The sequence below is a fragment of the Heptranchias perlo genome, chromosome 37 (assembly GCF_035084215.1).
Source record: "Heptranchias perlo isolate sHepPer1 chromosome 37, sHepPer1.hap1, whole genome shotgun sequence".
NCBI lineage: Eukaryota > Metazoa > Chordata > Chondrichthyes > Hexanchiformes > Hexanchidae > Heptranchias > Heptranchias perlo.
This window is the reverse complement of record NC_090361.1, coordinates 6,337,732-6,459,627: the sequence shown is the minus strand read 5'-3', so window position 1 is coordinate 6,459,627 and position 121,896 is coordinate 6,337,732. Positions and strand designations below refer to the sequence as shown.

Here is a 121,896-nt window from a genome sequence, read left to right as displayed (position 1 = left end):
AGCAGGAGCTCTGGCTGATTTCCACTACCCCACCCCCACCCAGAGTCACAGGCAAATTATCCTAATTGTTCTCCCGCCTGAGATGGGCCAGTTTAGCTCAAACCACAATTGAACCTAGGACCTTTTTGATCTGTACTACACTGGACCCGTGAATTACTTTGAAGTACAGACACTGTTGTTGAATAGGCTAATGCAGCAACTAATTTGCACACCGCAAGATCCCCTAAACAGCAGTTGAATGAATAAATAGCTACTGGGGGAGAAATTGTTTCCCGTTGTGCCCGGTTTCCGGGCGAAAAATGGGCGCAAGAAGTACCAAATTCTGGGAGCAATGCCCCGCGCCCAAGGATGCCTGAATGACGTCCAACCCCATGTTGGGTCGGGCGATTTTTCATGCATCCCTGGCAGCTATCTAAAACAGGTGTGAAGCTCTTTACATCTGTTAAATTGGTTGGCGCTGAGTGGAGCAGGCGCCGGGCCTGCTCCTCTCTGGAGTCTTCAATGGTCGCTGTTACCTAACCCTGAGACTTGCCTAAGGGCCTTTACTGCCAAAGCAAGCAGCCCGCAATTCATCCTCTGGAAATGGGTGAGCTGCCTCAGGAGACAAGACGGGCGTCATTAAAATGAGGTCCGAGGCCTAATTCTGGGTAAGTCTCAGGCCTCCCGGTTGGACTGCATGGGCCATAACCAGTTTCTATCTCCTTCAGTTTTTAGTGGTGCTGGTTGAAAGAGGACCATCGCCCTGGGCACGATGAGAACTCCCTGCTCTTGGATGTAGCCTGGGATCTTTCATGTTTACCTGAACCTAAGAAACCAGCAGATTGAGGCCTCATGTTTGTGAGGGATGAATATGATATTAATAAAAGCCTTGTGGATTGTACACCTGCCTCCTCATGCAACCTGGAGAGGCGGACGTTTGTCAACTTGCCTTGAACTATGTCTAATCCTGATCCAACCCAGCTGGTGTCTGGACCTCACCCACATTACTGAGTGTTTATATAACTGGAGGCACCAAAAATGAACCTTATCTCTGAAGTGTACTATTGTACTTTATCTTGTTTTCTTTCACTAAACCCAGACAACGGAATGTTTTTGTGGTTTGATCTGTCTGGCTCACTGGGAGAAATGGGCCCCATCTCAAATGACTTTGCATTCAGTACACCGAGCACTATCAGGTGAGCTGACTTAAAATTCACCACAAACGTTGAAACAATCTGTACTTTTTAATTGCACCCTCAGGGTGCAGCACTAAATGTATTTTGGCTATGTGACACTGAAGCCCTGCATCATTTAGCAAAAGGAAGAAATATGCCCCTCACAAACACTAATATCTTTGGCGATGATGGAGGTCACAAGGTTTCCCTGTATGTGCATCCAAATACGAGGGGCCAGATTTCGCTGGAGCGGGGCATTTCGCGGCCTGCCCCCTTAGTTAAACTTGTTCTTGCACATTTAGGTTTTAAAGAAAAAGTTGCTGGAAGTGCGTGCTGATAACGGCGCAGCGAGGGCAACAAGGCATCTGGGACCTTGGTGAACAACGGGACAGACAGGGTATTCCCTTAACTAATGAGATTTAAGGATTGAGAAATAAACAGGAAGGACTGAGAAGGAGGGTGAATTAGAGTAATTCAATGTCACATCAGGTGCAGAAAGAGAAATAAAGATAGTGAAAGAAAGGTTGGATTGAGAGAGAGAGAAAAAAAAAAGACACAGGAAAAGCAAAAAAAAAAGATTTAAAATTTTACATTTTTGAAATCTTCTAAAAACAATTCACAACTTGAAGGAATGAGATTCCACACTTTTATAATTGTTCACTTTCTGGACAAGAGAGGTTGACTGTCAGTCATTAACAATTATCATGTCGTTAAAAGGGTACTTAAGCTGTTAATTACAAGACTTAACTTTCTGTGGCGTGTTTAATGGGCAATTAATGGGCAAATGCAGAAACTTCATGAAAATCACGGGGAGATAAAGCACGAGATGCCGTTTTCGCGAAGCTAATGGTGGAGCGACACAAATTGGCCAGCAACTTGTGGCGTTTTGCAATTCATGGGATATTTCTTCCTCGCCACAAGTTGCTGGCCGATTTGCGCATTAATAACGGCGTGCATCATTCAGACGCCGTTATTTTTTCAGTGAAATCTGGCCCTAGGTCTAGACAGCCTAGGCAGGCACGGTGCTTTTTGAAACCTCCAGACATCAGCTGGGGGATAAAATTCCTTCTGTCTAAAATGTTATCAAAAAATTCAGTGTAAGTTTAAAAAAAAACAAAACTGGATTTCCTGTTTTGTACTTTATCAGCAGAAGTAATTTCACCCTCTTGGTTCTTAAGATAGAAGTCTGTTTTTTCCCCACTTACTGTTTTGTCTCATGATGTGGAGGCATTCGTTGTTAATGAACTTCAGTTCATTTTCATAAGTAGCAAAGCAAACATGAGAATTCAAGCCCATGTTCTGCCCTCTTTTAGGGTTCTCACCTTTCTCAATAGATCAAAACCAATCGAGTATGGAGAGGGAGGTTCATGAGTGGGGGGGTGTAGAAATTCCCATTTATATGGCACTTTTCATGTCTTCAAGGTGTCCCAACGTGCTTCACAGCCAACTAATTATTTTTAAGTATACTCACTGTTGTAATGTAGGAAACGCAACAACCAATTTGCACACAGCAAGCTCCCACAAACAGCAAGGAGATAATGACCAGATCTGGCAGAACGTCTGTTCCAGTGATGTTGGTTGAGGAATAAATGCTGGCTAGGACACTGAAAGAACTCCCCTGTTCTTCAAATAGTGCCATGGGATCTTTTACAGACAGAGTTTTGGATCAACGTCTCATTCGAAAGACACCACCTCCGAGAATGCAGCACTCCCTCAGTACTACACTGAAGAAAGCTGTGGGGGACAACCGAAGGAGGACATCACCCTTTTATACTGATATTTTGCCACAGTCTTTCCTCCAAGTAGCATATGGAGGAAAGACGGTGGCAAAATGTACCATTTGATCTAATATTATCCTTAACTTCTCTAGTTAGCCATGGTTGGATTACTTTTCCCGTGGTGTTTTTATTTCTCAAGTTAATGTATATTCATTGAGAATTATGAATTATTTCTTTAAATGTTCACTATTGCTTATCTACTGTCACATCTTTTAATCTAATTTCCCAATCTACTTTAGCCAACTCGCCCCTCATACCTACGTAATTGGCTTTGTTTAAATTTAAGACCCTAGTTTCGGACTTAACTACATCACTCTCAAACTCAGTATAAAATTCTAACATGTTATGATCATTCTTTCCCCCCCTCCCCCCCCCCCAGAGGATCATTAATTATAAGATTAATAATTAACCCTGTCTCATTACACAATACTAGATCTAAAATAGCCTGTTCCCTAGTTGGTTCCTCGACATATTGTCTTTGTTCAGCAATTCCTGTAACAACGTTTTATTTTATATTGGGAGAAAAACCCAGGTTAATGGCCAAGGCCCATAGTGCAAGGATCCCACCAAAGTTTTAAAAAAAGTCGGAGGGCAGATGAGGTAATTCAAGAAGTACTAGATAGTTGGCCCCCAGATTGGGTTTTAAAAGCCTGTAGATTGTAAGAATGGAAGACCTGAGGGAGGTCAGGAGTTCCACACTTTGGAGGCCCTGGGGAAGATGCAGTTACAGCACGAGACTCTGTGATAAGTCGGGATTTCAATTCAGTGAAGATCAATAACTAAAGAAATTAAGAATAGCTGGAGACCAGTGGTGAGAGAAAGATCACTTATCGGGTGATGAACTTTTCGTTGTATTCAGTCCTGGATCAATAGTTGTTACGATGGTAAATTAGTAGAATTTACATTTTCATCTAATTTTAGCGACGGATGGCTTAACTTGGCACTGGGGGTAAATTACTATTTGGGAACTCAGCTAATGCCACGTAGGGTAAATGGATAAATACTTGTGTTTACATACAACTAATGCCAAGCTCGTACTCCAAACTGAGTGCAACAAATTATGTCATTCTGATGCTGCATGCTCCTCTGTTTACAAATACTCAGTAGCAAATGTATCATTGCCACAGTTTCCCACTACAAACTGGCACTAACCCAACTTGTTTTGACTTCGAGTCACTCGAGCCGACTGAAAAGTCTCCAATATCTGTTTTCCCTTCTTGGGCTCTGGGAGGACGGGGTTGGACAAAAGTTATCTCATTGTGAGGAAAAGGTAATTCACTCTTCCAGACCAAGAATAGCACTGCGTTTGCTCATTGATTTATATCCTGCTGGCATTAGCCGAGGTGCTAGAAAAGCAAAAAACATGATGAGGAGAAAGAAAGGATTGCCTTTCACAATCTTAGGACGTTCCAAAGCGCTTTACAGCCAATTTACTACACAGTGACACTTTTGAAGTATAGCCACTGTTGCAGTAAACACGGCAGCCAATTTGCGCACAGCAAGGTCCTACAGACAGCAATGTGACACTGACCAGATCATTTTTTTAAGTGATATTGGTTGAGGGATAAATATTGGCCAGAACACCAGCGAGAACTCCCCTGTTCTTCTTCAAAATAATGCTGTGGGATCTTTTACATCCACCTGAGAGGGCCTCAGGTTAACATATCATCCGAAAAATGGCACCTCTAACAGTGCAGCACTCCCTCAGGTACTGCACTGGGAGCGTCAGCCTGGATTTTGTGCTCGAGTCTCTGGAGTGGGAGTACAACCTTCTGACGCGGAGGCGAGAGTGCTGCCAACTGAGCCATGGTTGACGCCTATTACAGACTGAACTGATTTATTCCCCCTTCGGTTACAGAGCATTGTGCCATGTTATGCACTATAGTACAGGGAAAATAATTCTCAAAGTTTTCAGCTGGAGTTCACAGTTAATCAGCTGCTATCAACTTACGAGTGATGTGGAAAACAACAAAGCTCGTTCCCAAGTTCCCCCTGTCTGAGTGCGTTATCTCTGATTCTTTTTTTCTCTTTCTATCCATGTCTGCTTTTTTTAAACCAGGCCCATGTACTCCAAAGATCTTATAAACTATGTTTATACAGAGAAGAGGGCACAATAAAGCAATCGGGACTATGTTACAAAGTTAATTTTCAAGCTATATTTTCACAAAAATACAAAGATAAAAAGACTGAACTGCTTTGTAAGAGTTTGTGCTCGAAGTTCTGCTTCTATACCAGCCTTGCCCCTGGGGCTCTGCAATGGTGTAGCCAGAGCTAAACTTTTCATATTTTGCCTAGTCGGAAACCAGATAGGGGGATGTGATCGTGGCGCAATGATGCGGATTCCCCTGTAGATGACAAAATTCATTTAGAGCTTTAATAATTAACACCTTTTGAGAGAGAAATTTGGTTCTTACTTGGAGAGCTATCTGCAAACTAACCTGCAACCCTAGCTGTTGTATTAGGCCAAAACTGGACTGGTAGTTACTCGTGTCTTTATTGATACCATTTGGTCCATGTGATCTCCTGGACTGGTTTTGATCGCCTGAGGGGGTTGGAGAGGAATTTTCCAGAGTATTTTTTATCTTATTGACCCTGGGTTTTTTCTAATTTTTTGCCTCTCCCAGGAGATTACATGGCTGTGGGTGGGTGAGAGGGATGGGGGAAGTCTTTAGTCATGATGGCCTGGCCATCATGCTGTGAGGCAGGCTTGATGGATCAGCTGGTTGTTTCCTGCCTGTCAATTTCGTATGTTCTATTCCTTGTAAACTTTTCTGGCTGTCCCAGAATCTGTTCTGGAATCTCCCTGATACAGTAACACTAGCCCAGTATGAAACTCTTACCAATGACCTAATTGTCCTCATAATTATCAGTGAAGATCACTGCCCTGATTGCTCATTGTGCTTATTGGCATGGTACTGGGCTCACCAACTCTTGTTTAATGTCTTCCAGGAGGCCTCATCACAGGGCCTTCTGCCTCCAACTGCCCTGCCCAGTCAAACAGACTCACCCCCACTGACCCAAATCTCTAATATTTCTATAACTAATGAACAAAAGTGTTCAAATAAAATGGAATAAAAAACACTTTTTTTGTAATGGCCCTGTGATTTTTCTCCCACGTTGTTCGCAGCAGTGTCCAAGATGTTGCAGCAGTGTTGTTCGCAGTAGTGTCTTTAATCCCTGGAGACTCCAGGACACCCACATAGGGTTACCAACCCTCCAGGCTACTGTACCACACGGACCAGGAAGGCCCATGTTTTAGTCTTTGGTGTGGGCCGAGTTAACTGATCTCAGTCAAGGCAGTGGTTGGGGTGCTGTAACTAGCTTCAGTGCCTAATTTAACTACACCCAAATTATGGAGATCTCCCTTCTCCAGTATTTATCAGCTATGCATTAAACAGTCTAATTATATTGAAGTAAGACCAACACAGCACAGTCCTGATTTAATCATCTCATATTTATTCCCTATTCATCACTTTGTGTCTATGCTCTGTAATAAGAATCACACACCAAGTGCGACACACACATATTAACCAGTTAGCTCATTTCTCGCCTCTCTTTCGGAGCATGTGGCTGCTGTGAAGGGATCTTTCAAATTGGTTTATCTGCGGTTTCCTGGTAATTGTTTAAACTTTAACTGGCAGTCAGTCATTCGCTGTGACCTCATGTGCACAGTAGGGGAACGGCACAAACCAAGTAACTGGCTGCCCATCATCTCCCGGTAGACGTCCGATCACAGCAGGAACACTGCTTGTTGCCATGGATGTCCCGACTAACCAGTCAATAAATACGCTAGCATTTCAGTTCACTGGCTTGAAGCCCTTGTGAAAATGTATGGAAAGCCTTTCTGCATTTATTTGAAAAGGCATAAACCAGTGACGTAAATCTCATTTAAACATACCATCACATCATTTGCAAGTGATGTCAATGGGACAAAAATAATGAGAAGGAAATAATTACTATAATCATAATTTTCCTCCTTCCTGCATCCTTAATGTTGAAGACACTACTTATTGTACAGTCTCCTTCTCTAACTCATTCTGTTCCACGTCCTCCAGCACTGTGGCTGCATTATGTACTATCTACGGGATGCGCTTCAGCAGGTCTCAGCCCCGTGACCTCTACCACCGAGAAGGACAAGAGACGCAAGATCATGGGAACACCATCATCTCCAAGTCCCTCTCCCAAGTCACGCACCATCCTGACGTGGGCCTATATCACTGCACTTTCATTGTAGCTGGATCAAAATCCTACCTAGTACCATTGTGGGGACGCAATCAGCACAAGGTTCAAGGAGCAGTCCCACCACCACAATAATAAATTTGACCTTACATAGAATGTACGGCACAGAAACAGGCCATCTAACCCCACAGGTCCATGCCGGTGTTTATGCTCCATCGGCTAACATCGGCCTCCAGCTTGATATTTGGTTATATTGAAGTCGCTGGAACTGACCACCAGACGGGGAGTTTAACGGGCGGCTGATTCGATCCCAACAGTTTTGCGCCACCACCCCCAAGACCAATTTCTACCCCCTATTGTTGTACTGAGCCATACAGAGCAGAACGGTTCCAGGTCTGATCCCCAGTCGGTGCTGATGAGCTGGTCTCAGCCAGCAGTGTGGTGGTGCAAGCATCAGGGCTAAGGAGGGCCAAAAAACTAGGATGGGTTCAGTCTGACAATTGGGGTTAAAAGGCAATTATAAATCTGCTGTTGCATTTGGAAATCCAAAGAATCCCTGCTCCCTACTTGTATACATGCAAACTGCCTTCACCACCACCACCCCACCAACAACATTCCTCTGCAAGCTAATTTCAGCTTGACAAGAAAGAAAAGAACACTCTTAATTTCCGTAACTCCGCACGTCAACATTTCCTGCCAGCTTGAAGGAATGTTTCTTGACACACAAAACAATTGAAAAACGCATTAGCGCTTCAGAATTCTATGTCAGGCACGTGTGCCTCGCTTCCTTTACTGGAGAGTGTTCCATCCAGGCAGGTGTTTCCTATTTCTCTATTTCTGTGACGTGTACATCCTTTTGGTAAGCACTTTTCAGAGGGGAGTTAAAAGCAAGGATCGTTCTTATAAATCCAAAAGTGGAGTTAAAGGAACAGTATTGGGGAGTAGAGGAGGAGAGACACAGATTCTTTTCAGGCCGGTGTTGTTTACCGCACTGCATGTCTGACGTTTATGGTGGGTGGGGGATTAACAATTTCAATTAGAACCCCTCCCCCTCCAGGCATTACCAGTAAAACTGAAAGTCTCAGGGGGCTTGATGAAGCGGTTTGTCAGGAGTTTTTGTTATTGTGAACATCTCAGTGAAGGACTGAGCCCCATGGTGCGGAAAGCACTAAGGTTGCTAAGAGTGGGAGAGCAAATGAGATAAACCAAAGCCAAGCGTGGGCATTAAAAGCCTGTAGATTGTAGGGGGAGAGGAAGGCTGAGGAGTTCCATGATGTTGATGTCCAGGGAAAAACAATTAAGAGTGGAAGATGGGCGTGATAGAATTTTGATTTCAATGCCGTGAGGATACAGAGAGGGTACAGGAGCATCGAGGGCACTATATTTATGATTTAGGAAGAACAGGAGTGGAAACATGCAGAAGGAGCCCTGACTATTGTCTGTCAATAAAACTGAGAAAGAAGGCGGGTTGTAATGGGGGCAGAGATTAGAGGTGAAGATGATAAGTTCTTGACGTTTCACCTTCTAGGTTTGGAATTCAACTGGACAGACTGAAAAAAAGAATAGCTTCCTCCTTACCAAGGAGTTATTGAATGCTTCAGTGTCACTCAGAGCACTGGCTTTCCACTTAAATCTGGATTGAGTCCAGTCCATACCGATTGGAGGAAGGCGTCCAACTCTTGATGGGTAACTGGGTAGGAAATTCTGCTAAAAACGCTGTTCTCTCAACTCTGACAGGGGACGGATGTGCAGGTTGGGTGTAAATATAGAACCACTGTCTCTGGTTCTTGGTTTAATTCTGTCCAGGCTGCTAAAATGAAGGCCTTAATTTTCTACCAGCTGTAAAGACTCTTAAGATAAATGTGTGTGGGGCAACCTTAGAGTAATGAATCCATGTCACAAAACTACCTGTTTGGGTTTGGGTCTAGAGCTGTGTGTGTGTCTTATTGTGATTTTTGGTTAAAAGTGACAAATAAGAGAACTCCAGTCATTGGGTAAATGCCTCTCTGGGTGTGACACTGAACTGTACAGAACCCAGGAAATTCTGGGTTTGATTCCTGTTCTGTGTTGAGATGGCTGATCACATTCCTGATCACTGTCCGAAGACCTCTTTGTGTGTGGACATCGGATGGTGACATGATCGGGCTCAGCCATGATCCCTTTCGTGGTGCAATAGCCCGGTGTCACAGTGGACTCGCGTGTGAAGAAGGGCCATGTAAGCAAAGCACCAGAGGACCACTGCCACCTGTGGAGCCAAGAGTCAGCACCTTCATCAAGGAAAGGAAAAAAGAGACACAAAGTACCACCGGGAATCTGCCAACTCTCCCTGTTGCACTTGCAGCGTTACTGGACAGGTGAGGTTGGAGGTGGAATGGTGACTGTTTAATTCCTGACTGTGAGACTACAATGGCTGTTTTATTCAGTGCAACCGTCTCTGAAGGTATTGTTCAATGAGTGTGTCTGATAAAAGGCTCTGTGTTCTATCTTTTTTCTTTCATTTTCACAAGTGATATTCAGAGATCACTTACAATGTATCTGAGCGCTGGAACCTCACCAGCCGGTATTGTGGGTTTTTCTCTTTGTAAGTGAACTAGACATAGAACCACATCAAGGAGTATTTTGCAGGAACAGTCCTCTTACCACATCTTAGCCCTCTGTACTAAACTAAGGTCCTCTAAATGTCTGCACAAAATGCCTTGAGTTGAGTAGCAAACACCTTTTCTCTTTCTAACTGGGTCTTGCTGGCTTCAAACAAGTGTGTTTCTCAGCTGTGTGATTGTTCTGTGCGGCTGGAGCTCACCTTTCTGACCCTTGACACTTTGCACTTCTGAACCCCTCACCCCCAAATATACAGTAGGTGCAACAGGCCTCTCTCATCCTGTTAAACTCCAAATACATTGTCCTACGCACTCTTCCTCCTCCCTGCATCCTCACTAAGTTGAAATTAAGACTGTCACTTATTCTAACTAATTCTTTTCCGCGCTCCTAAAAACTCATCTCCCTCAGCCCCTTCTTTCTACAATTTACAGGCCCAAGGTTGGCATTACCAAACTGCTTCTTGATTCACCTGGTCTTCTCACGTACTTGTCATGCTTGATGCTGCCCTATATCGTGAGCCATGGCCTTTCACCCTGGACACAAGCCTAAGGAAAACAGAAAAAAACAATAAAACAGGAAATGGGGTTTGGAGCTCCTCTTGATTTCTGCCTGACTCTAAAATGGTTGCATTGCATTTGTTCAATCCAAGAAGACTTTGCTTTGTGAGTTGTATAACAGAAGAAGAGCTTGCATTTATATAGCACCTTTCATGTCCTCGGGACATTCCAGAAAACCTTACAACCAATAAGCTACTTTTTCAGCGTAGTCACTTGTTATGTAGGCAAATGCAGTTTGCACACAGCAAGATCCCACAAACAGCAAACGAGATGAATGACCAGACAATCCGCTTTTGTTTGTGGTATTAGTTGAGGGAGAAACGAATGTTGGCTGGCACATCATGCTGCTCTTCTTCAAATAGTGCCTGGGGATCTTTTACATCCACCTAGGCAAGCAAGCAGGGCCTTGGCTTAACACCTCATCCAAAGGGCGGTACCTCCAACAATGCAGCAGTTCCTCAGTAGTGCACTGTCAGCTTTAGAAGGATATGCTGATAGGGTTAGATGAGGTGGGATGGAAGAAGGCTCCTGTGGAGCATAAACACCGACAGACCACTTGGGCTGAATGGCCTGTTTCTGTGCTGTAAATTCTATGTAATTATATGTAGAGCATATACTCAAGCCCTGGAGTGGGGCTTAAACCCACAACTTTTTGACTTGGAGGCAAGAGTGCCAACAACTGAGGCAAGTTGACACTTGTAAACAAATTCAAACCACTGATAAGGTATGTTGGACTGGTTAAATCTTTTGAGAAACACTGCGACACACTATATTTCCGTATTATTCAGCAAATACGATCACAGCAGCGTCATTGTTTCGAAATATTCTTGTCTGTTCACTGCGTGCCATCAGGAAAAAAGGATCAAGGACTTACTGGGAAATTGTTGTGTAGTCTGCAGGAAAAGCCTGATCATGATTTAACTCACATGTGGGAGTGGTTTAGAACCATTCTGAAGGCCTTGTCCACGTCATTGAATCTAGGATGTGGCAGACTTGAAGTCATGGTCTTATCTCATTCTTGTGCTCATCCAAATAAGGGGAGTTAGCAATGGGGACTGGAATATTTTCCCACTTCAGGCACACAGTGTCGGCATCAAGCACTGTTGGGTCAGGGCTAGCACAGCCAGCTGAAGGCTAAAGCTCCCTCTACTCCAACTGTTATCCTGCCTTAACCTCAGAACAACACTCCCACTGCAGCAGTGTGACACTTTGTTTCCCATGCTTACTATCCCTGTGGCCTCTCTGTGTGACACTGACAATTTGAGGTAATTTTGTGAGGCTGCGCTGCTGTCGTGGAGACTTGTTAAATACAAGCCTGAGTTGGAGATGGGAATGTAACACTACAGCCAAAGTTTTCCAATCTGAGCTCGCCACTAGTTAGACTCCATAAACTTAATCCTTTAGTGCCGAATTGTAAGTAGTGTGCTGTGGGCTCATGCTCACTGCCCAAATTCATTCCACATCAGACCTTTGCAACTAGCAGAGAGAGGAGACTTCCATACTTTCAGCCTGGGCTAGGTTCAATGCATGTGAAAGCACAATGTGCTAATCCACTGCACCATCCAGTCATGACCAAATCCAGATATTAATGGTATTGAGAGAAAAGTTCTTGCGAGTCATCTTTAGTTGTTGCTCTCTTGTTTGTCTTGTTCTCCGTGCTCTCATTCCACTGTGGGTCCCTAAAGCATGTTGCAGGCTGGAGTTGGGAGGCAATGAACTGGAGTGAAAGTGAAGAAGACATTACATAGAATTTTACAGCTCAGGAAAAGGCCATTCGGCCCAACTGGTCTAAACCGGTGTTTATGCTCCACACGAGCCTCCGCCCACCCTACTTCATCCAACCCTATCAACAAATCCTTCTATTCCTTTTCACCTCATGCATTTATCTAGCTTCCCCATAAATGCATCTATTCTATTAGCCTCAACGACTCCATGTGGTAGCGAGTTCCACATTCTAACTACTCTCTGGGTAAAGAAATTTCTCCTGAATTCCCTATTGGATTTATTAGTGACTATTTTAGATTTATGAGCATGATCCTTCACACTGCTGAGTTCCAACTACATGGCTATGGATTAGTACCAACTAGAAGCTGGGGAGAGAGGGAAAGTGAGAAGGCCAGTCAGCCGCAGGTGCTCTTGTATGTTTCAGTGGCTGACTCAAAAAAGTGTGGGCAGAGGCCTGGGAATAGGCTGCTTGCTTAGCTTTTGCAGTGCAATCCCTTGGAATTTCCTCCCTCGATACCTCACTCACTGATCTCTTCTAAACCCTTCTGTCTGACCATGCCCTTGCCTACTGCTTCAAAGTTTCCAATTTCAGTTTTGTTTTGCTTATAGAAAGAAAAACTTGCATTTATATGGCACCTTTCATGACCTTAGGACATCCCAAAGCTCTTTACAACCATTGAAGTGTAGTTACTGTTGTAATGTAGGAAACGCAGCAGCCAATTTGCGCATAGCAAGCTCCCACAAACAAAAATGATCAGATAATCTGTTTTAGTGCTGTTGGTAGAAATTGGCTAGGACACAGGAGAACCTTTTTCAAAATAGTGCCATGGGGTCTTTTATATCCATCTGAGAAGGTAGACAGGGCCTCAGCTAAACATCGCATCTGAAAGTCAGCACCTCCAACAGTGTGATACACTGGAGCGTCAGCCTAGATTTTGTGCTCAAGTCTCTCGGGTGGTGAATTGAACCCACGACCTCCTATGCTGAGGCAATAGTGCTACCAACTGAGCCACCGTTGACACCTTCTCTGCATGCTCTGAGACATCATTCTATGGTAAGGAGGGCTATAGAAATATAAGTTGTTATTTTAGGTTCAAAATGTCTGTATGGAAATATGAATGGGATTGTAGTTGTTGGGTAGGCTCAGAAACTTTTTGAAAAACCAGGTTCTTTCTATTTTCCAATCTACCAGAAGGCAGGAGAACTGGGGAAGGGAAGAGTTCTCATTTGAAGAGTCCAGAGAGCAGTTTAATTTCAATCTCCCAAAACAGAGTAATTATGTTTAAACTGGACGGTAACACTCATGGGAGGAAGCAGAGTCCACAATAACAATAGAGGCAGCGAGGGGACAGGACTGAGTTTGAGGGGTTGTGTTGTCTGGTTCTGCTGTCTGGCCTGATAAGGATCGGCTGTTTCTTTCCCCCGGTCAGTCTATCTACAGTCGTCTGTCAAACGTGCGAAAACAATGCATTTTGGACAGGGATTGAAGTCTGCTGTCCCCAGATTCCTTTCCTTCTGGTAAATTCCTGATAACGCCTCAATTGGAAACCGGTCTAAAAATAATCATTAAAGCTTCCCCAATGACTCATTTGGCAAACGCACCAGCAGCCATACAGACCCAGTAAAGTTCCAGGTTCTATCCACGGTCTGTCCCAGATTAGCTCACCTCAGCCAGGGTGACAGTAGGGGTACAACATTTGGCCTCAGCGTAATGAAGGAGAAAAATCAGTCAAGGCACCTCACTCCTAATCACTACCTAGCGACCTATATGGGAAAGTGTATGGGCGTGGATGTTGGGTGAGGACAAGGTTGGGCTCAGTTGTGATGCTTGTTCAGAAAGCCCAGCAACACTCACTGTCTAAATCTCACCCACGATGATGGTCGCGGCTCATTGAATCATAGAAAGGTTGCAGCACGGAAGGAGGCCATTCGGCCCATCGAGTCCGTGCCGGCTCTATGCACGAGCAATCCAGCTAGTCCCACACCTATCCCCGTAGCCCTGCACATTTTTTCATTTCAAGTACTTATCCAGTTCCCTTATGAAGGCCATGATTGAACCTGCCCCTACCACTCCCTCGGGCAGTGCATTCCAGATCCCAACCACTTGCTGCGTAAAAAAGTTTTTCTTCATGACACCTTTGGTTCTTTTGCCAATCACCTTAAATCTATGCCCTTTGGTTCTTGACCCTTCCGCCAATGGGAACAGTTTCTCTATATCTACTGTCTAGACCTTTCATGATTTTGAATACCTCTATCAAATCTCCTCTCAACCTTCTCTGATCCAAGGAGAACAATCCCAGCTTCTCCAGTCTATCCATGTAATTTAAGTCCCTCATCCCTGGAATCAATCTAGTAAATCTCCTCTGCACTCTCTCTAAGGCCCTCAGATCCTTCCTAAAGTGCGGTGCCCAGAACTGGTCGCAATAGTCCAGTTGTGGTCGAATCAGTGTTTCGTAAAGGTTCATCATGACTTCCTTTCTTTTGTACTCTATGCCTCTATTTATAAAGCCCAGGACCATGTATGCTTTTTTAACCGCTTTCTCAACCTGCCCTGCCACCTTCAATGATTAATTGAATAATTGGCCAGCTGCCTGCGAGGTGCAGGTGCTGATAGGCAGCTGGCCTTTTTTGGGAGGGGGGTCGGGGATGGAGCAGGAAATCTGGCGGGCTGGCCACAGACCACAGGATTAGAGTACTGTATTAAAGGGCAAAAGAGTAACTAGGGAGAGAGTAGGGCCTCTTAAGGATCAACAAGGTCATCTATGTGCGGAACCACAAGAGATGGGTGAGATCCTAAATTAATATTTCACATCGGTATTTACGGTTGAGAAAGGCATGGATGTTAGGAACTTGGGGAAGTAAATAGTGATGTCTTGAGGAGTGTACATATTACAGAGAGGGAGGTGCTGGAAGTCTTAACGCGCATCAAGGTAGATAAATCTCCGGGACCTGATGAAATGTATCCCAGGACGTTATGGGAGGTTAGGGAGGAAATTGTGGAGATTTTTGAATCATCGACAGCTACAGGTGAGGTGCCTGAAGATTGGAGGGTAGCAAATGTTGTGCCTTTGTTTAAGAAGGGCGGCAGGGAAAAGCCTGGGTAAGTTGTTAGAGGGTATTCTGAGAGACAGGATCTACAGGCATTTGGAGAGGCAGGGACTGATTAGGAACAGTCAGCATGGTTTTGTGAGTGGAAAATCATGTCTCATGAATTTGATTGAGTTTTTTGAAGGGGTAACCAAGAAGATAGATGAGGGCTGTGCAGTAGACGTGGTCTACATGGACTTTAGCAAAGCCTTTGACAAGGTACCGCATGGTAGGTTGTTACATAAGGTTAAATCTCACGGGATCCAAGGTGAGGTAGCCAATTGGATACAAAATTGGATTGACGACAGAAGACAGAGGGTGGTTGTAGAGGGTTGTTTTTCAAACTGGAGGCCTGTGACCAGCGGTGTGCCTCAGGGATCGGTGCTGGGTCCGCTGTTATTTGTTATTTATATTAATGATTTGGATGAGAATTTAGGAGGCATGGTTAGTAAGTTTGCAGATGACACCAAGATTGGTGGCATTGTGGACAGTGAAGAAGGTTATCTAGGATTGCAACGGGATCTTGATAAATTGGGCCAGTGGGCCGATGAATGGCAGATGGAGTTCAATTTAGATAAATGTGAGGTGATGCATTTTGGTAGATCGAATCGGGCCAGGACCTACTCCGTTAATGGTAGGGCGTTGGGGTGAGTTATAGAACAAAGAGATCTAGGAGTACAGGTTCATAGCTCCAGGTGGATAGGGTGGTGAAGAAGGCATTCAGCATGCTTGGTTTCATTGGTCAGAACATTGAATACAGGAGTTGGGATGTCTTGTTGAAGTTGTACAAGACATTAGTAAGGCCACACTTGGAATACTGTGTACAGTTCTGGTCACCCTATTATAGAAAGGATATTATTAAACTAGAAAGAGTGCAGAAAAGATTTACTAGGATGCTACCGGGACTTGATGGTTTGACTTAAAGGGAGAGGTTGGATAGACTGAGACTTTTTTCCCTGGAGAGTAGGAGGTTAAGGGGTGATCTTATAGAAGTCTATAAAATAATGAGGGGCATGGATAAGGTCGATAGTCAAAATCTTTTCCCAAAGGTAGGGGAGTCTATAACGAGGGGGCATAGATTTAAGGTGAGAGGGGAGAGATACAAAAGGGTCCAGAGGGGCAATTTTTTCACTCAAAGGATGGTGAGTGTCTGGAACGAGCTGCCTGAGGCAGTAGTGGAGGCGGGTACAATTTTGTCTTTTAAAAAGCATTTGGACAGTTACATGGGTAAGATGGGTATAGAGGGATATGGGCCAAGTGCAGGCAATTGGGACTAGCTTAGTGGTATAAACAGGGCGACATGGACATGTTGGGCCGAAGGGCCTGTTTCCATGTTGTAAACTTCTATGATTCTATAAGAAGGCAGGTGGGATCGGGGGGGAAGCAACAGAGAGAATTATTCCAGGGAGGGGGGAGGATAGAGGAGGGAGGGGGAGAAGGGAGAAGGGAGAAGGGGGAAGGGAAGGGGGATTGTCAGTGAGGAGCAAGGAGAATAAATTATACTCCTCCTTACAGTGCCAGTTGTGACTCAGTGGGTAGCACTCTCACCTCTGAGTCAGAAGGTTGTGGGTTTAAGTCCCACTCTAGGGACTTGAGCACAAATTCTAGGCTGACACTCCCAGTGCAGTATTGAGGGAGAGTGGCACTGTTGGAGGTGCCGTCTTTTGGAGGTCCTGTCTGCCCTCTCGATGGATGTAAAAGGTCCCATGGCACTATTTCGAAGAAAAGCAGGGGAGTTCTCCCCGGTGTCCTGGCCAATATTTATCCCTCAACCAACATCACTAAAAACAGGTGATCTGGTCATTATCACATTGCTGTTTGTGGGATCTTGCTGTGCGCAAATTAGCTGCCGTGTTCCCTACATTGCAACAGTGACTACAGTTCAAAAGTACTCAATTGGTTGTAAAGCACTTTAGGATGTCCTGAGCTCGTGAAAGGCGCTACATAAATGCAAGTCATTTTTTTAGTACCCCAATTGATACGGTGAAATGAGGCCCCCCCCCCCCACCTTGTTTCTGGTGGGAGCACTGACCGTTCAAATCAAGGATCACTCGGAAATCGCAGTGGACAGGCCTGGGATGGGATGTCAATACTTAGCAATTTTGATCTCGCTCCCACTAAAAAAATGGGGAGGTAGAGAGACCAAAATCGGGGCCAGTGTCTTAAGGAGAGGAAGGGGGGGAAAAAATCTTATTGGGCACACAAGCCGTGTTGAATCCAACATCTGCCTCACTGTACATTCTTAAGTTAACAGGGGATTTTGCCAACTGCACATTTTTTTAAAATTAATCAATTAAAAGGAAGTATGATTAATTTTAACATCCTTTCTCTGTCTATTTTTGATTTTTAGTATATATTTGGTTATGGGGGGTGAATGTTAATGATGTTACCAGGTAACCACTAATTGTCGGTGGTGAATTCAAGAGAATGCAAAGTTCTTACAGCTGCAGAGGAGTGGAGAGGAAGGCTTCAGCACTGGTCACTCCAACTTGCATTCTTTAATAATCCCTCATACTGTCTTTTAACAAGTAACCTGGGTGAAAGTAAGGCCCATGGTGCAGGACACCAAGGTTTAGGAAGTAAATCCTGGCAGTGATGAGGTGACACCGAGCTTTGGTTTTAAAAGCCTGTAGATTGTAGGAGGAAGGAAAGATTGAGGGTGGTGAGAAGCTCCACGGCTTTCAGATCCTGGGGAAGAATGAATTGGAGTAGGAGATGGTGCGATGAGTCTTGGTTTCGACACAATGGAAATGAAGGGAGGAGGAAGAAAGGAGGAAAATTCAAAGAAAGGAAGAACTTGCATTTATGTGGTGCCTTTCACAACCTCATGGTGTCCCAAAGCGCTTACAGCCAATTAAGTACTTTTGAAGTGTAGTCACTGTTGTAATGTAGGGAACGCGGCAGCCAATTTGCACACAGCAAGGTCCCACAATCAGCAATGTGATAATGACCAAATCATCTGTTTCTTGTTAACGTATTGGTTGAGGGATAAATATTGGCCAGGATACCGGGGAGAACTTCTCTGCTTCAAAATAGTCACACGGGATCTTTTACTTCTAACTGAGGGGGCAGATGGGGCCTCGGTTTAACGTCTCCTCCGAAAGATAGCACCTCCGATAGTGCAGTACTCAGTACTGCACTGGAGTGTTGGCCTAAGATTTTGTGCTTAAGTCCCTAGAATGGGGATTGAACCCACAATTTTCTGGACTCAGAGGAGAGAGTGCTACCACTGAGCCATGGCTGACACTATTGTATTATGGTTTTTAGGCATAAAAGGCCAGGTTTCGTGACCCCGTTAGACCCAGTTTGACATCAAAAACCACGATCTAAAATAGTCCAAAACAGAACAGTCAAAAGGAAATTAATCAAATTTAATTTTAACAGAGTCTTGCTGAGTGGGTATGGTTGTGGGAGTGCCAATGTATGGTGCAGTGGAGGGGTGAGGTGCAGGTTTCTGCTCTGTTTTCCCCATCTGTTGAGCTTCTGATTTCTACCATTCTCCAGTCTGAGGGGAAAAGAGGTGGAGAGGGAGGTTCCTGTGGTGCAATTTTATGTCCAAGTGTTTTTGTTGGAAACTAGAGCTAGAGATTGGCGGGCTGTCAACAAACTGCACTGGGAGTTTAGCAACAGAACAAGACAATATTACAATGTGGTCTCAATTCCCAACTTTGTCACCACATTGAGGCTCCCTGAAGTCGATCCAATGGCATTGAATATTGTTGCTGGAGTTTAAAGGGGCATTGAGTAGATAACCAGTGTAAACTGGTTTACAGTTTTGTGAGGGAGGGTGTCTGTTGTGGAGTAAAGAATGCAGCTAGTGAAACACGGCTACTTGGTAGAGATTCTTAACAAAGTGCCACGTGTCCGGAAGTGGGACAAGGATGGGATCAGGCTGAACTCTTGCTCTCCCCAGTCGACACTCATTGTGTAGTATCGCATGTGAAGAATGGTCACTGGGATAGGATATCAGAAAGTGATCAGTGCCCATGGGACTGTACCTCAGCATGATGGGGAGAAAAGGGCAGAAAATTGGGGGGTGGGAAAGAAATTCTAGGACCCAAGAGGACTGGTAATGAGATGATAGTGTGGTGTTACTGGCTGTGTAATTCACACCTCCATTTACAAATCACATTCGCAGCTGGCTGTGCTCCTTTGTGTCTCAGTCTTTTTCTACTTTCTAACATTCACCGTCAGAGTCAAACAGAGAATCAATCCTGCAGCTGTTGTGTAAGAGAGGTGCGTGCTTTGAAGGCTGTTCGAGCCTTCTGTTCTCCGAGGGTTAAACCGTCCCAGCCATTGAGCTGCTTTACTGCTTTCTCAGTCATTACTCATTCCAGCAAACTTCAAACGGCAGGCTCCAGTTCTTGAACATCGTTCAAATTAATCTGCACTGATGTTTACACCGAACTCTGAAAATCACTCTGGATGGATTGGGAATAAAACCTTCAGGGTTTCCCCACGGGATTAGTGGTTGAATGGATCGTCCGGTGTGGAACTGAGCCATTCAGACCAGGGAGGGCTCCCTTTTCTCCCCTCTGATTCATGCTGGGGTACAGTCCCAGGGGCTCTGATATCCTACCCTAGTGGCCATTCCTCAGGTGCGGTACAACACAATGAGTGTCAGCGGGTTATTCCATTGGGGAGAGCAAGAGTCCAGTCTGATCCCGTCCTCATCCCACTTCCGGACATGTGGCACTTTGTTAAGAGTCTTTACCAAGTAGCCATGTTTCGGAGCAGGTTTGTTTCCCAATCTGTGCTGAGTTTGGCTGATTTTAGCTGGGGGAAGTAGGGGACAACACATCTGGCCTCTACCCTGCTCATTTCAGGAAGGGGACTAATTGGCCAGTGTTCCTATTCCTGTCCAGTGACCCCTGCTGGAAAATGTGTGTGTGTGCGGACACTGAGTGAGAACAGGATGAGACTCGGCTCTGGTGCCCCCTCCCCCGCAACCAAATAAGCTGCCAACCCCAATCGTCTAGACCCGCATGGCTACTTGGGTGAGGTACAGGAGGACTGCATGGAACTGCACCCCAAAAAGAGTCAGCATAGGAACAGGAGTAGGCCATTCAGCCCCTTGAACCCGTCCCGCCCTTTAATTAAATGATGGCTGATCTGGACCTTAACTCCATTCACCCGCCTTTGATCCAAATCCCTAGATACCCTTAATATTGTCTTATTTCGATAAGTGAAGTGAGGAGGGAAGAGAAAAAAATAAGAACTCAAACCAAAAAGGTACCTTGGGGTAAGAAAGAAAAAAAGAAAGACTTGAATTTATATAGCACCGTTCACGACCTCAGGACGTCCCAAAGCGCTTTACAGCCAATTAAGTACTTTTGAAGTGTAGCCACAGTTGTAATGTAGGAAACGTGGCAGCCAATTTGTGCAGAGCAAGATCCCACAAACAGCAAAGTGATAATGATCAGATAATCTGTTTTAGTGATGTTGGTTGAGGGATAAGTGTGGCTAGGACACCGGGAGAGAGCTCCCCTGCTCTTCTTTGAAATAGTGCCATGGGATCCTTTACGTCCACCTGAGAGGGCAGACGGGGCCCTGGGTTTAACGTCTCATCCGAAAGGATAGATTAAACTAGTGCGCCAGCTGGCTGCCCAGTAGTGCCAATGGGAGGCCTGGTCTATTTTGAGGGCAGGGACATTAGCATTCAGCAGGCAGGTGGAAAACGAGCGTCCCGGAAGCATCCCACCAGCTCCAGGCTGCCGCAATATCGTGCAGCGTAGCCAGCCTATGACCACAAGGAGACAGCTCCATGGTGGCATCCAATCTTGGGAAGGGGGAGGGTGCCTGGGAACTGGAGCAGCAGCGACCCGGCCTGGTTTTGTGGAGGCGGGGGAGGAGCACCAACTTACCCACCGGCCCCTCTTGGGCTGGATTGCCAGCTGATACTGGGCTCCGTCCAGCACCGTCCTCAAATGGCAAACGGCGGGGGGGGGGGGAGGGAGTCCCATGTATGTTACATGACCCCGATTTGCATAATTAAAGGGCCCACTGGCTGACTCGGGTGGGCGCTCCTTCCACCCGGCGCGGAGGAGAGATGGCGGCCGCTGGCCGATTCAGCGGGCATTTTGTTTTCATCTTGATATTAAAACAACTTCAAAGACAAATTTGCGTGAAGTCTACAAAATGAGCCACATTCAGAAAGAACAAGGCACCCCTGTTTTAATGCAGTGCTAAGAGGCTTTCAGTTAAACGTGGTGATGGTTTTAAGAATGCATTAATAAACGTGCCAACTGTCATTAGAAACTTTCTGAAACCGTTACTTTGCAATTGCTTGTGGGTTCAGTGAGTTTCAGGTTTCATTCAGCGACTACCAACAGCAAAGAACAAACTGTGATATAGAAATCGCAGATTACACGCAATCCCCCTCAATCTTCAGAGGGACAAACATCCTGCAGTTTCTTTTATATATGCCTCTTTTTCTCCTATTACCATATACAGTCAGCTTCAATCGAAGTTCCTCTTCACTGAGTAATTTGTTTTCTGCATTTTATTCGCAGTAATCATTTTATTTTCTCTACCCTTTTTGTCCCCTAATCTCTTGGAAAGGCTCAGACCTTTGTCGGTTCTATGGACACAGGGAGGCCTCACCGAAGTGGCCATTCTTTATCTGGGGAGCCCTAGTGAGTGTCAGTCGGCTGATTAACTGCAGACAGCATCATAGTTAAGAATGTTGCTGTCCACACATCCACACTTTCCAACAGGGTAGCAGCTGGCAGCGATTGCAAGCAGAAACCCTGATTTTTTTTTTTGCATTTCTTTCACCTTCCTTAGGCCTGCAGCACTGAGCTCAGTTGTAGCTACTACTTGCTGGTGTCAGCTGTGGCTCAGTGGGTAGTACTCTTGCGTCTCAATCAGAAGGTTGTGGGTTCAAGCTCCATTCCAGAGACTTGAGCCAAGAAATCTAGACTGACATTCACAATTCTGCACTGCCAGAGGTGGTGTCTTTCGGATGAGATGTTAAACTGAGGCCCCGTCTGCCCTCTCAGATTGAACGTAAAAGGTCCCATGGCACTATTCAGAAAAAAGCAGGGGAATTCTCCTGGTGCTCCAGCCAATATTTATCCCTCGACCAACATCACTATCTAGTCATTATCACAGTGCTGTTTGTGGGAGCTTGCTGTGCGCAAATTGGCTGCCGCCTTTCCCACATTACAACACTGATTATCCTTCAAAAGTACTTCGTTGGCTGTGAAGCATTTTGGGACGTCCTGAGGTTGTGAAAGACGCTGTTTCTTTCTCTGTGCCTTGGTTGAAATCAGCTCACTCAGCACAGACCAGGGACTTTTATGAGCAGTATGGTTTAGTGCTACACCAGCATCTTAAATGGAAAAAGTGTAAAATGTTTGAAACTTATTAATATTTAACTTCTGTTATGCGAAAGACACATAAAGTAATAAAACCCACGCAACGGCTCAGCTTTAAGGGACTTGAGCTGTGAAACTAGTAGAAGGTGCAGTCTTGGGTAGAAGACTGTTTACTTTTAGCAGGACTAATACAGCTAAATTGATTCCATTAAGAAGCACAAAGAGGCCAAGCAGAGATAGAAAATGGCTCTGAAGATTTTCAATTTCAGGGCAGTTCACAGAAACACTCACTCCTGAAGAATTTACTTGAGTAGGGCTAGCAGAATGTGTAATAGGTCAGGACGACCCCTAAATAGTCACGTCTAATCTGACTAATGCCCGACAGGACTGCACTATTACCCAATCGGAAAGGAGTGCTTCGTGCTAATGCAGTGATTTTATGATGTAGGTAAACACTGTCACATCCCACACACAAACAGTGAGATGGGTGACAAGTGAATCTGTTTCCCCCGCTACCCCCAGTGATATTGGTTGAGGGAGGAATGTTGACCAGGGCATTGGAAAAATATCCTACTCTTCTTCAAATAGTGCCATTTGATCTTTAATATCCCCTGAACCAGATCTCAGTTTAACATGTCATCTGATGTACAGCACCTCCAACAATGCAGCAATCCCTCATTACTGCAGTGGAGTTATAGCCTAAATTTTAAGAGCTCAAATCTTGGATTAGGGCTCAAGCTCACAACCTTCCTGAACTGAGCTAAACTGACGCTGATTGCGATAAGATCCACTGATCATTCGTGCCCCTCAAGCACTTGTTACTGATATATTTCCAGGGCTGTAGACTGAATTTACGTCGAGTTACATGGAAACTACAGCACAGAAACAGGCCTTTCGGCCCAACTGGTCTATGCCGACATTTATGCTCCACACGAGCCTCCTCCCACCCTACTTCATCTAACCCTATCAGGATACCTTTTCTCCCTCATGTGCTTATCTAGCTTTCCCTTATTGCATTTATGCTATTTGCCTCAACTACTCCTTGTGGTGGCCCGTTCCGCTATCTTACCACTCTTTGGGTAAAGAAATTTCTCCTGAATTCCCTATTGGATTTATTAGTGACTATTTTATATTTATGACCTCTAGTTTTGGTGTCCCCCACAAGAGGAAACATTTTCTCTACCTCTACTCTATCAAATCCTTTCATAAATTAAAAACCTCTATTAGGCACCCCTCAGCCTTCTCTTTTCTAATGAAAAGAGCCCCAGCCTGTTCAGCCTTTCCTGATAAGTATATCCTCTCAGTTCTGGTATCATCCTTGGGAATCTTTTTTTGCACCATCTCCAGTGCCTCTATATCCTTTCTATTAATTATATGGAGACCAGAACTATGCACAATACTCCAAGTGTGGTCTAGCCAAGGTTCTATACAAGTTTAACATGGACAGTTTAATCCTTATAAATCCATCACTGGTTTGTCAAGAAATACCTTGAAATTATTAAAAATTAGGGAATTCTACAAACTACAGGAAAAGTCTACCCTCAAGACTACCTCATGGAGAGATACAAGCCCTGATTTTAACTCGGGGCGGGAGTCAGGGTGGAGGGGGGGGCTGAGGCGGGAGGCAAACCATTGTGACCTTGACAGTGTGAGGCCAGGGACATTTTATCTGTAGAGTATCTAACATTGCTCCAGACCCTCGAGGGACTAGATGGGGGAGGGAGAGAACAGAAAAGAAACCATGATGAGGGTCATAAAGGGGGAAAGATCGTAAATCTAACGCCAGTGAGTTAAGTGGCCCACTGCCAATGTTAAAACAACGCTGATTACAAAACTTGGGCCTGAATGTCAGCAGACCAACTGAATGCAGAGAACATTACAGCTGAGCCCGACCCTGTCCTGACCCAGTTCTCACACATTTACACTTCCAGTATGGGGCGGGAGGATCACTGTGCAGCAATCAGGAGCAGAAACACTGGCCTTTTTTCCTCTCCCTAACCCAGGGGAGCTGCCGCCAATTGAAACGCAAATCTCTGTCCTAACTGAGATCAGCAAGGACTGGGGATATCTATCACGCTTCTAATCAAAAGTAAAACATAAAATAGAGGGCTTTTTAAAAAAAAACATGTAAATTTTCATGGTAAACAACACTAACTCTACCCTATGGCTGCATTTGTTAATATTTTTCATAAACCGAGTCCACTTCTTCGATCGCTGTGAGACATTACGAGTACATGTCAAAGAATCCCCAAATCTGAGACACCAATGCTCTATGGAATATGCATGCCGGGAGGAGGGAGGTGAGGTGGGGGGGCCTGAGAGAGACCATTGCAAAAATAATACAGGTTGACTGAAACTGTGCATAAATTGGGTGCGCGATCCCCTGCTAAATAGAGAAATAAATCTCCTGCCATGGGAATGTGTTGTCACCGAAGGATTAAAACGCCATCCTGAGCGACAAGTGAGAGATTTATCAAAATAAAAATCCTTTATAAAGTCACATCAGCCAGTTCATGACTAATGATAATTTAAATCTACATTTGTCGCCAGTGCCTTTTTAAAATGAAGAAAAAAACAAGCTGGAAATTTTTTTAAGATGCATTAAATTTGGCTTTCTTTGAACTTGCTGTATTATCGCTGTCAAATTAAAGAGCTCTCGTCATCCAGTAAAGTGTCTTGCAAGGTGTATTTTCATTTCTGTTTTTCTCCATTTTCCTGAAGGCAGTAACTCATGCTAGGAGCCCTTGGTTGCTACCCTAGTGGGCCTTCTGTACTGAGGGAGTGCTGCACTGTCGGAGATGTCGTCTTTCGGATGAGACGTTAAACTGAGGCCTTCTCAGGTGGATGTAAAAGATCCCATGGTACTGTTCAAAGAAGAGCAGTGTAGTTCACCCCTATTTGTCCCTCAAACAACATGACTAAAAGAAGATTATCTGGTCATGTATCTGACTGCCTTTTGTGGGACCTTGCTGTGTTCAAATTGGCTGCCGCATTTCTCTGCATTAAAACAGCGACTACACTTCAAAAGTACTTCATTGGCTGTGAAGTACTTTGAGAAGCCCTGAGGACATGAAAGATGCTATATAAATGCAAGATCTTGCTTTATGTGAGGGCACATCACAGGCTGAGTCTGGTCCTGTCCTCACCTGATATCCACACACACACACACCTGCTGGAGCCACTGAACAGTGATCAGGAATAGAGAAACTCTGGCTGATTGCTCCCTTCCCAAGGCCAGGGACAATGAGGCCATCTGTAGCATAACCTAACTGAGATTAGTTAATTCTGGTTAATACAGACCAGGGATTGAACCTGATGTTTCCCACAACTGTATGACTGAGCTCCACAGTGGGTGGTGTGTTTACCTACTGACCCATAATGGGGGAGACTATTTTAAAGGCCAGCAAATGGAGGTGTGTGCAATGATTTGACCAATGAAATATTGATGTCAATCCTGTCAACCTCATTCTGCAGCCCTACAAGATGTTAATGGTTTATTTCAGGTCAAAAGTTCTGTCCTCAGCTATAACTCCTGTTGTGGTCCCAATTTACAATGGTAGTTAACATGGTAGACCATTAGAAGAGGTTTCAGAGTATGCTGTATGAAGAAATTGGGCTGTTTGAATTCTTACTGAGATAGCATTACCCATTTAAATCTATATATGTCCATGAAACACTGCCCTTACATCAAACCGGCAAGAACTGAGGTCAGAACATTGAATGCAGGAGTTGGGATGTCTTGTTGAAGTTGTACAGGGCATTGGTGAGGCCACACTTGGAGTACTGTGTACAGTTCTGGTCACCCTATTATAGAAAGGATATTATTAAACTAGAAAGAGTGCAGAAAAGATTTACTAGGATGCTACCGGGACTTGATGGTTTGACTTACAGGGAGAGGTTAGACAGACTGGGACTTTATTCCCTGGAGAGTAGGAGGTTAAGGGGTGATCTTATAGAAGTCTATAAAATAATGAGGGGCATAGATAAGGTCGATAGTCAAAATCTTTTCCCAAAGGTAGGGGAGTCTATAACGAGGGGGCACAGATTTAAGGTGAGAGGGGAGAGATACAAAAGGATCCAGAGGGGCAATTTTTTCACTCAAAGGGTGGTGAGTGTCTGGAACGAGCTGCCAGAGGCAGTAGTAGAGGCGGGTACAATTTTGTCTTTTAAAAAGCATTTGGACAGTTACATGGGGAAGATGGGTATCGAGGGATATGGGCCAAGTGCAGGCAATTGGGACTAGCTTAGTGGTATAAACTGGGCGACATGGACATGTTGGGCCGAAGGGCCTGTTTCCATGTTGTAACTTCTATGATTCTATGATTCTATGAATACTGTTCCATCAGAAATGACAGGGCACCACAGTACACTATGCCTGGTGCAATGATGTCCTTTAAAGGGGCTGTGTTGTTATGGTAACCGCCCCCACAAGACACTTACAGAAGAGGGGATGATCAGCATTATCATCATGTCGACAGCCTCATCTGCCTTTACCAGTTTTTAATTTTAGTAGCAAGTACAAACAGATTTTAAAAATACCATTGAAATAGTTTGCATTATCATAGCGACAGTGCCTGCCAACGGAAAGAGGTGTGCTATTGTTGGAAAACAACAACAACAACGACATCTTACATTTATTACAGCCCCTTTAAGGCGCTTCAAAGGAGCGATTATCAAACAAAATTTCACACCGAGCTACATAAGGAGATATTAGGACGCTTGTCAAAGAGGTAGGTTTTAAAGAGCATTTTAAGAGAGAGGCGAAGAGATTTCGGGAGGAATTCTAGAGCTTTGGGCTTAGACAGCTGAAGGCACGGCTGCCAGTAGTGGAGCGAAGTAAATCGGGGATGCGCTAGAGGACAGAATTGGAGGAATGCATAGATCTCGGAGGGCTGTAGGGTTACAGAGATAGGGAGGGGCGAGGCCATGGAGGGACATGAAAACAAGGATGAGAATTTTTACGTTGTGCTCATTAAGGTGAGGGAGGGGGGAATGGAGCAATGTCGCATTTCTAGCACCCAGTGTCAGCATCAAACACTCCCATAGTATGGACTAAATGTGGAATCAAACTCCCTCTACTTTGCCCCAATAATGTGCCTCAGCATTCCCCACTGCACCAGTGCGACACTTTCTGTTTCTCGCACCAGCCAACCTGTGGCCTGTCCCAGTTCCAATTTGTGCTGAATGGTCTAAGACTGCTCGTGTAGGACACTGACAGCCAGCAGAGAGAGCAGATGTACATCCCCTCAGTCTAGCCTAGACTTGAACCCTGTACACTCCTGTGCGAACCCATTTTGAACATTTTCCTGGTGACAAAAGATATTTGGGCAAAGGGTCAATAATGATGTCCTGGTGATAAAAGTGTAACAGGCTTGATTTATGTGGTATCAAATACTCACCTAGGAGAAGATTTATTCTGCTTGCCTTTTCGTACCAAAATCATTGACATCTTCTTTATAAACATGAGCAGCTCTCCCCTGGCATTGCTCACATGCAGTCTGGGTCCTGGAGCACATTTGTAATGTGGCTAACTTCATCTGGCCATTTATGGTCACTGCTCCAAATAGGCAAATCCAGGTAACTGTAGATGGCTGTCAACTGCTGAGGTCATTCTCAGAGCAATAATTGGTTGTAAGTTTCAGGCTATGGGTCAAAGCCTGGCTTTTCTTTTTTATTTTGCATCTGTAACTAAGTGTGACATTTGACATACGGTGTGTGATGTCTAGGTGTAGAGAATGTGTGCAAGAGACATATATATATGCTGAACTCACATGGTGTTGCGTGCAGGGAGTTGGAGGATACACTTCTTTTTATCTGTCCCTCCGTTTGTGCCGCAATGAATATTAGACAACTTTCCTGTTACTCCTACCCCTTCACTGGTAGCCTCTTGCCCTGTACATCTCATTCTCCCTGCTCCTCCTGCTTCCCATCAACCCACCATCCTTTCTGCTTCTCCCTCCCATTTTGTCCTGCCTGTGCTTCCGGCCTCCTCCCTCCTGACTGCCTTTGTGTGCCACACTTATTGAATTTATTTGTGCCCTACATACATTTCTCTCTACCCGAAACTTGTAGCTTTTCCAAAATCACTTAAAGTGCTTCTACTGTATTTGTGCAGTATAAGCACCTGAAAAGAGTTAGTGCCCCTTTCTCAACTCAGTGCTAGGAGACTCCAGGAATACAGGATGAATTTGGCCGGAAGTCCAATGGCTGAGGATGGGTATGATATACCCCTGCTCTCTCATCGGTAGCCCCTAACCAAGTACACCCCTTGCAAGTTCTCCCCCTCTGGATTGCACTGCGCTCCTCCAGTTGTGGCCTCTTGCGCTTCCCCGATTTTCTTCTCTCCACCATTGGCGACCGTGCCTTCAGCTGCCTAGGCCCTAAGCTCTGGAATTCCCTCCCTAAACCTCTCCTCCTCTTTACCTCTCTCTCCTCCTCTAAGACGCTCCTTAAAACATACCACTTTGACCAAGCTTTTGATCACCTGTCCTAATATCTCTTTATATGACTCGGTGTCAAATTTTGTTTGATAATCGCTCCTGTGAAGCGCCTTGGGACGTTTTAATACATTAATGGCGCTATATAAATGCAAGTTGTTGTTATTTTAATACAGAACGGAGACAAAACAGCTAATATAACATGGTTAAACCACATGAGTAAATCAAAATCGGTTTGGCTTGTATTCTGGTAGATCTTATCTTGTCTTTTAATCATAATGACACTCCAGGACAAAAGTTACAGCTTGGGAAGAGCGAAGATAGGAAGCAAGGGTTACTGAGATAACACTGTAGCAGGATATTAAGCAGGACATGAGGGCCCTTATTGATGGGGGGTTGTAGGGCTGAAGGAGGTTACAGAGATAGGGAGGGTGAGGCCATGGAGGGATTTGAAAACAAGGATGATAATTTTAAAATCGAGGTATTGCTGGACTGGGAGCCAATGTAAGTCAGCGAGCACAGGGGTAATGGGTGAACGGGACTTAATAATGTGAAATAATGTAAAAACATATCTATATTCTTACAGCGAACAGTCTGGTTCAGCCTGAGGCAGTGGCCACGGATGGGATGGAATCGGTGGGTACGGAATTTATGATGGGAGCCAAAGACAATGGCTTTGGTCTTCCTCGTGTTTAGCTGGAGGAAAGTGCAGCTTATCCAAGACTGTATGTTCGACAAGCAACCTGACAACACACTCAGTTGTGGGGTCAGGAGTTGTGGTGAAGAGGCAGATCTAGGTGTCATCAGTATACGTGTGGAAGTTCACCCCTTGTCTTCAAATGATATCATCAAGGAGGAAGGACATAGATGAGGAAGAGGAGAGGGCCAAGGATAGATCCTTGGCTAGAACGCTGTGGGAGCTGGAAGAGAAGCCATTTCTGGAGATGCTCTGGTAACGATTGGATAGTTAAGAGTGGAACCATGCGAGAGCAGTCCCACCAAGCTGGACAACAACCGAGAGGCATTGGAGGTGAATGGTAAAGTCAACCGTGTCAAAGACTGCAGCGGAGTCAAAAAGGATGAGGAGAGATAATGGACCATGGTCACAGTCACAGAGAATGTCGTTGTAACTTTGATTAGGGCAGTTTCATTGCCTTGGCAGGGGCGGAAGCCTGATTGGAGAGATTCAAACAGGAAGTTATAGGAGAGATGGTCACGGATTTGGGAGGCAACAATACATTCAAGAGCTTTGAAGCGGAATGGGAGGGTGGAGAGGGGGCAGTAGTTTGCAAGGACAGAGGAGTCGAAGGTGGGCTTTTTGAGGAGAGTTTTGATGGTGGCAGTTTTGAAAGGGAGCAGTTTTGGAAGACAGTACTTGGGAATAGGGAACCCAAGTACTGTCTTCCATACTCTCTATTGCTGGAGTATGGGATTAGAGTAGACAGGGCTGATGGCCGGCGCGGACACGATGGGCCGAAGGGCCTCTATCCGTGCTGTATAACTCTATGACTCTCTATGACACTTACAACGTCAACTAACATGGGCTCACTCTTGTCTGTAGGGAGCTAAGGCTTGCTTATGAGAGTGGCCAAAGAAAATATCTGCGCAAAAAAAAAAGCATTACACGGACTCAGTCAAATCTCCAGCGTGAGAGGACTGAGTTATGAGGAAAGATTTGAAAACTTGGGCTTGTCAGCCTTGAAAGGAGACAGATGAGAGAGGCAACCTTATAGAACTGTATAAGATACCAATGGAATGGAAAAGGTTAATCCTAACCACTATTTCAAGTTAAACCACAACTGTAAGCTAAGAGGATATAGGTACAAACCGATAAAGAGCAAGTTCAGAGCTGATGTCACGAAGAACCTCATACAAAAAGATCGACCAAAAAAACTGCAAAAGTCCCTGGGCAGGGTAGTGGAGGCAAAAACTCTGGAGTCATTCAAGAGGCAGATTAACCCTGTGATAGATGACATTGTAAGTTTATATGGAAAGATGGGCTGGATGGGCTGAATGGCTTCCCCTTATCTGTACTTACCTGTGGTCAGGACTCTACTGCATCGATGAGCTGACCTGCCATCAAGAATTTCCTGCTCACAAATAAAAAAAAAGTGAGTGGACGCACATGAGCTTTAATACTTCACACAGGGGCTGTCCCAGGAGTTTTCATTTCTGATTGACGGTGGACCCCCTTTTCGCATTATGGTTGAGGTCCTCGTTGAAAAAAAAAGCTGTAACCTATTCTGAGACCATCTGAGTAAAATATCCAGGACAGAATGATTCAGATTGTAACAACTGCGGGTCTTAACTTTGAGTCACAGATCATCAATATTTTTTTTTTAAATAATGGAGGTTGAGCTGAAATAAATTCTCATTAGCCAAACAGCACATTCCAAAAGGAAAAAGATTGACAAGCTGTTTAAAACGAATGCCTCACTCTGTCTTAGCAGCTTCCTCTGATAAGGTACATCTGAACTCTCGTGCTTCTGGGAATGAGACCCCCTTATTGAATTATTCATTGTTACTTCCTGTCTAGAGCAAGGCCTGCGACGTCCATTCTATTAGTGCCCCCTTCCTCCCCCGCTCCCCAACATACCCTTGGGGAGAGCCCCCTTTTGTCATTTGTAGTCTGCTGACTAAGGATTCGTGCATGAACGATGGCCACAGGCCCTTCCACTGAACTGCATCCAGCTCAACCCAGACACAACAAGCTGTTCCACAAATTCCACACTGCATCCTGTGAGTCACTATTTATGGGAAGGGAAGGGTTTACAAACAGACTTCACTTACTTCGCCTTCTTGCACTAAAGTACGAGTTCTGAATTTGGAGGTGTGATGTACACTCTCCAATCCACCAAACGCCCAAGATTACAAAACAGTCCAACTCAGACCATGTTATCATGAAATTTGCGTTTTATCTTGATGTTGAGAGATATTAATATCTCTAGAGATTTTAGAGTTTCAAACCTCTTGGCCCCCCTGGTGACTCAGCTGGTAAGTGTACCCCCCGCCCCCCCCCCCCCCCGGGTGTGGTCTGGTTCCACAGGTGTTGGAAGGGTTCCAGTCCGTTCCTCACGTCTGAACTTAAGTCAGCGAGTGTCAGCAGATATGGCCATGAAGAATATCACAGCCGAGCCCAGCCCCGTCCTCACCCGCCATCCACACACACAAAACATTCTCCAGCATGGGCCACAGAGACGTAATTGGAGCAGCTGATATTCCCCTTCGCATCTCCAATTACCATCCTGCCTGAGATCAGCTATTTCAACGCAGTCCAGGGATTGAACCTGGTGCCAAACCAGGAGGGTACATTTCTCCACAGAATCATTTTATAAAAACTTAATTATTGTGATATGGGTGTTGCTGGCAAGGCTGGCATTTATTGCCCATCCCTAGTTGCCCCTTGAGAAGGTGGTGGTGGGCCTTCTTCTTGAACCACTGCTGTCCGTGTGTTGAAGGTGCTCCCACAGTGCTGTTAGGGAGGGAGTTCCCAGATTTTAACCCAGTGACGATGAAGGAACGGCCGATATATGTCCAAGTCAGGATGCTGTGTGACTTGGAGGGTAGCTTAGAGGTAATGGAGTTCCCATGCGCCTGCTACCCTTGTCCTTGAGGGAGCTCAAGTATGTTTTCTGTAAATATAACCGAATTGATTTTCTATACTCAGTTAGAAGGTTGTGTGTTCAAGTCTCACTCCAGAGACTTGAGCACAAAGTCTAGGCTGACATTCCAGGGCAGTACAGAGGGAGTGTTGCACTGTTGGAGGTGCCGTCTTTTGGAGGAGACGTTAAACTGAGGCCCCGTCTGCCCTCTCAGGTGGACGTAAAAGATTCATGGCACTATTTCGAAGAAGAGCAGGGGAGTTCTCCCCATTGATATGGCCCAATATTTATCCCTCAGCCAACATCACTAAAAACAGATTATCTGGTCATTATCACATTACTGTTTGTGGGAGCTTGCTGTGCAAAAATTGGTTGCCACATTTCCTACATTAAAACAGTGACTACACTTCAAAAATACTTCATTGGCTGTAAAGTGCTTTGGGACGTCCTGAAGTCGTAAAAGGCGCTATATAAATACAAGTTCTTTCTTTTTGTACTCACTGAATAATTCTCATTTGTTACTCCTGTGTAACTGAGTGCTAGATTCACAGCCCAGATTACACACAGCCACCTGTTATAGAACGTGTGCAGGCCCCTACGGTCTACCCAGAGCCCCAGCAACAACAGTGTGAAACCATTTACATAGAAGAACCTTTAATTATAACGAACCATCCATTATAAAATGTCTTATGGGGGATTCTGACAAAGAGGTGTTCAGTCGTGCCCCCACAGATGGTGGTTTCTGAGCTGAGTGCTTGCACCAACTCTCTCACCTTGCGATTCCTCTCAACATGAAACCCGTGACTAATATTTCACCGTGAATTTGAGCTTAGCCACACCAACTGGGGAAAGGGGGGGCAAAAGGATGAGCTTGTTTTTGCAGGGAGGGAAAGGAAAAGGGCAAACGAGTCACTCTCCAGCAGGGGGTCACTGAGTAGTAACTAGGAGCTGCTGATTTGTTATATATCTCATTTGCCAATTACTAGATAAACTGCAGCGATCTGAGCCCGGATAAAAACAACAACTACGTACATTTATATAGTGCCTTTAACATAGTAAAAACATCCCAAGGCGCTTCACAGGAGCGTAATCAGACAAAAATTTGACACCGAGCTACATAAGAAGATATTAGGACAGGATACCAAAGGCTTGGTCAAAGAGGTAAGTTTTAAGGAGCGTCTTAAAGGAGGAGAGAGAGGTAGAGAGGCAGAGAGCTTAGGGCCTAGGCAGTTGAAGGCACGGCCGCCAATGGTGGAGCGATGAAAACCGGGGATACTCAAGAGGCCAGAAATTGGAGGAGCGCAGAGATCTTGGAGGGTCGTAGGGCTGAAGGAGGTTACAGAGAAAGGGAGGGGCGAAGCCATGGAGGGATTTGAACTCAAGGATGAGAATTTTAAAATCGAGGCATTGCCGGACCGGGAGCCAACGTAGGTCAGCAAGCATAAGGGTGATGGGTGAACGGGACTTGGTGCAAGTTAGGACAAGCTCAAGTTTATGGAGGATGGAAGATGGGAGGCCGGCCAGGAGAGCATTGGAATAGTCGAGTCTGGAGGTAGCAAAGACAGGATCGAGTTTGGCCGTGATTTCCCCCCACATGGTTGAATAGTCTACTAACTCCCCCCAGCATTTCTACCAAGGGCCAGGATCAAATAAATGAATCGAAACAGGGTGGTGCTTATGCTACACTATTGATACTGACAGAAATTAACACTGATTGTAAGATCCTTGGCAGATCTGCCGTGTGTTTCTGTCGTGTTTACTGGTGCTGAACACACTGGCCCATTAACAGCCACGAGCTCATATCCTGCAGCTATTTACTGTCTAGCTCCTTGCTGGCAGTCAGACTTCAGACACACAGAGGCTTTAATAAAATTGCAAAGTACAGTTTGGTTTATTGATTATCTAAATTTAGACACTTGAGGAATTCTGAAAATTCCCAACCAATTTATCTTCCCTGACACATTTCAGGTCTCTGCGCAACACTGCCCAGGTAACAGGTCAGCTGTGACTCAGTTAGTAGCACTCTCACCTCTTGAGTCAGAAGGTTGTGGGTTCAAGCTCCACTCCAGAGATTTGAGCACTTCAGTACAGTACTGAGGGAGTGCTACACTGTCAGAGGTGCTGCCTTTTAGATGAGACGTTAAACCGAGGCCCCGTCTGCCTTCTCAGGTTGACCTAAAAGATCCCATGGCACTATTTTGAAGAAGAGCAGGGAAGTTCTCCCTGGTGTCCTTGCCAATATTTATCCCTACAACCCTCCGAGATCTCTGCACTCCTCCAATTCTGGCCTCTTGCGCATCCCCAATTTTCATCGGCCCACCTTTAGCAGCCGTGCCTTCAGTTGCCTAAGCCCTAAGCTCTGGAATTCCCTCCCTAAATCTGTACACCGCTCTACTTCTCTTTCCTCCTTTAAGACACACCTTAAAATCTGCCTCTTTAACCAAGCTTTTAATCACCTGTCCAAATATCCTTATGTGTCTCGGTGTCAAATTTTGTTTGATAATCGCCCCTGTGAAGCGCGTTGAGACGTTTTACTATTGTTGTTACCTTCCTTCACCTGGAAGCATTATGGCCTTCTGTAACATCTCTTCTGTTGCCTGCACTGAAATCAGCTAACTGGGCACAGACCTGGGAACTGCCCGGGCTGGAGGACTCAATACCACACCAGGTAGTGCATTTATCAACGGACCTTTACACTGCCCCATGTAGCAATTGATTTTGCTTTGGGAGGAGCAGGAGTGCTCAGGTAAGTTACTTATGATCCGTAGGCCTGGTTTCCCCGAGTAGAGCCCGCGCTGGCACTGACTGCCTCAGGTCAAACCAATCTTGGAGTGGGGACTTCACGCAGGTGTTAGGCCCATTATTTGCGTGTGCAAAGGACCAAATGCCTGTTTCAGGATGCCTCTCGTTTGTCCTTATCCAACATGGTGAGTGGCACACTTACGGCCAGAAGTGTGCGGGAGCTTCCTGTCCGCCATATTGGGGCCTTGGATATCCGTGCTGCGCCCGATGCAATTTCTAGGCCCAAAGTAACCTGGTCCTCCCAAGCACACTTACCATATGTCTTGTCTCAAATCACTCATATACCGTATCCCAAAATATTATCTTCTGAAGGAGATCTATCGAATTTGCATTCGAAGGAATCAATACTCTCTGCTCCCATGATCTCCCAGGGGAGTCTTTTCCGTAGATTGACCACTCGCTCACTGAAATAATGTTTCTGCAGAATAGTTTTTGAATTTACCCCCTTCGTCACAGGCCGTGTCCTCTGGACCAGGTGAAACAGCTTGTCATGGTCTACATTGCCAGATACTGATGGTTAAGGGAAGGTCTCTAAATGACGTACTCAAACTGATATGGAACGCTGGAATAGGGAAATATCTATTAAAAACTCCCACTATATCATTACGGGCGAGGTGATTCCTTCTTGATGGTTGTCCTCTTACAAGCTCATGGGATAGAACTGTGGGAGAGCTGATATAAGCTTGTTCGCAGTTGATGTTTTAGGGACTTATGAACTGTACACGTGGACTTGGATGTGTTCGACACTGGAGTTTAGTGAGGTGTTTATATTTCTCCACAACCATAATGCTGAGGTTACTTCTATCAGATGTATTTCACCCTTGTCTTCTCTCAAATCATCACCATAAACCTAGGATATTGCATTACTTTATATTTCTTAATGTTAAGTTACGAAAAGAAAAGCTCCTTATCAACACACTAGACACTAACTAAATATAACTTCATGGTCTGAAGATGTTGCTGCTAACCTCAGAAGGCTGCTTGGTTGTGGCCTTCCTGTGAAGAGCCAGCAAACAGCAAAAAGGCACTCGTACAAGTCACAACCAAACTGAACTGTTAACACTGCCAGCATCCAAATACCTTTTGCAGAATGCTTGCATGCTTCCTAGCCCCACTTCTGCAATGAATAGCATCCTGCTGCATCATAACTGTAATCTCCACCGCACGGGGTGAAGCGGATGGTGGGGGGGGGGTGCATGAGAGTGAGGGGAATTCTCACAAAAAATAACATTTTAATATCGCTTTCTTTCTAATGTAAAGGAGAAGGGTTAATTTTCATCTTCCGTGCTCCCAATATAAAACTTTGCATGCCAGGCGCACATATTGGAATTTTCCATCTATTAATTCAGGACATTAAAATGAATGGATGGAAACTTGTGGAGGCCCACGCTCAAATTCTGAGCTCTGAAGACAAAAATATATGGTACTAATTATCTAAATCACTGACGGTAAACTTTATTCCAAATGTACCATCCGACAAATGCAGTAGAATTGTGGAATAAATGACCAGGGAAGGACATTGAGATGAGCTGAAGAGGCAGCTAGATGCGTCTCTGTAGAGAGAAAGGATTGGGGGATATGTCAGGTCAGGAGATTCAGATGTCATGTCAGGTATTCAGATGTGTCGAAAACGTCTGGGATTGTTGGGCTATATTCCTGAAACGAAAGATTCTTGTCCTCTCGTGTTTACCTCCAATTCATGACAATAAATGGGAAAAAAAATAGGAAATGGCCCCATTCCCCCATTGCCTTCCTCTCCTATTAAAAATGATGGGAAATTTATCCATCGGTGATTGATGATGGCCCGTTGGGGTGAGGAGGTCTCCATTGACTGTAGACTAATTCATGTATCTGGCGGTTTGTTGCCTCGCCCTCTGTAAACAAAAAAACACCAGAGGAAGAAGTCAACCTTTCGAACAAAAAAAAGATGTTGTTTGTTGGAGACCCAAGGAAGTTCTGTTGTCAAAAATGAACAAAAATTTCAAACAGTCTCTTAAAAAAAAATGTCTTGCCCCACCACCTAGGATGTGGTATTGGCCTTTGTCACTAATTTATGATGTGGTTTAAATATTATTTTTGTTTTTAACAAACCTAGATAGTTACCACAGTGTCAGTCATCTACTGATTCCGTCCCTCTGTTTTATAGAGGAGTTACAGAGCAGGTTTGCAGCAAAAAGCACAGAGATTGTCATTGACTCAAACTCATTAAAGTACCAAATGTGAAACAAGGACATGGAAAATGAGGAACTAGGCCAATCAGCATCAATTGGAATTACGAATAAGGCCCCAATTTGAACAAGTCTTATCTTTTCACTGCTCCTTTTCCCCACGCTTTTCACCACTCCCCAAATCTCTCCTGAAGACACAGGAGAGGAATGGGGGAGGGAAAGGTTGAAATTGGTGTTGGGCAGTAGTGCAAGGCGGGCGATAGTGAATTGGTGGTCTGTTTTACACTCTGTTTTCCGCATTGGAAAGAAAAATCGAGTGGGGTGTAAAACGGGCCAGCACCCAAGATCAGTTTCACCATTGATTCCTTGCTGGGATGTGGTCTCACAGTTCCTTGGTATTTGGAGGGAGGGCAAGTGGGGAGGGGAAAAGAGGCAGCTTTGTAGTGGAGATGCAGGGATGGTAACAATTCAAAATGGCAGCAGCTCTTCCCCATGCTTAGAGTTTGTCTTTAAAAGGCGCCAAGAATCTTCTTATACCTTGCCCTAGTTCCAACTCTTCATGTCTGAGCTACTTCCCGCCACCCCTTCCCCCCACCTTGCCTTCCTAAACTGAGCGAATTAATGACTTAGAATATACAGTAGGCTTAGAGGCCCAAAGATCCTGGGCTAGGATGAAGGAAAATAAATCATCCAGAGTTCTTGCCTCTGAACAATATCTAGTGATCTCTGCTGGAGACTCAATGTGTATGAGCAGGATCAGACTTGGTTGTGATTTCCCCATGGTCAAATAGGCTACTGATGTCCACCATTTAGGATCATACATTAAGCATAGCATAAGGGATAAGATTTACTATCTAATTTTTATGGTTTTCATTAATGACAGGCCCAAAAATACAATACACATTATTTTTGGGGGACAAGATGTAGGTCATGTGTGTGTAAAGGAAGGCTGGGGAGGGTTGTATTTTTATGTTTAGGGTGACTTGGCAGATTATGACTTTTTTTATAATTACAGCCATGCTCGTTGATGTTTGAGGCTGCAACCAGTTTCCTCTGCATATTGTTTGATGTTCGGGCAGGCAGGGGTTGGAAGTAGGGCAGGGATCCACTATGCCACATCCCTGCCCACTTTATGGGCAGGCACATTCGAAATGCAGCAGTAATAACATGCTGATATCATACATAGGAATGTAGGAACAGGATTGGGCCATTCAGCCCCTCGAACCTGTTCCGCCATTCAATTAGATCACGGCTGATCTGTATCTTAACACCATTTAAAACGCTTTGGTTCCGTAACCCTTAATACCCTTGCCTAACGAAAATCTATCAATCTCAGTTTTGAAATTTTCAATTGACCCCCAGCCTCAACAGCTTTTAGTGGGAGAGAGTTCCAGATTTCCACTACCCTTTGTGTGAAGAAGTGCTTCCTGACATCACCCCTGAACGGCCTAGCTCTAATTTTAAGGTTATGCCCCCTTGTTCTAGACTCTCCCACCAGAGGAAATTGTTTCTCTCTATGTACCCTATCAAATCCTTTAATCACCTTAAACACCTCAATAAGATCACCCCTTTCCATTCACGTCTTAAGTACGCCATGGTCTCACCCGCAGAGGGTCACTAGGCGCTACCGAAAAGGACAAAAGAGTCTGGGGAAAGAATTTAAAGGGCCTAGCAACTATATTGCAAGGTTTTACCAAATCTTTATTTCTCACGTAACTCAGGTGGTAGTTAGGCGGCTGATCACCTACCTTTGTGCCTGCTGCTGTGGGGCTGCCATTTATTTCCCCCACCCCCATCGTAGTGAGGGCACAATGTTGCTTTGTGGAAGAAGGAACAACAGAGAGTTATCAAGCTGCACTGGAGGCACACAGCACCCCCAGCCCTGCTAGTAGCCCCACATCAGAATGCACAGACTGAGGCGCTCGCTACATCCAGACGTCCGGAAGCAACCCTGGCCCAAGCTGAACTTCAGCCCATCTCCACCACAAATAGCGCTGCCAGTGGCCGCAAAGGTCACAACTGCCCTGAACTTTTTTATGCTGCGAGGTTATTCCAAGTTGGCACTGGGGACATCAGGGACATTAGCCAGTCAGCTGTACCCAGATCTATGGGGCAAGTCACTGATGTATTATTTGTGGGAGCAAACCATCTCATCCGCTTCCCCATGGACAACCAATGGCAGTATGACCAAGCCATGCTTGCTCCCTTGACCGCTGCCACCACTTCCATCCGGAGAAAAGGGATTCCACTGTCTAAATAGAGGCAGCGCATGCTGCGAAGGGCTGCCATTGACCAATGCTGAGGGGCTTGCTTTACGGTGTGGTGCCACATCTGGAGAGGGTAAAGAGGAAGACAGATTGAATGTTTTTTTGTGAGGAACGGAGATCACGCAATGCTTTCAGTGCATGAGGGCTCGTAGAATGGCTCACTGACAATTAAGGGAAGAAGAAGCAGAATGATTCACGGAATCTTGAGCTGACACATGCCCTCCTACTTGCCCATCTCCAGTCCTCCGCTTATAGCCTCCATGTCCAGGATCTGCATAGCTTCCTCCTCATAGGGGTGAGATGCATCATGTTCAGAAGCCTACCCCACCTGTCACTGATTTCTCTAGGTTTTTATAGACTGTCAAGTCCTAGAAGAAGAAAAGGAAATGGGTCACATTAACATCAGTAACCATGAGATGCAGTAAACCCCAGGTGCCTGCAGCCCCTAATGGGGGCACTGACAAGCAATTATATTGTAGATAAGGCTTTTAGTAGGATAATTGCACATAAGGCCGAGTGAAGAAGCTTCCAAGTGAAGGCTGGGTCTGTACAGAGCAGTGCGTTACCTCCTGGGCACTGATGGTAAGCAATTCAAGCACTTCAACACAGTGAGAAGGGGAGGTCAGTGATAAGTTTAGTACAGTTCATTGTTAGAATCCATGGCTGATTGCTTTCACCTTATCTGACCAGGTAAGGTCATTAAACTTCTTCCTGCACTGGGTGGCATGGTTGAATTGGCATTGACTGCAGTAACCACCTCCCTTCACTGGTTCTGAGCTGATCTTCTTGGGGCCCTCTGTCTATCTGCTCTAAACAGTACCTCCCTCCTGCCTGTAACTGTATCTAACTCCCTTCAGGGGCACATCACATTGGAATCTGTAAATATTGGGGCTCTGTGCCCTGCATCGTTCTACTTCAACATTAGCGGATTTTAAAGAATACCCGGGGATTGTAGTTATGACAACTTGGTGCAGCAAATTCTCTGAAAAATCATCGCTGTCATCAGCAGTAAACAGTGGTGACTGAATCCTTGGCATCCATGGGGAACCCATCCCATTAGTAGGATGGAGCTGGGCGCCTATCCCCAAATGAGCCAAGTTGGGCCAGTTTATGTTAAGATTAGAGGACGACGGCCCCGAGGACCTAGCTGGTTAAGCCAGTGAGTGGCTGAGCCATACAGGAAGCTCTGAGGTTTGATCTTCAGTCTGTGCTAAGTTTGTTGACCTCAGTTGTGCAGCAGTAAGGGTGTGACAAGTCTGCCCAATGCCACAAGCAAAGGGGCCATCAACGGTGGCCAGACCATGTTATTGGCACCACTGACCTTGATGACGATCGGTCAGTTTTACAAAGCTATTGCAGCAAGTATAAAACTCTGTTACCCGAGATTGAGAATGCTAATGGTGCATTGCATGCAAAGGAGCTGGACCTGGATATCAGGAGGCATGTTGATATAGGTGGTAGCACTGTCACAGAGAGCAGAGGGGTCAGGAGATGGAGCATTCACCTGTAAGCTCCTCACTATTTCACTTTGAAGGAAAGACTTGCATTTATATAGCGCCTTTCACAATCTCAGGACGTCCCAAAGTGCTTTACAGCCAATTAAGTACTTTTGAAATAAAGTCACTGTTGTAATGTAGGAAACATGGCAACCAATTTGCACACAGCAAGATCCCACAAACAACAACGAGATAAATGATCAGATAATCTGTTTTAGTGATGTTGGCCGAGAGATAAATATTGGCCCAGAGCTCCCCTGCTCTTCTTTGAAATAGTGCCATGGGATCTTTTACATCCACCTGAGAGGGGCAGACACCTAGGATGCTTTGAACTGGGTGACAAACCTTTGATTAAAAAAATAAGACAGAAGACAGGCAGCTGGGGTGGGGAGTGGGGCATTACCCATCCTCCATTATGTAGTGAAGATTGCGGATGAGCAGCGGACACCTTCTGCACATGACCATCACACGGTCACCACGGGCTACACTCTAGGATGAGAGGGACGATATGCCTAAGTCTGCCACAGTCAGCGAGATGGGCGTTGCTGATGCACCTCTTTAATGAACCTTCGCCAAGATGTGTAAAGGGACACTCATCCCAAGGTGTCTGAGTCAGAAGAGCATGGGTTCAAGTCCCATTCCAGAGACTCCAGCACATAATCTAGGCTGACACTTCCAGTGCAGTACTGAGGGAATGCTGCACTGTCAGAGGTGCAGTCTTTCCTACATTACAACAGTAACTACACTTCAAAAAGCACTTCATTGGTTGTAAAGCACTTTGGGACGTCCTGAGATCATGAAAGACGCTATGTAAATGCAAGTCTGTCTTTCAGCACCATGTGGCTTACCCTCCTTTGATCGGCTTTTCCATCTCGCCCTATCCCATTCCTTTTTATCTGGAGTGGGATGGGAGAGCAAAATAGGAGCAAATTATAATCAGGAAAGGAGACCAACATCAGGCACGAGAGGAAGTGCAAACTATATTTTTGTGCAACAGTAATACAAAAACACGAGCAGCATTTCAACGGTTAAATAATGAACTCATTTCACTGTGAAGATTGCAGCTCCCAGCTACAGTCTAAAATTAAACCCATAAAAAAGCTGCTCTCGTTGGTCTTCCTTTTACTCATCTGAGAAGTAATGAAAACTCAAGTAGAAGTAGTTTTGTGGTCTGCCAGGCCAATAGATCAGTTTTTTTCAGTTTGTTAACTCTTGGTCGTTTGGTCCCCATCCACCTCTGAAAGCGTTAGAATGATGTAGCAGTCGGTTCTGGCTGTGGCTAGGCACGGAGACTGGAGCCGCTGCCGGCAATTATTTGCATAGGGGCCTCATTACTAAAAAAACCACATGCAAACAGAAAACTTTTCTTTCAAAAAGAAAATACCAGAATGTTCTTAGCCGCATTCTTACTTCGTGCAAACAATTTCAGGCAGAGATCATTTAACGTTTCTCCCCCTAAGTCTTCTCCCTTCCTCTTCTAAAGATGTTGGCTCTTGCTGGGGTGCTCTTCCTCAGGCTAATGGTCCTCTGCTACCTTGACCAAGCGGCCATTATTCATAAATATATATAATATTCAAGTGTCAGCTTTGGCTCAGTTGGTAGCACTCGTGCCTCTGAGTCAGAAGGTTGTGTGTTTAAGTCCCACTCCAGGGACTTGAGCACAAATTCCAGGCTGACACTCCAGTGCAGTACTGAGCGAGTGCTGCATTGTTGGAGGTGCCATCTTTTGGATGAGACATTAAACTGAAATTCTGTCCACCCTCTCAGGTGGATGAAGAAGATCCCACGCCACTATTTCAAAAAAGAGCAAGGCTGGTGTCCAGGGCTAATATTTATCCCTCAGCTAACAACTAAAAACAGATTATCTGTTCATTATCTCCTTCCTGTGTGCAAATTGGTTGTCGTGTTTCCTACATTACAACAGTGACTAAACTTCAAAAGTACTTCATTGGCTGTAAAGCGCTTTGGGACGCCCTGAGGTCATGAAATGCGCAATATAAATGCAAATTCTTTCCTTCTTTCATAAATCTCTTGCAAACTGTTCAAAATGACGCAAAAGCGAAATAGAAATACTGTACCGGATAGATAAAGCTCCCAAAACAACACAGCTCCTCACTTTTATGACTTAGATCTTCTGAATCAGTCAGAAATATCCACCAAATAGGGTTCCACAGGTGGCTCATTGGATAAAATTCCACGTGATCTGACCCATATATATCAGGTAGATCCCAGCCTCAATCTCGGTTCTGTGCTGATTATGATGAGGCCACGGCAATTGTCTTCTGTATGCCTGAGCTCGGTGGGAGTAACCAAGGCTCTTGCTCTTAATCACTATCCAGCAACCCTAGCTTCAAAGTACTCTTATGAGTGTCACATGTACAGGAACAGACACAGTTGTGATGACCCTCCTCGGTCCAAATTTATCGGTGGCTCAATGGGAGGCACTCTCGCCTCTGAGTCAGAGGTTGAGGGTTTAAGTCCCACTCCAGAGACTTGAGCACAGGATCAGACACAGTTGTGATGACCCTTCCTCCCTCGGTCCAATAGTCTCGCTGACACTCGCTGCCTAGGCTCACATACATGAAGTCAACTTGCCAGAGGGGCTGCTTGTCCCTCATGGACCTGTCCACTGCCTCCAGGAGAGGAAGGCAGAAAATACCAAACAGGGAGGAACGCTTGGAGTCTTGTTCACAAGCACAGATGGAGCCTTTTACCATTGACCACACTGAGACCTCAGGTACTACCAGGGGGTCTTCAAACAGAGCCCATGAGTGGAAATCCACTGTGAGCATGCTTACATAAGAACGTAAGAAATAGGGGCAGAAGTAGGCCATACGGCTCCTCGAGCCTGCTCCGCCAATCAATAAGATCATGACTGATCTTCGACCTCAACTCCACTTTCCAGCCCGATCCCCATATCCCTTGATTCCCCTAGAGTCCAAAAATCTATCTACCTCAGCCTTGAATATACTCAACGACTGAGGATCCACAGCCCTCTGGGGTAGAGAATTCCAAAGATTCACCACCCTCTGTGTGAAGAAATTCCTCCTCATCTCAGTCTTAAATGGCCGACCCCGTAACCTGAGACTATGCCCCTTAGTTCTAGACTCTCCAGCCAGGAGAAACAATCTCTCAGCATCTACCCTGTCAAGCCCCCTCAGAATCTTATATGTTTCAATTAGATCACCTCTCAATCTTCTAAACTCCAGAGAGTATAGGCCCATTCTACTCAATCTCTCCTCATAGGACAACCCTCTCATCCCAGAAATCAATCTGGTGAACCTTCGTTGCACCGCCTCCAAGGCAAGTATATCCTTCCTTCGATAAAGACCAAAACAGTACACAGTACTCCAGGTGAGGTCTCACAATTGTAGTAAGACTTCCTTACTTTTGTACTCCAACCCCCTTGCAATAAAGGCCAACATTCCATTTGCTTTCCTAATTGCTTGCTGTACCTGCATGCTAACTTTTTGTGTTTCTTGTACGAGGACACCCAAGTCCATCTGCCACCTTCTTGCCCACTCACTTCAGGCCTTCTAAATAAACAGGCATCTCGTCGCCTTCTAGATAAAGTAACTTTTTTTTTCATCCTTGATGTCAATTATTTAAATCTAGCTTTTCAAGCTTCCATGTAAATGTAGTATTCGGGCTGCATTGAAATACTGTTGTGAGCAGCCTATTTGATGAGGCTTTCTGAACCAGCCGTACAGGTCATAACAGGAAACTCTCCACTCGATTTTCAACCTGAGTGAATCACCCATGCCAGCTGCTCTGGGCCATGCTGTAACTTCAGATAAACAGACTTATGCGAACCCAGGCTGACTTAAGAACCATTCACGTGCCACCCCAAAATCACACTATTAAAGATGGAGGTCTTTAAGATTATGAAAGGGTTTGTTAGGGTAGACGTAGAGAAGATGTTTCCACTTGTGGGGAGACCAAAACTAGGGGTCATGAATATAAGATAGTCACTAATAAGGAATTCAGGAGAAACTTCTTTACCCTGAAAGTGGTTAGAATGGGGAACTCGCTACCACAACGAGTAATTGAGGTGAATAGCATAGATACATTTGAAGGGACGCTAGCTAAATACATGAGGGCGAAAGGAATAGAAGGTTATGTTCATAGAGTTAGATAAAAAGGGATGGGAGGAGGCTCAGGTAGAGCATAAACACCGGCATGGACCAGTTGGGTCGAATGGTCCGTTTCTGTGCTGTTAATTCTATGTAACTCTATGTAACATGATATTCACTTCTCACATTTTATCCAGTCTACCAAAGACCCACCCTCTGTCCACAGTGACCCACCCTCTGTCCGGAGTGACCCACCCACTGTCCGGAGTGACCCACCCACTGTCCGGAGTGACCCACCCTCTGTCCACAGTGACCCACCCTCTCTCTGGAGTGACCCACCCTCTGTCCTGAGTGAGCCACTCTCTATCTGGAGTGACCCACCCTCTGTCTGGAGTGACCCACCTTCTGTCTGGAGTGACCCACTCTCTATCCGGAGCGACGCACCCTCTGTCCGGAGTGACCCACCCACTGTCCGGAATGATCCACCCTCTGTCCTGAGTGACCCACCCTCTGTCCGGAGTGACCCACCTTCTGTCTGGAGTGACCCACTCTCTATCCGGAGTGACCCACCCTCTGTCCGGAGTGACCCACCCACTGTCCGGAATGATCCACCCTCTGTCCTGAGTGACCCACCCTCTGTCCGGAGTGACCCACTCTCTATCCGGAGTGACCCACCCTCTGTCCGGAGTGACCCACCCACTGTCCGGAATGATCCACCCTCTGTCCTGAGTGACCCTTGATGCTGACATTTGGCAAACAAAATAATTTATTTCAGATAATTCTGTCAGCTAAAAATATTTTTTCTTAAAATAAGAAACCTTCAAAACGAATTGTCTCAGCGACTCAAATCTGTACTGAAACCTGCTGGCTCTTGTCTCAGTCCACGTTTCCTTTAAACTAAATTGTATTTGCGTATAACAATTAAGGTAGGAGTGAAGTAAGAAATTAGACTCAGTCTCCTGGTCACTGATTTATTTTCTGAGATTGCTATTTTTGTATTTTTTTGATTCTGAGAAATCTGGTTTTGGCCCAAGTTTTTCTTAATGGAGAACACCAACATAAAGAGACCGGTTACAATATGAGCTTGTTCTGTCCCTTTTCTCTGTACAGCAATGATGACACTTTAGTTCAGTACTGACACCGGGGAGAACTCCCCTGCTCTTCTTCGAAATAGTGAATGGGATCTTTTACATCCCCCTGAGAGGGCAGACAGGGCCTCGGTTTAACATCTCATCTGAAAGATGGCACCTTGACAGCACAGCACTCCCTCAGTACTACACTGGGAGTGTCAGCCTGGATTTTGTGCTCAAGTCCCTGGAGTGGGACTTGAACCCATGACTTTGAGGTGAGAGCACTAACCACTGAGTCACAGCTAACAAACAGACCAGGAAGGTCTCAGGTTTGATCCCAGCTCTGCGCTGAGGCAGCTGATCTCAGCCAAAGTGGTGGCAATGTTGCTACTGTTAGTCTCGCCACCCATGGGTAGGAAGAGAATAACTTATGCAGTGACTCTACTGAGGCCAGTCACAGAACTTGGCGTTCAGTTTAAAATCACACCAGGACATGAGCACATAAATCTAGGCCGACACTCCAGCGGAGCACTGAGGAATTGCCAGACATGCAACTCTTTGGATGAGATAGTAAACCGAGGCCCCACCTGCCTGTTCTGGTGGCTCGGGTGGACATTAAAGATCACTTGGCATTATTCAAAGTGTGGGAAGTTCACCCGGTGTCCTGGCCAACATTCCCCCCTCAACCAAAAGCAGATGAATTGATCGTTCATCTCATTGCCGTTTTTAGGAATCTTGCTGCATGCACAGTGGCTGCCATGGTTACTTGCATAACAACAGTCGCTACTCTTCAAAGTAGTTCATTGCGTGTGAAGTGCTTTGAGATGTTTCTGAGATGTGATAAGACACTATATAAACGCCAGTCTTTGTTTCGCAGTTACGCTGGATGTATCATGTGTACGGTCAGGGCGCAGGTTCAATGTGAACAGGTGGTGGCAGTGACATTTTACAACATGAGGAGAACAAGCACAGTGGCTGGCAGACAGGGAGACTGGAGCTGTAACATAAAAATAAATTCTATACAGCAAAAGATGGCAAAAGAGGGGGGTGTCGCTCTAATACAAGGGTGGTAGAAAAAGAGATGGGGGTGGGGGGTATGAACTAGCAATGAGGTACTTGTTTTAAAACATCTGTCACCAGCTTTCGATGAGCACAGAGTTTGTTCAGACGTTGTTGTGGAGGAAGTCCATTTACCTATAGCTACCCTCAGTGTCCCAGAGTGTTAGTGAGCCCACCATCTTAGTGCGGCAGTCTGTTATTGCGCCTGTGATTTCCCTGCAAGGTGACATCCGTCACGAGTCGTGCCGTCATGGGCAGGTACAGAGCAGAGGACAGGTGCTTCTGCACAGAAGGTGAAAGGGAAGTCAGAAAGAAGGTCATACCCCCTGGAGCCTGTCTCAAATAGCTCATGGTGGCCATGTGCAGGTCAACATTGGCTGAGATCTGGCGACAGATTGACCATTGTTCCTTTGGGCCAGGCACGGTGTCTGATGCAGGGAGGTGAAGGGGAAGAAGAAAGGGAGAGACTAAACTTGCCAATAGTCAATTTATTGCTATGTGATGGACTTCTTGTATGTAAGGTCAATGTATGGTAAAATGTCTGCTCTTCACCCCCTCCCGTCCCTGCTTCCCAATGATTGAAAAGCAGTAAAGGGAAACAAAGCAACTTCGGGAAGGGATGCAAGTTGTAACTTGGCGAGTCAGCAGCCCATCAATCTGTCAACACCTTCGAGAGCTGTCAAAAAAACTCTCAGCAGCAAAACATACTGACAGGTACCTGAGGGGGAAAAGAATTGGAACCAGACAACAGGGATTGCTCAGAACAAGAACAGTAAATGCTTTCAAGCTCGAGCGAAGATGCTGATGATAGTGGATGATGCCGGCATTAGTCAGAACTCAGGCTAGTCAGAGATAGAGGTAGAAACCGCTCTCTAGGAGCAAGTGTGCAAGTGGTCCCGTACAACAAACAGTCAGCTATTACTTTGTTCTGCCAGCTCCCGTTTTAAGTGAGGTTAATGTAGGGAGATTTTTAAAAAAATGAGAAACAAGAGGTGATACTAGTCATGAGCTTGGAGAGGGCGGTGGGGGGCGGTCGGGGGGCTGCAAAGTCCCCTCCCCAACCTCTTCACTGGCTCCTCGCCCTCCAAGGCCCTTTCCTTAAAAGGAGTGAATGGTGATGCCCCCCCCCCCCCAACCTTTGCACTGCTTCCTGTTATTTCCAATATCTGCTGCAAATGGATGGAAAAGGGACACAGGTTGGAAAGAGAAATCTGTAAAGAAATGTGTGACACCCAAGTGAAAACACGCACGCATTTTCCAGCCAGGGCCGCTGGATAGGAGGCCTCACTGACATCTGTCCCCTCCTGCAGTCCAGGGCACCGTGACCATTTCTTGTGACCCAGATGCCGCTCCCACTGACAGCAGTTAACTCAGTACAGATCAGCAATTGAGCCCAGCCTCTATGACTGCTTTTACCTACTAGGCCGTTAAATTTGGGGGTCCCCCAGACCCAAGGGGTGGACAAACTCATCACATTTCTTTATTTGTTGACTTATTTGCTGGTTATTTCTGTCGCTGTAGACTAATAAAAAAAAGTGGAGTGATAGCATTCATTTCCTCCGGGTAGCTGACGCTGTCTTTCAGAAGTTATTATAGGCCGTCCCCGCAGGTGTGTGTCAATATTTGTGGTGGTTCACTGGGAATGTATCAATATTTGCTGGGAGTTCCCCCATCCAGAAAAGTTTGAAAACCTCCAAACTGCGCCAGAAGGAGAGCGGGCCAGATGGTGATTTTTAAAAGAGGTAAGGCGGAGAGATTCTCTTTCAGGACTTTAGTTCCTTATTAGATACTTAATGGGAATGTGTTTTGTGGATGATTTGGAGGAGTAGCATTCACAGATGGAACAATTCAGTAACGCGGGGCATTCATCTCAGCAGCCAGTTGTGGGTGGGTTAGCGAGGTAGACATTTCTTACATTTCTCCCCAAATCCATCTTGTTGCAGTTACTGAGCTGGGGTAGAGGAACATTTGGAACAGGAGGATGCCATTCAGCCCCTCGAGCCTGTTCCGCCATTCAATTAGATCATGACTGATCTGTATCTTAACTCCATTTACCCGCCTTGGTTGCATATCTCTTAATACCCTTACCTAACAAAAATCTATCAATGTCAGTTTTGAAACTTTCAATTAACCCTCCAGCCTCAACAGCTTTTTGAGGGAGAGAGTTCCAGATTTCAATGCAGATTGATCCCACACTGAATTATAGACTAGAGACCACTGGAAATGGAGTATTTAGGAATGAATATCTGGATTCACTCTTCATTTTACTGTAATCTTAAGATCAGTTCTCCCCACTTTAAAATCCCAGTTTGACCGCTGTCTGTTTGTGGTTAAGAACATAAATCATGAAACAAGAAAAATGCACTAGGCCCATCTCTTTCAACAGACTTTGATCAATCTCCTCTATAATGTATTCTGCCCAACCCATTTGAACTGCATTTATTTTGAATTTACTGCGGTGTTAATGATGCTAACTCCTGGCCCAGCCAGCAACAACCCCAGCCTAAATTTGCTGGAGTTGCAAAGCAGCATTTGCTGCTTAAGAGACATCCAGAGCGGCCAACGGAGGACTTCACACACCTGCAATAAAGAAAGGACAAACTTGCATTAATTTAGCATCTTTTGTGTCCTCAGAACTGACCACACCTTTAGCCTAGATTTTGTGCTCAAAATCTCTGGAGTGGGGCTTTGAACCCACAACCTTCTGACTTAGAGGTGAGAGTGTTACCCACTGAGCCAGGACCCTAATAACTCACAAACCTTTACCTAAGCAGATATTCTTCCAGCTCCTTTTAAAAGGTGTTAATTGATGTAGCATTCACTGCTTTGTCTAAGGGACTAACTGCTCACAGTGTGGGAGGGCAGTCCAGGTACCCATGCATATATTGAAATCAAAATATTGAAAGGAGCAACTTAAATTGCTCATTAAAAGGGCAGACCATTGCCAGGCTCGCAATACAGCAAAATCAATCAATACCTCAATATTGATCATTGTGTAACCTAGGGCAATGCAGCACTATATGCCTCTCAAGTTGTTACTTCAGTGATGCTGTTTTAAGTACAGCAATGCTTCACTACAATGCTCCCTTTGGGATAACATGGAAAGGAGCCTGTGAGTGTAGGCCGCTGTATTCGGTTGTGCTAATCACCAGCTACTTAACATTGAATAAAGTTAGTCATTTAACATGTAATTATTACACATTAGTTTTGGGGGACTGACACAAGGTTGATGAATCATAACATCCCAGGGACACTATGTGCTGGTTTTGAGGTTGCACCATTGTACCAGCTCTACTTTGTATATCTCAACTCTTGATTTCAGTATATGCATGGGTACTTGGACTGCCCTCCCACACTGTGAGCAGTTAGACCCTTATTGTTCTAATTACTAATAAAGCGTCAAGTGACCTTCAAGCTGGACCAATTATTGGGTTTTACTGCACCACAGCGTGAGAGGCATTTTATTCACATTCAGTATCTAGATCTGTTCCAGTTGCACCGGGGCTCAGCTTCTCAGTCTGTGACGTGCTCAAACTCACGATAAACCTCGCTGGTTAATCACTGCACAGCTACCAGTACTAGGTGTGGTATCTGTATCAACTGATTTGTCAGTGGAAGTCACCTGCCCTTTGCCCGGAACCTCTGACCAATCTAATGTGTGCACTCCTGCACTATGCAGTGGCTGAATAGCCCTTCATTAGCATCTACCTCTGCAGTACCTCCATTACCATTTGGTGTCAGCTGTGGCTCAGTGGGTAGCACTCTTGCCTCTGAGTCAGAAGGTTGTAGGTTCATAGCACCATTCCAGAGACTTAAGCACAAAGTCTAGGCTGATACTGCCAATGCTGCACTGTTGGAGGTGCTATATTTCAGATGTGACCTTAAATCAAGGTCCTGTCTCCCCTCTCAGGTGGATGTAAAAGATTCCATGGCACTATCTTGAAGAAGACCAGTGGAGTTCTTCCTGGGGTCCTATCCAATATTTATCCCTCAACCAACATCACCAATAAAACAGATTACCTGGTCATTATCACATTGCTGTTTGTGGGACCTTGCTGTGTGTATATTGGCTGCTGCATTTCCTACATTACAACAGTGACTACACTTCAAAAAGTGCTTCATTGGCTGTAAAGAGCTGAGATTGTGAAAGGAGCTATATAAATGCAAGTTCTTTCCTTTCTCATTGCCCTGAAGGGGACTGTGAAGTTAGAGTCCAGGATGCTGGCCCTCACCTGACTGAAGGAGTTGTGGGGTCATGAGATGGTACTGCCATTTTCAGTGCTGGGTTGTCTGGCAAGCCTGGCCCTCTCTGGCACATCTTCTGTCACTTGAGCAAAGGAGGGTGCTGGATAGATCAAAAGCGGCATCACCTCGAGAGAAGGCAGCCATGCTAAATACTTCAGCCACGCTCCCATGTCCACTGACCTGCATGAGAGCTGATGTCTGGGCAGCAAGGAGGAGGATGAAGCCCTCGCACCATTGCTCTCTCCATCTATTCCACCAGCATGTTTAGTTAGCACATTGGGCTCTGCCACCTTCTGTTCTTGGGCACCCTGCGAGCTGCAATCGGTTCTTGGGGAACACCTGTAGAAACAGAAGAGGATCACATGTCAGAATGCTGGCTGGAACATAGGAACAGGAGGAGGCCATTCACCTCTCTAGCCTGTTTGGCCATTCAATTAGATCATGGCTGATCTCTATCGTGACTCCATGACCTCTTCAAATATTCCTTACATGGAAATATACCATACAGCATTGAGTTGTGCTTGAGTGTATGCTGTGAGTAAACAACTGAGTGAGTGAATGGGTGGGTTGAGAAGAACTAAGAGGAAAGGATGGTACTAGGCCTCAGCTTGGAAGAAGTCTTCAGCTTCACGCTCCCTCCCCTCCTTCTATGCTCTCATCACTAACAATTGCTTCTTCGAAGGCAGTGAGGGCTTAACATTTAGAGGCCCCTCCTCCTTAGGGTTGCCAATCCCCCAGGATTGTCCTGGAGTCTCCCGGAATTAAAGAATAGTCTCCTGGACACTGCCGCGAGCGATCTGGGAGGAAAATGATCGGGGGCATTAAAAAAAAATTGTTTTTTTTTTCATTTTCTTTGAACAGTTTTGATTAAACTCAATTCAAATTCTCAAACAGCCATGGTGGCCGTAAGCAATGAAAGAGCTGAACGGTTGTTTGAATGCTTTGCATACCGTTATAGTTAATGCACAACAGGTTAAGAGAATACTCTTTGTGGCCTTCACACTTTGCTTATCTGTCTGGTATATGAAAATGTTGGGTGGCCTTACTTTGGCTGATCTATTGATAGTCACAAACCTGTTTCACACGTCTGGTTTCATGCGCACTGCTTGGTGCTGTTGGCATTCTCAATGGTTGCCACCTCTTCATCCTGCACCAACATGCACTCCTGCCATGTGGGCAGCGTGCCCTAGAATGCTGGGCAGGGTAACCAACCTTTGATGCACCTCTTGCAGAGGTAGCTTCAATTTCCAGATCTGCAAACGGTGCAGCATTTCCTTTACACGGCCCACCACAGCTTCGCTTTAAAGCATGGCAGCCCGCATCCCCTTTAAATAGGCAACAAGTTACATTCCCTTTAAGTGGCCCTTTAAATTGCTGCACCTGTGCAAGAAATCCCGCCCTTCCGCCAACTCTATCCAGTGGGATCAAGTTACGCTGGCATCTCGCTGTGCATACATAATGAGCCAGAAATTCCTGCTGCTACCATCTCTGTGACCAAATTAGACATTCCACCCCAATGTGTCTCAGCCACAACTGCAGAAAACACCATTTACTGCAGCAGAGGAACATAGGAGTCATGATTCAATGAGGCATGCAGATCAGAAAGTCACAGGTTTCCCAACTAGGACAACATTGAGGTGCTACAATTTGCCTCCATTCACCTGGGCTGGGTGGGGGAACAATCATCCAGGATTGCCACTTAGAATCATAGAATGGTACAGCACAGAAGGAAGCTATTCGGCCCATCGCGGCTCTCCCGGCTCTTTGAAAGAGCTGTCCAATTAGTCCCACTCAACTGCTCTTTCCCCACAACCCTGCAAATTTTTCCCCTTCGAGTATATATCCAATTCCCATTTGAAAGTTGTTATTGAATCTGCTTCCACCACCCTTTCAGGCAGTGCATTCCAGATCATAACAACTCGTTGCCTAAAAATTTTTTTCCTCATGTCGCCTCTGGTTCTTTTGCCAATTACCTTAAATCTGTGTCCTCTGGTTATCGACCCTATTGCCACTGGAAACAGTTTCTTACTCTATCAAAACCCTTCCTAACACTTGCATTTGTCAACCAGTGATCCCTGCTGGAGCAAGCGTGCATGTGGCAGCCGGGTGAGGGTCGGATCAGGCTCGGCTGTGATGCCACCCCACAGTTGAACAGCCTACTGGCTCTCACTGTCAAGACTCACATAAGACGAAGGGCCATCTTGGTGCGTGCGAGGTACTGGAGGTCTACCAGCATCTGTAAAACCCCAGCATGAGTCAGCACCTTCACGAGAAGAGAAAGTGCAAAGGCACATGGTCTAGTTTAGCCGTGCCTCAAATGTAATCGAATTGAGTGCAGTGGATGTGTTGACCATCTTTCGGATGAGACGTTTAACCAAGTCTGCCCCCTCAGGTGGACGTAAAAGATCCCACGGCACTATTTCGAAGAAGACCTGGGGAGTTCGCCCCCGGTATCCTGGCCAATATTTATCCCTCAACCATCATCACTAAAACAGATTTTCTGGTCATTATCACGTTGCTGTTTGTGGGATCTTGCTGTGCGCAAGTTGGCTGCCGTGTTTCCCACATTACAACAGTGACCGCACTTCAAAAGTACTTCATTGGTTGTAAAGTACTTTGGGATGTCCTGAGGTCGTGAAAGACTTTATATTAATGCAAGTTCTTTTCTTTGTTTGAGCAACTTACTGTTGATGGGAGACCACTGTGTGTGGGTGAGATACGTGAGATACCACAGAGCCTGTTGAGATTGTTAAAGGTGGAGGAGTAATCGTGCTCTACCAGTGAAGATGTGGGTCAACAAACCATCTCAATCAGTGCTCCTGACCCAAACTTCCAAGAATCAGATCAACGGTTTAACAGCAACCAAGGAGTTAAAGCTACTTGTTGGAAGTTATGACAAAGCAGTTTATTGTTTCTTAACTGTCTCTTACTGGCAATGATGCACTCCATGTGTTTACAACTGGAGAGTTTAATACATTAGCACAGATGGCACCCAGCCACAGTTTCCAGACAATGGATGTTAATCGGAAACAGACAGAGCCTGTGGGATTGTCTTTTAGCATGGAAGTGTTCACGTTTGAGAAATGTTTTTCTTTTCTGACAAGTCCCCTTGGTACTTTCGGGCACTGTGAGATGTTTGAACCACTGTTGCGCAGGCTGCATTGTTCCAGAGGTGAAACCAAAAATGAAAAAAAAAAATTGTTCTCTGAAGATAGGACAAGGCTTTCTTGAAAGCCTTTAAGAGTATTGTGATGCTTTCCAGAAATCATGATTTCTCCCCCCACCACCCCCCCGCCTTCGCATTTCCTGCTGTGTTAACTATGAAGACGACTTTCACAAATACTTCAATGCAACTAGCATTTGTATTTTCCAGGCCGATTTTCTCTCTTGCTCTCCTGTGGACTCTTCCCAGCCATCTGATACCTGCCCGGTCGCCTGCCAGTCACCTGCCCAAGTGACCGTTCCCCATTTGTGAGCCCAGACGGAAGGCTATTCCATCATGGAGGGAATCGCACGGCGAGCCAGATCCTGCCCTCAACTTACATCCACCGACACAGCAAAAGGGGGTAATCCGGATCAGGAGCGGGAATCCCAGCTGATTTTTTTCCCCCACTTTCTTCACTCCCGAGCCCTATTCCTACCCTGGCTGAGATCATCAAACTGGGCAGAACCAAGAGTGAAGCTAGGATTTTCCAGATGTGCGTGATTCAGTGCCAGTCCAGTGCATCTCCGCGATGGGCCCTGGTTTGGGGGGGGTGGGGGAGGGTGTGTGGGGAGCCATTTTCTAAAGAACAAATGAGAAAGAACTTGCATTTATATAGCGCCTATCACTGGAAATGCGCTGCCTGAAAGGGCGCTGGAAGCAGGTTCAATAGTGACTTTCAAAAAGGAATTGGATAAATACTCGAACAGGAAAAATTTGCAGGGCTATGGGGAAAGAGCAGGGGTTGGGACTAATTGGATAGCTCTTTCAAAGAGCCAGCACAGGCATGATGGGCCGAATGGCCTCCTTCTGTTCTGTATCATTCTATCAACAACCTCAGGTTGTCCTGAAACACTTTGCAGCCAGTGAAATACTTTTGAAGTGCAGTCACTGTTGTAGTGTAGGGGAGTTATATTTATTTTGAACTGATTATTCCCCTTTTCTTGGATCTCTTGGTGCCACATGTCATCTCTTACCAAGAAGTCAGGCTCGGCTATTCTGAAATTGACTATCAGGAAGTATGTGAAAGCAGCCTGGAGTAACACTTTCCACCAGTTCGCCCTCACTATGTTCCCTCTGCCCATGGGAGGGGGAAGTTAAGTCTCATATCTCACCAGTGAATGCTGCCCACTGCCATTCTTTAAGGACTCCTTTAATTGCCCTTTAAGAACTCCTATATTTGCACTTTAATAAGCTTTAGTTGTCCTTTAAGAGCTCCTTTAGTTACGCTTTAAGACCTGCTGCATGCTTGGTTTCCCATCCTCGCAAGTGACTGAACTTTCACTGCGCACAGCAAAAGCTCACCGGGAGATTATTTAAACGGTGTTAATGAGCTGATCCCACGGAGTCCGTCCGGCGGGGGGGTCGGGGGGGGTCGGGATTCCACTCGACCAGCACAAGTATTCCTGGGAGCGTGGGGAGGGAGGGGCCGGCTGGGCATGTGCTAATGTTTGGGCCCGGCTGTAGAATTGGTCGTGATGTTCTCCTTGTAGCCATTAGTCTGTATGCTTCAGCTGCCCAGAGAACACCACTGCCATGTGCCTGTGGGTCCTCTGCTGCCTGTCAGTGGGAACTCACAGAATATTATTCTTGCGGGCATTTTATGAAAGTAAGGAGGCGAGTGGTAAGAAAGTGACAGACGATTGGCAGCACTAAAAGAATTAAAGGAGCTGTGCTCATCATTTGATGACGCAGTTCCTGGAACAGCCTGCTGTGCAGTGTCTTCAGGGTAGGGTAATGCTACAGATGTTCTTTCCTCTGCAGCCTCATTTTCTTACTCGTTTTCCTCCAATTTGTCTTCCCCCCCGAAGGCACTAACTCCTTCCAGGGGTATTTGTCCCCAATCACTCTGCTTTCTCTCATACCGTGCTGTAATGGTGTCAGCCATGGCTCAGTGGGTAGCACTCTCACCTCTGAGTCAGAAGGTGGTGGGTTCAAGCCCCCTGCCAGAGACTTGTATGTGATGTATCTGTGAGATTCAATAGCCCCAGGTGCAGGACCAGGAAATCCTGTCCCTGTATAATAAATCAGAATATTCATAATCTCAGCTGACACTCCCGGCACAGTACTGAGGGAATGCTGCATTGTTGGAGGTGCCGTCTTTCAGATGAGACGTTAAACTGAGGCCCCATCTGCCCTCTCAGGTGGATGTAAAAGATCCCATGGCACTGTTTCAAAGACAAGCAGGGGAGTTCTCCCCAGTGTCCTGACCAATATTTATCCCTCAACCAACACCATTAAAACAGATTATCTGGTCATTATCTCATTGCTGTTTGTGGGACCTTGCTGTGTGCAAATTGGCTGCCATGTTTCCTACATTACAACAGTGACCGCACATCGAAAGTACTTCATTGACTATAAAGTGTTTTGGGACGTCCTGAGGCCATGAAAGGCGCCGTATCAATGGGAGTTTTTTTTTCTTTTACCGTGTCGTTTTCCCACCGAGCCATCTGGACGGCCGCTATGTATTTTGGTACGGAGGTGAGGAGCCAACCGCACCAGCAGCTCAAGTGGCGTTTGTGGCTGGAAGTTAGTGCTTCATCGGCCGCCAACTGGGTTTTCAAGATAGCTGCCAGATGTGTCTGGAGACAGTGGCTCACGTGTGAAGCTCTGCGATCATATTAATCCCTCATTTAAAAAAAATCTAATAAAATAGAGCACTGCTCCCCTGATGGCCCACTGGATAGATACGTTGTATGATACAAGCCGCACAGAGCTGAATCATAGAATGATACAGCACAGAAGGAGGCCATTCCGCCCATTGTGCCTGTGCCAGCTCTTTGAAAGGGCTATCCAAACAGTCCCACTCCACCCTGCTCTTTCCCCATAGCCCTGCAATTTTTTCCCCTTCAAGTATTTATCTAATTCCCTTTTGAAAGTTACTTTTGAATCTGCTTCCACCACCCATTCAGGCAGCGCATTCCAGATCATAACAACTCGCTGCGTAATTTTTTTCCCCTCATGTCGCCTCTGATTCTTTTGCCAATTATCTTAAATCTGTGTCCTCTGGTTACCGACCCTCCTGCCAGTGGAAACACAGGGTCCCAGGTTCAATCCCGGAGATAGGTGATGTCAGCTGGGGTGTCTGTAGGGGAGCTAAATTGGCCTGGGGAAGGGGGCAGGGGCAACAGCCAGGAGTCCTGCTGCTGATCAGTGACTCCTGCTGAAAGGTGTGGACATCTAGTGAGGACAGAGTCGGACTTGGCTGTGATGCCCTCCCACAGTTGAGTAGTCTGTTGACACTCACTATACCAGGTTAAGACATGAAGAATGGCAAGATCTATTGTCTAGTTTGAAAATTTGTCTTTATAGGACGACTAAACCTAAAATAATGAATTACACTTAGGGACAAGGTGGTGCATATGTGCACAAAGGAAGGAAGGGACAGGGAGCCCTCTCATTAGTTGAAACAGGATGACATCTTTGCATATTATGTAACTATCACCGTGTTGGTTGGTGTGTTTAAGGCTAAATGCCTGACCTCAAAACTGAATGAGAAACAAATGTTTTTGTTCCCAATAAGTGAAACATAGAAAGGGCAGGGTATCTATCTGTGGTCCTCTTGACTTGTGTTCAGTACAGGGAGTGTACAGTGTGCGGTTGGCTTAAAAACCACAGTTATTTTCTAAAATAAAAACAGAAAATATTGGAAATACTCAGCAAGTCAGGCAGCGTCTGTGGAGAAAGAAACAGAGTTAACGTTTCAGGTCGAAGACCTTTAGTCAGAACTGGAAGAAGATTAATTTTTAAAATCCTGATCCAGTGGCAGAATCACCAATAGGCACCGATAGAGAATGCAATACTCGCTTGTCTGATTTATGTTACGTGTCTTTATTTAACAAAAGTAAAAGTGTGAATTTCAGAAAGGAATCAGCCGACAGCTGCAAGAGAACGAGGCCGGAAATGCAGCAGAGGCAGCTGGGAAACTGGGGGCCAGAATGTGCACTGACCCCCCCGACCTCTTCCCCATACAACTCCCTCCCCCCGCCAACATGTGCAAAGGCTACAGCAACATGGTGTAGCCATGCATCCGTGCAATCTACTCTCTGCAGGTGATCATTGAACGAGGACGGGTTTGCGTTAGTTGTGAAGCCGCCCACAGTCAAATAGCCTGCCAACATTTACTGTCCAAAATAGCACATGGCGCCTTACGAGACCTCAAGATGTGCCACAGCTAATGAAGTGTAGTCACTGTTGCAATGAAGGTGTTGCTGTCGTCTGCTGCACATGTGTAAGCCTTTGGGAGAGGATGGGAGAAAAATGGAATGTGAGGAAAAGATAAGGGGTATGAAATAGCCGCAGCCGTTCCAGCCTCAAATGCTGCATGACGGAGTGGGAAAGCGAGGAGGCGGGGAGAGGAGGTGAACATCTGGGCCTGCAGCTACCTACAAGAACGTATAGTTAAAAACCCACGGCCAAAGTTCGTTATCCGTGAAATTGTGCTGCCGCGACACTTAAAACTTTCGTCTTGAGATTCTTATCTCTGCTAATTCAAACGGCCTTGAGCAGTCTCCACCACAATGTCGGGGAGAGGTATTTCAATTAAGTTTGCTCGCGAGCGTCCCATGGCGTCATTTCAAGCCCGTCGTTTACAGCTGCATTGCTCTCAGTCGGTTCCGCCAAGTCTGTTGGAAACACGATACGCAGCATGTCTGATGTGGAAGATTTAGCAGAGACTGTAGGCCAACCAGTCATCTCATTGTCGCTTGATGCGATAACATCCTAATCTCTCCCCAACTTGATAGCATCTATTATTTAAATCTAACAGGGTATATCGAAACTCTTGCGATGCAGAAATTAAAATATTCATCTTACTGCAGTAGCATTTTTAAATGTTCTAAGTGCTACCGCAGACAAGGAGAGGTTAATAGTGATGATATCGATGAGCATTACACCCTCGCAGGCCAGAGGAAAGTGAGCTGCAAAAAATTGATACTGTTTTCTGATTATAAACAAGGACAACAGGGCCGATCTAATGCTGGAAACTTACCAGCATCAACTTGCTGGCAAGATGCAGACAGCTTTGGAGTGAAAGGATCCAGGTTCCCAGCAGTGACGTCAACATGACTCAAAAAAATGACTAAGAAACCGACCAGAAATCCCACACACTGCATGTGTGTGTGTTTGTATTTGTGTCTGTAGGTATGGTCGTATATGTATTATTATTGGTACTTGTGCATATGTGATTATAGATGTGTGCATGCATGTATGTGTGTATGTCTATGTGTGTGTTGATGTGTGTGTATGTGTAGGGGTGTGTGTGTGTGTGTGTGTGTGTGTGAGACAATGGATTTACAATCTGCTAAGGAGCGCACACTGTCTGCTCGTAAAAGAAAGACTTGCATTTATACAGCACCTTTCACGACCTCAGGACGTTCCAGAGCACTTTACAGCCATCGAAGTACTTTTGAATTGTAGTCACTGTTGTAATGTAGGAAATAATTTAGGCACAGCAAAATCCCACAAACAGCAATGAGATAATGACCAGATAATCTGCTTTTTTTTTAGTGATGAGGGATAAATATTGGCCAGGACACCGGGGAGATCTCCCCTGCTCTTTTTCGGATAGTGCCATGGGATCTTTTACGTCCACCCGAGAGGGCAGACGGAGTCTCGGTTTAACGTCTCATCCAAAAGACAGCACCTCCGACAGTGCAGCACTCCCTCACTCCCCATCCCACCCGAAAGACAATAATCTCCTGGGAGAGGCGAAAAACCGTATAAAACCCAGGCCAATTAGGGAAAGAAATCTGGAAAATTCCTCTCTGACCCCTTTAGATGATCAAAACTGGTCCAGGAGATCACTCTGGCCCTGATTAATGTCCCTACATTTTGTACAAGGTGATATCCGCCCCAGCCAGAAACAGATCCAGCTCTAACTTAAAGGAATTTAATGAATCTATCGAGCCGGTAGCCTGTTCCACAGATCCATTGCTCTCTGGGAAAAGAGCCACCTCCTGACATCTAACCTAGTTTTGGCCTTCCATAATAAGGCACTCTATAAATGCAAGTTCTTTCCTTCTTCTTGAAAAAAACTCAAAAAGAAAGCCCACATGAAACCCACAGATACCGATGAAATAATTATTTTACGGCGTGAAGATTCCAGCAATTCCATGTGGCTGTGTATCCTGGATTTATTACTGGTCCGTTCGGCTTGTGGGCTGGGCCCAAAGCCTAAATTGCTTGATCATCACATTCCTCACAAATGAAGATACATGTAAGGTCATAATTTTATTGTCTGAGGTAAATTTTGTTATGCAGCTGGAGAGTTTGTGATTCTGTGGAATTCTCTTTGTTCAGAGGTAAGTCTGGTAAGCTGGTTGTTTAACTGAGTGCAAAGGACCTCCGATATTTTCTCCCTATACACTTTTGACAGGGAAAACCCCTATTTGCTCTTTTTTTTCTCCTCCATTTTCTTCCTTCTCCTCTCGTAGATATTAGGCTAGGTTTTCCTCTGGGTATTCGACGGGGGAAAGCGAGGCCTGACAACTCAGAGCAGCAGCCAGAAGGCTCCAAAGGCATCACATTGTTCTACATGTGCTCATGAGCCTTTGGCCTTTCCCTGGGACCCCATCCCCCGCCTACAGATCCTCCGGTCCACAGGGCACCAGGGGCAGGCCTTTGTGCTGGTTTCTTACACACAGCCATCGGCTGTGGAGCCGAGCAACTCCTTGGAAAGTGAGCTGGGAGTAGGGTTGCCAACTCTGGTTGGACGTATTCCTGGAGGTGTCATCATGTGATCTCCAACCGCCCCGCCCCCACACTCCCGCCATTGGTCGCCTGACACGTCCATCCTCCCACTGCCCCACTCCCGCCCTCACACTCCTGCCATTGGTCGCCTGACATGTCCATCTTCCCACTGCCCTGCCCCCCCCCCCCAACTCCCGCTATTGGTCGCCTAACATGTCCATCCTCCCACTGTCCCGCCCCCCACACACTCCCGCCATTGGCCGCCTTGCCACGGCCAATCAGAAAGCGAACAAACTCTTCATTATACCCGATTGGATGATTCTTGACTGTCAGTCAAACGGTGTTTTCTCCCCAATGTCCGATATTCTTATAACTAATAAACAAAGAGAATTTTTTTAAAAACACAATTTTTTTTTTAATGCCGCTATGATTTTTCTCCCGGATGTTTTGCTCGCGACAGTGTCTTGGAGATTAATCTTTAATTCCTGGAGACTCCAGGACAATCCTGGAGGGTTGGCAACCCTAACTGGGAGGCCGGGAACTCCGCCTCCTGTTACCTAGGAGAAGCCCCAAGGAGTCCTGGGACAGCACAATGTGAGTGAAGACCATTTTCCTTTTCCTTCTGCCTCAGGGAATGCCATTTCCACAGGCACCGGCTGCCTTGGCAGTACCTCACTCCTGCCCATTCTACATGGGTGCTTCGAAAGAGTGAGTGTCAGTGGGCAACTCTACTTTGGGAGGCATCTCAGCAAGCTCAATCCTGTCACTCACCCCAATGTTCAGGCACGCACACTTTCCAGCAGGAGTCGCTGGACATCGATCCGGAATGAGACCCTGACTGACTTTTTCCCTCCCAAGAAAAGAAAGAAAGAACTTGCATTTATATAGCACCTTTCACGACCTCAGGCCATCCCAAAACGCTTTGCAGCCAATGAAGTACTTTTGCAGTGTGGTCACTGTTGTAATACAGGGTGCGCGACAGCCAATTAGTGCACAGCAAGCTCCCACAAACAGCAATGAAATAAATGACCAGACAATCTGTTTTTAGGTGTTGGTTGAGGGATAAATATTGGCCAGGACACCAGGGCGAACTCCCCTGCTCTTCTTCGAAATAGTGCCATGGGATCTTTTACGTCCATCTGAGAAGGCAGACCCACTCCTCCAGTACTGCACTGGAGTGTGAGCCTGGATTTCCCTAACCTGGGTAGCGAGGCAGAGAATGGAGTCTGGACCTGGGATCTTCCCGCTCAGCGTAACTCAGCATGACAACGGGATATCCGTTTGCCCGCAGAGCCGTCAAGGGAGCCCACGGTTACGTTAGCGAGACAGACTCACAGACGGAAATTGCGCCAAGGAGCGAACCAGGTTATTTTTGGCGATTAACAAAAAAAGTGGGGGTTCGAAATATTGAGACGCGGCCAAGTGATTCCAGCGCCGAGCTTTGACCTGTGCAGGTAACGTGATGTGACCTTGTCCTTTGTGCTCATGCAGGCGAGGCCTCTGAGGCTTTTAACAGTCAAAGGTTGCTGCTCCTTACAGCAGAAGGAATGAGTTACATATTATAATGGGTGGGTCTAAATTGGGTCAAATAGGAAGGCGTTTACTCAAATGTGTCAGCTTAAATGAAATAAAGGACACCCCACTTCTCCGAGAGAAACTGCCTCGATCTTGTGACTTTGTTCAGCTGAGATTCCAGGAATTGATTAAGTTTCTTTCTGGTTTGATTTTATATTTTCGTCAAATGAGATAAATGGCGTTTTAACATTTGCTCCAAAATTTGAGGTCAGAGGCTTTGAAACAAAGTGGGCAGAGGGGATCGGGGCTAGGGGTTGCCAACTCTCCAGGATTGTCCTGGAGTCTCCAGGAATTAAAGATTAATGTCCTGGACACTGCTGCAAGCAACACACCCGGGAGAAATCTCATAGGGACATTACACGAACATATGTTCATTTATTAGTTATAGAAATGTTGGAAACGGGAATATAGGCTGTTTGACTGGGCAGGTCCATTAGCGGTGGGAGGTCAAGTGATGAAACCTCCAAGAATATGTTGCAATCCAGAATCTATGACGTCAATGGGACCCTGATTGCCAATTTAGGTCGAGCCTGCGCCGTGCAGACTCCAACCAGCTCCACGGAGCGATGGAAGGGAAGAGGCCCCACCAAAGGTAAGTCTCGAGTTATCTCTATGGGCCTAGGAAGAACAGGAGTGCACCCCCCCCCCCCCCCCCCCCGGGACCCACAAAAATAATCTGGGCCGCTGCCTCCCCAGGACCCCCACCCTCTGCGATCGCGACTCCCACTCCCCCTCGCCCCGACTCCCCACGACTTACCTTCCTGGCGGCAGCTCTGGCCCGGTTTCCTTTGCCGAATCGGCCAAGCTGTGTTGGGACGGCCCGTTTGGCTCCAAACAGCTCACCCGGCGAAGGTAAATGAATCTGGGGCCTCAAAACAAAAGGGAGGGGGCCACAAAGTCAAAATGGTCCCCTCTGTGTTGAGGTGAGTCCCATTCCAATAGGGAAGAAGGGAAATATACAGAGGAGGAGCTCTGACCACCCCAGCGATTGGTTAAAGAGCAGCATCTGGGGATGGACTGGAATCAAACAAGGAAAGAAAATAATAGAGCAGGAGAAGGAAACAAGGCCTTAAAATTACGCTGTGCAATATTAGCATACAAATGTTCATCATCTGCTATTTATTGGAGATGTTAACCTGTATTCAAATAAATGTCAAAGAAGTGAAAAATCTGGGGGAGGTATAAGATTGGGGGAGGTGTAAGATTGCGAGGCTCTCCTATGCACTCTGATGCTCATTAACACAAAGCCTGTCTTATACTCTGGACAGATGCAGTCTTCAGGGAGTTTCTACTGATTCTCTGTGGTGGCTCTTCAGTCTGCCTGCTGTCTGGAAAATCACTGGACTCCCAGAGGTGAAAGGGCATCTCCTCACAGCTCACTTGGCATCATTTCCTTGGCCAAAGCAAGACCGGCCCCTCCAACCCAAACAATCAGCTCATAAACATCCCACGGTAGTAACTGAGCCCGGAAGGAATGAAACCAGAACACGCTGGGGATGTGGGGCTGGGTTGTCAGCATCTGCAAGCGGAAAAAGAGAGTAACGATTCAGATGGATGCCCCTCGTCAGAACTGGTGTAGGGAATCCCTTTACAGGACTGACCAAAACAAAGGGTGGAGGGGAGAGAAACAAATAAAGGACAAGAGTAGGGTCACGTAAGAGCTCATAAAACTCTTACATAAAGACAAGGGTCAGTGAATAGCACTCTCACCTCTGAGTCAGACCGCACCTGGAGTACTGAGAGCAGTTCTGGGCACCGCACCTTCGGAAGGACATATTGGCCTTGGAGGGAATGCAGCGTAGGTTTACTAGAATGATACCCGGACTTCAAGGGTTAAGTTACGAGGAGAGATTACACAAATTGGGGTTGTATTCTCTAGAGTTTAGAAGGTTGAGGGGTGATCTGATCGAAGTTTATAAGATATTAAGGAGAACAGATAGGGTGGATAGAGAGAAACTATTTCCGCTGGTTGGGGATTTTAGGAGTAGGGGGCACAGTCTAAAAATTAGAGCCAGACCTTTCAGGAGCGAGATTAGAAAACATTTCTACACACAAAGGGTGGTAGAAGTTTGGAACTCTCTTGCGCAAACGGCAATTGATACTAGCTCAGTTGCTAAATTTAAATCTGAGATAGATAGCTTTTTGGCAACCAAAGGTATTAAGGGATATGGGCCAAAGGAAGGTATATGGAGCTAGATCACAGATCAGCCATGATCTTATCAAATGGCGGAGCAGGCACGAGGGGCTGAATGGCCTACTCCTGTTCCTATGTTCCTATGTTCCTAGAAGTTTGTAGGTTCAAGTCACACTCCAGAGACTTGAGTACAAAATCCAGGCTGACACTCCCAGAGCAGTACTGAGGGAGTGCTACACTGTCTGAGGTGCCGTCTTTCAGATGAAATGTTAACCTGAGGCCCCGTCTGATCTCTCAGATAAAAGATCCCACGGCACTATTTCGAAGAAGAGCAGGGGAGTGCTCCCCGGTGTCCTGGCCAATATTTATCCCTCAACCAACATCACTAAAAAAACACAGATTATCCGGTCATTTATCTCATTGCTGTTTGTGGGATCTTGCTGTGCGCAAATTGGCTGCCGGGTTTCCTACATTACAACAGTGACTACACTTCAAAAAGTGCTTCATTGGTTGTAAAGTGTTTGGGACGTCCTGAGGTTGTGAAAGGAACTATATAAATGCAAGTTCTTTCTTTTTTTTTCTCATTGCCCTGAAGGGGACTGTGAGGTTGCTGGCCCTCTCCTGACTGAAGAAGTGGAGGAGGTGGGAGGTATGTAGCACCAAGAGAAGTAGCACCAAGAGGCAATGGTAGGAACAAGGTTAAAAAAACAAGCCAAGGAAAGCCAGTAACATTAATTATTACACGTCTCGAGGTGGGGGGGGGGGGGGGAGGGGAGATTGGTTTCTGGGAAGGGAGAGGCTGTGGTCATGATTGGTATGATTAACGTAGCAACAGCCAATGCAAATGGACCAATGGAGCCGCTCTGATAGTTGAAATATGTCCCGCTGGTGTCAGCAATAAGCCAATCACCCCACACTATTTATCTAACCACGAATATGAAAATGTGACCAAGAGATTCCATAAATTCCCACTGACAGTTTAATACTCGGCTGGGGGGCAAAGTGTAAATAAGTTGAAAACATATGTGACCTTATGACACATGATATTACACTTGAAACCAGACTTCAGTAACACCGACTTCTGACCACACAGCTGCTATGCGATGCTGTGTTTTGTCTACACAACTCCCCAGTGTCATGTGCTGTTTGTCCCTAACAAGTGACAGCTTGGAGATACTGTCCTGTCACAATTAGAGTCGACTTTCCATGTTCTGTGACAATTATCAACCTCTCCCCTTTGCTGGGGACAGCTCCACAAGCACGAGTCACTCTCCAGCACCTCATCCCAAGTAGCCACTAATTTGCGTGTGAGCCTTCACATGTAGAGTCGCATAGAGTTACATAGATAGACTTACATCATTTCCACAGCACTGAAATAGGCCATTCGGCCCAACTGCTCTATGCCTGCCTTTATGCTCCACATGAGCCTCCTCCCACCCCTCTTCATCGAATCCTATCAGCATATCCTTCTATTCCTTGCTCCCTCATGAGCTTATCTAGCTTCCCCTTAAAGGCATCTATGCTATTTGCCTGTAGCGAGTTCTACATTCTTACCACTCTTTGGGTAAAGAAGTTTCTCCTGAACTCCTTATTTGGATTTATTGGTGACCATCTTATATTTATGACCTCTAGTTTTGGTCTCCCCCACAAGTCGGCGGGCTATTCAACTACAGGGGCCATCGGAGCCAAGCCTGATCCCGTCCTCACCCAGCACCCACACATGTGGACTTCCTGCAAGATTTATTGTACAATGACTGGGAGCAGGAAGCCACCCCCACCCCCAACCCGGAATGCTGAGGCCAACTGTTGCCTGGGCTGAGCTCAGGTAATTCAGTACAGGTCCACGAGCCTCTTGGTCTGTCTGCTTCAGCTAATCACTGGAGAAATTTGCTGAGGCATTGGGTGCTCTGGGTTGGAATCTAGTCCAGTGAGGTGGGATGAAAGCACCTGCAACAGGTACTAAAGTGACATCGGGGGGTCATTTTGACTTTGGGCGATTAGTGTAAAATGAGCAATATCAATGGGGAGAGATGTATAACGGGCGGCTGAATCAATATCACCCGTTTTACACTATCGCGCAAAGTCAAAATTGCCCCCATTATCAACAGACTTTGCGAGGGGATGGAGATGAGTAATGAAGCAAAAAGCATAAATGGCCACCTATTTCCAACCCCATAAGATAGCCTGCCTCTCCTTACCTCACCCCCACTGCTGCTGAAACCCTCATCCACACCTTCATCACTTCCAGGTTTGACATTTCCCATTCTTTTCTTGCTGGCTTCCTCGTTCCACCCGACATGAACAAAACTCCACTGCACAAATTTGATACTCGATGAAATCCCACTCGTCCGTCAACTCTGTCTTCAGTAACCTCCATCAGTTCCCCAACCCCAGAGCACTGATTTCAAAATCCTTGTCATCACTTGCAAATCATTGCATGGCCTCTCCCCACACACCTTCAATAATCTTCTTCAGCCCTACATTCCAGCTCATATACTTTGCTCTTCCAACTTTAGCGTGCTGTGGACGCCTTTCCCTCTGCACCACCATCATGGTCCTGCATTCTGCAACTGCCACAAGGAGTGGTTGAGGCGAATAGCATGGATGCGTTTAAGAAGAAGCTAGATAAACACATGAGGGAGGAAGGAATGGAAGGGTATGTTGATAGGGGGAGATGGAGTAAATAGAGTGGGAGGAGGCTCGTGTGGAGCATAAACGCCAGCATTGATCGGTCGGGCCGAACGGTCCGTTTCTGTGCTGTAAATTCTATGTATTTCCATGTAATTCTCTTCCTAAATCCTTCTTCCTTGCTACATCTATCCCACCATCAAAATTCTCCTGAATACATACCCTTTTGACCCTCCTGCTCCCTGCACCTAACTCTTCTCCCAGCTTCTACTCAGTGTCCATCCTTTCCCCATCCTCTTCTAATGCACCTGAGGATGGTTTGCTACAGTTGCTGTATAAGTACAAGTGGTTGCTGGTATTCTTTAATTTGTTCTAGGGATGTAAGGCCACATTTATTGTCCATCCCAAGTTGCCCTGAGAAGGTGGTGGGTCTTCTTCTCGACTAGAGATTATTTATAGGCAACTTCACACTGTATTAACCCTGGGCTTCTCCTGCTCTGCTGTCATAACTTTGGCGTAAGAGTCAACCACATAATGTGGACTGGAGTCAGACCAGATAGGGGTGGCATGTTCCCTTCCCTGAAGGAAGGGCATTAGTGAACTAGTGACAACAATCCAGAAGCTTGCATGGTCACTTTTTCTGATGCCAGCTCACAAATTACCCAATTTATTGAATTCAGTTTCACAACTTGCCTTGATGGGATTTGAACTCACAACCTCTGGGTTTCGAGTCCAGTCCCATAACCACTACATTACCATACCACTGTTTGAATTGTTGCTCTAGGTATTGTTGGTGTTGCTTATATTGATGTTAGTATTGTTGCTATTGATGTTTGGTGTGCAGAGTCTAATGCACAAGGCGTCGCAGTTGTGTGGGATAGGCTGGATGCAGCAGAGGGTCTTTTCCTGTCCGTCATTGTTCGTATTTTTGTATGTTCATATGTTCATATTGCTGTTTTTATTGTTATGTTGATATTGTTGGTGCTGCTTATATTACTGTTCCTGGTATTGCTGGTTGTAATGGTGTTGATAGTGTTACTCTTGGTATTGTTGCTGTTGGTAGTATTACTGGTTGTATTGGTGTTGCTAGGATTACTCTTGGTATTGCTGCTGTTATTTGTATTACTGGTTGTATTGGTGTTGATAGTATTACTCTTGGTATTGTTGCTCTAGTTGGTATTGCTGTTGCAAGACCCAAGGAATGTCACAAATTGCAACAGGAGTTGGACCTCTCTCCACCAATGTCATTTTAAGTGATCCACATATAGTAGCTTTCATCGTTTTTTATCGACCAAATGTCACTGGATATTGTTCGAAAGTGAGAATCCTGGTTGATTATCCCTCTCTTAACCTGAGGCACTCAGGCCGATTGTAGCACCCCATCTGCTTCCCCAGCTGAGATCAGTTAACTCAGTCCTAAATTAGATACAAGACCCTGCGACTAATTCGCATTACAGAACAATTGGTACGGTGAAGTGGCTGGTGTTCTGAATTCATCCTGTTTACACAGCCTGGCAGATTTAAGGCACAGGGAACAAGACTGGAACAGTTGTGTAAAGGTCACGTGTTTGCTTCTGCTGAGGATCATCCCTGCTGCCAATGGAACGTCTGTACAGACCCAGCAATTATATAAAGCACATGGCTGGCCTGTACGAGCTCACCCCACCTGTGTCCAAAAACAAAGTGGTCAATCAGGTTTGCTGCAGTTGATGCTTTGCCTCTGGCTGGTGCTGTGTGCCACCAGGGCTGCAATGTAGAATGTTTAAAGTAGTCCAGTATTATTGCTGCATAACAGCATGTGACTATAGAAGATTCCTGGGAAATTTGTATAAGGATGTGCTCCCGCCAGGGAGTGTCCGTTTTGGCGAGAACACACAGGGTGCGGGAGTCCTTTTGTAAGGAAGTGCCAATGTGGTATGTTTCTACCAAGTTCAAAGTAAGTTAAGTACCTCCATGGGTGTTCTTAGGACGAGGTAAATTGAGCTCTAGCTGACAACACAATACGCTCAGCTGGAGGAGAGGGTGAGGAAAGAGAAAATTGGTGAGATCAGAGCCACCCCCTCTCTGGAGAAACACACCTAAACAACAGACAATTATACAGAGGCTTTAGGCATTAGCAGAGAAAAGTCCACAGCCCACATTCTCACACCCACCAGAATACAAGCTGGCTATTTACATACAGGATAACAAGCAGCCTCCAGTACAAGGGCTGCGTATCAGACAACAAGCTTTGTCTTGTATCCTGGCTTCAGCTTGTATTTTATAACATCGAGTAATAATATCTCAGGGTTGAGTTGGTGCAAATAAACCATTCAAGATTAATTATCTGAAATCTCCCATGTGGGTCTATTATTCCTTATGTACTAGTATTCCGAGTAATTTGGCTGCTGTTCCCTCTACCATATACAGGATCTACCACTCGTAATATATTCAGGGCCTGCTGTGTTTGATTCCCTTTGTGGCTTCACCGCTCTCTACCTCTGTAACCTCCTGCAGCCCTACAATCCCCACCTCGCGCCCCCACCCCCCCGCCAAAGCTCTGTGTTCCTCTCACTCTAGCCTCTCTACCTCTCTCTCCTTTAAGACACGCCTTAAAACCTGCCTCTTTGACCAAGCTTTTGGTCACTTGTCCCGATATCTCCTGTTGTGGCTCGTGTCAGATTTTGTCGGATTTGTGAAGCGTCTTGGAATGTTTTACTACGTTAAAGGCGCTATATAAATGCAAGTTCTTGTTGTTGTTATAGCCACATGTGCACTCTCCTCCCTCCTTTTTGCCCCACCATTGGTGGCTGCCCCTTCAGCTGCCTAGGCCCTAGGCTCTGAAATTCCCTCCCTTAACCTCTCCGCCTCTCTCCCTCCCTCTCTTCCTTTAAGACCCTTCTTAAAACCTATCTCTTTGACCAAGCTTTTGGTCATCCCTCCTAATATCTCCTTCTTTGGCTTGGTGCCCATTTTTGTCTGATTACGCACCTGTGAAGCGCCTTGAGATATTTTTCTACATTAAAGGCGCTGTATAACTGCAGGTTGTTGTAGTTGTTATTCAGAAGCTGCTATTCCCTGTAATATATTCAGGGCCTCCTGTGTTGTTCTTATGTTATATTGTTAGGGTTCCTAATAATCCATCATTGAATGACAAAAGAAAAGCTAGATTTCTTATGGGAGAAAACAACTTTACATTCAACAGCTCACTGCCAGCTTACAAACTCCAACTTGCAGATACACTTTGCCAGTTTGAATCTAATTGATTGTTTAATTAAATATGGGAAAATTCGCAAATGCTCATACACAAGCTACTATATGATTATGCCTGCAATTACAGGTAATAGATGCAGGATTTGCTACTCCTTGTCATATATGCAGGGTATGCTATTCCCTGTAATATATAATAACATGTGCTGTTCCCTATATTATAAATGTAAGGAATCTTACAACACCAGGTTATAGTCCAACTGTTTTATTTGAAAATCACAAGCTTTCGGAGGCTTTCTCCTTCGTCAGGTGAGTGTGGGATTCCTTGAACGTTACCGCATTTATAGTCAGAGAACAATACCTGATGATTACAGATAATCTTTCCAACTGCCCGTTGTCAAGGCAATCAAAGTGTTCAGACAGAGAGATGTTACCTACAGGACCACCGAATATACAAACGGCCAGAACAAAAGACAGAGAGAGAGAGAGAGAAACATCCGAAAGGAAGAGAAAGACAGAGAATGACCCGTTGTATTAAAAACAGATAACTTTTATAACAGATAACTTATATTATAGGCAGGGCCAGTTATACATTGTTATTGGCACAGGATATGCAATTCTCTTTTGTATATGTTCTACTTAAGGTTGAACAGGAGGGTTCCCTCCCAGTCGGACAGGAGGGTTCCCTCCCAGTCGGGGAACACTTCAGCAGTCAAGGACATTCAGCCACCGATCTTCGGGTAAACGTTCTCCAAGGCGGCCTTAGAGACACACGACAACGCAAAATCGTCGAGCAGAAATTGATAGCCAAGTTCCGCACCCATGAGGACGGCCTCAACCGGGATCTTGGGTTCATGTCACGCTACACGTAACCCCACCAGCGAAAAAAAGTTATCTGTTTTTAATACAACGGGTCATTCTCTGTCTTTCTCTTCTTTTCGGATGTTTCTCTCTCTCTCTCTCTCTGTCTTTTGTTCTGGCCGTTTATATATTCGGTGGTCCTGTAGGTAACATCTCTCTGTCGGAACACTTTGATTGCCTTGACAACGAGCAGCTGGAAAGATTATCTGTAATCACCAGGTATTGTTCTCTGACTATAAATGCGGTAACCTTCCATGGAATCCCACACTCACCTGATGAAGGAGAAAGCCTCCGAAAGCTTGTGATTTTCAAATAAAACAGTTGGACTATAACCTGGTGTTGTAAGATTCCTTCCACTACTTAAGGTTGCCAACCCTCCAGGAATGCCCTGGAGTCTCCAGTAATTGAAAATGAATCTCCAGGACTCTGCTGCGAGTAACTCAGGAGGCATAATAAAAATAATGTGTCTTTTTCAATTTCTTTGAACACTTTCATTTATAAGTTATAAAAATATTGGGAAAAAAGGCTGTTTTACTGGGAAGGGCAGTTGGTAGGCGGGGGTTCATGTGATGAAGCCTCCAGGATTACGTCCACCCAGAGTTGGTAACCCTAGTTCTGCTATCTTCTATAATATATACAGGTTATGCTAATCCCTGTAATATACATAGGGCCTACCACTTGTAATATATACAATATATTCCTGTTTTATATTCAGGAATTGCTATGTCCTGTCATAAATACTGGGCCTTTTATTCCCTACAACAGAATGAAAAAGAGCCTTCATTGCGCTTACATATTTCCTGGGGCTGTCTTAGAGTGACGTTGGCATCTGCACCATTCGTAGAAATGATATCATGTAAAGTGTGCCGTTTTCTTACATGGGTGAGAATGAATTCAGTGAATTACATCCTCAGGCAGTGAGAGGCAACTTGACACAGAAACTCCTGGCCGGGCAGCTAACTAGGTCACATTAACTTAGGACTAAGCAGCTTCTTTAACCAGCAATCATGCCTTGACTGTGTCACTCTGCTGTAGGTCACTAAGTAGGTCACACGGTAGTCAATGCTCCGCAGAAATGGAAACTGCTTAGTAGGTTGCAGACATCACTTACTGAAGCAAGAGTGAATGAAAGTGCAAACGCTATGAATCCAACACTACACAGTACATGAGCGAACCCAACCCATAAATCACGTGTTAGAGATGGCGCAGTTAATGAACTTTATACGTCTCTCATGGGTGAGGTGGAGGTCACAGCCATTGTTGGTAATTATTGTCTTGAGCATCCGCGATTTTCATCGCTCCACCATTGGCGGCCTTGCCTTCAGCTGCCTAGGCCCTAAGCTCTGGAATGCCCTCCCTAAACCTGTCTGCCTCCCCACCTCTCTTCTTTTAAGTCGCTCCTTAAAACCTATCTCCTTGACCAAGCTTTTGGTCACCTGCCCTAATATCTCATTATGTGGCTCGGTGTCAAATTTTGTTTGATAATCGCTCCTGTGAAGCACCTTGGGACGTCTTACTATGTTAAAGGCGCTATATTAATGCAAGTTGTTGTTGTTGTTCCTTTTAGATCCTGTGTGATTTTTGAAGAGTTAAATAAAATTCAAGTTCTGAAGTCCTTCCGATGGTTCAGTAGATATCTGCACAGCCACATGAAGCAGAACGGCCCCGGGTTCAATTCTGGTCTGTTAGTTGATGGTGGGAGGATTACTACAGTTGGTCTCATGTCAGGGAGGGGTACAAACCCGAGACCTCCACCACCTAGAAGGACAAGGGCAGCAGGTGCATGGGAACACCATCACCTCCAAATTCCCCTCCAAGTCACGCACCATCCTGACTTGGACACATATTGGCCGTTCCTTCATCGTCGCTGGGTCAAAATCCTGGAACTCCCGACCTAACAACACTGTGGGAGAACCTTCACCACACGGACTGCAGCGGTTCAAGAAGGCGGCTCACCACCACCTTCTCAAGAGCAACTAGGGATGGGCAATAAATGCCGGCCTTGCCAGCGACGCCCGCATCCCGGGAATCAAGAAAAAATGAACCAGAGCTTCTCCTCCTGATCATTATCCTGATCTGTTCGTTGTTGGTGGTATTTCTACAATTAGCCTCAGCTCAGGGAGGGGTAAAATGAACCAGAGCTCCTGATCGCTGTCCTGGAAGGGGCATTGAGATAGATTTTCTTCTGCCCTGTGCCTGGGAAATTCATGTTCCATTAGCACGGGGCAGAGGAAAAGGGAGTGGACTCACGACACCAGGCCTCTGCCCCTATTTCGTCTCACTGGGAATTCCCTGGGGCCTTCACAAATGGGCCTACACCTGCCTAACATAGTGAGGTGGGAGGGGGAAACCACCGCCTCCCATGTCAATTTCCTCTGACAGTGCTTGCTGGTTGCCCCATGCTGGATGCCCCAGTTCAGTTAAACCTGTACTTTGGCCTGCCTTCAGACCCCCACCGGCCAGAGCATCCTTGGTAACGTTGCCAACTTTGATTGCATGTATTTCATCATCTGACCTCCTGCCTTTAACCACCCCGCCGCCAAGCTACCGCCATTGGTCGCCCGACACATCCATCCTCAGAGCTCACCATGGCCAATTGGAAAGCCGACTGCATGTCAGTCAAAACAACCTTTATCCTGTCTTCAATATTTTCCTAACTAATAAATGAAAGTATTCAAAAGAAAAGTGGGGAAAAAAAAGCACAGTTTTTTTTAATACCCTTATGATTTTTCTCCCGGGTTTGCTCACAGCAGTGTCCTGGAGATTAATCTTCAATTCCTGGAAACTCCAGGACAATCCTGGAGGGTTGGCAACCCTAGTCTTTAAGGATCCAGGGGCAGGCCAAAGACAGAAGGTTGAGTATGTCATCTCCATTATTATTCCTTCCCCCACCCCAGCCCCCCAATATTTTTGGATGCAATCGGGCCTCGTGGCTACTAATCTCCAGAAGGCCCCGATCTCAGAGGCTTGATGTGCATCTGCAGGCCTAAGAGGTCTACAGCTGTGCTCAAACCTGCCCCTGTTCTGCACGAACAAGGCCCAGCTCCTGGGCTGTACAAATGGTCTGAGGGTGGAAAATGTATGCAGCTACCCCTCCACAGGAGGAGTGCACCTGAGGTTCCCTGTACCTGTTGAGCACCCAATGGGCACCCGTGAGAAAAATTGGCCCTCACATGTAAGGACAGGATCAAGCTCAACAGTAGCCTACACTTTGTCTCGGCTTCGGATGAGACGTTATACCAAGGCCCCATCTGCCCTCTCAGGTGGACGTAATAGATCCCATGGCACTATTTCGAAGAAGAGCAGGGTAGTTCTCCCCGGTGTCCTGGGCCAATATTTATCTCTCAACCTACATCACTAAAAACTAATTAATCTGGTCATTACCACATTGCTATTTGCGGGAGCTTGCTGTGCGAAAATTGGCTGCAGTGATTCCTACACTACAACAGTGACTACAATTCAAAAGTATTTAATTGACTGTAAAACACTTTGGGACGTCCTGTGGTCATGAAAGGTGCTATATAAATGCAAGTTCATTCTTTCTCTCTTTGGGCTTACAATAGGAAGGGTCACATATTAACCTGCCTTTCTCTCTCAGGTGTTGACCAACCTGCTGTGGCTCTTCAGCATTTTCTTGTCAGCTTGGCTGAGTTGGCAGCACCCTGTGACATCTAAACCAGGACGTGGTGGAGTCACTCCAGAGACCTGAGTGCATAATCTAGGTGGACGCTGCAGTGCAGGGCTGAGGCAGTGCTGCATTGTCGGAGGTGGTGATGTTAAGCTGAAGCCCAGCCTGCCTGTTCCAGTAGTTTCAGGTAGCTCTACCAAAGAGCAGGCACAGGCATGGTGGGCCGAATGGCCTCCTTCTGTGCTGTATCATACTACTACTATGACATTAAAGACTGCCAACGTTCCTGTCTCCACTACACCACCAAAAGCAGACTAACTGGCCATTCATCCCGGTGGTGGTCTTGCTGTGTGAAAATGGCTGTCACATTCGTCCACATGACAACAGTGACTGCAGATCTCAGCAATTCATCGCATGCGAGTGCTTTGGGACGATTCTGAGAGACACAATAATGTGCTTTATAAATACAAGAAATTCTTTTTTTAGTTTTCAAAATGTTCTTTTTATCCCTTGAAATTATGTTTCGTTTGTGTGAACTTCTAATAAAGGGCTTATACTCAAAACATTAACCCCTCTTTTCCCTTTTCTGATGTTGAATGACCTGTGTATTGCCAGCATTTTCAGTTTTTATTTCAGTTTCCAGTACGTTTTTGTTATTATCCTTATGAGTACACTACTGTTGTGATATAATAAGATCATTGATGTTTTATTAACAGATGCTACAGCTATCACTTTGACACACACTTGCAGTACAGTAACCCCTCACCATAATACTCTTTGAAATAAGCTTTGTCTTTAGCTCTCCCACTAATATAGAAACTGTACAAATACTTTCCCCATAACACCCCTTACTGTAACATTCTCTGATATACCACAGCCTCTAATACACATCATTTGTGGCTCCTTCTCTAATACAGAAACTATATAAACCCATATATAACTCCCTTTCTGTAACATGCACACTGAGGACATCAGTAAGCATGAGATGGGGAAAAGCCATTCAGGTCCCTCAGTCCTACTGCGTCTAGTCCATGTCCAATCTACCCTGTCAAGGACTCAACCTCACCCATTTTATCTCCTGAGGAAGACTTTCTGGGAAGACTGATGCACAGCCAAGGGACCCCCTGAAAATACTGACGCTCTCAAAGGAACCCTCAGGACCCCTTGTCTTAACTTCTGACAGAGTCAGCTACTGAGGCACTGTGCTTGTGCTATGTCCAGCCCTGGAAGGAGTGAAATCTGATGACCTCATCAAACCCCTTAGGGTACACAGACCCCAGTTTGAAAGCCTATGCTCTTGCGCATCCCCGATTTTCATTGCTCCACCGTTGGCGGCCGTGCCTTCTGCTGCCTAAGCCCTAAGCTCTGCAATTCCCTCCCTTAACCTCTCCACCTCTCTGCCTCTCTCTCCTCCTTTAAGACGCTCCTTAAAACCTACCTCTTTGACCAGGCTTTTGGTCACCTGTCCTAATATCTCCTTTTGTGGCTCGGTGTCATATTTTGTTTGAAAGCGCCTTGGGATGTTTTGCTACGTTAAAGGAGCTGTATAAATGCAAGTTATTGTTGTTATCAGACAAAAAACTTCCAGAATATCCATCCATCATCCCTTCTCCATTATTCAGCCCTGACCTATTGTCCTCCAGATCACCCCTACCCCTCATCCTCAGCAACACAGGAACCATTGTCTCCTGTTAACTGCTGCACTTACCCCTTTTAACACTCGCCCATAACCACTGCCATCTAATCACCATGATCCTCGTGTTAGGGTTGCCAACTCTGGTTGAACATATTCCTGGAGGTTTCATCACATGACCTCCTGCCTCCAACTGCCCCGCCCAACATGTCCATCCTCATGACGCACGCCTTCCCCCGGCCAATCATTACTCAATTTGGGCTGATTCTTGACTGTCAGTCAAATAGCCTTTTATCCCAGCTCCAATATTTTTATAACTAATAACAGAAGTGTTCAAAGGAAATGAAAAAAAATACAATTTTTTTTTAATGCCTCTATGATTTTTGAGAGTCTCAATCAGGTTGAGTCAAGCGGCAGGCTGAAAATGGCTGACTCCATTCAGACTGACCTCGTCTGGGCCGTTAAGGAGCTGCAAAGCAGAGGGTGAATTAATAATAGGTCGAGCTTTATTGTACCAGCGAATTAACACGAACCTTGGTTTGCCCACCCAGAGCCTATATCAGGAATTTGGACACATTGGGGGTGAAATTGGACATGGGCAGAATGGCTTTTGCTGCCCGTTATACGACACACCCAATAGTCAGTGCTATTGAAGTCAATGGAGCTTGAATATTGGGCTGGGGGTTTAACAGAAGACCAATATGATTCAACCTGTTCTGCTTCCCCGCTCATGTCCAATTTCATCCCCACAATCCCCAAAATATTCTATCCTTATAGACAGAAAACTATGTGGGGACCGCGCCGCCTGAATTCCAACATGTGCTCCCAGTGGGCGAGGCTTTCCCCCTGGGAATACAGTTGCCTAAAATGACCCCGTACATTAGATCGATGCTGCGTGCCTGGCCTGTGACGGCTTGACGCTGACACTGCTGTCAAAATGTGTTCCATTGCCTTACCCCAAGGAACACCTCCGCCCACCCCAAAAAGTGTTGTTGCCGTCATTCTGGTCGAACCACCTACATTATTAAAACAATTGACGCTGAGTGCCTGCTTTAGTTTTGTGAATTGCTAATCTTTTCCCCCACCCACAGTTCTGCCTGGCGTGCTCAAGCACGCCTACTCCACTCAGAGGGCTGACCAGCTTCCACGTGCTGATGAAGCAATGTGTTAATTAGAGGCGTGCACTTACGCATCAATTAAGCAACAACCAGTTAGGTTGACGCTCTCTGCAAGGTGGAGTTTGTAAGCAGAAGCCAAGCTGCTGAACATACAGTTGTTTTCAACCCAGAACAAATCTGGTTGTTTGTCCTACATAAGAACATAAGAAATAGGAGCAGGAGTCGGCCATACGGCCCCTCGAGCCTGCTCCGCCATTCAATCAGATCATGGCTGATCTTCCACCTCAACTCCACTTTCCCGCCCTATCCCCATATCCCTTGATTCCCTTAGTGTCCAAAAATCTGTCGACTTCTTTCATTTGATTATTAGGAGCCATAAGAACAATATAACATAAGAAAGAACTTGCATTTATATAGCCCCATTTCACGACCTCAGGATGTCCCAAAGCACTTTACAGCCAATGAAGTACTTTTGAAGTGTAGTCACTGTTGTAATGTAGGAAACGCAGCAGCCAATTTGCGCACAGCCAGGTCCCACAAACAGCAATGAGATAATGACCAGATAATATATTTTTTTTCAAGTGACGATGGTTGGCTAGGACTCCCCTGCTCTTCTTGGAAATTGTGCCATGGGATCTTTTACATTCACCTGAGAGGGCAGACGGGGCCTCGGTTTAACGTCTCATCCGAAAGACGGCACCTCCGACAGTGCAGCACTCCCTCAGTACTGGCACCGGGAGTGTCAGCCTAGGTTTTGTGCTCAAGCCTGTGGAGTGGAACTTGAACTTACAACCTTCTAACTCAGAGGCGAGAGTGCTATCACTGAGACACGCTGTATAACATACGAAGCACACAGCAGCTATAGCAGGGGAGCCATCACATGCTCATAATTTTTCTGCTTGTTTTCAGCACGTCCCTCCAATGCTAACTCAGATTAACATGGCTGACACTGTGCTGTGGAAGATTACTAACTTATTGGTCTAGTAAAAGGCTTTGGGGATTTGCATTGCAGCAGCGCCAATGTGAACGTGAGAGCTGGGCTGTTTTGAGTTTTTTTTAGATTAATGTGGTTTTATTGAAAATAATTCAGATTTAAAGCAAAAAGTCAGAACAGACAGGAAGTGAGATTGAGAGCTCAATACTGGGGGTGGATCCCTGTGAACGGGGTACATAGAATTACATAGAATTTACAACACAGAAACAGGCCATTCGGCTCCACAATAGCCTCCTCCCACCCTACTTCAACCAACCCTATCTGCGTACCTTTCTATTTTCTCCCTCATGTGCTTATCTAGCTTCCCCTTAAATGCATCTATGCCATTCGCCTCAACTACTCCATGTGGTAGCAAGTTCTACATTCTAACCACTCTCTGGGTAAAGAAGTTTGTCCTGAATTCTTTATTGGATTTATTAGTGACTGTCTAATATTTAAGTTTTGGACACACCCACAAGTAGAAACATCTTCTCTACTTCTATCCGATCAAAGCCCTCCATAATTTTATAGACATCTATCAGATCACCCCTCAAGCTTCTCTTTTCTAGAGAAAAGAGCCCCAGCCTGTTTATTCTTTCCTGGTAGTTATAACCTCTCAGTATCATCTTCTGGTATCATCCTTGTAAATCTTTTTTGCACCTTCTCCAGTACCGCCATATCCTTTTTGCAAAAGGCCCTTCTATCTCCAGTTTTGTTAACAGCATAGAATCATAGAATGATACAGCACAGAAGGAGGCCATTCGGCCCATCATGCCTGTGCCGGCTCTTTGAAAGAGCTATCCAATTAGTCCCACTCCCCCCACTCTTTCCCCCAAGCACTGCAAATTTCTCCCCTTCAAATATTTATCCAATTCCCTTTTGAAAGTTCTTATTGAATCTGCTTCCATCTCCCTGTCAGGCTGTGCATTCCACAACACTCCCCTCCCTTGCATTCACAGTCCACTCTTATCTCAGTTCCATTGCAAGAGGTGCGAGTCACTGGTCCTACACAGACTGGGATAAATGAGCAGATTGGCCCTTCCCATTCCTACCTCCTTATGTGGTCTCTACGATGGCAACTGTGAATGAGTTTCTGGAGCTGGCTGTTCCAGGAAGTGAGTGCACCTGGAAGTGCGATGATGCCCCAGAGGCATACAGTTTTGCACGAAATGTTCCTTTTCTCCTCACAAACTCATAACTTTGCTTAAAACCCAAATCTGTCTGAGATTTGAATACTGCTGTCACAATTGAGAAAGCTGTTCTCGCACCTTCTCTTGCACTCCTGAACAGGAGCTAGTGGTCCTTGAGCCTTCAAACCTTCTTTCCCTCTCTCCATCAAAACCTTTCTTCATCCTCAGTGCATTGAAATCATTGTTCCTATTCTTCCTCAAGTCCTCAAAACTGTGGAACTCCTCACCTCCCTTAGTCTTCCCTTCCAAACAATGACAACAACTTGCATTTATATAGTGCCTTTAATATAGTAAAACGTCCCAAGGCGCTTCACAGAAGCAATTATCAAACAAAATTTGACACCGAGCCACATAAGGAGACATTACGACAGGTCCCTTGGTCAAAGAGGTAGGTTTTAAGCAGCATCTTAAAGGAGGAGGGAGAGGTAGAGAGGTTGAGAGGTTGAGAGGGGGAATTCTAGAGATTAGCGCTTAGATGGCTGAAGGCACGGCCGCCAACGGTGGGGCAAAGGAAGTGGGGGTGCGCAAGAGGCCAGAATTGGAGGAGCGCAGAGATCTTGGAGGGTTGTAGGGCTGGAGGAGGTTACAGAGATAGGGAGGGGCGAGGCCATGGAGGGATTTGGGAACGAGGAAAAGAATTTTAAAATCGAGGCATTGGTGGACTGGGAGCCAGTGTAGGTCAGCGAGCACAGGGTTGATCTCTCCTGACAAGCTGACACTTAAGGAGCCAATTGTTGCATCACTACCACCACCATGACTGAGATCTGCCAACTCAACAAAGACCAGGGCATCGACCTGAACCTTCTGACACTGTGTGACTCAATACCATGCCATGTACCATCTGAACTATCGGGGAGGTCAACAGGGTTCGCTGATGCTGCTCAGGTGCTGCAGACGCTGAACTGTTATGCGCGACCGAGAACCTTCGCACAAACAAACATCCTATTCCCACTTCCTAAATTAGAACTGGAACTAGAAAGCTCAGTTTGCGGACACAGAAAGAGCACGTGCAACCAGGCATGGCTGCCCCTCACTCCGTCAGCCAGCTGCAACTCACACTTTCGGTTCCCTTGCAGCAGTGCAATGTCTGCGACCTTTTGCGCCTCCCCGATTTTTATTGCTCCACCATTGGCGGCTGAGCCTTCAGCTGCCTAGGCCCTAAGCTCTGAAATTTCCTCCCCTTAAACCTCTCCACCTCTCTACCTCTCTCTCCCTCCTCCTTAAAACCTACCTCTGTGACCAAGCTTGTTTGTCCTAATATCTCCTTATGTGGCTCGGTGTCAAATTTTGTTTAATAATGCTCCTGTGAAGCTCCTTGGGATGTTTTACTATGTTAAAGGTGCTATATAACTGTAAGTTATTGTTGTTCAGTAAGCAGTGTCAGGACCGTATACGGCACCTTTTGACAGAGCCTACAACTTCATCTGAAGGAACTCCAGACACAATTGAATGTGGAGCAGAAAGTTTAATTAAGAACAGTCTCCGCTGTACAAGTCACAGCATTTCACCATTCCCCTCCTTCTCTTCTCCCCCTAAAAGCTCCCAGGTCTTGCTCTATATATCCAACTTGGCCTCCCTCCCTAACCCCGCTGTGCTGAACTACAACTCCCCCTTCATCACCCGGCCCTCAGGATCATTACAGAAGGCAAGAGAGTATTCTGCACAAACACAACACAGTATAACTCAGCAAAACTTCCCTCTGTGAAAAGATTGAAAGGCTTGCATTTATATCGCACCTTTCATGACCTCAGGTCATCCCAAAGTGCTTTACAGCCAACAAAGTATTTTTGAAGTGTAGTCACTGTTGTAATGTAGGAAACGTGCGGGCCAATTTGTGCACAGCAAGATCCCACAAACAGCAATGGCACAATGCCCAGATAATCTGTTTTTTTTTTTGCTGATGTTGGTTGAGGGATAAATATTGGCCAGGTCACCGGGGAGAACTCCCCTGCTCTTTTTCAAAATAGTGCCATGGGATCTTTCACGTCCACCTGAGAGGGTAGACGGGGCCTCGGTTTAATGTCTCGTCTGAAAGACGGCACCTCTAGAAAGGTACTGCACTGGGAGTGTCAGCTTAGATTTTGTGCTCAAGTTTCTGGACTAGGGCTTGAACCCACAACCTTCTGACTCAGGTGAGAGTGCTGCCCACTGAGCCAAGGCTGACATCTTTGGGTACAGACACTGGCGAGTTACATAATACACATAGGAATGGTGTATAATATAGAACAGTGCTGATTAATACAGGCGGTACTATACAAGACACAGAACAGTGTTAGAGTATCTATAGGAGTGCTATATAATACTCAGAATAGTGCTATATAATAGAGTACAGTGTTATATAATACAGAGCAACAGCAACAGCAAATTGGATTTATATAGTGCCTTTAACATAGAAAAATGTAGAGACAGTATTATACAATGCACAAACCAGAACACTGTTATATAATGCAGTGCTACATAATATACAGGGCAAATGTCATTATAAAATACACAGAGCATTATTATGCTATGTGTAGAACATTGATATATAATACAAAAACAGAAGATGCTGGACACACTCAGCAGGTCAGGCAGCATCTGTGGAGCGAGAAACAGAGTTAACGTTTCAGGTCAGTGACCTTTCTCATCGACCTGAATGGTTAACTCTCTTTCTCTACAGATGCTGCCTGACCTGTTGAGTGTTTCCAGCATTTTCTGTTTTTATTTCCAATTTCCACTATCCGCAGTATTTTGTTTTTGATTTTATTGTTGCGGTGTTATTTCTCAGTAATCCCCTGCAAGTTAAACTCCAGTGGCCCAACGGTGCTTAAATCCAAGTTTAATCTTGCAGTGAGAACATCATTGCACATGAGCTGAATGAAGTATCATTGCCATTGATATTTGCCACGATAGCTGCAGATTTAACTTATTTTGTATACATTTAAAACCCAGTTTTTAATATATATTTTTTATAAATAAGTAATGTGTGTGTAGGAGGAACCACAATGGAAAATCTCAGCTTGAGAGAACAAACTGCTTGGGACTCACTGGTGGTTTGTGGCAATATCCAAACCCCTTGAGGTAATTATTGTTGTGCAATTTTATTCTCCCACCCACCCTTCTCCATTTATTAAATGTGGATCCTTTTCAATTTTAAATTTGGAATCTGACACTGATGGATTCTGGGGAAGTGGGGCTTCCCAATGTACCGGCATGAATTTGCTGGAAGCCAAATGAGAAGGCGTGAGATGTAGCCACACTTGCAGAAGCTGATTCAGAGCCCTGGAAGCTTTGGGTCGTCACATACCCTTCAGTTATTCCATTTAACACACAGTATGCCAATAAACTGAGTAACAAGTGTATCTATATGTACGTAAATCTAACGTGTGTCCATCACACTTCAAAGTGTCAAACATGTTACGTGTGCAAAACAATCTTTAAAAAAAATAGAAAACCAGATGATGACCGGGAGCCTGAAATTTACAAACAGTTAGAATTGTCCTCTGATTGGCCTCAGCATTTTACAAGTAGCTACAATTACCTGGATTTCCCTGTTTAGAGCAGTGGCCTTAAAGGGACAGACCAGGTTAGCAGCTAAACAGCAGGTGGTAAAAATTTGTTTCGGGCAATAGCGCAAATTGGGTGGTATCTTACCGGCTGCCCGTTATACTTCCCGCCCGATATTCAATAGAACTGTATATCAAGCTGGGTGTAGGACAAGCAGACGATGCGATACCGGTGAAGGTGAATTTCTACCTCCCACAACAGTGATCCACACCCCAGACTACCCTTGAGCAATGCCACTGGAGATCAGCTCGGGCGTATATGAAACATCGCAGATGATTGTTCAGAAATGAGGGTGAGTTGGAAAGTATATTAGTAAGCATGCAAACTGGCATTGCCAACCTTGCCTCAGCAAATTCACGTACTTACATCAGTCACTGGCACCCCACACAGGGCAGAGGAATCACATGTGCAGATAGCATGATGTGAACTTGCTGCTTAGTCAGTACTCAGAATCCAAAAACAGGTATCGGGAGGAAGAGTGGAAGAGAGAGGATTATAAGAAAACAGAAACATGCATCAGAAAAAGACAGTGTCAGCAAAAAAACGGGCCTCACCCCCCTCCCCCCACCTCTCTGCGGAAGTGAAAGATCGTATCTAGTGCTCGTGAACTGTGCCAAGGTCTGTCACAAGTGAAGTGAAAGCCAGGTTACAAAAAAAAACACAGTAATGAGGATGTGAAAAACCGAAGTGAACCATGCTGTGGTAAGGGTCCGCACAAGAGACATCCTTAATCCAGTTTCAAAATAATGCTGGGCCTTAACAATGCGTGCAGGTACCCTGAGTAAATATTAATCCGATTCTTCGTCAGTTCTGTGCAGGAGCTATACTGATGCATGGCCTCCGATATAGAAATACTTGCATTTATATAATGGCTTATCACATTACTGAAATCTCTCAAACACCTCACACTAGTAAGTTGGAGTGCAGGGACTGGAATTTGCACCGGCAGAAATCCTGCACCAAGAAAGTTGCACAATCAACAGTCTGTCTTCCAGTGGTGTCAGTTGAAGTTTCTGCTCTTCTTTGAATCAATGGGATGGTTCAGCTTTCACCTCAACAGTTAGATGGGACCTCAGTCTCATCTGATGGACACCACCCTTAACAATAAAAGAAAGAACTTGCATTTATATAGCGCCTTTCACGACCTCAGGACGTCCCAAAGCACTTCACAGCCAATGAAGCGTAGCCACTGCTGTAATGTAGGAAATGTGGCAGCTAATTTGCGCACAGCAAGTTCCCACAAACAGTGATGAAATAAATGATCGGATCATCTGTTTTTAGTGGTGTTGGTTGATGGATAAATATTGACCAGGATACCGGGGAGAACTCCCCTGCTCTTCATCGAAGAGTGCCGCGGGATCTTTTACGTCCACCTGAGAGGGCAGATGGGACCTCAGTTTAACGCCTCATCCAAAAGACGGTATCTCCGACAGTGCAGCACTCCTTCAGCACTGTCCAGAACCAAGGAGCAGGAACCCGGAGACAAGGATATTACCAGCTGACATAGCAATCCATTCACAGTATAAACCTGTTGTGTGCTGTGGATCAGGAATGAAAAAGAAACTCCCCATAGAACTCACACGTAGCCAGGCTGGCATTGAACAAGAAGAGTTGCAGTGGTTTTGTAATATCAGCAACAATATGGGATTTGGTAACAATCTGCTTATATCGGGTTTCCATCTAAATGGAGTGGCGTTGGCAGAGGCTTGGGTATATGGCACAGAGAGGCCAGCAGAAGGGAAGCAGGGAAAATACCTTGGAGATAAGAATGCAAATCGTACAGCAAAGAGCAGCAGGAATGATCCCATGTAATACCTAGTACATCTGAAGCATTAAAATTCAGCGTGTGGAAACGGGAGTTGTACTGTGATATAATTTTGCCTGAAAAGTCCCTATTTTTTTATAGAAGACTCCAGCTGAAGGAATGTTAAGAAAAAATTCCAAAGCCTTGACATCGACCTGGTCGAAGGAGCTCTATCCCCTCCCCCAATGACTCAATGGGTAAATCCACCATGTGATGGGATTTGTTTTTTATTTATTCTTGGGATGTGGGTGTCGCTGGCAAGGCCAGCATTTATTGCCCCTTGAGAAGGTGGTGGTGGGCCTTCTTCTTGAACCGCTGCAGTCCGTGTGGCGAAGGTGCTCCCATGGTGATGTTAGGTAGGGAATAGAAGTCAGGTGATGTGTGACTCGGAGGGGAACCTGGAGGAAGGCGATGGTGTACCCACAGCATTGCTGCTGTCGTCCTTCTTGTTGGTAGAGGTCACAGAGTCGGGAGATGCTGTTGAAGTAAGCTGGTGAGTTGCTGCAGTGCATCCTGATGGGAATACATACTGCACACACAGTACATTGGTGATGGAGAGGGTGGAAGTTGAGTCCATATAGACTGAACTAAACAATGGATTGAAACTAGGCTGTGCGGTTTTAGCAACAAATATATTAATGTGTTCACATGCAATTCTTGTGTTTATTTTAAAAGAATTAACACTTCAATTGAATTTCACACGAATAAATTAAGTTAGGTGCCAACCTTGGCTCAGTGGGTAGCACTCTCACCTCTGAGTCAGCAAGTCGTGGGTTCAAACCCCACTCCAGAGACTTGAGCACAAAATCCAGGCTGACTCTCCCAGTGCAGTGCTGAGGGAGTGCTGCACTGTTGGAGGTGCCGTCTTTTGAACAAATGTTAAACGTCTGCCTGAAGAGGTGGACGTAAAAGATCCCATGGCACTGTTTCAAAGAAGAGCAGAGGGGTTGTCCTGACTAATGTTATCCCTCAAGCCACACCATATGAAACAGATTTAAGTAGTCATTCATCGCATTGCTGTTTGTGGGAGCTTGCTGTGTGTAAATTGGCTCCCTGGTGCAGGGTGACACTAAAACAATATCTCGGTTAGAACAGAGGAAATGACTGCAAGGATAGCAGTTCTATGTTAGAAAGGGGGCACTTGTATTAACAGCTGGAAAGATTGGCTGGATTTGTGACTGGCACCAAAGACATGGCCACCAGCCAATGCCTAACTTGTGGGCATCTTTCATGAGAAGGTTCAGCAAGGGAAGCGAGTAGAATTTTTAAAAAAATTTTCAAATAAAATTTTAAATTAAGGCCTTCAGAGAGAAACATTAAAAAAAAAACGTTGGCCCATTTTTACTCAACTTTCTGATCAAAGCTGTTCAAAGAACTTTTCAATCCCTCAAAAAAATAAACAAATTCATAAAAATGACTCACTCCCATCGAGTGGAGAGAGAATTAGAGAAAAGCAGCTGATGTGATTTTTTTTTACATTTCCCTGCAGTCATTGCAAACATGACTCAAATACACCCACGGTTCACTGGTTGTTAAAGGCGTATGTACAAATCAGTTCATGTCTTTGACAGCAATGTGTCCATTTTCTGCCGCTCGCTCTAGTGCAGCCCAGGGAATGCTCCCGATCCCACATCTACAAAGTTTCCTGTACTTTACAGGGAAAGCACTTTTCTCTTCGGACTTGGAAAAAAAGGGAAACGGCGAAACCGTCAAAACGCAGGAGACATGCGACGATATGAAAATGACAGGCAGGAAAAGACCAGCTGGTCCATCAAGCCTGGCACACACACCATGATGGATGCAGCATCAGGACCAGATACTCCCCCCATCCCACCCCTCCCACCCCCCCACCCCTCCCCTGCAGCCATGTAATCTCCTGGGAGATGCAAAAAATAACCAAAGAGAAACCCAAAGCCAATAAGGAAAAAAAATACTCTGGAAATTTCCTCTCCGACCCCCTCAGGCAATAGAAAGGAGTCCAGGAGATCACACGGACCAAGTGTTATCTATAAAGACACTTACCTTCTATATGATGCGATCTCTGTCCCAGTCAGGAAGCGGTCCAGCTCCCTCTTGAAGTCAGAGAGTCGGCACCCACCACACCAGCCGGCAACACATTCCAGAGGATCGCTACTCTTTGGGAGAAGAAGAACTGCCTAACATCCAGTCTATTCCTACACTTGCTTAGTTTAAACTCATGTCTCCTGGTTCTCCCCAAACCTGTCAAACTGAAACATAAATTAAAAGAGACAAAAGTTAACTGAAACATGTTAAAAGTTAGGAGTAAGTTGGGAAGTGAGCATAAAAATAAGTTGCCAGAGAAGTCCATTGAAGTAGAATAAGTTAATGAAAAAGGCCATTAGTGGGTTCAAGAGGCAGTTGAGTGGATTTCTGGTGAGAGAAGTGATTGAGGGATATAGTGAGAAGGTGGGTGGTTGGAGTTGAGAACCTGTAACCTTCTGACTCAGAGCCAACCTGAGCCAAGCTGACATTCCTAGTGGGTTGTACTAATGCTGCACAATTAGCACCAGGGAAAATCCTACAGGAGTTGAGTAAATGTGAAACTGATGTGAGGAGAAATCATCTACATTTCTTATAAAAGGCTGATAGTTCTTATGTGAGACGGTTAGTGAGACCCCAGCAGCAGAAGAGCTTAACTATAGGCTCTCTCCAACACATTCAACATAGCATTTGGGAAACAAACATCGGCTTTAAAATTACACTGTGGGATTACCGTGTGCAAACGATCAAAGCCTTTGTGTAAAAGTCCTCTCTCTGCTATTTTAGCAGAGTTTTTAGCTCATTTATTCCAAACAGGTTAACAGCTCTAAAATAAGAGAGTGGAATGTAAAATGAAGGCGATACGCAATTATCCCTGTGCAACAGGCCTATCCCTTTCTGCTAAATCTCAACACCACCTGTCCCAACAGCAACAATATTGTGTATTTATATAGCGCCTTTAACATAGTAAAACGTCCCAAGGGGCTTCTCAGGAGTGTAATCAGACAAAAATTGACACCGAGCCAAAGAAGGAGACCTTAGGACAGGTGAGCAAAAAGCTTGGTCAAAAATAGATTTTAAGGAGGAGAGAGGTGAAGAGGCGGAGAGATTTAGGGAGGAAATTCCAGAGCTTGGAGCTTAAACAGCTGAAGGCATGGCCGCCAAATGGTGGGGCAAAGGGAGTGGGAGATGCACAATAGGCCAGACACCTTCTCACCATATCCCTCAAACTCTTTTACCAGAAACATGTCCAATTACTTCTTCAGCCTATTTACACTGCGCCCGTTAATATTGTCTGCTTCAGTCACTTTCCCTGGTAACTTATTTCACAATTCTATTACCCTTTTTGGTAAAAATAAACTCTGCCTGATTTCTCTTCTTACTCTTAACTTCCTAATTTTTAACTTGTGGCTTCTGCTGCTTGAATCCTTTGCCATTGTGCACACTTTGCCTGGATCAGCCCCCTTGAAAACTTCAATTGGGTCATCTCAGAATTTATAATTTTATTATTATTTAAACTGTAAGTCAAAACAAAGTTAACTGCTGAGCGTCTTATGCAACAATGTTTTAAATTTCTACCGAGTGAGTGTGATGGCCTCGCCTCAGTCCTTCAGTGGCTGGAAGCTCTTCAGGGTCCTCGCATGTGTCCAAATAAACCGTTAAACCGAGGACCCGTCTGCCATCTCAGGTGGACGTGTAAGATCCCACGGCACTATTTCGAAGAAGAGCAGGGGGAGTTCCCCCCCCCCGGTGTCCTGGCCAATATTTATCCTTCAACCAACATCACAAAAACAAACCTGTTTATCTGGTCATTATCACATTGCTGTTTGTGGGAGCTTGCTGTGCGCAAATTGGCTGCCGCGTTTCCTACATTACAACAGTGACTACATTTCAAAATTACTTTATTGGCTGTGAAATGCTTTGGGACGTCCTGAGGTGCCGAATAAACGCATGTCTTTCTTACTTACTTTTCTTTCACTTCTTCTCCCGTTAATTCAAAGTCACTTAATTCGAATGATCTGTTGGCTTGAATTTGTTTTGTGCACAAAAAGCCACCTGTGCTCTTTTATTTGCTGGATAATCTGAATTTATTTTAGCACTTAAGATGACTTTGAGGTTAACTGTAATGTCAAACAGATTATAATCATTAATGCTAAAACTCTGTTATGACTAGAGTCAATGACGTAAAAAATGTAATCAATTATTGAATAAGCAACTCATTTCATAAAAACTCTGAGAAATACTAGAAATTACAGTAGAGTGGGAGACCATTGGGCCCATCGAACCTATGCTGGTGCTAGCTCTTCAACAAGAGTTGTCCATTCCAGTCCCATTTCACTACTCTTTCCCTGTATCCTTTTGTATTCTTCTTTTTCAAATACTTATTCAAAACCCAGTTAAGACGATGCTATAGTCTGTCTTGCAGTAAAGCATTTCAAACTGTCTGATACCGAACCCACAACAGATTGAGGAAGGGAATTCCTGCCTTGTCATAGCTCGAAGAAGAAGTGATCTATCGTAGATGGGCAGTTGATGTCCTTACCTCTACTGCGTAATAAATACTACAAGCTCAGATACCTCAGTTAAATGCAAGGTTAATATCCTTCTGTTCAGTCCAAACACTCTATTGATCCCAACCTCAGAGGAGCATCCTTTATTAAGTTGGTGTGACAATCCATTTCTTACATCTTTGTAGCCTCGCTGAATAAGGCTGTCAACTTAATGCCAATTAGTGGTGAACTATGGGTTATTTAGTACTGTGGTCCTGTGCCAATTAGTAGCAGGGTCCTTAAAGTACACATAGAGCAAGAGAGGAAATTATTACACCCTTCATGTGGGCTGGAGTGGAGCACAGAGGTGTGAGTGCATTGCTTGACCCACTGCATCACCCAGATCCCAGGGGAGAAGATCTCTGTTCTTAGCTATTCTGACCTGACGCTAGGAACCATACACCTCTGAGAGGCTAGTGCTTTTGGACTTGTACGTCAGGGCAACAGCTGCTTGCAAAAAACAGCTGGAACAGTGTCGACCCCTTTCACAGAAACACAGAGTATCTTTGAAGCCTGATGCTGTGGAAAACTTTACTCCCCTCGCCTTCCAACGGATGCAGAAGAATAAGGACTTCATTTGAAGGCCAGGGCCCTTAACCCAAGGACAGTGAAAAGAATGGTGTCAAGTGGCATCAGATCAAGAGACAAATGCCAGGCTGCCCATGACCCCACATCAAGTGCAAAAAGTTTGTGGGAATCAATATAGATGAGCAAAAACTCATATAGAACATGATGGATCCAAGCCAAAGGGTCCATGGGAACATCATGTATAAACATAGCTGGAGAGGAAGATTGAAACTTTACTTTGTTATTCAGAAGTTTCTGTTTTCCCGCCTTTGGATGTACAGGGGAATTTTCACGATTTTGTTTAGTTTAATTAGCTTAGTGTTTGCTGTCATTGGCTGAATTCCAGCTGATTATATCACATCCATTTAAAAACAAAATATGGAAGCTTTAACTCTAGCTGTTCTTCCTCAGCAGATGAGTAAGTCAGTGCAATTTTACTGCAGTGGAAATTGTTCACGATCCATCAACAGAGCATGAAGAATGATTCCGGGACTCAAAGTACTGAGAATAGACTGAGAGAGTTTGAACTCCTCACAAGAGGGGGAAAGACTGAAATGAACCATGATCAAAGTCAGTAAAATGCTGAAAGGCTCTGATAATGTCGATATTACTTAACTTAAACTATGATTGAGGGCATGAGCACAAAAATGGCACATCCAGGGGTAAGAGTTGAGATTAGAAGTGTATCTGCTCCCTTGGAGACTGGTACATTTATAGTACAGATTCCCAGTAAAGCTCATTAGTGCTGTTTTGATTAACTCCTTTTAAAAAGAGGAGCTTGTTCAAATTCACCCCAGACTGATGGGATGAAGGTCTCCTCTAACCTGCTGGCTGAAGGGTCCTGAAATGAGTTGGGACAATTTGAATCCACTTCCTAGTGGCAAGAGCTCCCAGTATAAAACTGCTCTTATTGAATCGCCGATTTTCCCTCCATCCTCATGAGGAAAGTTCGTAGGCCCCACCCGAATGAGAATGGAAACTCAAGGTGTGGGGAACGTCAGATTGCAAACCCTAACAGCCCACGAATACTGGAGAAGCAATGAGCTGTGCTGTCCAATCCTGGTCTTTACTGGTATCCCTCAGACTTGTGGTCGTCTGACCCAAATTCCTTTTTTCTTCCTTCACTGTTAGAAAGATTTGCATTTATAGAGCACCTTTCATGTTCTCAGGATGTCCCAAAGCACTTTATAGCCACTTTTGAAGTGTAGCTATTGTTGTAATGTGGGAATCGCAGCAGCCACAGGAAAGCCCCAACAAACAGCAATGTGATAATGACCAGAATATCTGTCGTTAGTGATGTTGGTTGAGGGATAAATATTGGCCAGGACTCCGGGGAGAACTCCCATGCTCTTCTTCGAAATCGTGCCGTGAGATCTTTTACATTCACCTGTGAGGGCAGATGGGGCCCTCAGTTTAACATCTCACCCTTAGGCAGTGCAGCACTCCCTCAGTACTGCACTGGGAGTGTCAGCCTGGATTTTGTGCTCAAGTCTCTGGAGTGGAATTTGAACCCACAGCCATCTGACTCAGAGGCGAAAGTGCTACCCACTGAGCCACGGCTGAAACCCGTATTCCTTTGTCTCGTGGTGGAATATAGATCCACAGGCTGTGGCACTCCTCCAGTACTTTTCTTCACAGTGGCTATTCTTCACATTTGAGACTGGGCCATATACACTGGGCCATATACACTGGGCCATATACACGGGGACGCGCCAGAACTGAGCCCGATTCTGTCTCCATCCCGACGTCTGCACTCGTGCAGTTTCCAGTAGGGCCACTGGACTGCAGTCAGGAGTGGGCACCCTGGCTGATCTTTCCCCTCCCGAGCCCAGGAGAAACTAAAGCCAGTGGTAGCACACCTAATTGCCAGAGCAGCTGAGATCAGCCAACGTGGCACTGCTCGGGGAATTGAACCCGGGGCCTTCTCATTCTAAATGATTCAGTTCCTACATTACAACAGTAACTACACTTCAAAAAGTACTTAATTAGCTGTAAAACCCTTTGGGGCGTCCTGAGGATGTGAAAGGCTCTGTATAAATGCAAGTTCTTTCTTTCCACATCAAGCATCAGGGCATTTGAATTGAATTCTTTTCTGCATTTACTGTGGAGAGCTGCCAAAGGCCTTCGGGACTGAGCTGGTTAAATATTTAAGCCCTGACGCTGAAATTACGGAATAAACATATGTGAGCCTTGGAATTACCCTAGTTATCAGGGTAGACTTAACAGATTAACCGAGCTCTGGAGAACGAAAAGAAAACAGGAGCTCATGTCCACATGTACAAGGATCTGTGCGTACAGTAACTCTTTTCACTTTCTGTTCCTAGAACTCTGCAATAAAATTTCCCCCACTGATTCAAAAACACCCAGCCGCCCTGTTTACAATCATCCACAGTCTAAACTCTAAAGTTTGGAAATGAAAGCAGAAAATGCTGGCAATTCGCAGCATCTCAAAAGAAAGAACTTGCATTCATTTATATAGCGCCTTTCATGACCTCAGGACGTCCAAAGCGCATTGCAGCCAATTCAGTACCTTTTGAAGCGGAGTTACTGTTGTAATGTGGGAACTGAGTCATTTAGAATGAGAAGGCCCCGGCTTCGATCCCTTGGGCTGTGCTGTGTTGGCTGATCAATATTTGCAAAGGGTCGTTCGCACAGGAAAAGTTTGGAGCTGCTGCCTCCCAGGAGAGATTTGTACAGATTGAAAGGTGGCGGGGGACTCTGTCGTCACATGCCCACATAAGAGTCCATGTGCTTCAGATGTAACTCACCGTGTGGAAGCATTTTAAAGTGAAAGACACCATGTTACTTATGAATGAGGCGGAGGAGGTTTGGATCTGGAAGAGCGGAGGAAACAGCCTGGACCACAGAAAAATCTCGATCTGTGTGGGAAGTGGGGGAGGGGAGGGAAGAAGTGTCCTTCAGTCTTCTGCTATTGCTGTACAATTGAGTGTACAAGACTATAATGTGTCAAGTTTATGTTTATGATAACAGATGGGGTTAATCCATAATGTATAAGCTGCATTATATCACAACAGCAATAACTTGCATATATGTAGCATACCTCCATCCCCCCGCTTCCTTCGACCCACCATTGGCGGCCGTGTCTTCAGCCCCCGAGGCCCTGAGCTCTGGAATTCCTCTCCGCCTCTCTACCTCCGTGTCCTCCTTTAAGACGTTCCTTAAAACCTACTTCTTTGACCAAGCTTTTGGTCCCCTGTCCTAATATCTCCTATGTTGGCTCGGTGTCAGATTTTGTCTGATAACGATCCTGTAAAGCGCCTTGGGACTTTTTACTACGTTAAAGGCGCTATATAAATGCAAGCTGTTGTTGTTGAGAGTCGTGATGAGGCCAGGAAGTGAAGGAATTTGAGGAGGGGAAGCGAAGGTAAAGTCTAAGGAAGTTTTTGAATGCAGGTAGGAAGGGAAATGGTTTGGAAGAGAATTCCTGATGGCTGAAAGATTGGTCTTTGATGGTGCAGTGAGAGCGCACAGAGTAAGCAGTAGATCAGTAGAACCAAGGAGCGAGCTGGAGACGATTCCCCAGAGAGGCGGCAATGAGGTCACGGAAAGACGAGCATCGGGATCTTGAAATCAATTGGATGGGAAGGTGCAGTGAGCCAGTGGATCTGGGTAGGGGTGGGTGTGTGACACTTTCTGCCTGGGAGAAACCCTGGGATTATTCAAGAATCAACCGGATGCTACTTTTGGTGGGGGTGGGGGGATGACGGGGAGGGGGCCTGTTAGGATCTCACTAGATGGGTGAATCAAGATGAGTGGAATGGCCTTCCTTATACATAATTATCATGATCCTGGGAAGATCTGCAGCAGTTCAAGAAGGCGGCCCAGGACTACCTTCTCAGGGAAGGAAATGCAGTCTTGCCCATATCCGGAGGACAAGTACCAAATGGGCGCCCAGGTCTGCTAAAGTGAGCTGTTTACAGACATACCTTTAAAAAGATCTTATAGTGAGATTCATATCAGTGTTTTGAAGCTATTTCCAAACCCTTTTGCTTGTGTTTTGCTTTTGTTTCTTTCCTGTTTCCAGTTAGTTGCTCAGGAGGCTCTATGCCAAGTATCCTGGTATTTACATGATATTGGACAATGGCATTCCCAATGGCAAACCCCTTTAAACTTTTAGGAGGAAGGAGAGGAGAAACGATGAAGGAATGCCAGGCAGGTAAGGCTGCGCCAGAGGCAAATAGTGCCCACTAGCCAATACCTTCTCATCCACATTTACAGGCAGAGGGGAGCCTACCTGGCAAGGACCACGCTGAACTGGCGATACACGGGTCAATACACAGCCAGATGCAGAACTGTTCCATCTGTTGCAAGGACACCGCTAAAGTTATATTGGTGCTTGTTTAGTTTTGTATTTCCAAGCAAACCAAGCTGCGGTGGGTCTATGCCTCTGCCGCAGTGATAAGGGAGCTGGTTTTAGTCATGCAAATTCAGGTAGTCGACTCGTCCCAGCACCTGAACCAAAAGAGCACCAGTATCAGCTGTGGCTCAGTTGGTAGCACTCTCGCTTCTGAGTCAGGTGTGGGTCCAAATCTCATGCCAGAGACTTGAGCACATAATCTAGTCTGACACTTCAGTGCAGTACTGAGAGAGTGCTGCACCGTCAGAGGTGCCATCTTTCAGATGAGATGTTAAACCGAGGTCCCGTCTGCTCTCCACAAATGTGTGTATAAGATCCCACGACACTATTTGAAGAAGAGCAGGGTTGGTGTCCTGGCCAACATTTATCCATTACTAAAACAGATTATCTTGACATTATCTCACTGCTGTTTGTGGGATCTTGCTGTGCGCAAATTGGCTGCCGCGGTTCCTACATTACAACAGTGACTACACTTCAAAAAGTACTTCATTGGCTGTAAAGCGCTTTGGTCGTGAAAGGCGCTATGTAAATGCAAGTCTTTTATCTAAAATTGCACTGAAGCAAATGCACTAATTTTATGCTGTTCATGTGATGCTTGTAATTCATCACTCTCACTCCCACAGACCTATAACCACCAGCTCAAATTGCTCTCAAGGCACAGCTCAGGCTTGCAAGGGCAAAGTGTGTACCAGGGTGTTTGTCACATTTCAAATGGACATATTATACCAAACTTTGACACACCCACCATTGTACTTTACCGAAATTCTAGTGACATCGTTGAATTTGAGATGTATTTTAGATTTGCGTACATTTGTTTTTAAAGGTTAATCAGTCATACAGGGAGGAGAGGGGAAATTCACTTATGACTTCATCCGGGTCAGAAATTAATGCTTGTAAATGCTGTTACACAGACAGGACTGGACAGGAAAATGGTTTTAATTGTGCACTCCCCCCGCCACAATCTGAGATTTTCCCTCCCCAGATGCTTAGCGATGGTTCTATCTGCAGAGCTATGAGAGGGTTTTTCTGGTGGATTTCCTGTTAATCAAGATGAGGGGTGTTAGTGCTAGGTAATGGGACCCTTTCCCATTTCACGCACCCAGTGCCAGTATCAGGTATTCCCAGGTCAGGAGCAGAGCAAAGCTCACTGTACTTTACCTCAACAACACGCCTTGATCCCCAACCTCCAAGTCGCGCCCCGTACAGTGTAATATGTCTCCACACCAAGCAGCCGCTATCCCGATGGCCTCTCTGAGATTGCCAAACTGGTGCTGACTTCAGAGCGGTTTCGTGCGGTGAACTTGCCCACAAGGAACTGGGCTCAGCTACCTATACTCATTTCAGTGAGAATTAGAAATGGAGAGAGGGTAAGATAACAAGAGATGGAGAGAGATAGAGAGAAAACAAGACAATGCGAGATGGAGAGAGAATAAGAGAATGAGAGACAAAGCAATGAATGAGAGATATAGTGAGAATGAGGTGGACAGAGAGTAAGAGAATGAAAGAGAGGGACAGAGAAAATGACAATGGGAGATGGAGAGAAAGCAAGTGAATAAGAGATGGATAGAGAGTGGTCAAAACTGTGGCAGATGGAGTTCATTGTGGGGAAATGTGAGGTCATTCAATTTGGATCCAAGAAAGACAAATTGGAATATTTTCTTAATGGCAAAAGAGTAGGAGCTATGGAGGAGCAAAGGGATTGGGTGTCCAGGAACACAAGTCACTAAAAGTTAGTGCACAGGTACAAAAAGTAATCAAAAAGGCTAATGCAATGTTGGCCTTTATCTCAAAGACGCTGGAATACAAAGGGGAGGAAGTGATGCTTCAGTTGTGCAGATCCTTGGTCAGACCACATCTGTGTTCAGTTTTGGGCACCGCACCTCAGGAAGGATATAGTGGCCTTGAAGGGGCTACAGCGCAGATTCACCAGAATGATACCAGGGCTTAATGTGTTAAATTATGAGGACAGCTTGCATAAACTGAGCTTGTATTCCCTTGAGTTTAGAAGGTTGAGGGGTGATCTAATCAAGGTCTTTAAAATGATAAAGGGATTCAATAGAGCAGATACAAAAAAACAATTTCCTCTGGTGGGGGAATCCAGAACAAGGGGGCATAATCTTAAAATTAGAGCTAGGAGTGAAATTGGGAAGCACTTTTTCACACAAAGGGGAGTGGAAATCTGGAACACTCTCCCCCAAAAGGCTGTGGATGTTGGGGGTCAGTTGAAATTTTCAAGACTAAGATCGACAGATTTCTGTTAGATAAGTGTATCCAGGGATATGGATCAAGGGAAATAGAGTTGAGCTACAGATCAGCCATGATCTGATTGAATGGCAGATCAGGCTCGAGGGTCTGAATGGCCGATTCCTGTTCCTATGTTCCTACGTTTCTATGAGCAAGAGAAAGAGAGGGAGAGAAAGGAGTAAACAGCAAGCGAAAGAGAGAACAACAAAGAGAAAGCCCAATTCAGAGAACACAGGTGCAAAAGAACTCAAGATAGTGGGAGAGAAAGAGACAGTGAGGAAATAAACTAACTGGCAGCCTAGGGTTGCCAACCCTTTGGGTTGTCCTGGAGTCTCCAGGAATGTAAGATCGATCGCCAGGGCAATGCTGCGAGAATCCAGGAGAAAAATCAACAGGACATTTTAAAAATTGCGTGTTTTAAAAAAAATTTCTTTGAGCACTTTTGCTTATTAGTTATAAAGAAACATTGGAGATGGAAAAAGGGCTGTTTGACGGAAGTTGAGAATCATCCAATCAGGATTCATTACAGGTACATTACATCAATTTGAATTTTACATTCTGCCCGCGGGGGTTTCTCCTTGATTGCATCCCCTCGGTATACAATGGCGGGAAGGCTCTAAACGGTTGCCTTTCCATCCATGATAGGGTTAACTGTTTTCAGCTTAATCCCCTCCTCTCCCAAAGGCCTTGACTGCTTGTTCCATGAGTACTTCCCATGCTATGGAATGCCAACCCTCCAAGATTGTCCCGGAGACCCCAGAAATGGGAGATTAATCTCCTGGACACTGCTGAGAGCAAAACCCCGGAGAAAAATCATTAAACAAAAGGGTGTTTTTTTTTTCATTTTCTTTGAATACTTTCATTTATTAGTTGTAAAAATATTGGTGATGGGGAGGAAAAGGCTCTTTCACCAACAGTCAAGGTTCATTCAATTGGGTAACAAAGATTCTGTTCCCTTTCCAATTGGCGTGGGAAGGAAGTGCGTCTGGGTGATGGACCAATGGCGGAAGTGTGGGGGCGGGGTGGTTCGAGGCAGAAGGCCATGTAATAAAGGAGTTTGTCCAACCCTTTATAACCCTAATTAAGGCAAAGTTCAGGGATTTCTGCTCTGAACAGGCTTTGCTGTCCGTAGCACAGGAATCATTCCAAGAAGGGGTTAACTCAGCAAGCCTTTAGTCATCTGACTTTGTGCCGTGAACCCTCTGATGACAACTCCATGCACGACAATTGTTTTTTTTCTCAAATCTATTTTTATTCTCGTAGATCCAGTACGGGAAGCATTTGGAATTCTTTCTTTTCTTTTGTAACTGGAAAGCCTTTCTCTTCAGGCCAGAAAAAAAAAGGAGTTCATGGAGTTCGGAGTCTGTTTGAACAGAGAAAAAAAATTGCATAATAAACAGGGAGCTGCTGACCACAGGCCAGGACACATCCTGCTTGCTCATAGCTCGTAGTGCCGCCCACTGCCTGCCTCTCGGGCTTATCGTAAATTACTTGTCTGTGTTTCCTAATTTCCCAAAAGCCCTTGTTATAGAATCCCGGCTCACGTAAACAGGCCGAACCTCTGCCTTTTCTGTCGATCTGATTTACTTCTCTTGGGAAGTGATGTTTTTAATTTCTTGAATATGTAATTTTTTTGGGGGGGGGAGGGGAAAAGGGTTTCATGAGGAAAATATTTTTTATTTCAATTTTTAAAAATTCTCGCAGGTTCGCTACAGACTCATCTCTCGATAAAGTCGCAGCGAATTGTTGGTCTTTTAGTAATCATCACGCGTCTTTTGCATGGAGCCTTTTGGCCTTTGATCTATGACATGATCCTTCCTCCCCCCCTACTCAAAAAACGGAGTGAACTCAAAAAATAAAATTGCCTCTGGCAATTCTACCGTATTCTGAAAAAATAACCACACCATGGAGGTTTCTCCAGGTGAAAGTCCAAGGCCCCCAGTGTAGGACATCGCCAACGTTCAAATGAGTCGGAGAGAAGACAAGACAAACTAAGGGTTGTCATTAGGCGATGTCAGGCTTGGGTTTTAAAAGTCTGTGGATTGCAGGAGACACTCCAGAGACCCAAGCGCGTAATCTAGGCCGACGCTCCCAGTGCAGTACCGAGGGAGAGCTGCACTGTCGGAGGTGCCGTCTTTCAGATGAGATATTATCTGCCCTCTCAGGTAGAGTAAAAGATCCCACTGCACTATTTCAAAGAAGAGCAGAAGAGTTCTCACTGGTGGCCTGGCCAATATTTATCCCTCAACCAAAATCACAGATTTTCTGATCATTATTACATTGCTGTTTGTGGGACCTTGCTGTGCGCAAATTGGCTGCCACGTTTCCTACATTAAAACAGTAACTGCACTCCAAAAGTACTTCATTGGCTGCAAAGTGCTTTGGGACGTCCTGAGGTGGTGGAAGGCACTACATAAATGCAAGTTCTTTCTTTCTTTGAGTCCCCAGTACACTGCACTATCACATTGTGTTGTGCTGCCCAATTTGGGATCTTTCTCTCAGTTTTCTCCCCTTCTCTCCTGAAGTCCTTGACTCCTTGTTAGGATACACTAGCTAAGACCCACTCGCATCAGCTGCCTTCTGTCACCTCACTCAAGTGGCCTGTCTTCATGTGTGAGTCTAGACAGTGAATGCTGGCAGGCCATTGCACTATGAGAACTGCACAGCTGAGCCCAGTCCTGTCCACTGACTGTACCACGTTTCAGATTTCAGCACAGTTTCTTCATACGCACGCTCATTGGCTTGTTTCATTTTTGGCACAGCTCCAATTCTGTTCTCAGCTAACACCCACACACATGCGTTTTGCCGACAAAGCTAAGTTCATTCCAGTTATTATTCCCTCAGAGCAGTGTTAGGATCCTGGACTCAGTCACATAGTCTTGTTTGATGAGGAGTGAGATTGCTACAGATTTGCATGCAACTGGGACTGAGTCGGGTTAAACTGGGGTTCTGTCAAAAGTAGGTCAGTGGACCAGCACGTAAAGAAACTATACTGAGTTACAATAACCATTTAATAACCATACTGTGATGATAATCTAACCTAATGCACTACAACAGCGTGGTGTAAACAGAGGGGGGTGGGCAGGCAGTGTGAGGAACATTTGAGTGGACTTCTAATGGTTCCAGCGTTGTTGTTAGAGAGCTGAATCAACCAAGATTATTGAACCATCCAATATCGTAAAAAAAAGTCTTAAAAAAGAGAAGCAATTAGCCTCTAACTGACCTCACGACGTGCCTATTCACAAAAGAGACTCTGTGGCCTTAAAGGGACAGGCCATTTAAACACACCTCTCCAGTCTAACAGCAGAATAATACATTATAGGTTAAATGGTGCAACCCTCCTGTTCTCATAAACCATCTTAACATCTGATTTACCATGAGCAATGCCAAAGGATATCGGTGCTTCTTAAATTGTGGTAATCTGGTCCTGGTTACTTGGTTGCTATGGCCTGTTGCTAGGATTCAAGCAGTATAATTAACCAATTAATATTTAATGGTTTAAAGGTGCAGTGGTGACTGGAGGGAGCAGTGCATTCCACTATTCTGTACTGTGAGTAGGAAAGATACAGAAAAAGATTACATTAATTGTTGATGCAACAGAGCGGGTTGCCATGGAAACAAAATGTGTAACAGGGGTGGCGAAACGTAGTAAGTTCTTTTTAACAGAGTTGTATGCTTAAGAGACGGCGCAGACCAGGGCAACCTGCCAGTTTACAGTGTTGTTAATGTAGGGTACACCCACTGAATTCAGCCTAAGACTTGCTCGATTGCATCCATCAGCCACATGTCGACTGAACTTCAGGAGTTTAACAAGACCTGCTGCTGTGCGGGAGGTTACTGTGATTTTTTTTTTTTTCCGTTGCTAAGCTGTCTTGAGTGCGATCAAGGTGGGTCCAGGATAGGGGATGGGAAAAAGGGCTGGAAAACACAGCTTGAGATCTAAAGTTCACATTTTACCACCGTTCGCTGATGTTTTTTTTCCCTTCGTCCTGCATGGAAACTGCTGCCTCATCCCCACTGTGTGGGAGCAGCACACGACAGTGAGCCTGGACGCGCTATTTGTCCTTGAGGGGGGGCATCACAACTTTCTATGGAAACTAAAATTTGCAACGGAGGAGGGGAAATGTGTACAGCATGGAATCCAATCTACACTCATACTAAATTTCATACTAAAATTAGAAGAAAATATTCCCGAATATTTGGTTCATACTAACTTTATTCTTGTCTATTACTCCCCTCCCCCTCCCTGTATCACTTCCCTGATCTTAGAATCATAAAATCATAGAATCTTAAAGCACAGAAGGAGGCTAATCGGCCCTTCGACACTGTGCCGACTCTTTGAAAGAACTGTCCAATTAGTTCCACTCCTCTGCCCTTTCACAATAGCCCTGCAAATTTTTCCTTTTCAAGTATTTATCCAATTCCCCTTTGAAAGTTATTATTGAATCTGCTTCCACCGCCCTTTCAGGCAGCGCATTCCAGATCACAACAACTCGCTGCGTAAAAACATTTCTCCTCATCTCCCCTCTGGTTCTTTTGCCAATCATTTTAAATCTGCGTCCTCTGGTTACCGACCCTCCTGCCAGTAGAGTAAATAAGTCCTTATTTACTCTATCAAAACCCTTCATGATTTTGAACACCTCTATTAAAGCTCCCTTTAACCTCTGCTCTAAGGAGAACATTCCCAACTTCTCTACAATAACAACAACTTGCATTTATATAGCGCCTTTAACGTAGTCTCTCCACATAACTGAAGTCCCTCATCCCTGGTACCATTGTGGTAAATTATGATTTACCTCATCTTTTCTCCTGCTCTCTTCTAGGTAGTGCACTGCACTAGACCCCTGCACCTAAGTTCTTCAATAGAATAAAACACCTGATGAGTCGCAACTTGTTACAAAGATGCTTTCCCGCTTTTCCCTCCACCTCTCGTAAAGGGGGGCGTTCCTGCTTCAGCGCTTCTGGGACAGGCCAGGACTGTGTGTTGGAAAATTGCGGATTCCCAGCCTGCGTTCTTCCAACCAGTAAGCTGTCGTTGGCGTCGAGTCCACTGAGCCTCACCCTCCAAAAGACTAAGAGTCAATTATTAGGCAGTTAAATGTCTAACTGGGAACAGGGGACCTGTTTTCTCAGCTACCATCTTTTGACATGATGTTATCATGTGTCGCTGTATCAGACCGTAGGTGAGTGAGCTTGAAGAGGTGATGATTCAAAGCAGGAAGCTGAACGAAGCTTCACGGTACCACATGACCCAAAAATACTTTCAAGAACATTACGTTCTCAACAGAATCGCCTGTCTCTGCCCCTACCTCAGCCCATCTGCTGCTGAAACCCTCCTCCATGCTTTTGGTACCTCCAGACTCGACTATTCCAATGTTCTCCTGGCCAGCCTCCCATCTTCCACCCTCCATAAACTTGACCTCATCCAAATCTCTGCTGCCCGCATCCTAATTCACACCGAGTCCTGTTCACCCATCAGCCCTGTGCTCGCTGACCTACGTGGGCTGCCGGTCCGCCAATGCCTCAATTTTAAAATTCTCATCCTTGTTTTCAAATCCCTCCATCACCTCGCCCCCTCTCTATCTCTGTAACCTCCTCCTCTGTAACCCTCCGAGATCTCTGCGCTCCTCCAACTCTGGATTCTCGTGCATCCCCGATTTCCATCGCCCCACCATTGGTGGCCGTGCCTTCAGCTGCCTAAGCCCTAAGCTCTGGAATTCCCTCCCTAAAACTCTCTGTCTCTCCACCTCTCTCTCCTCCTTTAAGACCTTTCTTAAAACTTACCTCTTTGACCAAGCTTTTAGTCACCTGTCCTAATGTCTCCTTCTTTGGCTCGGTGTAAATTTTTGTCTGTTTACGCTTCTGTGAAGCACTTTGGGACATTTTCCTTGGTTAAAGGCGCTAAATAAATGCAAATTGTCGTGGTTGAATCCGATATTGTTTCTCCTATGGGTGCTATGTCTAATTTTTGAAGTACCCGCTCTTACCCCTAATCTGATTCATGTGGTTTCCCTCCGATAGACTGCCGACTGGCCTTTCTTCATGCATAATCCTAGACAATGAGTGTCAGGAAACTATCTGACTGTGGAGGGCATCACAGCCAAGTCTGATTCTGTCCTCACCTGACGCATGCACACTTTCCATTGTGGGTCACTAGGTAGTGATCTGGGGCAGGAACCCTGGTGATTGTTTTGCCTCATCATAGTCCAGGATGTCTGAGGCCAAACATTAGCCAACCATTCAATCACTTGGCCTGGGAACATTTTCTCCGGCAGTACACCCGATGATGTATTTATCTACCAAGCCAGAATTCCAGTGTACCTTCAAGTTTGGATCCCAGCTAATCATTCCTTAGTTAATGCTTTATGCATTTGTTGGGATTTGGGTGTGATACCCCCTCCAGCGGAACTCTGTTCTTAATTAACATAGGTACTGCCCTCCTTCGCTCCATCTCCCCTCGCTCAAACCCGTTACCTCAACACTTGACTACTCACGGGCTTCCCGAGAGGCTCCCTGCTCAAACTGCAATTTGTCTGAAACTCTGTCGCCCGCATCCTGACCCTGAGTAAGCCCCGCCCATCATCCCTGCCCTCGTCGACCTTCTCTGGCTCCCAATGCACCTTGTCTGCACTTACAAATCCCTCCGTGGCCTTGCCCTGCCCTACCACTGCCAGCTTTTCCAGCCTGTCCCATCCTGCGCCCTATAGTCTTCTGACTTTGACCTCCTGTGCAGCCATCTTGGTCCTACTCTGTGGAACTTGCTCCCCAAAATCTCCTAGCCTTACTATTCCTCTCCCCGCCTTTAAAAGCTTCCTCAAAGCTATTTTTATGGCAATGCTACCGTTCACCTCTCCTAATTCTTCTAATATCACTTGGTTTGTTCTTGGGACGCTTCATTATGTGAAAGACGCTGCTGAAAGTTGTTCTTGTTATTTGTAATCTATGGTCTTATTATTTATCATTTATAGACTTGACATCACTTAATCACTACTTCTTGAGTTAACTCTTGCACCCTTCAAATCTCAGTAACGTCCCGGACTTTGGGCCTTGGCCGTTCACCTAAGTTTGTCAATAAAGATAAATGTAAAAACAGCAATGTAAACAGCATGAGATGGGTTAGCTGAGGGCATAGATGGTATTACCTTCTGTACCTCATGACAGGATATGGTTCCATAGGTATCGGGCACACTCCACCCAAGCTGCCATTCTTCATGTGTGAGATTGGACAGTGAGGACCGGCAGGCTATTTGACCATGGGAATATCACAGCCGATCCTGTCCTCATCCGTCCTCTACCCATTTAGACTTTCCAGTCATAGGATGGCAACCATAGCTGATGCTTCCTCTCCTTTGCCCAGGGCGGGGTGGGGAGGGGGGATTGAGGATGGATGCCCGTATCACTTCCGTAGCTGAGAGTGATATACTCGTCACGTGGTAGCAGTGAGTGTTAAAAGAGATCAAACTGAATTTTAGTATCAATAATTCAGCTCGATAGCAACACAATTCTTCATTATCACATTTGCTCCCTTGCAGTCACAGCCCCAGGTACTGATCAGTGGCTTCAACTCACTGTCGCTTTCAGAGGGAATCTATCTCTCTCTCTCTCGAGAGAGAGAGAGAGAGAGAGTTGCCAGGTTTGAATCTCCAGCGCAGACTTTGGAAATTGGAAGGTAAGTATCTTTATAGATAACACTTGGTCCATGTGATCTCCTGGACTGGTTTCAATCACCTGAGAGCAATTTCCCAGAATATTTTTTTCCTTATTGGCCTTGGGTTTTTCCTCTGGTTTCTTGCCTCTCCCAGGAAATTACACGGCAGCGGGGAAGCGGTGGGGGCAGGATGAGGAAGAAGGGAGATGTCTAGTCATGGTGTGGGGCAGCCTTGATGGACCAGCTGGTCTTTTCCTGCCCATCAATTTTGCATGTTTGTAAATCCTTTAGCGCATGGCAAGTGGAAGGTCGATAGTGCTGTAATGTCCAGATGATCAGCTAAAGCCTGTCAGGCAGCAAACTGCAGTCATGGCACCAAAGTCTCAGTCTCTCCTTTGAATGTGGGAGTGTTTTACACTGCATTCAGACTGTGAGAGTGCGAGGGAGAGGGGGATCCCAGTAGCTTATCGCTATGAGTTTCTTTATAACTAGTCTCATGCTGTCCAATGCAACTTTACCTTAGAATGAGTATGAACACACAGTCAAACCATTACATGGTCTACTCTCACTTATAACAGCCCTTGGGAGCAAAGAGTTCTGGTTTATAACAATGTGCCTGATATGCCAGAATATAAGGACGCTCCCTCCCCTCAAAGCCTAAAGGGACTGCCTGGAGGAAGTCTGAGCCATAGAGACCAGAAGATGCCAGGTACAGCCCCTAGTCTGAGTTAGTTGATCCCAGTGAAAAAAGCAAAGAAAGAAAGACTCGCATTTATAGAGCGTCTTTCACGACCTCAGGACGTCCCAAATGTCAGTTTGCTGCCTTTTAGCTTTAGCTGATCATCTGGACATTACAGCACTATCGACCTTCCACTTGTCGTGCGCTAAAGGATTTACGAACATACAAAATTGATGGGCAGGAAAAGACCAGCTGGTCCATCAAGGCTGCCCCACACCATGATGGCCAGAGTATCATGACTAGACTTCTTCTTCACCCTGCCCCCACCGCTTCCCCACTGCCATGTAATTTCCTGGGAGAGGCGAGAAACCAGAGGAAAAACCAGAGGAAAATAAGGGAAAAAATACTCTGGGAAATTGCTCTCAGGTGATTGAAACCAGTCCAGGAGATCACATGGACCAAGTGTTATCTATAAAGACATTTACCTTCCAATTTTCAAAGTCTGGGCTGGAGATTCAAACCTGGCAACTCTCTCTCTCTCTCTCTCTCTCGAGATTCCCTCGAGTTGAAGCCGCTGGTCAGTACTTGGGGGTTGTGACTGCAAGGGAGCAAATGTGATAATGAAGAATTGCGTTGATATCGAGCTAAATTATTGATACTAAAATTCAGTTTGATCTCCTTTAACTGCTACCACGTGAAGAGTATATCTCTCTCAGCTACGGAAGTGATACAGACACTCCATCCTCAATCCCCCCTCCCTGGGAGAGAGGAAGCATCAGCCATAGTTTTTTGAAGTTGTAATGTAGGAAACACGGCAGCCAATTTGCACACAGCAAGATCCCACAAACAGCAATGTGATAATGACCAGACAATCAGTTTTAGTGATGTCGGTTGAGGGACAAGTATTGGCCCAGGAAATCCAGGGAGAACGCCCCTGCTCTTCTTCGAAATAGTGCCATGGGATCCTTTACGTCCACCTGAGGGGGCAGACGGGGCCTCGGTTTAACGTCTCATTCAAAAGACGAATGGCCACTTTGGTGAGGGACTAGAGGGCAGCCAGTGCACGTGGAAACATCCGCCAGCAAGAGTCAGCGCTTTCGGGAGATGAGGGGAGACAAATGTGAGGAAAAAAGAATGTTTGAATGCACTTTAGTCACAGAGGCAACCCTGTGACGCATGTTCTGACCTCTGTGCCACTGGGTTGTGGAGAGATCCATTGTGGAAAATTTGAAGATGATGCATTGCTGCCTCGATGGCGTCACTGTGGCCGGGTTTCCCACTATAATTGGCCACAGGTGGGAAGCATCACACAGAAACATAGAAAATAGGAGCAGGAGTAGGCCATTCGGCCCTTCGGTTCTGCTGCGCCATTCAAAATGATCATGGCTGATCGTCTAACTCAGTACCTTGTTCCCGCTTTTTTCCCCATATCCTTTGATCCCTTTAGCATTAAGAAATATATCTATCTCCTTCTTGAATACATCTAATGACTTGGCCTCCACTGCCTTCTGTGGTAGAGAACTCCTCAGGTTTACCAGCCTCTGAGTGAAGAAATTTCTCCTCATCTCGGTTCTAAATGGCATACCCCGTATCCTGAGACTGTGACCCCTGGTTCTGGACTCCCCAGCCATTGGGAATATCCTCCCTGCATCTAGTCTGTCTAGTCCTGTTAGAATTTTATATGTCTCGATGAGATCACCTCTCATTCTTCTAAACTCTAGTGAATATAGGCCTAGTCGACCCAATCTCTCCTCATACGTCAGTCCTGCCATCCCAGGAATCAGTCTGGTAAACCTTCGTTGCACTCCCTCCATGGCAAGGACATCCTTCCTCAGATAAGGAGACCAAAACTGCACACAATACTCCAGATGTGTTCTCACCAAGGCCCTGTATAACTGCAGTAAGACATCCCTGCTCCTGTACTCAAATCCTCTTGCAATGAAGGCCAACATACCATTCGCCTTCCTAACTGCTTGCTGCACCTGAATGCTCGCTTTCAGCGACTGGTGTACAAGGACACCCAGGTCTCGTTACACCTTCCCTTTTCCCAATCTATCACCATTCAGATAATAATCTGCCTTTCTGTTTTTACAACCAAAGTGGATAACCTCACATTTATCCATGTTATACTGCATCTGCCATGTTCTTGCCCACTCACCCAACTTGTTTAAATCACATTGGAGCCTCTTTGCATCCTCCTCACAGCTCACATTCCACCCCAGCTTTGTGTCGTCTGCAAACTTGAAAATGTTACATTTAGTTCCCTCATCCAAATCATTGATATATATATTGTGAATAGCTGGGGCCCAAGCACTGATCCCTGTGGTACCCCACTAGTCACTGCCTGCCACCCGGAAAAAGACCCGTTTATTCCTACTCACTGTTTCCTGTCTGTCAACCAATTCTCAATCCATGCCAGTATATTCCCCCCATCCCATGTGCTTTAATTTTGCACACTAACCTCTTGTGTGGGACCTTATCAAAAGCCTTCTGAAAATCCAAATACACCACATCCACTGGTTCTCCCCTATCTATTCTACTAGTTACATCCTCAAAAAACTCCAGTAGATTTGTTAAGCAGGATTTCCCTTTCATAAACCCATGCTGACTTTGTCCAATCCCGTTAATGCCTTCCAAATGTTCTGTTATCACATCTTTTATAATAGATTCTAGCATTTTCCCCAATACTGATGTTAGGCTAACTGGTCTGTAATTCCCTGTTTTTTCTCTCCTTCCTTTTTTAAATAGTGGGGTTACATTTGCCACGCTCCAATCTGTAGGAACTGTTCCAGAGTCTATAGAATTTTGGAAGATGATCACCAATGCATCCACTATTTCCAGGGCCACTTCCTTTAGTACTCTGCTTGCTGGATTTCAACACACCGACTCTGCTCGTTGATCGGACAGAAGTGTTTTGTGACCAACTTCTTTGCTTTAGCAGGCCAGCCCTACTCAAAGCAGCCCTGCTGTGTGTGATGTCGAGTGGTGTTAGGATTTGGTGATGCCACGAAGTGGTGGGACGCAGGCTGTAACACGCGATTCTCTGCAGGGCAACCGTAACGCAACAAGGAGACCCTTAGCAATGATCAGACACCTGCCCGTCTTCAATAAGGGAAAATCCCCCCCCCCCCCCCTCCATCACACTTGGCTGTGGCTCCTCCTAGTTCTCACTGAGATGTAGGGTTACCAACTCTCCAGGATTGCCCTGGAGTCTCCAGGAAAGAAAGACTAATCTCCAGGGCACTGCTGCGAGCAAACCCCAGGAAAAAAATCATAGGAGGTGTTAAACAAATAATGTTTTTATAAACATTCCTTTGAACACTTTTGTTTACTAATATTGGGGATGGGGGAGAAAAGGCTGTTTGACCGATGTTCAAGAATCATCCAAATGGGGAATGAAGAATCTATTCACGTTCCGATTGGCGTGGGAAGACGGTGCCGCGAGGATGGACGTATCGGGCGACTAATGGCGGGAGTGTGGGGCGGGGCAGTTGGAGGCAGGAGGTCACGCGATGAAACCTCCAGGAATACGCCCAACCAGAGTTGGCAACCCTAAATTGAGCTGTACCTCATGCATGTTACAAGCACTCACACACATCCCCCACGATATTCGGCTGCTGACTCAGGGCTGGGGGGAGAAGGATCTACACACTCGTGGCAAAGCCATCCACTGCATTACCTCACATCCCCCCGTTTTCTTTTGCTTAATTCCCTGGTTAGATCGTTCTGTGCTCCCTATCCTTTTTTCTGCAAAGGATAATGGGTGCACCCGATTACCTCAGACTGATGGTTCCTGTGTAAAGCCCCATTACATGATTCTTATTTAATGTATATACATACATGCTGAGCTTCTGTAGGTGGTGTGGATTAAATCAGGCTGCAGATATGGGAAGTTACACAGAGCAGTGAATTTTTGAGAAACCGTTGGGTTGTGTTTTTTTTTAATCCACAAATGAGGCAAAAGTATGAGCGATGAAATCATAGAGCTATTCAAAGAACCCATGTGTCCACTTCCTGTGTGGTACGGTGTTTATATCGAGGATACACAACAACAGGACTGTGGCTAGGGAAGAATTAACTATCCAGGCATGTCAACCGCAGAATTCATGAGTCTGCCAACACATGGACCACCATCACTGGACTATCAGAGAGTGGATACTTACCCTGTCAGCCGTTAGCTTCCCCTCTGCAGCAACACCTCCTCTACCAACTGTTGCTACTAGACCACCTGGGATTGGACGCTTCCTCTGCCAGCTCATGGAACCTTCACCAACAACTAGGCAGAGAAGAACCTGACCACAGGAGACCACTGAGAGGAGCCTGAAGAGGCTGCAGAGAAGAACCGAGGGTCACTAAGCAAGTTCTCCACAGGGATACCTCTTAACTTGCAAATGTGGCCACTGCATTAACAGTCCTATCTATATCTTCACATGCCTGCTGCAAAAATGTCTCCACCTACAATGCCTTAAACCTTCTAGGCAACTCACAATACATTCCTGTCACTTGTTGAAACATGCTCCCAAACTTTAGCTAGAACACCCTCTGTACACAGCTTCAGTGAAGCCAGATTGTTAAAGGCTTGTCACGTGTATGTTAATGTCTAGTCTTTGCTTCCAGTGTGCTCTCCCTTTGAGACATTGTGCGATGAACGTGCTCTTGGACTAACTTTAGGTTTCTTCTAGGTGTTACCTCAGTGTCGAGTGCACATGAGGCGGCTGATGCTGTACATGCACATGATCCTCTTGGGATTGAGGTGGTCTCTTTTTCCTGATCATAGAATCATACAGCACAGATGGAGGCCATTCAGCCCATTGTGCCTGTGCCAGCTATGATGTGGGATGGACCAACTACAGGTGACGCCCCATCCGCTAGCCTGGGCCTGCCTGCTCTAAGCCAGATGTGCAGGTATCGAGGGCACTGGTGGGAAGGCTCAGTTGCTTTGGAGTCCTGAGAAACAGACCAGCTACAGCTCTGCTTGGAACAGGCAACTTAGCTATGGTGTCCCTTGTAAGGGGTAGCCTTCACAGGCATCTCTGCCTGTAGATTCTGGGAGCACTGATGGGTGGGTGCAGTGATCCCTGCCTCATGGTTTTCTCAAGCCAATTCCCAAACCTGTCCAATCCAGGATAGATGGCCCATTCCCCCTCTGGTTTCTACGGCAACAGAGATCTCTACCACAACAGCCTGGCTAACTATGTCAGAAGCTCAGACAGCTCTTAGGGCCTCTGGCAGTGCAGATAATCGTGGAGTTATCACGTGCTCCATGGTGGATTGTGCATTGTGAAACCATCCATGCAAGGCTACCACACACAGCCAGTGGACTTGTTCACCCGAGCCGCCATCTTGGCAAGGTCCCCAACGTCTGCACCAGCGCTTGGTCCTCAGAAAACATCCTTCTTTTAAAGGCAGATCAACAACAACAACTTGCATTGACATAGTGCCTTTAATGTAGTAAAACGTCCCAGGGGGGCTTCACGGGAGCATAATCAGACAAAAAAAAATTGCCACAGAGAAGGAGACGTTATGTCAGGTGACCAAACACTTGTTCAAAGAGGTAGATTTTAAGGAGCATTTTAAAGGAGGAGAGAGAGGTAGAGAGGCAGAGAGGTTTAGGGAGGGAATTCCAGAGCTTAGTGTTACAAACTGGATAGCCCGGTGGTGAAGGATAGAATACAAGAGCCTGGTCTTCAGTTGCTTCCAAGCCTTTATTCACAGAGATCCACATTACACCCACACACCCTAGATCAACTCTCTTATAAATGGATACAAGCGAGTTCCCAATTGATACACACCCCCTGAATACAATTAACACTAATTCATATAAGTCACATGGATACAATTAACATGGCACACCTTGAGAAAAAAGAGGGGAACTGTTATAACAGTGTCTTTCTGAGCAGCCCTCGTTTTAACTTGCAGTGATGCTGATAAATTAAAACACATCTCCTCCTTGGGTAGTATAACTTGTATTTTCACAGAGAGGATGTAATGAGAATACTGGCACTCATGAATTATCGAATCCGCCTCACTTATAGAAATAAATCCTCTGTTCGTCAGCCTGGGTGATTCTCAAAGAAAGAAAGGCGTATTTATATAGCACCTTTCATGACCTCAGGCCGTCCCAAAGTGCTTTACAGCCAATTAAGTACTTTTGAAATGAAATAACTGTTGTAATGTAGGAAAAGCAGCAGCCAATTTGTGCACAGCAAAGTCCCACAAAACAGCAAGAGATAATGACCAGATAATCTGTTTTCGTGATTTTGGTTGAGGGATAAATATTGGCCAGGACACCAGGGAGAACTCTCCTGCTCTTCTTCAGATAATGCCATGGGATTTTTTTATGTCCACCTGAGAGGGCAGACAGGGCCTCAGTTTAATGTCTCATCCGGACTTCAAGGGTTAAGTTACGAGGAGAGATTACACAAATTGGGGTTGTATTCTCTAGAGTTTCGAAGGTTAAGGGGTGATCTGATCGAAGTTTATAAGATATTAAGGGGAACAGATAGGGTGGATAGAGAGAAACTATTTCCGCTGGTTGGGGATTTTAGGAGTAGGGGGCACAGTCTATAAATTAGAGCCAGACCTTTCAGGAGCGAGATTAGAAAACATTTCTACACACAAAGGGTGGTAGAAGTTTGGAACTCTCTTGCGCAAACGGCAATTGATACTAGCTCAATTGCTAAATTTAAATCTGAGATAGATAGCTTTTTGGCAACCAAAGGTATATGGGCCAAAGGCAGGTATATGGAGTTAGATCACAGATCAGCCATGATCTTATCAAATGGCGGAGCAGGCACGAGGGGCTGAATGGCCTACTCCTGTTCCTATCCGAAATACGGCACTTCCAACAATGCAGCACTCCCTCTGTACCTCACTGGAGTGTCCGCCTGGATTATGTGCTCAAGACTCATGGAGTGGGACCTGAACCACCAACCTTCTGACTCAGAGAGGAGCGTGTTACCCACTAAGCCATGGCTGACACCTGAGACAGAGCACATGCTTTAGTTAACCTTGATTGAGAGGAGGATGTGGGAGAACTGCCCACCCCACCCATAGGTACCGTATAACATTAATAAGGGCCAGAATGGTCTCCTGGACTAGTTTTGAATGCTTAAGGGGGTCAGAGAGGAATTTTCCAGATTATCTGTTTTCTCGCCTCTCCCGGGAGATTACATGGCTTCCGGGAGAGGTGGGGAGTGTATATATTGTGATGCACAAGACATCACAACTGTATGGGACAGGCAGGATGGACCAGCAGGTCTTTAAAGTCCATCATTTTTCGTATCTTTCGTGGCTGCACAAAAAATCCATAGCCATCTCATTCCGCGGCTGAGGGGGAAGATCCAGTGGCAGACAACCAGGGGAAACCAGAGGGAGCATGGTAAACAGAACCGGAGAATAAAATAATGGAATTGAAGGGGGTAAGTGGGGTGCGGGGATATCTTACCAGAAGGACATTCGATGAGCCAATTGGGGGGAAATCCAACATGGCGGCTATCGTGGGGTCCACAGTAACATATTAACGTAATTTTGAACAATATGAAATATTACAAAAAGATTGTTATAACGAAAACTATAGGAAGCTCCACTGTCATTCCCACCGTACCCCACACTCCGGGGTTAATTTAAAAATGAAATGTGGATGCTCCGACATTTGGAGCTGTCAAGGCTCAGATCGATAGATTTTTGTTAGGTAAGGTGTTTCAAGGGATATGGAGCAGAGGCGGGTAGATGGAGTTAAGACACAAGTCAGCCATGATCGAATTCGATGGAAGGAGCTGGCTCAAGCAGTTGAATGGCCTGCTGCTGTTCGTAACATTCCGATGAAACTTGCTTTAGTCATTCGATGTGCCATTCACGCCAAAAAAACACCGAAAGTACTTTTCCACAACGGACCCGTTTGTGAAGTAACAGCTGTCGTGTAGAAAATCACAGGAGCCAATGTGCACCTGGAATGTCCCAGAAACAGCCCTGAGGTGAATAACCGGTTAATCTGTTTTAAGTGGTGTCAATTATGGGAGGAGGATTGGCCAGGACTCGAGGAGAACTCCCTGTTCCTCAAGCAGTGCCAGCGGTTCTTTCGAACGTCCACTTGTACCACGGGAACAGGCAGAGAGCCTCAGTTTTAATGTCTTGACCGAAGCTGCCTTTATACAATTTCCATTTCGTGAGCTTCTCTTTTTTTCCTTGACAACATCATGAAAGCATTAAACTTTGAAGCAGGATTTGTATTTTTTTTTTAGATTGTTTTTGCAGCCCAGGCACAGTTCCTGTATATTTGGGGGGTTAACACAAGTCATCGCTTTTCTTTGTTGATATTGTCGCCTTGGCAACTGGTTTCTGTTACAAAAAAAAATACATATCCTGCTTCATGCCTGCACAGTGAAGCAGAAACTAGTTTGTGGTAATGCGTGTAGGGAGAGTCTGGCAGCCGACCAGGGCCCCGGACTATCTCCACATTGTGTGAAAATACCAGTCATACTTCAGGCCTGCTTGCTGCCTGAGCAGCCAATTAGAAGGGGACGAAACCCATTTCAGACGCAGTGTGGACTGGGGTAAAGGTTGTGAGGATCTCACAATTCATGAGCTTCTCCCCCCACCCCCATGGCTTGCTCGGGAAGAAAAGAAGAAAGAACTTTCATTTATATAGCGCCTTTCACAACCTCAGGATGTCCCAAAGGGCTTTACAGCCAATGAGGTACTTTGAAGTGTAGTCACCGTTGTAATGTAGGAAAGGCATCAGCCAATTTGCGCACAGCAAGATTCCACAACCAGCAATGAGATAATGACCAGATCATCTATTTTAGTGATGTTGGGTGGGATAAATATTGGCCCAGGACACCGGGGAGAACTCCCCAGCTCTTCTTCGAAATAGTGCTATGGGATCTGAGAGGGCAGACGAGGCCTTGGTTTAAAATCTCATCCGAAAGACAGCACCTCTGACAGTGCCGCAGTCCCTCAGTACTGCAGTGTCAGCCTAGATTTTGTGCTCAAGTCTCTAGAGTGTGGCTTGAATCCATGACTCCTGACTCAGAGGCGAGAGTGCTACCCACTGAGTCACAACTGACACCCTGGAAGTGCATTGCCCCTGTATGGTTCTCAGCTATACAGACCAGGGGGCCTCCTCAAATTCGATCCCTGTTCTGTGTTGAGTAGGTTGGGGCAGTGCTGGGAGCACCTCACTGGGCCTTGGTGCACCTGGTTGAGGATGGTGAAAAATCAGTGACGAGATGGAGGTGGTGGGGGGGTCATCAATTTAAAATTGTCACTAAGAGAGTGAGGAGAGAGATTAGGAGAAATTTCTTCGGGGGGGTCGTTGGAGCAGGAGTGGTTGAGGCCGGGACCACTGCATCTTTTGTAAGGGAAAATTGGATAAGTATTTGAAGCAGAGGATGATACAGGGCTATGGGGAGAGTACAGAGCAGTGGGATGAATTTTGGATTGTTTTAGCAAAGAGTCGGCATAGATACGATGAAGCAAATGGCCTCTGGATGTTTCTATGGTTCTGTTAGCCAGGATTCTTGCTCCTGATTGCTGTCCAGTGTCACCTATGGACTGAGTGTCTGTGGGTGGTGGGTAAGGGCAGGCTGTGATGCCTCCGCAGTGGAACAGCCTGTCAACGCTTGCTGTCTAGACTCACCCACGAAGGATGGCCACTTTGGTCAAGTACAGTATGAGTCATCGCCTTCAGCCGAGGAGAGGGGAAATGAGTGCAAGGGAGGATAAGTTAACAGTTTACTCACACCTTGTTGCTCCTGGTTTGTGTATGTCTCAAGACCAGCATTAACCTGCACTGATGAAAGGTAACAATTTTCTCACCCTTTGTACCGTAGGACCTGTGTGACTCACTGTGACAGATCCTGAGCGTTCACACATCACACTGAGCTAAAAGATTAACAATTCTCACACACCCAGCGCAGTTGATGCCCGAGTGCAGGGCACGCTGCACCAGTGATGCAACGGCCACTCACCTCTCAGACGGTTAGAACATGCAAATAAATAGGGGGTATCATAGGTTTCCAAATTTGGGGGGCCCAGTCCCTGAGGAGTGCCTGAGGAAATCCCAGAGATCTATTAGGCCATCAGATTTCAGTATTTGTTGATCTGCTTCCTCACTTATTCCTGTTCCTGTACATTAATAAAACACATGTTCTGCGATGACAGGCATCTTCCTTCAGGTGCCTGACACTATCTTTCAGAAATGAGAGTGGAAGGTCCTTGATATTTTCTGGGGTCTCTGGGAGTGTGTCAGTATTTACAGGGGGTCTCTGGGAGTGTGTCAGTATTTACAGGGGGTCTCTGGGAGTGTGTCAGTATTTACAGGGGGTCTCTGGGAGTGTGTCAGTATTTACAGGGGGTCTCTGGGAGTGTGTCAGTATTTACAGGGGGTCTCTGGGAGTGTGTCAGTATTTACAGGGGGTCTCTGGGAGTGTGTCAGTATTTACAGGGGGTCTCTGGGAGTGTGTCAGTATTTACAGGGGGTCTCTGGGAGTGTGTCAGTATTTACTGGGGGTCTCTGGGAGTGTGTCAGTATTTACAGGGGGTCTCTGGGAGTGTGTCAGTATTTACTGGGGGTCTCTGGGAGTGTCAGTATTTACTGGGGGTCTCTGGGAGTGTGTCAGTATTTACAGGGGGTCTCTGGGAGTGTGTCAGTATTTACTGGGGGTCTCTGGGAGTGTGTCAGTATTTACTGGGGGTCTCTGGGAGTGTATCAGTATTTACAGGGGGTCTCTGGGAGTGTGTCAGTATTTACAGGGGGTCTCTGGGAGTGTGTCAGTATTTACAGGGGGTCTCTGGGAGTGTGTCAGTATTTACAGGGGGTCTCTGGGAGTGTGTCAGTATTTACTGGGGGTCTCTGGGAGTGTGTCAGTATTTACAGGGGGTCTCTGGGAGTGTGTCAGTATTTACAGGGGGTCTCTGGGAGTGTGTCAGTATTTACAGGGGGTCTCTGGGAGTGTGTCAGTATTTACAGGGGGTCTCTGGGAGTGTGTCAGTATTTACTGGGGGTCTCCGGGAGTGTGTCAGTATTTACAGGGGGTCTCTGGGAGTGTATCAGTATTTACAGGGGGTCTCTGGGAGTGTGTCAGTATTTACTGGGGGTCTCTGGGAGTGTGTCAGCATTTACTGGGGGCTCACTGCGTAGAAAGCCACTTATATTTGTCACTGGAAAATCTTGCTTCGGCCCATGTATAGGATCCAGGGTTATCGAGGGAGCTGCTTTTGTGGCAAAAAAAAAGGAAACCAGTAGTAGGGAAGGACTGCCCCAGCCTACAGTGACTGTGTAATTCTTTTACGATATTATTGGGGTTCCTAATAATCCAGCATTCAATAATAAGAATTGTCAATTACTGTACATCTTTATGGTTTTAAACTATATTGCCCTCAGCAGCTCACAATGTGCTTACAAACTCCATCGTGCAGACTGACATACTTCTCCAGACTGCATCTAACTGATTGCTTAATTAATAGACGGGCATTTATATAGCGCCTTTCATGACTTCAGGACATCCCAAAGCGCTTTACAGCTAACAAAGTATTTTACTATGAAGTGTAATCACAGTTGCAATGTAGGAAACACAGCAGCCAATTTGTACACAGCAATGAGATAAAGACCAGATAATCTGTTTTTAGTGATGTTGATTGAGGGATAAATATTGGCCAGGACACTCCCAGAGACCTCCTGTAAATACTGGCACACTCCCAGAGACCCCCAGTAAATACAGACACACTCCCCTGACCTTTGAAACAGCACCATGGGATCTTTTACATCAACCTGAGAGGGGCCTCGGTTTATCGTCTGATCCAAAAGACAGTGCAGCACTCCCTCAGTACTATATTGGGAGTGTCAGCCTGGATTGTGTGCTCAAGTCCCTGGAGTGGGACTTAAACCCACAACCCTCTAACTTAAAGGCAAGAGTGCTCCCAACTGAGCCACGACTGACACCCAACTGTAACATCGATACAGCTTTTAAGGGGCCATCTCTAAATTCTCACATTCAAAGTGATACATTGCTGTGCCAACCATCCACGCAGCGCCCTGGAGGGGAAGTCAACATTGCAGTGGGCACACGTTTGCCAAAGCTCCTTATAAGTGACATGAGGAGAAACTTTTTTACACAGCGAGTGGTTAGGACCTGGAATGCACTGCCTGAGGAGGTGGTGGAGGCAGATTCAATCATGGCCTTCAAAAGGGAACTGGATAAGTACTTGAAAGGAAAAAATTTGCAGGGCTACGGGGAAAGGGCGGGGGAGTGGGACTAACTGGATTGCTCTTGCATTGAGACGGTGTAGACTCGATGGGCCGAATGGCCTCCTTCCGTGCTGTAACCTTTCTATGATTCTAAGAGGCCCTAGATTATGCAGTTGGTGATAATTAGTCGTTGGACTTCGGTATCTAGATCGAGAAGCTGGCAGGTTCTTCCAGCACTCTGAGGACAGATGTCCTTCACAAAGTTGATGAGGAAACTCCGAGGCTTGGATGGCAACTGCTGAATAGGTGTCAGCGGTGGCTCAGCTGGCAATACTCTCACCGCTGAGTCAGAAAGTTGTGGGCTCAAGACCCACTCCAGAGAGTTGAGCACATAATCCAGCTGATACTCCCAATGCAGTACTGAGGGAGTACTTCACTGTCGGATATGCCATCTATCGGATGAGATATTAAACCAAGGCCCCGTCCACCCTCTCAGGTGGACGTAAAAGATCCCATGGCACTATTCCAAGAAGACCAGGGGAGTTCTCCCTGGTGTCCTGGTCATCATTTATCTCTCAATCAACACCGAAAACAGATTATTGGTCATTATCTCATTGCTGTTAGTGCGACCTTGCTGTGCGCAAATTGGCTGCCGCGTTGCTTACATTGCAACAGTGTCTTCATTGGTTGGAAAGCACTTTGGGATGTCCTAAGGTTGTGATAGGTGCTATATAAATGCAAGTCTTTCTTTCTAAGGGACGACATTACCTAGAGACTGGCTGTATGAACCTTTGCCTTTGTATCTGGGTTTCAATCCAACTGCGCGATGGTCAAATTTGGGGAGGTCACTAAAATGGAAGAGCATCTACCACTGAGATCATTTACTCGAATGAGCAGACAGGTGGCAAATGAAATACCGTCAGATGGCATGTATTGCAGATTGGACCAAATAATGTGCATCATAACTACAGAATGAACGAAATAGAAATAGCACAAGGTGACTCAGAAAGAGACCTGGAGTAAGAGTGGCCTCATTTCTGGCAGTGTCTAGACAATGTGGTGAAGCAATTAAAAAAAAGCTCAACAAAAAATAAGTAGGACGTACAGCCACAATAGCGGAATACAAATCTGATGAGGTTATGCCAAGGATGCGCAACACGATGGTTAGACCACACTTGGAGTATGGTGTACAGATCTGGCTGCCAATCTACAAAAGTGATAAGCAAGCACTGGAGAGGATACAGAGAAGGGGGATCAAGAATGATTCCAAGTGTAAAGAAAAGAAGAGTTGCATTTATATAGCGCCTTTCACAACCTCCGGACTTCCCAAAGCGCTTTACGGCCAATTACTTTTGAAGTGTAGTCACTGTTGCAATGTAGGAAATGCAACAGCCAATTTGCACACAGCAAGATCCCACAAACAGCAATATGATAATGACCACGTAATCTGTTTTAGTGATGTTGGTTGAGGGATAAATATTGGCCAGGATACCGGGGAGAACTCCCCTGCACTTCTTCGATTAGTGTCATGGGATTTTTTTTTTACGTCCACCTGGGAGAGCAGATGGGGCCTCGGTTTAATGTCTCATCCAAAAGACAATACATACAACAGTGCAGCATTCCCTCAGTGTTGCGCTGGGAGTGTCAGCCTGGATTATATACTCAAGTTTCTGGAGTGGGACTTGAACTCATTTGAACAGAACTGTTTTTAGTAGATCTCCAGGCCACTCCTAGCAAGTCCCAGGAGTTTTACATTTGGCTAGCAGCTGGCTGTGCAAGACTCCGCTTTGGAGAATCCGGTTATATTAGCTATCAAAACTCCTTAAAACTCCATCCCCAAGCTATTAAACCCATTAGCAGATTACTTGTGCGGGTATTTAGCATATTTGATTAGTGACCTGTACTTATCAGTCTCCCCTCTCCCTTTGTTTCGGCCAGTACTGCCAAGAGGCTGCTCCTGCCTTCTCTTAGTTCTGAAGACGGGTCCACACCCAAAATGTTATCTTGCTGCCGGACCTGCTGTGTATTTCCAGCATTCTCTCTGTAAACTCCTCCAGCCCTACAACCCGCTGCGTTCCTCCAACTTGGCAGTCAACATGGCAGAGTCAACATGGTTTTATGAATGGGAAATCGTCTTTAACAAATTTATTAGAGTTTTTTGAGGATATAGCTAGCAGGGTAGATAAAGGGGAACCAGTGGATGTAGTATATTTGGATTTTCAAAAGGCATTTGATAAGGTTCAAAGGTTGTTACACAAGGTAAGGCCTCATGGGGTTGGGGCTAATATATTAGCATGGATAGAGGATTGGTTAAAAGACAGAAAACAGAGAGTAGGGATAAATGGGTCATTCTCAGGTTGGCAGGCTGTAACTAGTGGGGTGCCGCAAGGATCGGTACTTGGGCCTCAGCTATTTACAATCTATATTAATGACTTAGATGAAGGGACCGAGTGTAGTGTATCCAAGTTTGCTGATGATACAAAGCTAGGTGGGAAAGTACACTGTGAGGAGGACACAAAGAGTCTGCAAAGGGATATTGACAGGTTAAGTGAGTGGGCAAGAAGGCGGCAGGTGGAATATAATGTGGGAAAATGTGAGCTTATTCACTTTGGTAGGAAGAATAAAAAAACAGAATATTTTTTAAATGGTGAGAAACTATTAAATGTTGGTGTTCAGAGAGACTTGGGTGCCCACGTACAAGAAACACAAAAAGTTAGTATGCAGGTACAGCAAGCAATTAGGAAGGCAAATGGTATGTTGGCCTTTATTGCAAGGGGGTTGGAGTACACAAGTAAGGAAGTCTTACTACAGTTGTACACTGCTTTGGTGAGACCTCACCTGGAGTACTGTGTACAGTTTTGGTCTCCTTATCTAAGGAAGGATATACTTGCCTTAGAGGTGGTGCAACGAAGGTTCACTAGATTAATTCCTGGGATGAGAGGGTTGTCCTATGAAGAGAGGTTGATTAGAATGGGCCTATACTCTCTGGAGTTTAGAAGAATGAGAAGTGATCTCATTGAAACATATAAGATTATGAGGGGGCTTGACAGGGTAGATGTTGAGAGATTGTTTCTCCTGGCTGGAGAACTAGGGGGCATAATCGCAGGATACGGGATTGGCCATTCAAGACCGAGATGAGGAGGAATTTCTTTACGCAGAGGGTTGTGAATCTTTGGAATTCCCCACCCCAGAGGGCTGTGGATACTGAGTCATTGAATATATTCAAGGCTGAGATGGATAGATTTTTGGACTCTAGGGGAATCAAGGGATATGGGGATCAGGCGGGAAAGTGGAGTTGAGGTCAAAGATCAGCCATGATCTGATTGAATGGCGGAGCAGGTTCGAGGGGCCGTATGGCCCACTTCTGCTCCTATTCCTTATGTTCTTATGTTCTTAACTCTGGCCTCTTATGCATCCCCTACTTCCCTCGCTCCACCATCGGCAGTCATGTCTTCAGCCATCTCTGGAATTCTCTCCCTAAACCTCTGCACCTCCCTACCTCTCTCTCCTACTTTAAGATGCTCCTTAAAGCCTACGTCTTTGACCAAGCTTTTGGTCACCTGTCCTAATATCTCCTTATGTGGCTTGGTGTCACATTTTGTTTGATAACACTCCTGTGAAGTGCCTTTAGGATGTTTTACTACGTTAGAGGCGCTATATAAATGCATAGATTACATAGAATTTACAGCACAGAAACAGGCCATTCGGCCCAACTGGTCTATGCTGGCGTTTATGCTCCCCACGAGCCTCCTCCCACCCCTCTTCATCTAACTTTATCAGCATATCCCTCGATTCATTTCTTATTTTCTCATCTAGCTTCAATAGTTTCCCGTACAACAACTGAATCCTGGTT

The 121,896-nt window shown here is 45.6% G+C and overlaps 1 long non-coding RNA gene across 1 annotated transcript; it reads right to left on the bottom strand.

The window, feature by feature from the left end:
• Positions 1-5,121: 5,121 nt before the first annotated feature.
• LOC137304280 (uncharacterized) lies at positions 5,122-85,059 on the bottom strand. Its single transcript, XR_010958535.1, has 3 exons — positions 84,350-85,059; positions 51,797-51,955; positions 5,122-5,277 (listed from the first exon to the last, which is right to left on the bottom strand). It is a non-coding gene; the product is annotated as an uncharacterized lncRNA (long non-coding RNA).
• Between the last annotated feature and the right edge of the window lie 36,837 nt (positions 85,060-121,896).